Genomic DNA, 139,822 nt, shown 5'->3' on the forward strand with positions numbered 1-139,822 from the left:
AAAATCCCCAGAGAGAGCTAAAATGCGGAGTGGGTTAGAAATGTCATGCAAGCTCTAACTGCAAAGAGCCTGGTGTGTAAATATCATCTGGTAATCTCTTTCCTTGTGACTAACCTTGAAGACGTTTCCCACAGTAAAATCCCAGCAAAGTATAATTAAGCACACTGAAAGCATGGTAAAGCACAGGGAAGCATTGCAAACTTTGATTTATTAAATCTGTCACTAATAAGATATAAATCAAACATTTAAATAAAAGTCGTGTTTAACTATTATTCGTTTTTCAAGCGTTGCTTTAAGGGTTTCAAAGCACTGGCATTTAAACTACGCTCCTCCACAAGCCTCCCAGCCCCCGCCTGTCCCTTACCAGTTTGACCTGCTAAAAGCTGACAGCAGGAATGCTTCCATTGAAAACCAGCCCTGACATTATCTTTGACATTTGATCGGTTTCTTGTCTTTCATGTTTTATTGTTGTTACAGATAGCAAGCTGAAACCTGACTGCAGTAAATCTGGACTGTCTGGTACAACTGGGACTCTGCATTCCAACAGCACAGGTTGAAAGGATTAGCGCTGGCTCTTCGCTCTCTTTTCTTTGTCTGGTTTTAAAGGGTGCATTCTGTTTGTTCTGTGTGCCCGAGGGTGGTGGAGTGGATGCAATCCCTATTTACAGATGTCCTTTCTGTATTGTGGGCAGTGCAGAGCAGGTATCCGCTAGACAGGGTAGGTGCTATATAGTATTAGCACACAATGGTTAAACTTCCCTGAAAGACCTGTGCCTATTGCTGGGAACTATAGTTGCCTTTATAAACACAAAAGGCACAGCAAAGTGTGTTATACCATATACCGTGCATGGTAAAGCATAGGGAAGCATTGTAAAGCACAGAGAGGTCTGGTAAAGCATAGAGAAGCATTGTAAAGCACAGAGAGGTCTGGTAAAGCATAGAGAAGCATTGTAAAGCACAGAGAGGACTGGTAAAGCATAAAGAAGCATTGTAAAGCACAGAGAGGACTGGTAAAGCATATTAAAACATGGTAAACCATGGCAAGCAATGGTAAATGCACAGTATAACGCATAGGGGTAAAAATGCAAAATGATATGCCAATGTACCATGGCAAACATGTATAAGGTTGAGGAATCTTAAAGATACATTCGCAATGATTGCAAACCACTCACTCGGAATACCGCTTGGAAGCTTGCTGCGATTGGCTGCGGAATCTGAAATGTTGCCAGCTCCTCAACTCGAGCTTGTCAGCCTCTGACTGGTTAGAGTCCAGCCACACCCGACACTCCACAAACGAAATATTGTTGAAGGAACAATCACTGAACTTTGTATCGCAAATGAGCTGAATCAATCACTAGATTACTCACAAGCGACAGAAAGACCACACACACACACACACACACACACACACACACACACACACACACGCACACACACACACACACACACACACGCACACACGCACACACGCACACACACACGTTCATGCACAATTTTCAAAAAGTGCACTTTAATTAGCTGCTATCCCTTCAGAGACTGGGCAGGGATGGGTGCTGCACTGGGTTTAGTGTCTAGCCAGTGTATTTGTCTGTATTTAATAATGAAGGATTTCACTTGATATTTTCTTTTGTTTTGTCCAGTTGTTTATTATCTCTTATTTTATTACAAAGGATTGCTTTGTATTAAGTACAGTGTTTGATTATTATTTTGATGGCTGTTTTAGATCAGGGTGGGACATATACTGTGGTTAAAGCGAGAGCCTCATGGGATATAGTGACACCTAGTGACCCGAAATAAGCAGCGCAGCTTGCGCACGCTTTTAAGTACGTATTGAAAAGACAAACTGATTTCGTCACAAGCTTGTCTCTGTGGTGTTCTCTTGCTACCGCCTAGTGGTCATTCTGGGTATTGCACACAATATTCCTAGCAGTTCAACTGGATCAGGCGCTCTGATATTTACACCCGCATAGATATATTATATACGTGTGCGTGTGCGTGTGCGCATGTTTGAAATGAGCTTTAATTGCAATGTACACAAGTGAAAAAAAAAATAAACTTTTTTTTTTTTTTTTTTTTTTTAATGTACACAAAACAAAGTTCAACTGATTAAGAAATCGCTTATATCAGGACTTTTCGGACAGAAGTCCTTCAGCGGCAGTCGGTGGATATCTCGGCACCTCGTCGAGTATCGAGGGAAGTCCGCTCCGGTTTCTGACCTCAGCATTAAGAAACGACCCGTCGTCAGAGAGCCCTGTAAGGGCTGCGGGAATGTTTTTATCAGATTGAGTGAGAAAGTCTGGGTCCGTGTTCTTGCCAGTGTGTCACACACCCAGAGCCCGCACTCACCCACACCAACCCTCGTAAATCTATTTTTAAATATTTTATTTGCAGAACATTCTAGGGGGAGGGTGTGTGTGTGTGTGTGTTTGATTGAATGTCAGCCAAGGACACACGCCAGGTTAATACCGCTCTCTACTGGTCAACCGTGTGCATGACAACAACATTATATATGTATTCGTACGACCTTAACATGCAGCCTGCAGCATAGCTTTGCTTAAGCATTGCTTGGTAACTCGATTTGAAGAGCTTTTTGCCGTCAGAGACGTTGCCCAGGGGTCACCACAAGGAAGCAGCTCTTCTTGACCCCCACAACTACACTGGCTGTGCAGTACAGTTCAAATAATTCTTTTATCTGTGCCCCAGTAAATAACACGAAATAATTATATTTATTAATAGCCAGGACCGACTGTCACACACTGAGAAACAGGAGAGGGTCCTGGGGGTGTACGCCACAATATTTAGAGAGAAATAAAAATGAAATGTTCAGTTCCCCAGCCACCGTGTGCGTGTGCGTGTGCGTGTGCGTGTGTGTTTTTTTTTTTTTTTTGTTTTTTTTGCAGGGCTCACCCGTGTCACATGACAGGGGGTTCGGCGCGCAGCGTGGCTTCCCTCGCTTGGGCTCTCACGCTGGCGTCGACGCGGCGGCGTCTTTACGGCGGCGTGCGTGTCTCGTTTTCTACAGAGGAAGGCGCCGCTGCCGCGAGCGAGACGTTTTGTTTTTTTTTTTTGGAGAAAAAAAAAAGAAAGAAAAGATAATAACAGATCGATATATACTATTCAATCGATACCCGTATCGATTGGAAAGAGAAGGGGATCGCGAACAAGAGCTTTCCCTTCCCCCCCCCCCCAAAAAAAAAAAAAATTAATAAATCACTTGTGGAAAGTTTGTTATTGTCACGTGACCCGGGAGCTTAGCCTTTAAAGTTTTGTTTTGTTAGCTTTTTATTATTATTATTATTTTTTTTTTTTTTTTTTTTTTTTTTTCACTTTATTGTCATTTTTAATTAAACATGCCGCAGCCGAAGCACAGAAAGATCGCGGTTTTGGGTTATCGATCCGTAGGTAAGCGTGGCAACAGTTTTTATTTTATTTTTTATTATTATTATTATTATTATTTTTTATCTATTCGCGATCTCTTTTGAAAATGCGTTGGTGCTCTGGTGCAAGATAACCAAATCAAGCTCTCTGTTAGGTGCGTGTGTTCCGAGTGTTTGGAGCGGGTTTGTCCGGTGCCGAGGGAGGCGGAGCGCGGTTCGGTTTGGCTCGGAAATGTTCGGTATTATTATTCGCTTCGCTGCTCGTTCGCGTCGAGTTTGCGCTTCAGATAAGGAGAGCAGCGATTTTTACAATCTGCACATTGTGTCCTGAGCAGCGCACTGACCATGCAAGGCTGGAGCGTTTCTCTCTCGCCTCTGTGTCGGGAGGGAGCCCAGATCGCAATGAGAGCAGCAGTAGCACCTCAGATAGGTTCAGGATATTTTAGAAAGCTGTCTGCTTCAGTATCTATATGCAATTAGTAGTGATCGGCACGACTGCCATTATATTTGCACGCGTCCTTTCTTAGCGCAATATCTGCAAAGCTATGTTTCCATCAGTATATTAATGGTCATTAAATCAGTCGTTTCCTTAGCGTTGCTTTCAATATGTCATTGTTATAGTCTGTGTAATACCAGTGGGATTGTTATCGATACAGCTTCATGTTAGGATGATTTCGATCTTGCATTTTCAAATACTGTGCGTCCCCTTTTTTTCCTGTCAAAATTAAATACTCAGTAGAAATCGTAAGTGAATCTGGCACTGTTTTACCCAGTTCTTGGTCTTTTGTATTAAATAAGAAAGATATATTTTGTGATCGCAGGCGGGAAAGAGAATGAAAGGTTCTTTACCGGTGTGGTAAGTTAGTACTGTATGAATGTTGACAGGATGTCTTTTCTGATGGGATTTTGAATAATCTGTGTCTTCTCTCTCCACAGGAAAATCCTCTCTAACTATCCAGTTCGTGGAAGGACAGTTTGTAGATTCCTATGACCCCACCATTGAGAATAGTAAGTGCTCCTTGTCTACAAAAATATTACCATCAGTAAAACAACAACAAAAAAGCATTTGGTTTTATAACAACGTTTTATTTTTTTAATCATTAGATTTTTCTGTTATTTAAAATTGTCTAGACATTGTCAAATGTTTTATTTAATGAACCTGTTTTGTTTTATTGTGTTACAAGGTGATAAGGTACATCAAAGTGACACAACTGTGTTTAAAATAGGGAAGTAAAACTGTGGTCAACTTGTGTATTGGGTTGATAATTTTAACAAAATAATGATCATATTTCAATAAACCCCCAAGTAAGGGAGACTGCTGTGCTAACAAGGGACCAGCCTTGATTGGTTGAAAGGCCAGTTCTCCTTCTCAGACTTTTCCTATGTTCTAAATGAGGAGTAGATGACACCTTTGAAAGATCAGAGTGTTGTTGTAAAATATTGTAATCTAATACTGTTAAAAATAATTTGATGGTTTTAATAATCTTAGCTATCGGGTTGCTTGAGGGGAAATTCGTACAGAGTTGAAATTGAGATGAACAGCGACAGTGTAAAGATGTTTAGATCACTGTGATTCCAAGTAAAATAGTCGTTTATTTAAAAAAAAAAGAACTGCAAAGTTGCCTTTTTAGGAGCCAACATGTTCCAATAGTAGCTGCCCGATCTCCAGTAGCCGAGTCCCTGCTATTGCTAATGTGGCTTTCTCTACCCCCAGCCTTTAATAAAATGGTCTCGGTGAACGGACAGGATTTTAACCTGCAGTTAGTGGACACCGCGGGCCAGGCAAGTATGAATTAACGTGTTTGTCTTGCATGAGATTAAAGTGTTACAAACTAAAGCTAGTTTAAATAATAAATACATTTTAGTTAATGCATTTATTTTTTTAGTTGGCTGTTTTGCAGTGGTGTTTTTAGGTGCTGGTGTGAGTTAGCTCTCATTCTTTATGGAGTGCCTGCCTACCTTACAGGGGCTTTTACACTGTGGTGGGAAAGGGGAGAGATTGGGGTGGCGAGTGGGGCAACAGTGAAGTAATGAATTGGTGACTGTAATGTAATGTAATGGATCTTGAGTAAAACAGTACCTACTGGAATAAAACTAAACCCGAACATTTTAGTCTTGGTTTACCTAGAAACCTTGTAAAAGATTACCATATTATAAGCACACCAAAGTGGAACAGAGAACGGCGAAAGCCTGGAAAAGTGCAGGTAAGTGTATATATAGCCATGGGAAAAGAACAGACAAACTGAGAAATTGTCGTGCGTGTTTACTTTTATAAGTGAAGCAACAACTATTATAATGTAATAATGTGAATTGTAGGTAGCTAAGAATGAAAAGCTGAATAAAGAAACTCATCCCTGCTGAAATTCCTCTCTGTGTTTCCCTAAAGGACGAGTATTCGATCTTCCCTCAGTCCCACTCTATGGATCTTCACGGCTATGTGCTCGTATACTCTGTAACGTCAATGAAAAGGTATGTGCGAGTAAGCTGTCCTCGGATAGCCTTCGTTAGGCAAGGGGAGTTCAGCGCTTACAGTGAAGTCTGTGTTTGCTTATTGGACAATGTATTGAGTGGTATTTAGTCTGGCTGAATAAAACACAGTGGAACAGTTCAAAATGTATGAATTTATTGTATTGCTGTTACAATGAAACACTTAGTGCAGGTGTTTGTTGTGCTTGCATTTGTTGCTGGTAATCTAAAGTATGTGCGTTCCAATGTGACTTTGATGTAGTAATATTTAGTTGGAGTGCTTTGCACACATTGCGTTAAACTGAAAGAGAATAACGGGTCTGAATGAAAGGGGAGGGGTCTCGTTGAAAGAACTTCTTGTCTGGCTGTTCTGGGGTTTTAGTGCTGCATCTCCAAAACTGAAAACGCTACCAGGCTCAAGAAACACTGGCGTATATTCGAAGCAGCTTGAGTCTCTGTGGATTTGTTGCCCTGTATTTAAATCAGTAATTCTTAATATAATCTGTCTCGCTCTCCTCTCTAGTTTCGAGGTGATTCAGGTTCTCCATGATAAGCTGCTGGACATGGTTGGGAAAGTACAGTAAGTTTCATTGTCCCCAGTGGGCTTGGGGGGGGGGGGGGGGGGGGGGGGGGGGTTGATTAAAAGGGTGTTGTGGTGACAGGTGGGTGTAACAGTGTCTGTGCCTGTTATAAACACAACCACAGCAACCAAACGCATGAATTTATAACACAAGTCAGGGATGGCAATAAGACTCCCTTTGCATAGCGGTTTTACCCATTCCGGGTTTTACTGTGAGCTTGATTTAGCCACAGTGTGTATAGATAATAACAAGCTCAGGTGTCTTGCTAAACTCGTAGAAGAAGTAGGAAAGGATCAAACTGTTATGCAGTGGGAGTCTTCTTTCCGTTAAGTACTTCATAGATCTTGGATTGTCACAGTAAAATGTCTTTACATTTTCACTTCTATCCAAAGATGGTCTTGGAGCTAGCATGTGTACAGAATATCACAGTTCAGCCAATGAACAGGATTGATTTTTCAAATGTATTATTAGTGAAACGTACTTAACTCGGAATTCTCTTCAGAGTTGTATGACTGTGCTCTGTTGAAGTGCTAGTTACAGTGAAGGATGACATTTCAGTTTTAGAAAATAAAACATCCCTTCTAGTCTGATTGCTGCTGTTTGGAATTCAAACCTGCGGTGCGCAGGCACTTAGAACCAGTCTGTGTTTCCATTTTTAGATTAATAAACATTTGACACACCCTGAATCCATTGTTAAGATTATAGACACACCATGAATCTTTTGTAAAGACAATAGAAACAGGTTAGGAAGTACAGTTTTTTTTCTCCACGTTTACACAGTAAATATTTCTTTCCAGAGTGCCGACTGTTCTGGTTGGAAATAAAAAGGATCTTCATATGGAGAGGTAAGCTTTTTTTTTTTTTTTTTTTTTTTTTAAATGTAGGATTTCTGAGCGCTAACTGAGCCTATCAGAAATCATTGTTGGAGGAGGGGAGGTGGGAGAGGGAAGGAGAGGCTAAGACTACTTCAGCAGACTGAAAACTACTTCTGCTTTTTTTTTTTTTTTTGGTTTTGTTTTAAAATTGCACACCAATGCTTTTTATGTTAATGTAACTGTGTGACTGTGTCTCTTTCTGTCTTTCTCCAGGGTGATTAAACCAGAGGAAGGGAAGAAGCTGGCAGATTCCTGGGGAGCGGCCTTCATGGAATCATCGGCCAAAGAGAACCAGGTGGGGGGGGGTCGAGTACCCGCAACTGCGTGTTTCAAATAAAACCCATTTATTTATTTATTTTTCACATTCGTGTTTATTTTAAATGCATGCATTTTAGATTTTTCCATGCTGCGAGGTGCACCATGGAACTTTACGTTGTACTCTGTCATTAAATGTTGGGAGCCTCTTTTTCCATTGAACTACGCGAACATGTTGAGCACGTCACCTGACAACTCTACCTTCCAGATTTCAGTGTCTGTGAACCTTTACAAATGAGAGGAGGCTGCTTGTCCTGCTTCTAGCTCCTAGTTCCTGATGCGTGTAGTAGCTGCTTTGTGACCACCCTGTACTGTGATGTACAAACAGGCTTTTGTGATCAAACCCCTTTGTTTAGCTCGCCTCTGTTTGTGGCAGGGGTGTCACACTCAGCTCCTGGAGGGCCACAGTGTCTTGTGGCTTTCGTTCTACCCTGAGCTCTCAGTTACTTAATGGGTCTGATCAATTGATTAACTGGACAAATTTAACACTTCCCTTCAGGCCTCAACGTGTTTTACTGTAAAAGACCTTGAAAACATGAAATATGTCCAATTGAATACATAATCAGATCAGTGGAGTTTGAGCTTAAGTTAGAATGAAAACCAGAAGGACTGGAGTCTGCCCCCGCCCCCTCCCCAGTTTAAGGGCTCGCCCTGCCTCGCTCCGCTCACGGCTCCCGGCTTTGTGTTTCCCAGACGGCGGTCGAGGTGTTCAAGCGGATCGTCCTGGAGATGGAGAAGGCAGACGGGAATGCGCCGTCAGAGGAAAAGAAGTGCGCCGTGATGTAGCGACCCAGAGAGCCAGCCAGCCAATCCCGGCTCAGCCCAGACAATCCGGACTCATTTACCAGAAGAGACAGCCAATCCCGGCGCAGCCCACATCAAGAGCTAAACCAATCTCAACTCACACCAGATGACAAATGTTTGTATATAAACAGGTAGCCAAGCTGCAGCAGACTCCCATCGCACTTGGTCCAGCAGAAACAGCGGTCGTGTATTGATAGGGCCGTGGTGAGTGGCTTTGCCCCAGAGATACATAGAGGAGGTGGAGGGAAGCATTACTGTGGGTTGGGGATAGGGTGAGGGGAAGGAGTGGTGGTGTAATACTTAACCCTTTAAAGTACCAAATACATTTTTCAGAACACAAACTGCATTCACGTAATCTAGAAACATTTAGACTTTTGTGGTTGATCAAAATTAGAGTAAGTTATCATAGCAATATAGTTCGAGAGAAAATTAAAATGCTCCAAATAATTACGAAGTAGCGTGTCCTCAAAGAAGGGCACTTATCGTGTTCATGTAGGGTAGAGGGATAGGGTTCTGTAGGCAATCTGAGGGAGGGATACAGCCCTAGAGATAATACTATACAGGCTAGGTAGCCAAGGGGACAATAATTTACATTTTACCAAAGTTGAAATATTAATAATACCCTAAAAAAAAAAAACACCTTTTTTAAATTTGAATTTGTTGTAATAGTTTTTGCCGACTGTGAGAAACGTATTCATTGTGCCGAACTCTTTCCAAAATCTACATCAATCTACATTTACAGCAGCGCTTATAAGTTTAGGCCTCCCATTCCGATCATTCATTTAGCTTTGTGAATGCACTGTTACTAATACATTGCAGGCATTGTTGGCTTAGTTCTGTACCATTAGCATTGGTTTTAAACGTAGCATGCTGGTAAATGCTTTGTGAATATTCCCCTGAACTTTGAAATAACTTTTTGGATTTACCACAGCTCCTTTTTTAGATGACTTGTCACACCACGCACAAGATTTGTGCAGCAGTCTGGAGATATATTGTGCCTCTGTTCTTAACAGATTGGTTTCAGCTGATCAATACTGTTTTCTTTTCACCTGCAACCAGCAGAGCTTGATTAGATTCGGAACTGGTGATAGTCTGGGCTGAGGACCAAGAACCATGATGTTTCAAAATCAACTTTAATTACATGCCTGTCGGGGGGGGGGGGGGGGGGGGGGGGGGGGTGGGGGGGGGGGGGGGGGGGGGGGGGTAATATTGGAATGAATCGAGGGTGTCTGTATTTGTGTTTGTGAACACAGGATGGGGCTGTCTGGTTTTTGTGATCTCTTTCAGGATGAGAGTGGTCTGTCTGCTGTAGTACATGAAGGTGTTCGTAAACACATTGGCGGTATCTCAAGACCGAAAAACATTTTTGTGCTAACATAAGTAATTCATCCCTGACTTCAGAACCTTTTCTCTGCAGTTTTGTTGTGACTCCCCATTTTTTGATTGGTCTGTCTGGTCCCAGATCCCAGGATCCTTGGTTTCATAATGTAAATGTATCTGTTTTGGGCGCATATTAATTGCAACGAATTCAAAATCTCTCCTGAAATGAAAAAAACAGATCTAATAACAGCAATGCATTTACTCCTTGGTAATTTATAGTCTGACTTAGTTCGAAGTCTACTGTGGGTATAATTCACGAACGAGACGAGGCCACCCATCTGAACTGGTCTGGTTCCCAGTCTCTGATTGATCTCAGAACTTTGTGAAGTTGGATGTAGAATTGCTGCCCTCCTGCCCTGTACAGCCTGCCTCCCTGGCTCTGACGCCTGCTAGAACTTGCCACTGCCAGATTCCTTTTTTATTTGAGTCTCTGCTGTACAATCTGGCAGTCCTGCTTGGTTTTAGGGTGGGAAATGTGCCAATTCTGTATTTTATGAGTATTATTATTATTAAAATTTATATTTTATTTTGGAGACCGGTTTATTTAGAGCTTTCCTCTCCTGGACTGGCGTTCCTTTTCCCAGTTTGTATGTAGATAGCCATTTATAAGGATGTAATGTGTTTTTTGGGGTTTTGATTTTTTTTTTTTTTTTCTCTTTCAATACCTTTTAAGTTCAAAAAGTCGCCTGTACCCATCGTATGGTAGAAACTGCTTGATTTTTTTGTTTGTTTTGTTTTGGTTACTGCCCAGCTGAAGCGTCCAGGCAAGGAACCCAATATGTGCACAGTTATTACCAGGAGGTGTTACCTCATTTTAAACGTTCAAGGGCTTACAATAACCAGTTTCCAGGTTCTGTTCCTGTCAGTGGAAGAAGCAGGGGTGTGTTTTGCTTTTAAACGTGCTTCACGTGAAAACAATGCAAGCGCAGAGGCGGCTGCAATAGAAATAAAGGGTCTCTTAGCTGCCTGGGCCTGTTCTGAATGAGATGTAGATAGGAAGATAGCCGAAAAGGGGTTTTCTTTTTTTGTTTTTTACTCTGATTATACTGTTGACGTGCACATATGTGGTTCTTAAATGTAACGACTCAGTTATTGATTATTAATGATGATGATTATACAAATGACAGTGATCCTTATAAAGGCGTGTGGCTGTGTCTCATGCCTTGTCCACGCCCACCCCACAGCCCACCAAATACTTGAAGACTGAAGGCCACTCTGGGTTAACTCTGTCTGCTGACCAGCAGATCAATATGTGTGTTCTACTGGACCTACACACACACACACACACACACACACACACACACACACACACACACACTCTCACTGTAAACAGTTTTGTATATAAATAAATCCTTTTCTCCTTTAAGTGCTGTGCAAGTCTCCGTCTGTTTCTTCCGCTGTTCAGACACGTCTTGTGCTTGATAGGGGTTGTCGTGGATGATCAGCTTGAGGTCAGAACTGGTTTTTGAATATCTGTCTTATAAACGGGTGGTCTTACGCCACAGTGAATCATTTAGAAAATGTTTGACCCAAACACTGCGGGATAGGCCCGTCCAAATGACTTGCTTGCAAAAAAAATGTGTAAACGTTTTGTTCCCTAACCTCCCGCCCCACCATGTAGCAGCTTATTATTTTTCTGAATTGCTTTTAAATGTGCTCTGAACAGCTGTGATTGTGCTGGATCCCTCTCGTGTTACCTTTTCACACTGCTATGCTTTCTGTACTATAAATATAGTTTACACATATATTAGTGTGTGTGTAAGGTGGGGGCTTATAGGAGGGGTTGGAGTTGAGTTCCTGAAGTTTTTGCAGAATTTGGAAGGTAACCCTATCAAATTTAGGCTTTATGCTAAAACTGCAGTTACGACTGAAACTTAGGAATACCCACAGGGGACAAGTCTGCATTCCTATTTTCTCCCGTTAATGTAATACCTGGGACCCAGCTGATTATGTTTTTCATTGTCTACCCTTAGGCACACCTTTCTTATATCACAGCTGGGTTCCAGATAGAAAACACTAAACAACTAAGCACTGCCTGCTGCAATCCAGGGAAAAGTATGCGGTTTGTAGGGCAGGAGAGAAGCAATAACTGAACAAAATCTGAGCTCTGTTAACCGAAGTACATATTTGATCTGTTTTATCCTCATCAGAAGCATCCTCCTGGCCCAGAAAGCACACAGCTTGCATTAGCTTGTGATCACCCGCCAGTAAAACCCCAGTGTAGGTTTTCTTTTTACTACAAGCGAATGAGATGTCAATGGCATTCATCCCAAGGCTGTAACCAAATTAGACTGACCCACGTCAAATGAATGTAAAAATGTGACAGACCGACCAAATAGCTCCATGTGCCCCCAGGCTCGGATACTCCCAGTAACCTGAGCCAAAGAGTTCCCGGTGTTTCTTCAAGTGAACAAGCTCTTGTCTACGTTTAAGAGTAAGTGCAGTATACGGACTGACTTGGCAAGTCCAGATACCTCCAGAATCTCGCTGAGGAGCCTCGTTCAGTCAGCCCTATAGGTGTAGCAATTGTGCAACAACTTTCAAAAAACAAAAATGTGGACACAAGATAAGCATGATCATCTGATTAAATCACAATCAAGGTTAATATGTGTTATAATAATAATAATAATAATAATGATAATAATAATTTCAGCAGTGTAGTGTACCTGTTTTCATCTGTCAAGCGTTGGAGTTTATGCGATAGAGGCAGGTTTGGGTCTCAGTCCAGGTCAACTATCAGTCACCCAGGGGGGGTTGTGTATGGGGGGGGGGGAGCAACACACAAGCCACGTGGTGTAGCTGAATCCAGGCGGCAGGGAAGGGGTTACCCAGCGGAGGGATACGCACAGGGACACACAGCAGAGCGTGTTTGCTCAACATCTTGTTGGGTATCCTTCCTCGAGATCTCTAGAAACACGGCCTCTGGTTACCTGACGCAAATTCTCACGCAGTTGCTTGGTGCTTTCAATGTGTTTGTGTGCTGGGTGAGAAGCCAGTTAACATGACTTAAATCGGGACCGCACTGTTCTTGTGTTTAATTTTTAATTTTTTTTTTTTTTTTTTTTTTTTTTTTGAAGGGGATAAAGAGGCGCCTTGTGACTGTGTTTCTCTCTAGGTTAAAAATGGCTGCCCTAACCAACTCTTGGTAATTGCCGCTAGCCCCATAGCAAACAGGGACTGCAAGTAAAACATACATTATAAATACAAGGGAAGGAGGAAAACAAATATTATCGTTATTATTACATGAACGCAACGCCAAGCCCTTGACGGATGTGAACGGGAATAGATGTGTGTGCGAGAGGGGACACATTGTAGCGCTACAACGCAAAGTTAAAAGCAAACCGGACGGTGTGTGTTTTGTTTTTTGCTTTTTTTTTGTTGCTGCAAATTTAAATGAAACTAACAGGGATATCTTTCTCAAGAAGCGGATTGCAACTAAAGAAAAAAGCCTGGCCAGTTGCAACATTGTTATTTCTGTCGGGAGTTGAACACTGGGGGAGAGGAGGAGGAGGAGGAGGCGGGCGACAGAGGAGGATTGTATTTTTACCCTGCTAAGTTTTATTCGGATCTCTTGGTGTTTTTTTTTTTTTTTTTGTTCGTTTGTTTGTTTTTTAAAGGCATCTTTGTATCTGTAATTCGTATGTTCTCGATCGGGCGCTTCCCAGTTTTTGGTTTTATGATTCGAAGTGAGATTAGCCAGCGCTTCTTTCCAAATGGGAGTATTTTGACGTGCGAAGGTTGCAAGACTGCAGTGTAAAAGGTTAGTTTTTTTATTATTATTTTTAATTACGCCAACTTAATTTCCCTAACTAAAAAAAAAAAAAAAAAATGTGTTTTGCTTTCAAAGTATGTGTGCGCGTTTTGCACGTGTCGCTGTTTTACAATTCGGATGTTATTTTAATGTTTTTTAAATGGTTTTGAAAACTCTTGCTTTTTATATCGATAAATTAATCGATACAGTTGCTGACTGTCCTGGAGAGACGGCTGTTATTGGGGGGGGGGTTGATAAGTTGTAATATTTATTATTAATTTTAAAACGAGGGTTGTTTTCCATGGTAAACTCTTAGATTGTTGGCTAATTTCGGATGCCTTTTAAAATGTAAATACGTGGAGTTAAAATACAGTCATGTGCATAGTTCAATAAGCAAATCTGATTTTAAAATGGTAACAGTTTTTATTTTTAGTCCCGATTGTTTGATACTGAAGCATTGTGTTGTCTTTTAGATAGACAAGGCAGATTTGACAGATATATCTTCCTAATGGAAGGCCTCATTAGAATACATCTCCATTTTAATTAGCGACCAAATGTCTTTTGTTTAAACCCCCTCTCCCCCCCCCCCCAAATATCAAACCAAATTCAAATTAAACTGTTTTTAATGTCTGTAAAACGGTATTACTCTATAGATATCTCTATACGTGTATCTATTACAACGTTACCGAAAATCTACTTTAAAAAAAAATACTGTTCTAGAAAGATTCTCCATATGTAAAATAAAGAGCGAACTGGGGTTAAGCTGAAGATAATCGGCCAGTAACACACATTGGGAATTGGGATCTGCCCTCCAAGGAGTAACGGTATACACTTGCATGTGTAATTTCAATGGTCAGTGGTATTCGTTAGGCTGTCCTGTAATAAAATTGGGCAGGTTTAATGGAAGTAAACGCATTGTATGGCCGCTTTCTCCTGAAGAAATCCAGTAGTGCCACTAACAAAGTGACCCCGTCGTGGGGCAGCTTGGAGTGGAACAGTCTGGGACATTTAAATCTGCGGCGGTTCTGTAGAAAAGCGAACCATGTTCTCATACCCGGTCACAAACACGGAGTTTCGACCGGGAATTGGCAGTGCCTTGTTTAAGGCCATTTTTTTGTTTATTTGACTAAGAGAATTCCCTCCCAAAATACACCTGGCCAGGCTAGTTTTACACCCGCACACCTCTGCGCGGCCTAGCAGCGGGGCCCACTTTCCACATTAACACCGCATCACCCGATCTTTCCAGAGAGATTTCGTCGCGCTGCCTCGCATTTTCAGTTCAGCACTGTCGATTTAGTTCCCCAATTGTACTGAGCGACGGGGAAGATGCAGGACTTTACAATTGCTACATGACAAATTCCAATTCTGTCCACTAAAAACAGCTGTAAGTGTACAACAGGTATGGCAGTACCCTTGGTGTGCATCATGTTGCCAGGTCCTGATTCTTGGCTCCCATAATTAACACAGTCCAAAGCAAAGCTACAACCTGCCACACTGTGTGTCGTCTTTCAGTTAACTGAAGTGCAAGGAGTCTGTTACAATGATGAAGGAATTATCAGTCCTTGTTCTGTGGCTGTGCTCTGTACAGTGGTACCCGTGAGCCCTGGGCAATTAGAGTAGGGTTATGCAATGTATTGCCAAACTATTTCTTTGTCAACACAAACTCTCAGAACGTGACTCGCTGAGTAATATTAATAACACAATCTTGGTCTAGCCAGCCAGCAGCAGGGGTTTCACCTGAACGCATCTTTAGAAAAACAAAAGCTGTGCTTGCATGTGAGCCTCGCTCGCAGCCTGCACCGATTTTCATCGTTTCAAATGAACCTTTTTGCTTTTTTTAAAAAAAATTTTTTAACTACCTGTGCAACACACATTCATGCATCACCCTTCCGTTTCTAGAGAACCGCTTGTCAAAATGCCGACGAAACTTGGTAAGGACATTCTCGAAAGATGAACAGGTAATCTGTACTGATAGGAAACCCCAAAAAAGACTGCAGCCAGGAGATTTTCTATTGGTAGAAACCACTTTTAAGTTTAAGCACTTCAGAATGTATTTTCCCTTAATTTTGGGTGTTGACTTGAATGGGTTGAACTGCTTTCTGCAACACCCTTAAACTCAAAGAAAACTTAAGGTTGGGGGGGACGGACACTTTAAATTAAGGTGTTTTATGCAACTGGCTATTGGTCTGGATGTTAGTGTGATCAGATTTGAATTGGGGTGTGCTCTCTTGCTTGGCTAAAGGCTAGCCAATGTAGTGCTTGGACAAGGACTGCCATCTTCTTTTTTTTTTTTTTCTAACAAAAAAAAAAAACTGTGGCCAGTAACTCTGGTTCAGTTTCCTTTCTTTCTGAAGGCAGTTAGTCTTGATAGAGCGCTTCCTTGAATAAAGGGAGGGATAACGGGTGACTGTAAATCTCTTAATGCAGGTGGTACCCCTTGGTTCCTGTAAGTGTGTGTGGTTTACAAGAATAACTGAACTTGTGGTGTGCTTTGTTGCTGTTCTTCCTTGGACACAATGCTGAGCATTGTGTGTGTGGCAAGATCTGTAGCTTTTGGTACTGTACTGGAAACACGTGGCTCTAAACAACAATACAGATCTCTGGTGTCTTCATGAGGAAGGGGAAAAGACTATAATTAACAGTTTTAATACTACACCTGCACACACAGTTGGGATCAACATTGTAGAAGCGCTACGCTCCAGACCTTCTTGAGACAGGTTGTGACATCTCTATGTTTCTCTCCAAGTATCAGTGTTTCATTTTTGATACCTTGATTAAGACAATCAACAGATGCTATTTTGAATATTTTAACATCGCATATAAAATGTGAGAGGCAGACTTTGTGATAAGGGACTCGTTTTAAGTACTGTATTCATATTTGTACAGCACTTGGTTTTGGATATTGACATGTACTTTATACAGATGAAACTGTATTTGGCCCAGTGTTTTTAAACTAATTTTATAAAAAGGTATTTTGTTTGTAACGCAGTTGCCTGTTTCAATTAGTTTGTGGTTTACCTTTCTGTACTGGTCAATGAATCGGTTACATGTTGAAATCCATTTCAGAAGTTCATTTCTCAAATGTAATAAATATGAATGACTGTACCATGTCCTATCTGACTATGAAAGAACATTGAAGAAACAGGTGGAGGCTAGTAACGGCTGATTTGATCTCAGAACCTGGTCAAGTTGGATTTTAAAGGATCTAAGTGTTTCTGCCTCAACAGCACGACTAGGCAGCCCCTTCCATACCCTCACCACTCCCTGTGTGAAGAAGAGTCTCCTTCAACAACATGACTAGGCAGCCCCTTCCATACCCTCACCACTCCCTGTGTGAAGAAGAGTCTCCTTCAACAACACGACTAGGCAGCCCGTCCCATCCCCTCACCACTCCCTGTGTGAAGAAGAGTCTCCTTCAACAACACGACTAGGCAGCCCGTCCCATCCCCTCACCACTCCCTGTGTGAAGAAGAGTCTCCTTCAACAACATGACTAGGCAGCCCATTCCATCCCCTCACCACTCTCTGTGTGAAGAAGAGTCTCCTTCAACAACATGACTAGGCAGCCCATTCCATCCCCTCACCACTCCCTGTGTGAAGAAGAGTCTCCTTCAACAACATGACTAGGCAGCCCGTCCCATCCCCTCACCACTCCCTGTGTGAAGAAGAGTCTCCTTCAACAACACGACTAGGCAGCCCGTTCCATCCCCTCACCACTCCCTGTGTGAAGAAGAGTCTCCTTCAACAACACGACTAGGCAGCCCGTTCCATCCCCTCACCACTCCCTGTGTGAAGAAGAGTCTCCTTCAACAACACGACTAGGCAGCCCCTTCCATCCCCTCACCACTCCCTGTGTGAAGAAGAGTCTCCTTCAACAACACGACTAGGCAGCCCGTTCCATCCCCTCACCACTCCCTGTGTGAAGAAGAGTCTCCTTCAACAACACGACTAGGCAGCCCCTTCCATACCCTCACCACTCCCTGTGTGAAGTGTCTAAATAAATTCCCCCTGTCCTATATATGTCAACTTCATTTACAGCCGTGTGCTCTGGTCCTGATTTAGACGAAGTAAGGGGTTGCATCCTTTAACAAGGGACAAGACGAGGGTTTACGAAACCGTGCAGTTTATCCTAATCGCAATAATGACTCTTCCCATCGGTTTATGCCTTGTTTTTGTTTGGGTACTTGCCAGTTATATAATGTAAATGAGTTGTAGAGTTCATGTTGCCGATTTAATGTTGATTTTCGCTATCGGTTAAGCGGAAAGGTTATTTTTTATTTTTTTTATTTGCTTTGGTGTCGCATTCTTAAGAGGCGTGTTTTTATTTGATCTACAAATACAGTATAATAAGCATTTGGCGTTGTTTGTCGCGTACAGTGTTGGCTGACAGCTCGATTTTGTCGACCTCGGAACTTTTATTTTCTGTTGAAGGGTTCCCGTACAGGAAGTGTTGTAGGACCCGGAAGCTGTGTTTCCTTTGTGTCTCCAGCTCTAGGGTCGGAGTTTGGACACAGGGTTTCGTGTATTTATTTATTTATAGATTTTAATATATAAGCTATTTATTTCTAGTTGAAGCGCGTAATTGTTTTTTTTTTTTTTTTACAATGTGCTTCGGTTCTCTGAAGTCTGCCCGTTGTGAGATTGGCAATTCTCTTCGTGTCAGGGGATTTTAAATCTCTCTAATCCGCAGGTTTGAGTTGCATTTATACGTTTATATAGTCGCTCGTTGTTTTATTGGTCTGTATGTATATTTAATATATATATTGTGAGTGTTTTGTAAATATTCTGTTCTAGAACGGTTGGGCGCTTTTCGTTCTTAACTGAAGTGAGGCGTAAATAATAACCCAGTGCTACTCGACTGTTTAAAAACAAACAAACAAACAAACAAACAAACAAAGCAAAAAGCAGGGATCTGCAGACCTGAATCTGTGTGTGTGTTCCAGGTTAATGCAGTTTTACACTCGCTGTGAAAATTGTTTTTTGTTCCTGTAACTAAATTCTACGGTAGGCTGTCGGCATAATTTGATTTGAACGTTGCTGCTACTTATTATTATTATTATTTTGTACATTGAGCCACTTAACAATTAATTTCTTAATTAGAAAAACTGCTAATTGTGTATTTAAGACCACCTTGTATATGGATGTCCTTTTTTTGTTAATGAGAAAGAAGTAGTAGGTTTTGACTTTACAGGGTGTAATAGTGTTGGAGCAGGAACAGGTTGGTTCAAGTTTTAGACTATAGGTACTGGTGGGTGAATAATCTTTTAGCAAAGTGATCTGTCACAATTTGTTTGATCCGTTCCTGGTTTTATTACGAGCTTAACAGAACACACCTGAGGGTGTCACCTATATACACACTGTGGCTCATCAAGCTTGTAGTAAACGCTGGTCTGGCTGAAATTGCTATGCAGTAAGAGGCTTACTTCCATCCTTCTGTATTTTATTATATTTATTTTCAAAAGCAGGCTAGCCCTGAATTGAGGTTAGGTTTAGGTCAGGCGTGGTTTAAGACTTTAATCAGTGATGAGTTTAATTGATTTGTATTGCTGACGTGTTTTTTTTTTTTTCCTATGGTATTAAAACAATAAAGTCTCTTAGAGAGGAAATATCTTGATCTAATCCAAGTGTTAGCCTTTCATGAGAACAGATACACACAGAAAAAAAAAACACTTCTGTGCTTTTTATATAGAGACATGTGAGAGACGCAAATGCATGATGAGCAGGATGCCATAAAAATGTCAATGAGAAATGTATATATTGTGTGTCCAAAACTACTTTTTTTTTAAATGTTCAGCTATTTTCAATATTTCATCTGTGAAAGGGTTAAAGTCATTGAATTGGAAATGCAGACATGTATTAAAAAAAAAAAAAAAAAAAAAAAGTAAAATGTTTGGATATTATTAGTCAGCCAGGACCTGAGGTGTCTGATTAAAGTGAAGTAGGCTGTGAACCTGATGAACTGTCCCGTGTTTCAAACCATAGCCTTGTATTGAAACGTTGCGTTCGCTTAGTTTAGTGCCTGGCTGGAAGCTTTAGTGTTCTTCAATCTCTATTTTCAGCCCCATGTGCGTCATTTGTATTTTATCCCATCAGGAGAAGCAGGTAGCTGCAGTAGATGGTTACAGATTTTAAGAAGCTGTTTATAGCTCATGGCGCAAAACAAATGAACCCTATACTATTATATTTGATACCTCTGCGCCACCTTTTCATATACAGGGTGGTTACAGAGAGTACATTTGCAGTGTCAGCGCTCCATATCATTGATGCATTAAACTTACTTTCTAATCACCCTGTATATTATTTAAAAAACAAAATGTAAATCTAAAATTTGACCCAATTGCACGTAGTTTTGTACAGTTGCAAGGTCGCCCTGAAACGTGTTGATGTAGTCTTGTAAGCCAGCACAGGTGGGGTAAGGTTGTACAACAAAACATTCCCTTTTTTAACATTGAATTCCTGTTTAACATCAATAAATGGGAGGTACTCCTTTTTTTTTTTTAATTTTAAATAGTTACAAAGAATGGGGTGTATTCAGTGCTTATTGCGAGTCGGATTTAAAATAAGATTAATGCTTGGACCAATGATGAAAAACCTCCCTGCAGGACCAGCTGTGCTGCTTTGATTTGCAGTTGATCTGCTGAACTGACAGTGTATCTGCTTCCTCCTTTTTTTTGTAACTGTTGTGTAACTGCTTCTTGTTTTCAGGTCTCTCTGCCAGGGAGATCGGGTTCAGGGGAAGGAATGGATGAACAGAAATCGAACAGCGAGGAGAAGGACTCGGAAACTTCGGGTAACTACATTGCATTTGTTAACTGGGCTCTTCTATGTGGGTCAGTATTGCAAATAGCTAAATAGGTGGGTGTTTGGCAGCACTGGAGGCTGAATCTCCCTCGTTTCAGACCATGGATAGCACAAGCAGTGTCACTGGAGGACCTCCTAAATGTGCCAAAAGAGTTCCTGAAGCCTGCCCTGGCCTGGAGGGAGCACCATTTCTCTTAGGGGTGGGGGATCAGTCCAGCTTCCATGCCTCAAGCCTGCCCTGGACTGGAAGGATCCCCCCTCTCCCTGTACTTTGAGTGTCGAGTTAAGACTCCATTTACAATTAAGACCAGAGATGAGTTTTTGAACCTAGTGTTCCAGAGGTTGAAGCCTAGTGATTAATTTTATCTTGCCAACCCCCCCCCCCCCCCCCCCCCCAGCTGATGACAGCGCCCCCCCAGAGCAGGCTGCCCCTTGTGAGGGGGACCCAGAGCCACCAGCTGCCACCTCCAAGACTAAGGAACCCACATCGGATCCCCCAGACCAGCCCAGGTAACGCCACTCCTGCACTAGCTAAACAGCGGTTTCAGCAGCAAGCCCCTCAATGGATCCCTCAGTATGGTGAACTCTTTCAGGAATCGGAGCGTTCTCTAGGTGCTGTGGTGCTTGTTAGATAACTTGATTGATTCCACGTGTTCTCGCTTGCTTTCTGTGCTCTTTAAGCCTGATATCTGCTATTAGCTGCTGTGTTGCTGCTACTATATCATGTATTATGCTATAATCGTGTATTTTCCACTGTATTTAACCTTTGTGATGGTGCTCCACTCTGAAAGGCGCTATTTAAAATAAAGATTCATAACTGCCATTCATCTATCTTAATCACAGGCCTGGAGTATTTAAAGAGGGGAGCGATGGGCATGTGGGGGGGTAGTCTTATTTAGATAGAATTCAAGGCTACGAGTAAGGTGAGGAAGATGAGATCTAATCTCCTGCTTTTGATGAACTCTCTCTTAATATCGCTGTGATGTTTCGGCTCAGCAGGGAGAATCAGCGGTGTTGTGCTTTCTGTAACTGTGGCGGGAGGAGTTTACATGGGCAGAGAGAACTGCGCTGCTTTGAACCCTCGGATAACAGGCCAGCGCTGCCCCCTGAGAGTGACCAGGCTGCTGGACAGATCGGGGAGGAAGCGCGGGCACAAGGGCTCTCGGATGACCTGTCCAGCATTGGCTTTGCAGACGGCTTCTCGGCGTCTTTACTGTTTGACCGAACAGGTAACACTTCGTTTTAGAAGTGTTTTTTAGTACATCAGAATGTGCAAGATCTTCTGTGTAAATTTGTTTACACATCCATGGCCAAAACTGGAAACCATTATAGCAGTACAGTATTTCAGTTACATTTCGAAATGTCACATTTTTCAATTTGTTCATTTTTCAGTTTTTATATATATATATATATATATATATATATATATATATATATATATATATATATATATATATATATATATATATATATATAGTGTATGTAGTTTTTGTGTTTCAATACATTCAATAATTAATTAGTAAGTAGTGCATCAGTAAGTTCATTCAACTTTGAAGCGAAGTTAGTTCATTCTCTGGGTGATGCAAAACTCTTGGCCGCAGGTGTATGTGTGTGTATATGTATACGTGTGTGTGTGTGTCATATATGTAAAATATATAAGTAATATATGTTCAGATGTAAAATGCATATCTACTTCACACGTAAGAAATATAGAAATACTAACATGTTTCAATTCATTACTGAAGACACTGGTGATGGTACCTTTATGGAAGAATTGTAATCGTATCTCATCCTGTGTTAAATGTAACGTTGCCCTTCTGTGTGGTTCTACAGGTCGTTGCTGGGCTCATCACTGGTGCGCAGCCTGGTCAGCAGGAGTTCAGCAGGACAGTAGCCAAGGACTAGCTGGTGTGGACCGGGCAGTCGCCTCAGGGGTCAAGCAGGTCAGCCGGTCCTCCTCCAGCTTTCTCAATTGCCGTGTGCACAGGCTTCAAATAGGATCCGTTCACAGAGCTTTCATTTTATAAAGCAAAAAAAAAAAAAGTTTTAGCTGTTATATATATTAGTAGCCGTTTGCTCTTTTGAAATGGATCAGAGTACCAACATGGTTATGTTCAAGGGTAGAAAAATATTGTCCATGTGTAGCCTTGTGTGGGTGGGAGTTACAGCAGTGTATAAAGTGTTGTCTTTTATAATGGGTCTGTTGTATTTGACCAATCAATCTCTCTCTCTTGTTGCAGCGATGTGAATACTGTAAGAGGCTGGGTGCAACCATTCGGTGCCAGTCGGAAGCGTGTTCGCGGTTCTATCACTTCCCCTGCTCTGCGGCCAGTGGTTCATTCCAATCCATGAAGCATTTAGCCCTTCTTTGTCCAGAGCATGTGGATAAGGCAGTTGAAATAGGTACGGAAGGGAAGCCATGTTCTGAGCACGACAGTTTCTGAAACACCTTAGACAGTTTTCAGTGTGATGCAAAACAGACCTCAAATTAAGCAATTTTTGGGGGGGGCTTTTATGTGATTGAATGAATGCCGTTTTGCAACGTTTTATGCAACGCAAAGTCAAATCGGTTTGTTTTTTATTGCAGTGACAAGTTTACACAAGTTTCTCTTAAAGGAACCAAGCATCCAATGTTACAAAAGCAGCAAGTTAATATGATGCAACTCAGATTAATAGCTCCTAAAGTGGAAGACTGTCAAATCACAGATTTCATGCTCGCATTGAAATGTGCAGAATAAAAAAAAAAAAAAAATGTAACAGATTATGAAATGTGTTACTTTGTGCTGTGGCATGATCCTGGAGGGACTGCTGGAAGATGACCCCTTGGATTTTTTTTTGTAATTGGTTGAGCTGCCTGTGGAATAATCCAGCGACGCCGTCTCTCCCTGTCCTGTGTTTCCAGCGAAGGAAGAGGCTCGCTGCGCGGTGTGCGACTCCCCCGGGGAGCTCCTGGACCAGCTGTTCTGCACTGGCTGCGGGCTTCATTACCACGGGGCGTGCCTGGAAATCAGCGCCACGCCACTCAAGCGCTCGGGCTGGCAGTGCCCAGAGTGCAAAGTGTGCCAAACCTGCAGGTGAGCCTCGCAGCATTCGGCCGTCGTCCTATTATCCGTTTCATTTCTAGCGTGTGTTTGAACTAATGCCGTAGTTACTGGATCCTTGGCTGAGGCACTATCTGTGAACTATTGCACTGCTGTTATATCATTGTGGTTATAAATCGTTGTAATCCTAACTTCTTGCATTTCATATTGTACTTTAGTATAATTTTAACTTGCTTTAAACTGTATTTGTGTTGATCTAGCATTGTAGCCCTGTACTGTACTGTAAATCCTGCAAGTCACCAAATAAATAGTTAACAAAGTCTGTTTTGCACCACCAAACTACAGTCTTTTCCCCATCCCGTTTGCTCCTGAAATCCTAGTTAGTTTACCCTAGCGTAAGACAAACAATTTATTCTCCTTGATAGGAATATGTTGTCTGATTTTATTATTGGTTACACATTGCGTTATGCTACAATAATACAAGGCTGTAATTCTGTAGGCTTGGGATAAGGCAGCCCTGAAATCCATTACCTTGGATTCAACTACTTGGGTTTCTTTTTTTTTTGTACTTTCTAAGCTTGATTGTATTGGGCGTGTATTATTTTTTTTTTTTTAATGGCTGTAGCAATTTAATTTTATTTTTATAATCTTTTTATTTCAGTAGCACACCCCCCCAACACCAGGATTTACCTTGATGTCTGTGGTAAAGACAAAATGTAATTGGGTCATAGAGAGCCTCAGTCTGATGAGATGAGTGCCCGGCCGGTGCTTGATTCACTAACGCTGTGCACGTTGTCTCTGCTTCCAGGCAGCCTGGCGAGGACTCCATGATGCTGGTGTGCGATGCCTGTGATAAGGGCTACCACACCTTCTGTCTGCAGCCAGCCATGGAATCCCTCCCTACCGACACTTGGAAGTGCAAGGTGAGAGCCTGGATCTCTGACAGGCCCTCCTGTGGAGCTTGTGAAATGTTTCATATAGTTTTATCACAGTGGGCTCCTGGGATGGGAATAAGACTCCTGTTGCATAGCCGTTTCACCCATTCCAGGTTTTACTAAAAGCTTGATTAGCCGCAGTGTGCAGGTAACAAGATCAGGTCTTATTAAACCTGGGAATAGATCAAACTGCTATGCAGTGGGAGTCTTATTTCCATTTCTGGTGGGCGCTACTGGCAAGTGGTACTTCTATAAAGGTGGTTTAATACAGGTTTGACTGCAGAATTTGTGTGCAAGGTATTGTGCTTGTTCATTGAATGCCCAGTACCTAATATGACATTCAAACTTGTGGCTCAGGTATGCAGTGTATTGACCAGACGAGACCCTTTGTAGTGCACTATAACTTTTCTGTCTTTATTAAAAGCAACCTATAGGAACTCGATGCTTCTAATATGTTCCTCATTGTTAAGTAAAGTATCATTTAGGGCAATATCGTCCCATAATAGGAGAGATTTAAAGGAATATTGAAACAAGTCCGTTAAGCCAAACGTCAGCAAGCAGCAATGCCCTCGGCGCTATGTGTGTGTAAATCCTGCCCTTCCCTCTCCCTCTCTCCGGCTGCAGAACTGCCGCGTGTGCAGTGAGTGTGGTACCCGGGGCTCTGCATCGCACAGCTCGGCTCTCTGGTATGAGAACTACTCCGTGTGCGAGAGCTGCCACCAGCACCGCAGCGCTGTGTGCACCAGCTGCGGGAAACCAACCCCAACGGAGAGCCTTCTGTGCTGCCAGACGTGTCGAGGGTAAGCCAGCTCCGCCAGGCTGTTCTGTGCGTGAGAATCTGGGGATCCTCCGGGTTGGAAGTTGGCTCAGGCAGAAACATTTATATAGATCTTGCTTACTCTGTGAACGGGGCTTGTGTGTGTATCTTAAAAAAAGAAAATATTTTTTAATGCCAAAGAACTATCAATTTAGATGAGGAATGACCCATAAAACAGAGTTTGAGACATTAGACTGCTAATGCAAGAGCTAGGCTTCCTTAATGGAGCGTGTAGACACAAACTCACCTACAGTGACATTCCCAGATCGTAGGAGCCTTGTACTGCATTCTGTCATCCCCGTATTGACTTGAGGTCTTGATGTCTTTACAGGTGGGTGCACAGTGAATGTACAGGTCTCTCAGAAACCCCAGCTGGCAAGTACACCTGTGTCTTATGCAGGGGTTCTTCTCCAGCAGTGGCTGACAAGGCCAATGTCCAGGACACAGGCACACCAATGGAGCTGGGTAAGCAGGCCTAGGATGACAGCAGTAGGTTTTTAGATGTCATTGAATTGTTGCACATGTTAGATATATGGCTAGCTGATGCGAACAAGTAGTTCCCCCTTCTTCAGTGAAAGGGGTACCTGCAGAAATCCTAGAATAAAGCAGGAGGATTCTGTTCATATGCTAGGAGAAATCATAGGCTGGTTTGTTCCCCTTCTTGCACCTGAAATAAGGCAGGTAGATTTATTAGTGCCTTTACATATAGGAAAGAGATACAATGCTACTTTTGTCATTAAAATTATAGTAATGCAGTTGTGCCATCTTCAGCATTGAGGAGTCTGATATTCTACCTGTTTTCCTGCACCAATGTGGTAGTGAATTGCTGCCAGTGGGAGCCTAGATATATTTCTAAACAATTGTGGGTGGTGGGGTGTATGTTAATGTATGACGTGACTCAAACGTCTTGGATACCTGCCAACTTTATATAACACTATAAAAGCTTTTTGTGTAATGCATTTTTGAGATGGCGTTCCAGTTTGGGTGAAGTGTGAGTTAACTGGGATTCCGGTCTGCGCAGGGAAAGAGTCCGGCTCGGAGGACAGAGAGGTGAAGGAGAGGCTGCAACAGGGAACAGAAACGCTGGCAGCTCATCGGGAGCAGCCCTGCGTCTCTCCACACGCAGGTATGAGTGAAGCCGGCCCAGGCTTCCATGATTCGGCACTTGACGTTTTGCATACTTTTGATTTATAACAGGCCGAGCTCATTAGTTTAATCACTTCAGAATTAAGCAGCGCTGGTTCATCTAGTTAAAGCATTGCTTTTATGAGTCCTGTTTTTGTCCTGCATATACAAAATAGAGCTTTCTGGTAAAGGTTTGCTTTCTGCTGTAACCCTTCATCTTCCTTGCAGAGGCTGCAAGGAGCGGTGGGAGTGACATCCAGCCTGGGGATATCGACGTCGACAAAGAGCCTGAAACCCTGCCGTCCCAAGACTGCAAGACAGGGGGCGCCGGCGAGCACAAGGAGGAACAGTGTGCCCCTCTGGAACCTGAGGTTCCATCAGAGTCGGGGGAAACCAACTCCGGGCAGGACTCTGAAGACACAGACTCCAAGAGCCAGAGCGTTCCCCTGGCCTCTGGCGATCCCCCCTGTGATGGGGAGACCCAGGCTGCCTCTACCTCCCCACAAGGTAATCGGACTAAGAGCCCTTGCAAAGCTCCTTCAGAAGAAGTGGAGGAGGCAATGGAGGAGGGGGATCCCGAACCCTCTGAAACGCAGCACGCAGTCCCGGAAGGAGGGAGCAGCCCTTCCTCTCTGCAGCCTGGCGCTGGGGATTCCCTCCTGGACCCTCTGGAGGACTCTCCAGAGGAGGAGGAGGAGGGCTGCGAGAAAGCATCTCCCATGGAGGACTTGGCAGCAGAGAATAAGCTAAAGCAGGAGGAGCCCGACGGGGAGCAGGAGGCAGCGTCTCCCCCTGGCAGGAGGAGGAGCAGTGGCAGCCTGGTGATGAAGCCGGAGTACATGGACGAGATGTCCAACCTGAGCCACGAGGACGCTAGCAGCAGCGGCTTCCTGGAGTCCCCCGGAGAGCCCGACTCTTCCCACTCCCTCTCCATGGAACTTGGCCTGGTGTCGGCCAGCCGGGCGCGCTCCGACTCGCTGCTCACAGAGACGGACGACTCGCTGCCCTTCGACCCCGGCGCCATGAAGATGGACGGAGAGAAGGTCAAGAGGCGGAACTCCCCAGGTCGATCGCGGATCAAACAGGTAAACCCCCCCCATATCCTCCAGCACCACAAGTTTTGTTATCCCGTACACATTTGTAGAGAAATGCTTATCCAGCTGGGTCTACTTGGTTTGTAAATTCTTTAGGTCATAATGTTTGAATCTGGAGATCTAAGCAGGTGCTATTGGTCTGTCTTTATTTGTACATGCTTGCATTATTACTAGTTAGTAACTTTTTTTAACAAGGCAACATTGAAATCTAACGTTTCATTTATCGCAGTTTGTGTGTTTTTCAGATTGTGGGGATATATTCAATTTACAGCTGTGATGATGGTTTTGATTTTTTTTTTTTATGGACCTCACTGATATTTAACAATCGCCAGTAAAACTACGAGTCGGACTATATTGAACCTGGGAAAGGGCTGCAAAAATCTGGGATTTGAGAAGTGCGACTTGATTAGAGTTTCCCCGTCTCTCTTGCAGGGCCGCAGCAGCAGTTTCCCTGGTAAAAGGCGCCCTCGCGGTGGGGGAGGGGGGAGGGGCCGCGGCCGGTCCCGTCTCAAAGCCATGGCCTCCTGCATCGAGGCCTTCCTGGTAAGAAGTGTGCCACCGGAACTAGGACCGTTACATTTTTCACAAGTCCAACTGCTTGTCGCGCAGCATGTCGTAATGTAGAAGTATAACCTAATTGCCTTCCGTTCGCATGTTCTCGTGACTCATTGCCTCCCCCTTTCAGCTAACCCCGTCTTCAAATCAGTTTACAGAACGGCCAGTGACTGGAAATAGCTCCTTGGTCAAGCAGGTTTGAGGCGCGGGTCACATGTACCCTGCACAACGGATTCAAATGTCATTCTGCTGTCTCGCCCTAGTTGAAAAAAATAGAAAAATACGGCAGCCGTTTAATTGGTTCCTAAAGCTGAAGCAATTCACGGCGAAAAAATAAAACCAGAATCAAGCAACTTGAAGTTGAGCTGCATTTGCAGAACACCATTGATGCAACGTGGACTGGTGTTGGTTTCGCTGTCTGTTAAATTGGTGTTGTAAATGTTTTTTTTAAAAGCTCACTTTAAATATTGAAATAAGAAGTTAATTAACCTAATCGGGTACCTTCACTATGGGATCAGGTTTTGATCTCTGATCTGGATATCTCAAGTTTGCATGTCAGCCTGTGCCCGTGGTCGGGGAGTCTCATCTGTCCCTCGTCTTGTCCCCTCAGTGCATGGACGTGGAGGCCTCCCCCAGTAAGGAAGAGGACGATGAAGAGGATGATACGATGCAGAACACGGTCGTGCTGTTCTCCAACACAGATAAATTCGTTCTGTTGCAAGTACGCCACATTTCCAGTAACTCCTGAGGATCTACCATGTTCAATAGGAACCTTGCTCTGTCACTCCTTTTTCAACTGGTAGATGATTACGTGTGTTGCCGTTGAAGTATGTTTACAGCTGTACCAAAGTTTCTTTTTAAGCGCTATTGAATATCTTTTGAGCGTGTTGTGGCTGAAATATCAAACAGTAGTTTTGAAAATTGTTCATGCCAGACTTAATGGGTGTAATAGTGCTAGATGCATTTAGATGAAAGGTTAAGATCTTGGAATGTAAATCTTAGTCAAGTAGACCAATGTTTTTTTGGGTAGTGCCCCCATCAGTGTGGTAATACTCCTGTTATTTTTCTCTCCAGGACATGTGTGTGGTTTGTGGCAGTTTTGGCCGAGGCGTAGAGGGGCAGCTGCTGGCATGTGCCCAGTGCGCCCAGTGTTACCACCCCTACTGCGTCAACAGCAAGGTGAGAATAACTGGGAGATGCACCCAATAGGGGAACGGGAAGCAGAGTTCCATGTGGTCCAACTAGTGCATTCAGAATGAAACTACTTTAAAGGTCAATGCATCACATGATGTGAGGAGATGAGACTGGGCTGTCGTCCAGCAACGGAAAACAAAAACTCGTTTGACAGCTATGTGGGGAAATAATGAAGTCACAACAGGGTAGAATTCATAGTCACTCGATTGCAATCATCTATTAAATACGTAAAGCCAAGCTGTTTTGACAGGGTTTTTCATTGGTAAGGACGTTCCTATAACAGAGTATTCTAACTGATGGGCTTGTTTTTAAAATTGTTCCAAAGCTGACCCTTTTTCAACACAAGCCTCTAAACTAACCACCTCCTTCTAGAAGGGAAAAGCCATTGTGATTGTATGGTGCGCTAACCCCACCCCCCCACCCCTGCAGATTACCAAGATGATGCTGAGTAAAGGCTGGCGCTGTCTGGAGTGTATCGTTTGCGAGGTGTGTGGCAAGGCCTCAGACCCAGCACGCTTGCTGCTGTGTGACGACTGTGATGTCAGCTACCACACGTACTGCCTGGACCCCCCTCTGAACACCGTACCCAAGGGAGGCTGGAAATGCAAGTGGTGAGTCCTGCAGCATCCCATTCTCCACGGGCTCTGTTAAAGCAACTGCTTATCCCTGGCCAAGGGGTGTCCCTGCTGACCCAGCTGTTTCCTCTTTGAAGGGGCATCGCTGTCATTATTAACGGTGCTGCAGACCCTGTTTTTTTTTTTTTTTAAAACCAATAGTGGGTTACCCTGGGTAAGGAAGTTGGTGTTAATTGTGGTGTTTTGCTTGGTTCTGAATAACGAAGTAATCCAAGTGAGTTGAGTGTCACATTTGCATCTATGTGAATCTAGTTATCCTCAACAAAGGGTTTTATGATCCGAAAATTTCTTTAAAACGTGTGTTTTTTTTCCATTGGATAGCTGTTAATTATTATTTTGTAGTTCGAGATCAGTGCTAACCTGGATCATTGAAACAAGTCATTTGAGGTTCATTAAGGTTTTTTGTTTGTTAAAGCTTTGAATATCGGCGGCCCTGATTATTTCTCCCTGCTTTTGCCTCCACAGGTGTGTGTGCTGCATGCAGTGTGGAGCCACTTCCCCTGGTTTTCACTGCGAGTGGCAGAACAACTATACCCACTGTGCCCCCTGCGCCAGCCTGGTGGCCTGCCCAGTCTGTCGCGAGAACTTCATGGAGGAGGACCTGCTGCTGCAGTGTCAGCACTGCGACCGGTGAGACTCCTGCTTTTTTAGAAACGCAGCAAATGCAAACTGGTTTCTAAATGTGAACCTTTATATACCGATCACAGGGCTGGAAATAAGACTCCCATTGCATAGCAGTTTGCTCCGTTCCTGGTTTTCATTGTGAGACACACCTGAGCTTTTACCTATACAATCAAGCTCATAGTAAAACCTTGAACTGGTGAAGCTGCGACTCCAATAAGTGTCTTATTTCCATTCCTGTGATCTCCGTGAGAACTGCCTTTGAATTTTTACCACTTTTCCAAACTTTTACCATGGATTCCCGGTACAGAAAGCGATTGTGGGTGGCGCGGGAGTGTCCGAGTGCTGTGGCGCAGTCTCAATGGTGTGTCTGTGTGTGTGCTTGTCGGCAGGTGGATGCATGCAGTGTGCGAGACGCTCTTCACTGAGGATGAGGTGGAGCAGGCATCGGACGAGGGATTCATCTGCTCAGGCTGCTGCCCGTATGTGCCCAAGCCTGCTGGTGAGTGCCTCTCTTGTCGAGTTGTTCTGTTAACTGAAATACTGAAACTGGTGTGTTTCTTGCACTTCTGTAAAGATTGGGCATCTGTTTCTACTTGAAGGTCATTTGTATCACTGTATGAAGAGTAACTTTTTTTGTTTTGTTTCTTTCCTCCATTAGTAGTGGAAACGCCTGTCAGCACTCCTGTTAAAGTGAAGGAGCCAGGTATGTAACTGAGATGGGCTTCATTGAAAAAATAATTTCTGTGCAAACAAATTCATGAACACCCAACAGCTTATCTGTACCAAATGATGCTGTGCAGGTCAGCGCTGTGATGCTGTGCAGGTCAGCGCTGTGATGCTGTGCAGGTCAGCGCTGTGATGCTGTGCAGTTCAGCGCTGTGATGCTGTGTGTGGCTGTGCAGGTCAGCCCTGTGATGCTGTGGTGTGTGTCTCTGCAGAGCTTCAGTTCCACAGGCTGGAGGGGGTCTGGCTGACCGAGTCCGGGATGTCTCTGCTCCGCAGCATCTCCATCTCTCCTCTCCACAAGAGACGGCAGCGGCGCTCCCGATTGGGTACGCTGTGCGGGGAGGCGGGGACGGATGGGCTGGAGCTGAAGGAAGTAGATGGAGACGGTGACGAGGTCAAAGGTGAGCAGTGACTGGGAGGACTAGAAGTGTGACACTGCTGTTACCGAGGGACTACTTCACAAGAGCAGTACGTTCAGGTTCCCCAACCAGAATTCCTGTAATACAATGCAGATCACTGACTTACGGACTGAATTTAATAGCTGAGACTTTTACATTCAGTGTTTGGGGATGGATAAAGGATTTTTATTAACCCTAAACTGAAGACCTGCATCCTTAATAGGACAACCTTGACCATCCTGTGTTATTGATATAACTGACTGGGGTATTTAATGCGTGCTGTGGGATCTTATTTCTGGTTGTGTTATTAATAGTGCATAGAACAGGTATAAAGCGGGACTAGTATTTCAAAACCATATTCTGACCATTTGATGTGTCCATATAGCCCACATTTTTACATGCAATACTAGAATACTGTTGCTGGCTAGTTACGTAAATATAGGGATAGTTGCATAAATATATTTGCTTTTCAATTTTGGCTTTAAGTCCCGCTGCATTGTTGCTTTTGTTTGGAGTGTGTCCAGTGAAGTGACTCTGCTGCCTCCCTGTCTGTTCAGGAGGGGTAGAGCCCATGGACTGTGACACCAAAGTGGACATCCTGGGAAGCCCTGGCCGGGACGGGGGTCCCGAGAGAGACGCAGAGGGGGTTCCGGAGACGGAAGCGGGGAAGGCAGGAGCGGAGGAGACAGACGAAGGAAAGAAAAGGAAAAGAAAACCCTACAGACCAGGTACACGACGCAGAGACGTGCTGGGCTGCCTCTGGAATATTCTGCAGTGCTTTGTGTGTAGAGACGTGATTCAGTACAGGGTGAACGCAAGTGGCAAATCTGTATATCCCTTGAAGAGCCCTTGGGCACAATATCAGTGTGTTGCAAAATTAAACAGACATAGCAGAATTTGCTCAAATTGATAGCATGCTAATAAAAGGTGTGTTGCAGTATTTAAAGTGGACTGACTTTATATATTTTGTATCCCTTTTTAAAGAGCACAAAGTAATTTTACATATACCCTTAAAAAAAAAAAAATTTGTTTATTCCTGTTGCCCATTTTATTTCAACTAAAACAGTGTAGGATGTACGGCTATGGCCAGAACGTTTTGCATCACCTGGAATTTTAGGATTGAGACAAAAAAATAAGATTTATGTTCGTATATTTATCATATAATCAAAAACAACAAAATGGTATTGCAAGAGTCTACTGGAAGCCATGATAATAGTATAGTATTTCATGTTGGATTTCGAAATGTCACTTTTATTCGTTAAGTATATGGGAACTTCAAAGCAATATGTAATTCGTAACGTTATTTAGCAGGTCTCATTGGACTCGGAAGCTTAATTAATTAATTCTATAGGGTGATTCAAAACTTTTGGCCATAGCTGTAGACAGCGCTGGCTGGGTTGGTGTTGATTCTGTGGTTTTTGCACAGGGATCGGTGGGTTCATGGTTCGGCAGAGGAAGTCTCACACACGGGCGAAAAAGGGGCAGCTTCCCCAGCTACTGGCAGGAGAGGCAGGAACAGAGGGTCCCAGCACTGAGAGGAACCCAGAGGAAGGCAAGTATCACTACACTCGCTCCTCAGCAAAATTAGACATGGGCGCATAGATATATATATAGATAGACAGAGCGAGCGAGCACTCTCCATATATAATTTTTCTATACCTATCTATCTCTATCTATATTTGTCATAACCAGTATACAGGCTGAATAAAGACAATCGATGAAACATTTGTCGTCTTGGTTGTTTGTATTTTGTCAGACATTTATTGTTGATGAACAGCTGTATCTTGATAAAATATTAAAAACCTTGTTGCCCACATGCTGTTACCTCAGGCGCTCCCCCATGTACCCCAATCGATGGCCCGTCCGATCCCAAAGCAGCCGAGCCAGAAGGGGAGCAGGCAAAGAAACGGAGAGGCAGGAAGAAAAGCAAGCTGGAGGACATGTTTCCGGCTTATCTCCAGGTACCGGGAACTGAGCTGCACCTTTTAGGATTCCTGCTAGTGTAGGAAGGGCATGCAACGTGTTGTACTCAGTAGAAGTAACAAACATAGCCCCTCAATGCAATGGGAGTGTAGGTAGAAGACCGTGTTTTAAATAAGTGAAAGAAAACATTTACCTTAATCATTTAGACTGGATGAGCTGGTTTCTGCAGCCAGCATATGCAGTTCTGTTATGGTAGTATTTATTTATTTTTATTTCTGGGTGGAGAGTAATTTTTGTATTTTATCCCTGCCGTCCCGTGCAGGAGGCGTTCTTTGGGAAGACTCTGCTGGATATCAGTCGGAAGGCTGTGAAGGATGGGGGTGGAGCTCAGCGACTGGCACAGGGGCTGCACCGGCCTGCCCAGCCCGGCACCACCCTGCAGGCAGCCCCACAGGAGCCTGCAGCCTCCCTGACATCGCAGGAGCAAGGTGGGTCCCGTGCCCTGCTGATCCCCGACGGGGGAGATGGAGGAGGATAACATACCGTGTGTCCTGCTTGCGTTTCTACATGTGAAGCTATAGAATCTGATTAGTGGCTTAACCAGGTTTCACCACATTTTAATTTGCTTATCTCATGCAATTTGGGTGGCTGCTGTCCGGACAGATTTGTTGCAAGTAACTTGGTTGGACATGTAGTTGAATAAATCGCTGACACCCATATAGGAGGCTGTGTGCTCCAGCGTTTAAAGAAACGGGCTTGTAACCAGGAGAGCCCCGGTTCAAATCCCAGCTCAGCCACTGACGCATTGTGTGACCCTGAGCAAGTCGCTTAACCTTCTTATGCTCTGTCTTTCAGGTGAGACGTTGTTGTAAGTGACTCTGCAGCTGATGCATAGCTCACAGACCCTAGTGTTGTATTTTGTAAAGCACTTTGTATGGCTGCCCACTATAAAAGGTGCTATATAAAAATAAAGATTATTATTATAAATCACATTTCAGGCTGTGTTAACTGCTGAAACAAGTATTAGATTATTATTATTATGATTATTAATAATAATAATAATAGCGTTAAGCAATTTTCACTAGGTTTTTCAAATCGAAACCTATTTTGAAACTTAAGTTAGAGGAAGGTGTAGCATCCCTGCCCTACTTCTGCACTGTGACAGCCCCTAACTTCCCTGCTTGCTTGTTTTCAGCAGGGACTGCGAAGGACAGAGTTGCTGCAGACGGCACCCAGCTCAAAGAGGAGGGCAGTGGAACAGCAGATAACCAGGGAGGCGATGCCGGTGGGTGGCTTGCCTTCCCACTGCATTGAGGGAAACTACTGTGCTTTGGCAGCAGCGGTCATTAATGTACTTGCTGTGCACCCAGTACCGTGGTTCTCTCATGAGCTTTGTCTGGTTTTCTCGTGAACTTTGCCTTGTTGATTTGGGTAACTGCTGTTTTAAGTCTTGCTCTGTTCATAGCGGATTTAGCAGGAGCCTGATAACTTCAGTAACAAAGCTACATGCAAGGCACGTGGATTCGTCCAGCCTTAAGCAGTGCTGACTTGAATTCCGAACTCCAAAGCTAAGCGAGTGAGTGCTAGCGTTTTTGGTCAGCACTTGGCTGGGAAAGTGAATGTTGTAGCAGACAAAGTGGTGTCCTTGGCTGGGCCAGATGTACTCCAGTACCCCAGCATGGGCCCAGGAGACACTGTGCAGCTGTCCTTTTAACAGTAAAAAAAAGTCTTGAATAGTTTAGCCAGAACTATTTTGAGCAAGGGTGTTACCTTTAGTGTCCAGGACAAAATTTGAGCCAATCTATTGTGAAGTGCACTTTGTGGTTTGTATTAACCAGGTCCGCTTTTTAAACAAAATCTAGTGAACGGAATCGTACAGCATTTCTGCCCTAGTTATTTCTTTGTTCATTGGGGACTATTCTTAACTATTCTGGAATAATGATCCGCTGTTCTTCCAGACTTTGGGTTGCGTCCTAGGCGGTTTGTTCAATAGACTGTCTCTTGCTGTTCCTGTTTTAGGTGCGGCTGCTGTTTCTGGTACAGAGCCTCCTTCCTCTCCCAAGGATAAGGCCTCGACTCCAGCAGAGGGCACTCTGAGCTTGGGGACAGACAAGCCATCTTCAGATGGTAGGTTATGTTTATGCTGAATATTATAGGTGGGCGGGGTTTCTTTTCTATATGGAGTCGTTGAATAACTGGATTAAATGATGTTTTATTATGTATTAACACTAGCTTTCAAGACCTCAAAAGACCTCTATAAGATGCTAAAAAATGTTAATTGCATGTTGGATTAGATTTAATGAAGAATTCAATCCTGGATTAAGGCATCATAGTTTCTAATCCGCTAACTATATCCGATGTGTGTTTTCCAGCAAGCTAGTTGGATGGTTAATTCATTAGTTATAATTGTGTGGCCACTCACAAGGATGTACATACACAACGGTTACATTGCAGATCAAATTGCATACCTGGACCTTGTAAGAAAATCCTAGCTGCTGTTCTGTTCATCTGGTTAGAAGGTTATTCAATCACAGCTAAAGGCACATTGTCTTTGCAGTTTGAAAGACTAAGGTAAATGCGGTTTGAAGTATCAAATCTTCTGGTTGATTGTAGTATTATTGATGGTAGTGATCTGTCAGGTGTCTCACAGTTCAAACTCCCTTCTTACCTTCTCTATCTGCCCCTCAGGTTTGCCCTCGGGGGTAGAGAGCCAGGATTCCCAGCAGTTCTTCCGAAAGGTTCTGGGGATGAAGGATGGCGCCACGCTCACCGGAAACCTGCAGGCGACCATGCGTCCCATACTGGAGACCACTGGGAGCACGGGAGACCTGAGCAGACAGACACTGTCTCAGAGACCCTTCTTGCCAGGTAGAGAAGGCAGGGTGTAGAGCAGTGGCACTTCCAGTCCAGGACTTCCAACCACGTCTTTAAATATTGAACCGAGCGGCTCGGAGCCTCCTACCTGTCAGGTCTTTTTAATTGTTTAATTGAACTTGGGTGTTCAGTTAAGGGTGGTGTTTTTTGGATTCCCTAGAGAATCCGATGATCATAAGACTCCAGAGCTGTCTGCAAGGGCAGTATTCTCTGAACTGGAGAACCTGCTGGATTCTGTCCCCTGGCAGGAAGATTGGGTTAAAAGCTCTGTAACAGACGCTTGTGGGGTTAGCAGGTTTGCTCCCAGCCTCTGTCCTGTCACTTTATTGTGTGTGTTATTGAGTTACCTGGTTTGCTTGTTTGCAGTGGGCTCCTTGACTGGTACGCTCCCCTCTACCGGGATAATGGATCCATTCCCGGGGCTCTCGCAGTCCCCCTTTTTCGATAGCAGGTAAGATGGCTGTGGCAGTGTTGAATACATGGATTTGTAGATGCTGTTGTCAAGCTGAAGACTATAATGATCAGATTTCTGTGTACTGGGGGGGGGAATCAGTCCAATAAATAGTCTACTGTCTGTGTATAATTTTTTTCTTGGGGGGAGGAGGAGGAGGGGTTAAGTAAACACAGTTTGAAAAGGTGCTTAATTTTAACAAGGTTTCTGAAGAACTAAAGGCGACCAGCATTTTAAATTGCCTGTCTCTCTCTTCAGGGATCGGAGCGGCTTGTTCAGCCCAGACCAGGGGGACCCAGACAGCCCCTGGGCCACCCCCTCCACCCCAGCCACTCCCTCCACTCCCCCGACCCCCACAGAGCAGGACAGCGATGGGCTCTCCTATAACCAGCGCAGCCTGCAGCGCTGGGAGAAGGATGAGGAGCTGGGGGAGCTCTCCACCATCTCCCCTGTGCTGTACGCCAACATCAACTACACCAACCTCAGACAGGACTACCCAGGTCAGCCATCATGGGGGTCACGCAAGCATTGGACGGACGGACGGACGGGGGAACAAACCAGTGCTTTTTAATAGGCCTTGAATCTTGAAAGACATGCTCAGTGTCACCCACATTACCAAAATTATTTGTAGTGTGAATATAAATGTGTTTGATTTAGTTTAGAGCTTTGCTGGTTTAAATGACGTTACCTTTCCTGTACTTCTAGAGCTGTCTGCAGGTTTGACAGGAGTTATCTCCCTCTTTACAAAGGTTGACGTGTTTTTAAAAGATTCGAACCCATACCTGAGAAATGTACTCGCGACCATTTATTTTCTCATTGTTGACTCACGTTGGTGTTTCTTTTCAAAACAAGCCAGGTCCTAGAGACAGAGGAGAAGATTAATTTGTTCACTAGGTTTATTTCAAATGTATTTTATACAGGGCAGGTCTGTTGAGAGATCGCATCTTGTTCTTCATGCTTTTCTTGTAGGAGAGCAGTTTGTATGAACTGCAGTCGTGTTGTTGCTGCCCTAGATAATGTTGCGCTCATGACTGGTGTGATGAATGGTGTACTGTAAGCAGCGTACGGTTTGTCTTGCTGCTGTCGTGTTAGATGTAGGAATAACCCTGCCTGCTTTCATCCTCAGACTGGTCTAACCGATGCAAACAAATCATGAAAATGTGGAGAAAGGTTTCAGCAGCTGACAAAGTGCCCTATCTGGTAAGTGGGATTTTTTGCAATCTGTTGGGTGATCGTTGGAAATATGGAAACAATCCAGAGATGTGTTTTGTATTTATTTTGGTAACCTGTGTTCAAAATTTGACCTGGTGTGTAAATGGGAATGTTAATTAATGTTATGTAGAGAGATATGAATGAAAATCTTTAAACTTAAAAAAAGTGGAACTGACGTTTTTACTTTCTTGCAGCAAAAGGCCAAAGACAACAGAGCAACTCAGCGCATTAACAAGGCACAGAAGGTGTGTGCCCCTTAATCAACTGGCTTTTAGATTAGAAAAATAAATGTTAATGGTAGATATTTGTTGTACCACTGGCTGGTATTTTCTTCAAAGCATGCAGATAAAATCTAGAAAACCAGATATTTTAAACTCAAGTCTTGAAATATCATCTTGGCAATCGTGGATCTTAACTGCACAAGGATGTATATTTATTTAGCCTTAAACCCATGTCTTGTTTTTTGTCTCTGCAGCAAGCAGAGAGCCAAGTCACCCGGCCAATAAAGTCTGAATTCAAGCAGAAAGGGGAGAGGCCAGCCCTGCACCTGCACATCCCTCCCCCCTCCGGCACCACCTCCTCCCAGCCCAGCTCTACTGAGAGCCCTTTCCCTTACAGCCAGGACCCGAGCACTTCCTTCTTCCCCAGCACCGGGCCTCCCACCTCCGAGGGGATGGTCAGAACTCCTGGATCAGTGTCTGGGATGGAAGTGCAGGGCGATCCCTTTACAAAAATGCCACCTCAATCGCCCCATCATCATTACAGTAACCCCTCAACACCTTTCTCACAGTCTTCCAGCCCCATGCAAGCCTCTTCTGGCTTCCAGATGCCCCCAGGGATCCCCCAGGGTAGACCTCCTAGCTTGGGCACCATGGATCTGCAACCTGGTACTCCTGGTACCCCAAGGCGTCCTCAGCCAATGGCCAGTGATCCCTTCCTGAGACCCCAACAGCAGCAAGCTAGTGGTGGCCTCCAAGAGCCCTTGGCTCCTCCCGAAAGCCCAAGGCTGAGGCAGGGGCCTGCTGCAGGAGAATGCTTTTCAAAACCTGGGGAGTCCACCTTGCTTTCCCAACCCCCGACACACTTCGGGGACCTTTTCAGGGTCAGAATGGAGCAGAGGCAAGAATTTGGGATGACTTCCACCTCCCCTGCATCCACTCCTGGGCTGGGACCGAGGCAGGACTTCATGGGGCTCCCTTCCCCAGCACCTACTCCCTCCATGGGTCCCCGGATGGATTTTGGCGTCGGTTCGCCCGCCTCTGCTGCTGTATCTGGGTTCCCTGACGGCAGTGGGCACAGTGACGTCTTTAAAGCTCCCATGACTCCCCGAATGCACCAGGGAGAGCAGGTGAACCCTCTTCAGGGCTACTCCACCCCTCAGCACCCGGGAGCCTCCCCCCAGCATCACACAGATCAGTACAGGCAGTCCCCTTCCACCCCCTTCTCTGACCCTTACGCCCAGCCCCCACTCACTCCCCGGCCCCAGTCTGGGGACAGCTGCTCCCCTCTGCCCCAAAGATGCCCCCCTCCGGACACCTGCTCCAGGGTGCCAGCCAGCCCGCAATCTCAAGGTAGCTGCCAGTCGCCCCTGACCCCCGGGGCCCTGTCCAATGATGCCTACTCTTGCCAATCCCCATTGACTCCTCGCTTCCAGTCTCCGGACCCTTACTCGCGCCCGCCATCCCGTCCTCAATCTAGAGACCCTTTCGCCCCTCTGCACAAGCCTCCCCGGTCCACTGCAGGGGAGCCCGGTTACAGGACTTCTCCCCATGTCAGCCAGCCAGGCACCTCTATGGGAGACTCCCTTCCCAAGGGCCCTTCTGCCCAGCCGAGCTTTGCCAGGAGCCCCAGCGTGGGCCTGTTCCCGAGCCCCCAGCACCAGACTCGAGTGGTGCCAGCAAGCTACGCTGAAGCTGCAGTGCATTCCCCGTCGCACCAGCCTGGAGCACCCCAGCACGCTCCAGCCATGAACATGAACAGCTTCGCTCTGCGCTCCCCAGACCCCTCCTTCCAGCCACAGAGGGCATCTCTGGTTCGCATGCCAGAGAGGCGGGAGGAAGCACCCAGCCCCCAGGAGCTTCCTGACCTTCCATTGAGCCAGGACCCGTCACTCAGTGGCCTCAGCCAATTGGAGCTTGAGAAGCACAGACAGGTAAATCAGAACACTGAATATGCAGTCCGTTCAGTCTCTTAATCATTTAGTATATTTTAATAGTCTAATACTAAATGGGGATGTTTATTTAGAAATTACACAGTTTATAAATTCGAATGATCCTGTAGATTCGTGCTGCTCTGAATTTACCTCCATCGATGGTGTGAGCAATAGTTCAGTTAAGGTACGTGTTTGTAATCTCAGAAGCCCGATGCATGACCCTGCTGTTTTGTGTCGCGTGGTGTTTCCCTGCAGAGACAGAGACTGAGGGAGCTGTTGATCAGGCAGCAGATGCAGAGGAACTCGCTGCGTCAAGAGAAAGAGGCGGCGGCAGCAAACAGTGGCGCCAACACCTGGCCAGGGGAGACGGCAGGCTACCAGCAGGACAAATTGCAGCGGGCTCCACCGCCCTACCCTGCCGCGCAAGTGAGTATCGACATAGACAGCTCTGGGGTTACTGAGATATGCAGCAAATTGATGTCTTTTCTTCCCTACTCTGCCAGCAAGATGTTTTGTTTTTTTTTTCCAACCAGCTCCTTATTAGTTAATAGTTGCACTCTTCTGTGACTCGCCATAGAAAATCCAGAGAAATTGCAGTGTGTTTTTTTTTTTTTTCCTGTTCTAATTTGAAGTTCATGCTGATACCTGGAATGTGTTAGCCCTGTTCCACTTCATTTTTGCAATCAAAACCATTGAGTAATTCCACAGGAATTAACTGCCTGTGATCTAAAGGGGAGTCCAGCAGTCTCATCAATTACAGCAAGCGTACACAAAGTGTTCTCTCATAGTGATTTTGGATGGCCCCCAAGCACTTCTGTACTGTTTTAAATAAAAGGTGCACCAAACACTGGATGCTGGTAGGTTTTGAAGGAGCGTCTGCATTGTGCACAATGCTGTAGCATTACAACTGTGGCCAAAAGTTTTGCAACACCCTATAGAATTAATTAATTTTGCTCCATAAAGCGCTTTAATTGTCTGAATCCTAAAATTCTAGGTGGTGCAAAATGTTTGATCGTAGCTGTACAGTTATTACTTTTGTCTTTCTTTCTGTATTTGATCCAAGTAAACTTGACAATTTGATCAGTTTTAGAGAATTGGGAATGTGAGTAATGACGGAATCTTACTTCCCCCGACACCCCTTCTCTAGGAGAGAGCTGCTGTAGGAACAGGAAGTCCGGCCTCCCTGGATGATAAGATGATCCGGCTCCCACCTGCCGGAGCCCCAGCTGTCCTCGACCCCAGTGTGATCAGGTGAGATTGTCAATCCCTGGATTCGTTGCCGTCAATGTGGGGTTCTGTGATTGAACCCCAGAGAATAACCAAATTTCATCTGTCTGTTCCTACACCAACCAAAACCATCAATCTGCTGGCACCAAACACAGCAACACCACCACAGACCGGCTCTGTGCTCCTCCTTGCACCACACGCAGATATTTTGCCATCTGTTTGGCAGATTAATATTTTCTCATGCTGCAGTGAATGATTGCTAAAATTGTAACTGCCTGCTGCTGCTGCCTTTTGCATTAATGACTGAGTCTGTGTTTTTGTAATATTTAATCAGAAACAAAAATAAGGTTCTTTATTTATTAAATCCACTTGCCTAATGCCACATACATGCCCAGTATATAATACTCTGTCGTGGCCGAATGACTGCTGTAATGTCGTGCTGTCGAGATGGTATTGCGTTGAAAAAAGGAAAAGGGGAGGTCGGGATCTACAGAACTTTTTGCCTCCTAAAAAAAGAAATATAAAATGATTTACTTTTTTTTCGTTCATTAGGCAACCTGTGACCAGCAGCCCCCAGGGTTTTTACACCCGGGGTCCCTTCCCAGGGCAGTGGCAGGGCCAGCCAGGGGCCACGAGGCGCTTCCCACAGCCTTCCGGAATAGAGGGGGGTCCCAGACACCCCCTCAATATAGCGGTCAGCAACGTGCAAGGCCTTCCACCCAGACAGCTGGTACAGGCACAGACGGAGCCAATGCAAGCTCCCCACGCCCCCATGGTCCCTCAATTCATTGAGCTCAGGCACAATGCGCAGAGACATCCAGTGGGTGCCCAGTTTGTCCAGAGGACTCCCCAGCCGCGGACACGTCTCTTCCTGCCCAACCAGGAAGTGGGTGGCCCTTACACCCAGCCTCTCCCCCCTCCACAGGAGGGAGTCAGAGGGCCAGGAATGGGGGTCCAGCCAGTAACAGCAGGGGCACTGATGATGCCTCAGTCAAACACTGTGCCACCTTCTCCTCACCATCCACAATCTCCCACTACTGCCCCACAGCCACCTCACCCACCTGCCAGTATTCCCCAGCCAGTGGGACACCCTACCACCAGCCGGCCTTGTCTACTCCCCTGCCCGGACCCCGAGCTGGATGACGACTTCGGCTCCCACAAGGGCCTGGAGGAGGAGGAAGATGATGACCTGGCTAACCTGAGTCTGGACCCGGACAAGGCAGACGATGACCTGGGGAACCTGGACAGCCTGGAGACGGCGGACCCCCACCTGGACGACCTCCTGAAGTGCGATGAGTTCGACCTGCTGGCCTACACCGACCCCGAGCTGGATGTGGGTGACCGCAAGGACATCTTCACAGAGCAGCTGCGGCTCGTGGAAGCGGAGAGCGACGTCGGCTCGGACAGCAAGGGGGACCCCCAGAAATCGCAGGAAGGGGACTCCTCCCAGGGGCGTCGGAATCCACAAGCCCCCAGCGGGGCCTTGGCAGCCCCCGGCGCTACTGCTCCAACCCCTGCTGCTGCTGCTGCTGCTTTAGATCGGGGTCAAGAAGCACAGCCACCCCCTGCTCCAGAACTGGGCAATGTGGACCTGAAGAAACTGAAACAAGAGGATGACGGTTCCCAGACGTACACCTGCCAGTTCCAGCGAGAGCAGAAGACCGTTACAGAGCTGGGTCAGGTGAAGGACGAAGTGGGAGTGGCAGTGTCCATGTTGCTCCACCCCAAACAGGGGTCTTCGAATGGGCTTTTCCCGCAGGGTGGCGGTGCCCCCAGCTCCAGGACTGCATCTCTGAGTTCTGTGAGGATCGCTGGCCTGCCGTTCCCCATTAACAGCCCTTCTGACCCCCTTCCCTACGCTCCTCCCGCAGCCCCTGACCGGCCTGGCATGGCCAAATTCGACCTGGACGAGGATCCTCTGAGCCTCCCGGATGGGCAGCACTCTCCGGCCGTTGACCTGGACAAAGTGGAGAGCTCTCTGGAAGCCAGCGAGCTGCCCCTGCTGATACAGGACCTACTGGAGCACGAGAAGAAGGAGCTGCAGAAGCAGCAGCAGCAGCAGCAACATCAGTTGTCCTCCCTGCAGCAAGGAGTAAACTCGCACCTGCACCCTGTCCAGCAACAGCCTGTTCTTCTCCAGCAAGTGGGACCTCACCGAGCTCCCCCACCTCCTCACGCTCTCATGGGACAGCAGCAACAGTTCCCCCCAGGGATGGTTCCCAGGCCAGCTCAGCCACCCTCCTCTCACGTCATGTCCCCCCAACAACAGCAGAGGCTCTTGGGGCCAGCCATGCCCCAACACGTGGCCATGGCTCAGACGCAAGGCCTTATGGGCACGGGTCAGCCGCCCATTGGTGGACAGCCACAAGGGCACCACCTGGTCCCTAACCAGCACACCGTTCCAGGAACGCAGCAACAGATGGGGATCAACATGAAGCAGCAGCAGCAGCTGACCAACAGCTTCTTCCCTGATACAGGTAAGGGTCTGTTTGGCTGTGTTTAAGGACTGGGCTTGTATCTTGAGGGGATGGGGGGTGCGTTGTCTTTTTAGTCTATTCCAATTCATTCAAAGAAATTTAGTCTCAAATACCATTTCATTTTTTGTGATTTGTTCAGCGGCTTTCATTGGAGGCCAGTTTAAGTGACTATAATTGAAGTAATTTGTTGCCACTGTGAGAAGCTAATTTTAACAGAATACTGCGAATTGTGATCAGTGATGTGTTGGATTGATTTAAATGGGAGTGGGTGTAAATTCCTGGCTTCGTGAATGCAGGGATGTGCAAAGTTGTCCCTATTCAGCTCAGTGGTATAATTGAACAGATTTTTTAAAGGTCAGGTGGGGGAAGCGTATCTGTGCACAATGCTTTGGTGGACAGCGCATTCCTTTTTAAAACAATCAGTCCTGCCATTCTGAAAAGCAGCTCAGCCTTCATCGTGAAGGCTGCAAAAGAGTGATTTACTTGTGTTATGCATCGCCGCTGTCATGTCTGGAGAATGTGTGTGCTTCAAAACCAAACTATTTACAGGAACAACACAAATTGCTTCTGCAGATTTGGATAAGTTTGCCACAGAGGACATCTTGGACCCCATTGCCAAAGCGAAGATGGTGGCTCTAAAGGGAATCAAGCGAGTGATGGCACAGGGCACCATCGGGGTACCCCCAGGGATCAACAGGTATAGACTTACACCAGGTCACACACAGCCTTCAGCTAGTCCAGCAGTTAGACCTTCACTTAAAAGTCTTTACTGTGTTTCATGCACAAGACATTTAATACAGTGAAAACCTTTAATCACGCTTGTACTCTTTCATTGGGATCACACAAAGGGGTTGATTTCAGCGAAGCGAGGTGTCCTGTTATTTATTTGTATTGGGCATAGTAGAAAAGGGAATTTGTGGTTTACGTTAATGCAGTTTTTGATTCACCGCGTGTTTGCTTTGACAGGAAGTGAAGGCTCTAATGCTTGTCTTCCCGTTTTTCAGGCAGCAGGTGTCGCTGCTGGCACAGAGACTGGCTGGTACACCAGGGTCGAGCGAGGCACAGAACAGGCTGCTTCCAGGAACCGGGAAGGTAAGCACAGACGCCACCTCCACCTTTCTGGAGAGCCTGATAAAGCAAGAACAACTTGAGCTGACTCGTGCAATTGCTGAAATAAATTGTCTGCGTGTGTGTGGTGTGTTGTGTGTTTTTTTTTTTTTTTTTGTAATCCAAATTACTTTTTGTATACAAGATCCTGCAAAATGCTCTTGGAAAATAACTGGTACATGCCTTGAACAAATAGCCATTTCTGTGCTCTTTCTTTCCAAGGAGAGTGAGGGGAGTAGTGATCCCGCGCCGTCTCGACCGAACCCCCCCCAGTTTGCCCAGGGAAACATCAGTAAGTATTTATTTCTGGCCAGTTTTACTGGTGATGGCGTGAATTATTATTGATTTGGTACTCCCTTGAGTGTACAGGAAAGCAACTTTTACGAACAGTGATGAGGGGGAACTAAAGATTTTGCAACCATACAAACTGAAACACTAAGTTTATCTAGAGTAATAGTTAAAAATGACAATATTTTTGTGCGTGATTGAATGTTGTTTTCAAACCAGCACTCCAGAATGACAGTGTACAGAGGTTCACTATTCATATATTCTATTTATATTAGATTATATTGAGGGGGGGGGAGACTGCAAAGCAGTATTTAATTAAATATGTTAACATAGCATTATTCAGCTGGTTTCACTTTATGAAGGTGAATGAGTTAACTGTATAGGGCAAGTCTTTTGGCTGTAGCTCAGCAGCAGCCTCAGAGCTGCTCGCAGGCTGCTGACTGGCTGTTTGGTGCCTTGCAGACGATGCTGAGCTGCGGCAGTACGAGGAGTGGCTGCTCCACACACAGCAGCTCCTGCAGATGCAGCTCAAGTTCCTGGAGGAGCAGATCGGGGTGCACAGGAAGTCCCGCAAGGCGCTCTGTGCCAAGCAGCGCACGGCCAAGAAATCGGGGCGCGAGTTCCCCGAGGCAGACGCAGAGAAACTCAAACTGGTCACAGAGCAGCAGAGCAAAATCCAGAAGCAGCTGGACCAGGTATCTAACCCACCTGTAACGGACTGTACTTTGCAACAGTGAATTCAACAGTTGTAGTTTTGAAACATTTTAATACTTAAAAACACTTAAGATTTAAGTCAAGCTTCCTTGAACATCATTCTAGAAGAGTATTCTATTGTGTTTTTTAAAATGAAAGCAAAAAATGTGGCCCATTTTAAACGTGTATAGTGTTTTACAATACCACAAAAGGATACGATTTAAACGTTTAGCATAACTTGTACCAAATCGATGCTCCTCACATACCTAGAACCTTAACTCGCAAGTATGCGTCAGGATTCTCATTGTAAAGCTTTTTTAAATTATTATTTTCAAACAGTGTCAAAGAACTAGCAGGAAAGTTTGTCTCGACTGTGTGCCTGACTTCTTGTCATGCTGTTTTGTTTTCTCAGGTGCGGAAGCAACAGAAGGAGCACACCAACCTGATGGCAGAGTACCGAACCAAGCAGCAGCAGCACCAGCAGCAGCAGGGCTCGGCTCACCTGGCCTCCGGGACCTCGCAGATATCCAAACTGCCCGGGCAGCTGCTGCCGGGACCCCTAGGACCGCAGCCTGTGCACGGACCTCCTATCGGAGTGTCGGTGCCAGTCCAGCAGGGCCAACCCTTCCTGGGCTCGCCTCGGACCCCACACCCTGCGACCCTGGGTGCTGTCAGCTCAGCCCCTGGCCCTTCCGGAAACTATTTCACACAAGGAGGCCCGCTCCCAGGGAACGACAACAGGCTAGTACAGGACAGGCAGATGCAGCAGCACAGAATGCAGCTGTTGCAGAAAATGCAGCATCAAGGCATTATGGGCCAGCAGCAGCAGCAGCAGCAAGGCATTATGGGCCAGCAGCAGCAGCCGCAAGGCATTATGGGCCAGCAGCAGCAGCAGCAGCAAGGCATTATGGGCCAGCAGCAGCAGCAGCCGCAAGGCATTATGGGCCAGCAGCAGCAGCAGCCGCAAGGCATTATGGGCCAGCAGCAGCAGCAGCAGCAAGGCATTATGGGCCAGCAGCAGCAGCAGCCGCAAGGCATTATGGGCCAGCAGCAGCAGCAGCCGCAAGGCATTATGGGCCAGCAGCAGCAGCCGCAAGGCATTATGGGCCAGCAGCAGCAGCCGCAAGGCATTATGGGCCAGCAGCAGCAGCCGCAAGGCATTATGGGCCAGCAGCAGCAGCCGCAAGGTGGTGTTGGACAGCAAGGGCTCATGGGTAACCCGCTAATGGCTCAGCAGCCCCAGCAAGGTATGATGGGAAGCCAGCAAATGGTGCAGACCACACAAGGTGTTATGGGTAACCAGCAAGTCATCATGGGTGGCCAGCAAATCATACCGAACCAACAGCAGATGGTACAGAATCAGCCAAGCATGATGGGGAATCAGCAGTTGACCCAGGGGCCCCAGAGCCTCATGGGCGCCCCGCAACTGACGCAGCCAGGCATGATGGGGAATCGGCAGATGGTACCGAACCAGCAAGGCATGATGGGGAATCAGCAGCCAGCCATGGCCGGGACCATGTTGGCTCAGCGACCTCCAGGGATTCTAGATCAGCAGGCGTTGCAAGGCCCCGTGGGTGCTCAGCAGCTCCTGAGAGAGAAGCAGCAAGTCCTAGGAGCCCAGCTAACTGCCCAGCAGCAGAATGTCTTAGCCCAGCGCTTGATTCTGTCCCAGCAGCAGCAGGCTGCCAAGGGACTGGCTCAACTCCAGCAGCAAGGGTTCATAGGGCAGCCTGGTCAGCAAGAAGGTGGAGGACAGCTCCATCCAGCTCCTTCCCGACCAGGATCTACCGAGCAGGGCTTTCTGGCACCTTCTACTCCGGGAGGATCCCAGCAGCAAGAAGGGCAACAGCAGCAGGGAAACCTGGATGGGCTGCAGCAAGGAACGCCAGTACAGGGTCTTAACCAGGAGCAGAACTCTGGTCCCAAGGAGCAAGGGCTGCCGAGTCCCAGGCCACAGCAGGGCCCCCCGACCCCACGGTTACAACATCCTGGATCTGTGGGTGACCAACAGGGGGCAGCACTGCAGCAACAGCACAGCTTTATTGGGCAGCAGCAACAGCAGCACAGTTTCATGGGACAGCAACAGCCACAGCCAGGCATGAGTCCACAGGCACAGCAGGTGCAGCTAGCTCTGCAGAGGCAAAGCTCTCTGGTGGAGAAGCCAGGCAATGCGGGGCAGACCCAGGTAATTGTGAAGCAGGAGGTGCAGCAGCAGCAGACTTGCTACGTGGGCCAGCAGCAAGGAGTGATGGGGCAGAAACTGGGACAACCTCAAGGCATTTTAGGACAGCAAAATATGGTTGTGCAACAGCAAGCCATTGTGGGCCAGCAGCAAGGCATCATGGGTCAGCACCATCCAGGCCAGCTGCAGCAAAGCGTCATGGGTCAGAAGCAAGGCATGATGGGGCAGATGGCTGTTGGCCAGCAGATATTGCGGGGTCAGCAAGGAATGATGGGACAGCGGGCGCCTATGCCCATGGGCCAGATCCGAGCCCCCCCAAACATCCAGGGGCTGATTTCTCAGAACCCTCAGCTCCGTCACTTAACCCCCCAGCAGCAACAGCAGCTCCAGGCCATCCTGACACAGCGGCAGCTGCAGCAGGGGCAAATCCTGAGGCTTTCTGCGGGGCAACCAACCGTCAGCCAGGCCCAGCCTCTGGGGCAGAGGCTACAAGGAGTTGTAACGCAACAACAGCAAGGCATAATGGGACAGCAGTACCAGCAGCAAATGCAGCAAGGCGTGATGGGACAGCAGCAGCAGCAGCTAGCTATGGGACAGCAGCTTCAACAAGGCTCTATGGGACAGCAGCAACAACTCCAGCAAGGTGTGACGGGACAACAACACCATCAGCAACTCCAGCAAGGGATTATGGGGCAACAGCAACTGCTAAAGCAAGGGGTTCTAGGACAGGAGCAATGCCAGCAAGGTATGGCAGGTCAGCAACAAATCCAGCAAGGGATCATGGGACAACAGCAAGGTCTTATTGGACAACAGCCAATGCAGCAAGGCGTTCTGGGACAGCAGCTCCAGCAAGGGGCAATAGGTCAAAGGCCCCTACAGCAAGGCACGATCGGGCAGCAGGTTTGCACCACACCTCAGGGCCGAATGATCAGGGCGATGTCTCCCAGGCAGCAGCAGCCAGCACTCCAGGGCTCTCCCCAGGAGCAGGCAGCCCTCGCCCAGCAACAGAGGAACCTGATGGGGCGCCCCATGCCTCAGCAAACCAACGTAGGCTTGCGACCGGTGGTGCCAGTGCAGGGAGGCCAACAGCAAGTGCTGGGAAACCAGCCGCCCACTCCTGCCTCAACCCCTAGCCCTTTCCAGCCATTGACGCCAGTCAACCAGCAAGGAGTCTCTGGGTCACCATTACCAGGGTCTCCTTCTGGGACCCTTCCCATGCGGCCTGCCTCTGTGTCTTCAGAAACGGGCCCACCGCCTTCCAGTCAACAGGATGCTAATGCCACTCCAAGCCCTTACCAGACTTCTAACTCAGGGGCAACTCCCAATCGGGAACACAAGCTATCCCCTGTTGGAGAACCCCAGGAGAAGTGCAGCCCTGCGGGGCCTGCAAGGTCTACTGAAACAAAGGCCGCTCTGGGCTTGCCTGACAGGTCAACGTCGGCTGAACCCATGAGATCGGAGTCCCAGGAGAGAACCGCACCCCCAGAGGCTTCCCAGCCCGTTGAGCCCAAACCCAGCGGGGGGCAGGCCATGGAAGTGGAGAGTCAGCAGGGTCCCAGCTGTGTGGACAGTCTGTACAGAATGACCCTGCAGAATATCAAGCAGGAGCCCAAGGAGGAGAGGCAGTGCGCCGGGGGTGACGGGAGGACCAGCGCCATCAAGAGGGAAGCCAACGGGGAGCCAGTGGGGCTGAACTCGGGGAGCCCCGTCACCCCCGGCCCCCGTTCCGAGGCTGGCCAGCTGCTCCTGCAGAAGCTGCTGCGGGCAAAGAACCTGCAGCTGGCAGCACACCGGCCAGTGGACGGCATCCACAGCGAGATCAATGGGCACATCGACAGCAAGCTAGCACTGCTGGAGCAGAAACTGCAGGGGACCCCGCGCAACATGGAGGTGAGGCTGTCGCTGAATGCTAGGAATCCCTTATTGCAGTGACGTTTGTTTTGAGCTGTGTGTTTTTGTTTTTTCTATGCTTCAACTTTTACATCGCTGCTAGTTTGTACCGTGCGCTGTACACTTTGTGCCTTCTAGATTGTCTGTCTAGTTTTTTTGAGATGTGTTTTTTTTTTTTTTTAAATTAGCACATGCTAATTTCATGAAATGCAAACCAAAGATCTTCAGAAGAAAAATATTGCTAATAATACGAGGTATGGATAAAAAGAAAAAAGATTTTTATAACTTTTGGTTAGCGTTCCTTTTTTAAGCACGGATTTTATAAAAAGAAAACTACTTGTAATACAATATAAGGGGGGAGAAATGTATAAAGATGTCGTGTTTTTTAATAGGATCTTCAGGCTTTGAGTAAGAAAGCACCGGGAACAAAACCAAAACGGATGCCCAAGTCTGGAGAGAAGCTGGCCACCTCGAGGAAGAAGAGCAAGAAAGAGGAAGGAGGAAAGTCTGCAGAGGCGCTGATGAAGCAGCTCAAACAGGTGCGGGTTCTGGTGGAAAATTCAATTGCAACTTTAATCCCCCACCCCGCCCCCAAGCTTTGTTCAAGCACCACATTCTTTTGGTCTTTTGTCTTCTGCAGGCTCCACAGTAGCTCAGGGAAGCAAAATATTTTTTACTGTTGTGGTGTGCCATTTTGAGTTGGAATACCAGTCCAAAACAACACTAGAAACCTTTTGTTTTTTATTTTGTATATCTCTTTAAATCGCAGGATATTGTTCCGATTACTTATTGACATTAACGCAGTACTCATGGCTCTGTCTCAGCGCAGCCATGTGAAATGAAACTCTGTATGCCAAGTAACGGTTTCCTTTTACCAATCAGGAGCTCTCCCTTCTTCCACTCATGGAGCCTTCCATCACGGCAAACTTTGACCTCTTCGCCCCCTTTGGAAGCAGCCCCATCAACGGGAAAAACCAACTGAAGGGGGCGTTCGGTAACGCTGTGCTGGACAGCGTCCCAGACTACTACTCCCAGCTTCTCACCAAGGTAACGGATTACATCAAAATCCATTTTTATTTTTTAGTCCAAACTAAAGATGGTGACCTCATTGCTAATTTTGTTGTGTGTTTTTTTTTTTAAATATTTTTTTCTTCCCAGAACAACCTGAGTAACCCGCCCACGCCCCCCTCTTCTCTGCCCCCCACCCCCCCTCCCTCGGTGCAGCACAAGATGGTGAACGGGGTCACCGCGGTGGAGGACCTGCCTGAGGGGCTCAAGAACCCTGAAGCCCCCTCCGAGCCTGAAGAAACCAAAGGTACAAAAAAACAGAAATTGTAGATTTTGCCCCTGTACTGGAATCGCTGGTCTTTTTCAACTGTTTTTGTTTGATCTGCAGACTCCTCTGCTGAAGAAGTGAAGAGTGTGGACCTGTTAGCTGCTCTCCCAACCCCTCCCCACAACCAGAATGAAGACATAAGGCAAGAAAATATTTCTTTTTCTAGTGTTTGTGCTCCATTCAAGTAGCACCAGATCCTCTCCTTGTTCTAATGCAGGGAAGTGCTTCTGAGTCACTCTGGATGAGCGAGTGGCATGTGTTCACAGTGCAGGTGAATGGTGTTCATGAGGGGGTCTGATCTCTTCTCTTCTGCTCCTCCACCCCAGGATGGAGAGTGATGAGGACAGCGACGCCCCTGACAGCATCGTCCCAGCCTCCTCCCCAGAGAGCGTGCTGGGAGACGAGACCTCGCGCTTCCCCCTGCTCACCGACCTCAAAGAGGAGGATCTGGAGAGAGCTGTCTCTCCTGTCATCCCCATCATCCCACGGGCATGCATTCCTGGTAAGTGCATGCATTACTCTCTGCACCACACCAAAATTATATGAAAATGTGTTCCTCTTTTATTGACTGCATTTCATATTGAAAGAAATAGTCAGTGGGTTGTGGCCGGGCTCTTTTTTTTTTTTTAAATATAGGCAATATTTGTTTAGGATGTTCTCTCTGCAATGCCTGACTTGTATGGGATACCCCGTTTTACATAAACCATGCATTTCATTTGAATTAACATAGGGTTGTGACAGCTTTAACCAGCTCAGTGCTGTCCCATGTGTTTCTTTGTGGTTTAGCCAAACCTTTCCACTTAAACACTCAGGTATTTTGTAGTAATCCTTTTTCATTTTATGTGCATATAGATTCCTACACGTGTTATTATTTTGTGTGTTCCCAGTATTTCCCGAAAACAAACCCTTTGAAATGGTGAACTCCTCCTTTCCCGAACATGCTGGGAAGATGGCATCAGCGACGGGTCCCTGGGAGAAAGCAAAGGGAAGCGAGGTCTCTGTGACCTTCACACTGTCTGCCGCGGCTGCAAAGGTAGGACTTCTAGTATGGGACATTCTTTTTTGACCGTGTGCTGTTTTATTTGGACTAGACAGCAGTAGATGTGACTTTCTCTTTCTTTATTCCCCCACAGAACCTGAACACTGTGATGGTGGCGATGGCACAGCTCCTGCACATGCGCATCCCCAACTCCTATGAGGTGGCTTTTCCAGAGAGTCCCCTGCGTGGCGTCCCAGACCAGAGGAAGTCCCCCGCAGAGCTGCAGGCTCCAGGTATGAGGGACTGGTGCTAAAAAGCTCCTGAATAACCCGACTGCTGCTTTATCTGCTGTGAAGTGAGCAGACTGTTTTGTTATATGTGTTTATCATGTTTCATGTTGATCCTCCGTCCTACTGCTGCTTTATCTGCTGTGAAGTGAGCAGACTGTTTTGTTATATGTGTTTATCATGTTTCATGTTGATCCTCCGTCCTACTGAGACACCCAGTGTAGAGTTTTTGCACTGCCAATTTTTTTTTTAAATCAAATTCTAAGCACCACAGCAAACCTCAAGAATGCTGGCTGATCCAGCCGTCTTCAAGGCCCAGTGCATTTGCTATGACCCAACAAGATTGGGTCCTTGGCAAAAAATACCTGGTTTGGAAATGACCCAATCTTGAGTTCTTGATAAGTACTGGTTAGAGTTCAACAGTCACGTTTACCAGCTTTCCTCTCCTTTTTGAAGCCGTGCTGGCCGGGAAGCCAAAGGCAGCAGAAGGGGAGAGGACCCCCCAGGAGAAGAACGACTGGCTGAAGCAGTTTGATGTCTCGCTCCCTGGCTGTACCCTAAAGAAGCAGGTGGACATCCTGTCTCTCATTAAACAGGTCCGCACTCGCGTTCACACACACACATTCGCAAAGCATTTACCACCAGGCTATTTCAAATTGTATTTATTTTTTCTGAAAAAGGAAAAAGCGTTTTACAAATGCACAAAAAGCGCAGACATAGGTAATGTTTTGTTAATATGGCCCAGAGGGAGAGAAACTTCCATTGTAAACTGATCTTTCTATTCCCACTGTTGGAATTTGGTCAAATAATTCCATGATCCTTAATGCTAATAGGTGGTGTCTTAAACATGCACAAAAAAAATAGGTGAAATCAAATGCTTTCATCATTATTTAATCTATTTTTTTAATTGGGTAACCTGGTTTATTTTCCCTCTGTCTTCTCCTTGCTGTCTACTGCAGGAGTCCCCAGAGTTGGAGGAGAAGCCAGTACAGCACTGCTACGTCACCAATGTGTCCAACCTGGACGTGAGACACCTGCCAGTGATCCCAGTGGAGACCTCTCCACCCCAGTCCCCCCCTGCAGCCTCCTCCCCGTCCAGCCTAGCCGATCCCATCAAACTGGAGCCGGAGCCTGAGCCCATCCTGCCCCCTCCTCCGCCCCCTCCCATCCCAGAGCCCCCCAAAGCCAAGCAGCGCAGCCGGCCCCCCTCGGAGGACGAGGAGTGCAAGCCCAAGGTGAAGAAGTGGAGGGGCCTGCGCTGGAAACGGCTGCAGCTGCTGATCACCATCCGCAAGGCAGGCTCTCGCCGGGAGACGTGGCGCGAGATCGCGGAGCTCATCGAGAAGCTGCGGATCACCCTGCGGCCGGACACCCTGCCCAGGGACCTGCGCAAGTGCTGCTTCTGCCACGAGGAGGGCGATGGGGCCACTGACGGGCCGGCCCGGCTCCTCAACATTGACCTGGACCTCTGGGTGCACCTCAACTGCGCGCTGTGGTCCACGGAGGTGTACGAGACCCAAGGGGGCGCCCTGATCAACGTGGAGGTAGCCCTTCGCCGTGGCCTGAGGACCAAGTGCGCCTACTGCCAGAAAACTGGCGCCACCAACAGCTGCAATCGGCTGCGCTGCCCCAACGTCTACCACTTCGCCTGCGCCGTCCGCGCCCGCTGCATGTTCTTCAAGGACAAGACCATGCTGTGCACCCAGCACAAGCTCAAGGGCCCCAGCGAGGAGGAGCTGAGCTCGTTCGCGGTCTTCCGGCGCGTCTACATCGAGCGGGACGAGGTGAAGCAGATCGCCAGCATCCTGCAGCGCGGAGACCGCATCCACATGTTCCGCGTGGGCGGCCTGATCTTCCACGCCATTGGCCAGCTGCTGCCCTCCCAGATGGCCGTCTTCCACTCCTCCAACGCCATCTACCCCGTGGGTTACGAGGCCTCCCGCATCTACTGGAGCACCCGCTTCCCCAACCGCCGCTGCTGCTACCGCTGCCGCATCGGGGAGGCGGACGGCCGGCCGCTCTTCGAGGTGCGTGTCCTGGAGGAGGGGCACGAGGACATCATGCTCAAGGACACCTCGCCACAAGGTACGGCCCCTGACCCAGCACTTTTTTTTATTTTTTTTACAATCAAAAATTTTACGTCTACTGGAGCATTACCTAATGTGCGAACATTTTCACAAAATGTCTGTCCAGTGCTTATTTTAAATGCTAAATGCATTCTCTGAACTAAAGTAGCTGCAGGATTGAGGTTCTGACTATTAGGGGAGTGAGTTTTGCTGTATAGGCAGTACACAGTAAGTTTTAAATTTGGTACACTGAACCCTACCTGTAATGGAACTTTACTGAGAGAATCGTGGAACGGGTAATTCATACGGGTTAAGCAGTGAAGTGGATCACCGTCCTTACAAACCTTTTGTTAAGAGATCCTGTTACAGTTCTAATATTCCCTTTAGTTCACAGAGCTGTTTTTAAATGCATGGGACTGTTGGTATGAGTGGAGCTGATGCCCGACTCTCTGCCCTCTTTCCCCAGCGATCTGGAACCGTGTGGTGGAGCCGGTGGCGCGCATGCGGCGGGAGGCTGGCATGCTGAAGCTCTTTGCGGATCACGTGAAGGGGGAGGAGATGTACGGGCTGACTGTGCACGCTGTGCTGCGCATCGCCGAGTCGGTAAGGGACCGGGGTTGTGCGCGTCGCGTTACTGATGAATGCAGTGACTGCTCTTTGTTGTAATGCAGGTGCTTTACTGTATAGGAGTGCTGAGGTCTGAGGATGGTAACCTGTCACCTAGCTTCGTCCTCTGCATATTGATTTTGTATATAATAGTCGGTCATAATAAATGTGCTCCGTGCCAAGAGATTTTTACTTCTTATACTACAGTGTGATTTAAAACTGCTTAAGATTTGTTGAATCCTGATGCTTCCCCAAGTATTTGATTGAATCTACTGCTGGGTATTGCCCACACAATCATGCCTTTTTAACATTCTCTCGCTCCCTCCTCCTTCCCAGCTGCCCGGTGTGGAGAGCTGTCACAACTACATGTTCCGCTACGGCAGACACCCCCTGATGGAGCTGCCTCTTATGATCAACCCCACGGGCTGTGCCAGATCCGAGCCCAGGGTCCTGACGCACTACAAGAGGTGGGTGTGCTTTCGAAACCCCCAAGAACAGCGGCACCCCGAGTGTTGTCCCACCCACTCATTCTGCATAGCTAGCAAATGGATGTTTTGTTCATTTTAAGTCCTGGCGTGGCAACTGCAAAGATTAGTACAGCAACATGCGAGCCCAGTGTTCACGGGATGCAAAGTGATTTATTTATTAAGGAAGTCATGTGGGGTAAAATTAGCTCGGTCCCACGCAACACAAACTGGGAGGGGGTGTTTTTGTCACCATAGCAACCCAGTTTTAACAGATAACAGGCTTTTTTTGGCACAGCTGACTTTTTAAAATTGCATTTCCAAATATAAAAACAATTTTTCCTGCCTTTTTTTGGCTCCCAGACTTTTCTCTCTTTACCTCCTCTCCAGACCGCACACTCTCAACAGCACCAGCATGTCCAAAGCCTACCAGAGCACCTTCACCGGGGAGATCAACACGCCCTACAGCAAGCAGTTTGTGCACTCAAAGTCCTCACAGTACCGCCGCCTCAAGACGGAGTGGAAGAACAACGTGTACCTGGCCCGGTCTCGCATCCAGGGGCTGGGTCTGTACGCTGCCAAGGACCTGGAGAAGCACACCATGGTCATCGAGTACATCGGCACCATCATCCGGAACGAGGTGGCCAACCGGCGGGAGAAGGTCTACGAGGAGCAGGTGAGCAGCTTCGGGACTGCTGGCGGACGCTCCCCTCGGGATGCGTTGTGGAGTTAGATAAGCGTAGTCTCTTAGTGTTTCTGCACGACGCTCCTCAGATGCACGCGTAGTTGGGTCAGAGCGGCGTTTTTGTGCGTGAAGCTGTTTTTTCAGCACTGTCAAGTAAGTGAGGATGCCAGCAAGTGGTGTTGCACGCGTTCTTCCAGAGTTAAGCCCCCCCTGTAAGTTTTGGATGCTTTTGATCGCGGAATGCAGTTTGTAAACTTCATGCATCGGTTTTATTTTTTGCGTCTTGTGGTGCCATAGCTAGTTCATCCATATCTTTATATGTTCAGAAGATAAACTGCGCCACTGAAAATATTAGTCTTGATAAGACTTCATGATTTGTTAAAGGTTGTGGAAACAAATGATTAGTTAGTGTAGGATATTAACGTTTTCATCAATGTGTAACATCTGAGAATCCAGTGGTCTGTTCTCCTGTATTAACGCTTCCATCCTCTTTCAGAACCGAGGGATCTATATGTTCAGGATTAATAACGAGCATGTGATTGATGCAACTTTGACAGGCGGGCCAGCCCGGTAAGCTGCTACTAATTTGATAGATTGAATGGATGGATGGATGTCTCGCACACACATTGCCTATGAACAGGATAGGGTGGCAGTGATTGGCTGACTTCTCACTTGTGATTTCTTGCCCGTTTCCACAGGTACGTCAACCACTCCTGCGCTCCCAACTGTGTGGCGGAGGTTGTGACGTTCGACAAGGAGGATAAGATAATTATCATTTCCAGCCGCAGAATCCCCAAAGGAGAGGAGGTAAGACTGTACAGCTCGCCCAAGAGGGGGGAACGAGCCAGATCTCAGGGCAGTGAGCCATTTCACACTTGCCCTGCACTAAATATGCATGCTGTGCGTCATCAAACCCGAATCTGCACTGAACCCTGGAGCGAATCCCACTGCCGTGTTCTGCATCTGCCTCGATTCTCGTCGTTTTGATGTCATGCCTTTGTAGTCCTTGTGCTACTTGTGTAATGACCCAAGGATTATTACTGACCAGTTTGTCTCTTTCTTTCTGTGCTGCTTTCCAGCTCACCTACGATTATCAGTTTGACTTTGAAGACGATCAGCACAAGATCCCGTGCCACTGTGGAGCCTGGAACTGCAGAAAGTGGATGAACTGAAGAGCAGAAACTACACAAAAGCAGACAGAGAGAGAGGGAGAGAAAGGGCGGAGTCCGCTGGAGAATGGAATTTGCTGAAAGGAAAACCGAAACGGGACCTCCTGTTTTTTTTTTCTTTTTTCTGGAGTGCAAAGGATTACATTGGGCTCTTAAGTGAAGTAGACCTCCTCTTTTATTTTCTTTCAGTAATACTCCTGTCCCAAGGGCTGTGTATAGGATTTGGCCATTTTTTTAATCTATATATCAACAGTCCAAGAGCAAGGCAAATCTCAGAAAGGCACTTGGAGCTTTGTCGGATCTAAACAGTCAGTGCTGAATTGATTTCGGAAGCCTTTTGGAAGGATTCTTACCCTGTTGTGTACAGAGACACTTTGAACGCTAGCTCCGCTAGCCTGTAACACATTTTACTGAGGGGTTTTAAACAAGAAAACAAATAACTATTTTTTAATAAATAAATACATTCATTAATGAAAACATTAACTCGGTTTCTCAAACTGGTGTTTTGTCTGTCCTCGCTGAAGTGACTAAACCAGACTCGGCAGAGGGACGATCGTAATTTTTTTTTTTTTTTTAATTCGGCTAGACAATCCCGAAACTGAACGTGGCTCCAAATAATGTAAAGTACAGACTAGTAATAACGGTGAAAAGTATGGACTTGGTGGTGATCGTGTGTAGTAGCTGAACATGGGTGTCAATACCCAGCCTACCTCATACTGTGTGTTTTGGAATCTTGTAGCTTCACGTGACACCCGGAGGACGAACTTGGAAAATTTTGGGGGTGGGGGTGGGGGGGGGGGGGGGGGTTAAGGTTCGGAGAAAAATAAAAGCAGCTGGCTTTTTATTTCTTTGTTTGTTTTTTTTTCCACGTCACGCACAAACAGATGGACTGGATAGCTGTTCTCGTGAGGGGGAAGGCGGGAGCAGGTCGCTCCTCCATTGTGGCTCTCGCTGCGCTGCCCCATGCAGGTGGAGTTATACACAGCGTCTGCTCTCCCTCCCCTGTTTGTAAGTTTTAACTCTGAAGGGAAGGCCTTGCACTGACGGGCGACTCCCCTTGGCTCGCTTCCTGTTGTATATTTACTGTACTATACGTTTCTCCACCGACCTGAAGCTCTCCCACAAGAGGGAGTAGAGAGAGAGAGAGAGAGAGAGAGACCTGCTGATGGCATTTAGGCTTTTGGTGGTGAAAAGGGCATTTTATTTTTCTTAAATAATTTAAGATCAGGGGAGGAAGCCACGGCTACATTTGTTGCTGCCGAACCTGTTCAGTATAAAGTAGAAATGTAACAAAATGTAAGCTGCAAAGTGTACAGATTGTAAATAATCAGGGACAAACACTTGTTTTAGAGGCCCTTTTTAACCAATTTTAAAATAACAATATAATAAACCAACCACTGGATATCATTTTTATTAAGAAGGAAAATCTAGTAAACCTTGATAATTTGTATATGAACTGAGTTTTATTTTTTTTTTCATTTACTATTTGTTTTTTGCTAGAAGCTTGTAAAGGCTGCCTGTACATTTCTGCTGACAAATTAATATTCGCCAATGACGTGAGATTGAGACTAAGCTGGGAGGCGGTTTTATTTGATTTTATTTGTGGGGGAAAGGAGGGATTTGTGGAAAAGTCCCGACATTTTGTGTGTGTGTTTATTTAATATTTTTTTCTTTTAACACACCATAGTCTGATACCAGGAGACTGGCGATGGTGTCTTATGATACCAAAGTGTGTTGGCTTTTGCACATTGAGATTTATTTCACCATCTTCTATCCACCCCCCCCCCCCCCCCCCCCCCTTCACCCCAAAATAAAATGAAGACCCCATTGTTTGTCATTTTTAAATATATGTAACTTTATAATGAAATTGTCTGATCATCCCAAAAATCCATTTTTTTTTTTTTTTTTTTTTAAATATGCAGTAATTCATTTTAACCCTGAAAACATAAGCTGGTGACACAAGGTGAGCAATTGCCAGAAGTACTGTTTTTGATTCTGAACTGTTATGATTTAATAATTCCAACCAATCACGTGAATCCATTTGAATTTTTGGGATTAAAGACTGTTTTGTCGGCCGCTTGGCCTGTGTGATTGCGTTTTTAAATATCTATTTTTTAATCTAATTTAAACTCCTGCGTAAATTTTACTTTAAAAATTCATAATGCCAGGATTTTAAGCATTACACTATTTTGATTGAATTATAATAGTTTTAAATAAGCATGATTCATATATATATATATATATATATATATATATATATATATATATATATATATATATATATGTTGTGTCGATTCTGTATAGCAGGGTTACATTTAGGAGAGAGAGAGAGAGTGATGATTTTTATTGTACGTGGCATGTTTTGTATGGATATAATTTGAATTGTATATAATTTATGTTTGGCGACGCGAGAGGCTGTATACCTCTCTCCGCTTAGTTTCTTGTAAAGGAAAAATAAAATGCATTTTAAATATACCAGTGTCTCTTGCATATCTGTTTTAAATTGCGCCTCACCTTTGTACTACACTTGATCAAACCAGTTAAGATCTCTGGTGCCAGTACAGGGAAAATCTCGGCCCATCTTCCCTCATGCAGGACCAGCACGTTGATGTATCTCACTTTTTTTTCCCCCTGTATTAAAGACGCACACATTGTGGGAAAGTTGCATCAGGCAGTAAAATAACGAGGATTCAGTTTGACTACATGCTTCTCAAGTACGCCTATGAAATCCTGGGAATATTCAGGTGTGTCCCGTAAACAAGGGGTGGCCGATCGTGGTCCTGGAGGGACGCAGAGTCTGGTTTTCCTTCCATCCGAGTTCTCAATCACCTAATTGTTTTAATTAGGCAGCACTGACATGCTCCCTGGATCATTGCCGGTTGATGATCTAAAGAGACTCTGAAAACCTGCAGGATTGTGGCTCTCTGGGACCAGGATTGGGCAACCCTGCCTAAACCATCGCGGGCAATATTAGTTTCAAGTTACGTTGAATTTCAGAATCTCCTCTGCTATCTGCACCACACATCAAAATGATCTGAAGTCGTTCCTCTTTGCTTAACCCTTTTTAAGGTTGATAACTAGGAATTGAGCGCTAATTTCTTCCTAATTGAGCATTATCATCAATTCTGCCTATGGTGCATGATTTATGGGATGTCCTGCATATTGGGTAAGATGCTCAGGGGTTATGTTGGATATAACTCCTAGATATAACTTAAGGCTGTGTGGTCCAGTGGTTAAAGAAACAGGCTTGTAACCAGGAGATCCCCAGTTCAAATCCCAGCTCGGACACTGTGACCCTGAGAAAGTCATTGAACCTTCTTGTGCTCTGCCTTTCAGGTGATACGTTGTTGTAAGTGATTCTGTGGCTGATGCATAGTTCAGAGACCCTTGTATCATATGTTGTAAAGCACTTTGTAATGGTGGGTCACTAATATAATAATATTATAATATATTACTGTCAGCTCTCTCCAGTGACTTTAAAAATATTTTTGTAACATTTGTTGTCGTGCTATTTCTAGGATGTAATAATTCTCACGGAAGGTCTGGGGTGCAGGGTTAGATTTACACAGCCATGAATGTTAGTTATATATTTGAGCACACGTTTGTGTTGGGAGATTGCACGGACGTTGCTTAAAAATGTAATACAAATATTTCCAAAAAAAAAAAAAAAAAAAGCATGATACACTGAAAGCGGTTTAAATTATCAGGCCGTTTTGGTAAATCTTAATAATGTGCAATGAGTGACTATCATACTGCAGGCAAAGCTGTCCTTCTCGGGATAGTCGTGCAAACTGCAGGCTTGCTAAAATATAATCTGTTGAAATGACTCTCCAGCGCTTCTGATCCGGCTCAGCAGGGGGCGGTATTCTTGCCCGGCGAGCTCCGCTTTACGCAGGTTGCCGTCCTTTGATTTTACGCAGTGTCGGTGTCACTAGCGGAAGCGAATGGGAGGGGCAGAATTGCGAGATTAGTTTTTTTTTTTATTATTATTATTAATTTATCTATTTTAGAAGTAACAGCAATAGTTATTAGAAATATAAAACCAGGAATTGACGTTCGCTTGAAACCCGACGGGAGCAGGCAGACACGGATTTAGCGGGTGGGATGGAGCCGGTAAGCGCGGCGCAAGGTTTTGTTTTTATGCGCATTTCTGAGTTTTATGTGTTTTTTCTCCCCCCCCCTCAATAAATTAACTTTTCAGGTATCAAACACACACTAACAGCGAGCATTGGCGTGCCTCGGTTACAACGCCTTTGCACCGTTTATTTGTGTTAAATAATTACACTGTATAGTGTTTGGCGAGACCCCGGATATGCAGTTTTAAACTTGCATGTCCAGATTGATTAAATAGGCAGTTTCTGTCTTCATCAAGCACGGCGCTGGAGGGGTATCGCCCGTGTCCTCTCGACCGCAGGCAGGTACAGCCGGACCCCTTCGGTTCTTCTTGCTTCGGCTGGTTCTTCAGCTTTGCGTTTCATGATGTGTTATAATGTGTGCTGCAGCATTTGTTCTGTTGTGTTTCCTTTTGAACTGTTAAAAATGACTCTAATTTCATAACTATGTAGTGCCTGTTTTAATGTGTGTGTCATATGGAATTGAAACTGCAAAAAAGTGCAGGGTAACCGACTTACTTTATAATACTATCTGGGTGGAAACAAGACTCCTATTGCGTTGCAGATTCACCTATCCCATGTTTTACTATGGGCTTGATTATTCACAGTGTGTCCAGGTAACAAGCTCAGCTGATTAAACTCCTAGTAAAACCAGGAATGGATCAAACTGCTCTGCAGTGGGAGTCTTATTCCATCCCTGTAATAATATAATAGGCCCTGGTATTGATGTGACGCAGAAATATCTTTGACTCAGATGGATGTGGCTCATGAAGCCTTGACAGTAAAAACCTGGCATGGCTTAGCTGATGTGAACCAGGAACCTTGTTATCGCCGACACGAACGTCATTGTTGAAGTGAATTGTGTCTGTGCTGTGTCTGCACAGCTGCATGCTGTCTGCTCCGGCGCAGTGAAACCCCAGATTCGTTGTCATGTGCTGTCACTTGGCCGGGAGTAGCAGTAATCCTTGCCTGCTCTAGCGCTTGGCTGGTCACTTTCTGTGAAAACTACTCCTTTGGTTTCTGTGTCCGACAAACAGGCAGATGAGCTGCAAGCGTGACTAGAAGTATTGCAAGTACACATCTTAATCAATCAATCATTCAATCAATCAGTGTTTATTTTATATAGCGCCTTTCATAGTGGACCACCATCGCAAAGCGCTTTACAAGATGCACTAACAGCGAGACATTTGCATTACTGTACAACAGGAACAGACTAAATGAAAAAGAAGAAAGTAAAAGCACCAGGGTGACTTTCGACCAACTATTTTGCTCAACACTGAAAATAGCCCTGCAAGTACAAGACCTTGTGACCGCTGTAGCCGTGCTGTTTGAACTGTTTAATAGCTGGGGAGACCGGAAATAACAGCCCGTGCAGTCCTTTGTGTCAAGGTCAGCCATTTAAACAAGTGATGACACTTTTTCTAGTATCTAGTACAGGGCTTCTCAAACTCGCGGGTTTCCTTCCAACCCAGCTCTCAATTACTTAACTTTTTTGCTTAATTAGATATTTTACTTGTTTTCAGCTCTTAAACAGTTGCAGAGTTTAAGTTAGCTATAACATTTGATAAGTAGCTTGAACTCTGCAACTGTTTAAGAGCTGAAAACAAGTAAAAGGTCTAATTAAGCAAATTATCAGTTCAATTAAGGGTCTAGTTAAGTAATTGAGAGCTGGGTTGGAATGAAAACCAGCAGCCACAGGGGGTCCCCAGGACCGAGTTTGAGAAGCCCTGATCTAGAAGAAGGGGTGGTTTGCAGGCAAGATCAACTGATGGCTAAGTTTGAATTTGAGCAGTCCAGGAGAAAATTTCCTCTTTCTACACAAGAGGGCGCTAGGGCTCTGATGTCTTGACATAGTCAGCGATTGATTTTTCTTCTAGTGACATTAATTGTGACTATTGGATAACCCAGACCCTCCAATAGCAAATATATATATCAAAGGAGTATCAACAGCAGCATGTAACCACTGGTAATACAAAGCAAGCTTATTGACAACAACTACAGAAATGCAAGCCTGAAACACAGCCTCCCCAGCGTTAGGCATGTTGATGGTGTTGACCCGGCGTGGCTGTTTTGTGTTGCAGGTTGCAGGGCGCGGTTTCTAACAGTGCTGTGTTGCTTGTGTGCAGGTTGCTGCTGTCGTATTGGATTCTGAAGTGCAAGGAGAATCTCCTTCAGAAGGTAGGAGAGAGCTGAGCGGATCTGGGGAACGATTGTCTGTGTGCAGGAAATCTGGTTTATTATTTCCTTTTTAGCCAGAGGTGAGGGGTGCAGAGATGGCAGTAAGACTCCTGTTGAATAGCGGTTTCACCCATTCCAGGTTTTAATACAAGCTTGGTTTAACCACGGGGTCGTTCCATGACAGATCACCCTGACGTCTCTGATTTACACCAGACTTGGTTTTTAGGTTTGACTCGGGCAAACAAGCAGAGATTTACACTTTTAGACTGGTAAAAGGGCACAGCTTTTACTCACAAACAGATTGTGCCGCAGACTAGTGGGTGGCGTCATTTTATTGGAAACTGCACGACAATTAACCTTTTTTTGGTAATGTTGAGATTTTTATTTTTGGGGTTTCACCCCCCCAAGTTCAAAGGTTAAGGTGTAACTTCCTTTTTTTATTTTCTTTCAAATGTATTTACAGTAAAATGACGCCTCCCACAAGTCCGTAGCACAGTAGTAAAAAGTGAAAAGCCGAAATTTGAGCTTGTTTGCCTGAAACAACCCCAAGAATCAAATTTAGTGTGAATGGGAGATGGCAGGGTGTACCCTGCTGGGTGATTTGTCACGGAATGACAGCTAACAAGCTCGGGTGTGTCTTACTAAACTCCTAGTAAAACCCAGAATGGAGCAAACTGCTATGCAACGGATTTCTTATTGCTTTGTGGCCACCCCTGCTACAGCACAGCACAGCGCTGACTCGCGTGCTGAAGAGAGCCCTCCTGTTGGACTGTATGTTAACAAGCCCCTCTGCTCCCCTGCAGCTGCCGAATCGGATGGGGAGGTGTACACTCACTTCATGAAGTCGCACCGCTGCTACGACCTCGTCCCCACTAGCTCCAAGCTGGTTGTGTTTGATACCTCACTGCAGGTAAAGCAGCTGAGACTGGAGAGCGGGAAGGGCACCTCTTACTGTAGACTGCTCTAATGGCCTCCTTCTTAAATGCTCTTGTATTCTAATTGGTGTGTACTACAAAGTAAAAGATAGTTTAAACCATTTACAAATTTTAGACTTGTTTCTGGTTTGTTTAAACCCATACAGAAATCAGTTATAGTGTATGTACAGTAGTATCGTTCCAGTGTAAGGCTGTTTATTCAGTGAAGTCATGTATGCATAAACTGTGTTTGAAACATCTATATTAAAGCAGTTTGCAGATACGTTGGTTGTAGCAACGACCTGAAATCTCTCTCTCTCTCTCTGTGTCTAGGTGAAGAAGGCGTTTTTCGCTCTTGTCTCGAATGGCGTGAGGGCAGCCCCTCTGTGGGACAGCAAGAAGCAGTGCTTTGTAGGTAAGGAATCCGCTGCTATTCAGGAATTAAGGTGCTGTACCCAGTGTGGTGTTCAGAAAAGGCTTTTGCCCCAGGATATGAGCGGTGTTACTGAATATAGGACAAGAAGACCAGCAGTACACAGAATGAAAAAGGTAGCATGAACAGATTTTTAAAAAAGACATTCCTGTTATCAGCAAGCTGTTTAGTTCAGAATGGCCAGAAATCTTCAAGGAGGGAGGAAGCTTGTGTTCCTGCAGTTAAAACCACCACGGATCATGTAAACAAACTGGTCAGCCAACCATGTCTGAAGCATGTTTTAAAATGTAACTTGATGGCGGGATACCAAAGCTAAAGGAAATGCAGCTGGTTTTCAGCGTCTTTGTTAATTGACGTCAGCTGCAGTGCTGATGCAAGCCCCTTTGTGTTTCTTTCTGCAGGCATGTTAACTATTACAGACTTCATCAATATCCTTCATCGCTATTACAAGTCACCGCTGGTAAGGAGTTGCTTACCAGACACGTTTCACAGCTTTCTGTCAATTCTAGTCGAGCTAATATTTTACAATTCTCTCTCTGACTGTTTCTACACTTCTTTTTGTGAGATGTTGAATTGTTTTAGTTTTGCTCTTGTTATGTTTTTATGTTATTTAAAGAGTGAGTAGCGGGGTTCCGAAGAATCTGGCGTTCCACGTCCCCACGTGTCGCTGCAACTGTTTAAATAACGTGCCCTGTCGTTTTCTTTTCATTGTTAACATCCTGACCACTTTTCACACTTGCAACTTTAAAGTCTGTTTCAGTGCTCTTTTCAAAATGTCCGCTCTAGTGCCCTGGGGTTTGAGAGCTGTCCTCCAGTCTGAATAACTGCGTGAAGAGCGCTCCTTACTCTTTAAAGGCTAGAGTAAATGTTTTGAAAGCTGGGGTTCTGGTTTTGCACCTGTATTAGAGAATGGGGTTTCACGTTTGCTGTTCAGTTCTGTAGCTGACAGATGTTCAGTGCTGTGGGACATGTCCTGTGCTTTAACCCTTGTGCTGTTGTGTTTGTAGGTTCAGATCTATGAGCTGGAGGAACATAAAATTGAAACCTGGAGAGGTGAGTAGTGTCTGGTCCTTGGAGCATAATCCACAACAACTAACGCTCTGTCCTTCAAACCTAAAGGAGCAAATGCGCATAACGTAATTTGCTCCACACACACACACACACACACACACGTTGAAATCTTTGTTCTTCTTTCTTCTCAGAGTTGTATCTACAGGACTCTTTTAAACCACTAGTGAGCATCTCTCCCAATGCTAGGTAAGGGATATTTTGCAATATATATATATATATGTGTTTTTTTTTAATGGGAATACAGCTGTGTATACAGTATATACCTAACAAATTACTGTTGTAATTTACATGTGATTTGGTTTTGATGAAATGTTTTGTTCTGTTGTACCAAATGCGTATGTTTGGGTGGGGTGGATCTGCACCCCCAGTTTTTCTGTCAGCTCTGCCTTGTATAAGTTCATGCGTTGTGTGTAGGATAGCTCTTGTCATCTCATGTAGTTTTGCCAAAAAGACGGCAAAGCTGTGCAAAGTAATTTGTTATAAGAGTCAACCTACATGCAACATATTGACTTAAATCACCAAAAACGAGAGAAAAGATTACACTACTGATAAAAATAGTTTTTTTCAGAACTGTACTGTGTGTTCTGTGTACGGGATGACATCTGTAAACAGGATAAGATGTGCTAGAAGTTTGACACATCCTTAGCTGTGAGTCCTCATCAGTGATTTGTAGTTCATTTCCCCTCTTTCTCTCTCTCCCCGCCTCAGTCTGTACGATGCTGTCTCGTCGCTGATAAAGAATAAAATCCACCGCCTGCCTGTGATCGACCCCCTGACTGGCAACACGCTGTACATCCTCACACACAAGCGCATCCTCAAATTCCTCAAGCTCTTTGTGAGTGTGAAGACAGGGTGAAGGACTTGGAGGTGTTTCGTTCCCATGACAGTGCGGAGTGCATGCTGCAGCGTACTGCTATGGCCAATGAATTAACTCATTCTGCTTCATCAAGTTGAATGTGAAATAATTACAGAAAATGTGATTTATAGCAATTTCATGACCTAACTAAATTTGTCTGATTTTTAGCAAGGTCTTTATACCTAATGCAACTTCTACTAAACTATTAACCATTCATTTCCACAACTTTTAATTTGTTTTGTCTCGGATGAACTTGGCACGTCTGTCCCAGCGTGCCTGCGGGGCTCGCGTCTAAAGTTCAAGATGTTCTCTTCTCCTCACTTTATTTCTTTACCGCTGCAGATTTCTGAGATGCCAAGGCCGGAGTTCATGACGAAGACCCTGCAGGAGCTGAGTATCGGCACGTTTGATAAGATCGCGATGGTGCGCACCAGCACGCCCGTATACACAGCGCTAGGCATCTTTGTAGAGCAGCGTGTCTCTGCCCTGCCTGTGGTGGATGAGTCGGGTAAGGGGTTATCGCTGAGGCTGCCGCGTTTCAGCTATCGCTAAACATGTCTACACCAAATCCTGCTTTTCTTTAAACTTTAGAGATCTGTGGTACAATAGTCTAAGCCCTGTCATCTTGTGCAATAATAAATAGCAGTCAGGAATTCTAAGCATGCTGCTGAAACAGCGTTCCATATTTAGTTAATAGTGCCTAATAATGAGCTACAGTCAATTTTTTAAGCAGTACATAGAAAGCTAATATCAGAGTTCACCAAACTGAGCCTTTTGATTGTTTTGAGGGGCTTAATCTTCAATTATTTAAAGACGAACCTTTTTTTTTGTTTAATAAATGAAGATTTGTTTTCACTTTTAATGTCGATTGCAGGGCGAGTTGTGGACATTTACTCAAAGTTTGACGTTATTGTAAGTATACGTGCTTTATTTGAAGGGTAGTTACTGATTTCTGCTGCGCTTCATTAGTAAAAATATAAAACAAATTTATTGTTTTCCATGTACTTAACGAAAAACTGACAATTAGGAAAATGTGACATTTTAAAATCTAACGTGAAATACTGTACCTCCGTCATGGCTTCCGGTCGACCTTTTTCACAATCTAATGTTTTCGCTTACACGCCGTTGAATAAAAGATCTAAATTACGTTCATTCTCTCTTTTTTTTTATTATGTGTCAATCCTGAACTCCAGCTGTGTGTTACTGCGGGTTGCCTGGTGAATACTGTTTGTTTGTGGTTTTGGTGTAGAATCTGGCAGCTGAGAAGACGTACAATAACCTGGACATCACAGTGACCAAGGCCCTGCAGCACCGCTCGCAGTACTTTGAGGGCGTGCTCAAGTGCTACACGCACGAGACACTGGACACCATCATCAGCAGGCTGGTGGAGGCAGAGGTACACACCCCCCCCTCCTATATAGCAGCCCAGGCTGGTTTCACTTCAGAGACTCCCTTTACTTGCAGTTCTTGCCTCTGCTGGGCCATGCAAGTCCCTGCTAAGTAACTGCAGCTTCTTAGCAGTGTTATTCAGTTACAGGAACGAGGTAAAGCTGGCAGCCTCGTGACTCTCACTCGTTCCCTCTTGCTGTGTGCTGCAGGTGCACAGGCTGGTGGTGGTGGATGAGAATGAGGTGGTGAAGGGCATCATCTCCCTCTCTGACATTCTGCAGGCGCTCGTCCTCACTGGTGGAGGTAAGGAGCTCTTCCCCGTAGGGCTTTGCTCTCGACTCCTCTTCAGCTATAGTCCGCTTGCAGCCTGATCTACATCAGTAGCTCAGCAAGGTTGGATCTGTTCAGTACAATGGTGCATTGATGGCTCAGTAGGAGACCTGCTTTCTTCCCTCTGAAGTCAGCAGTGCTCCGGTTGGTACTGGAGACATGTTCAGCCAAGGTCCTGTCTACTAAAGATCCCATTGCAATGAATACATCCAGGTCAATAAAATCCCAGGCTAATGATTTCCATTACACGAGGGTAGGTGTTAAAACTTCATGCTCATATTGGACTCTCGCCAAGATAAGACATAGCTTCTTTTACTGCGTCTCTGGAGATGAGATGTTGCATCACATTGCATCTGTCCTTCTTCAATATCCCCCTCAGCCACTACATGCATAATTGTACCAATTTTTCTATCTACCGGTGTATCTTTGATCATGCTTACATGTTTCTTCAGAGCCTTGGCAGGGCAACCTCTTGTAGCATTCACATAAGCAAATTAAGAAATCTTAAGAAATCATTCTGATGGTCTCAGTGCTGCAGTGCCTGCACTTGGATTTCAGATGGACCGTTCAGGATCGTTGCTTTATGGAATTGTTGTAAGTGTTTTATAAAAACCCACGTTTGTTTTATTGGATGCTGTTAACGTCGCCTTTCTGCCTGGTTTGTATGCTCTGTTTAATAGTTTCCCCTCCCCTCTACTTTTTTTTTTTTAAGGAGTGAAGACTGCCTGAGAAGTGTCTGTCACAGAATGCTGGATTCAGTAACATCGCCCCCAGTGTGAGACCAAACCAAACCAGGCACATCCCACTCAGCATCTGGGAGAGTGGTGTCCAGAAATGAACAATCTGTATGCTGGCTCAAAGGGTCAGGGCGGGTTATAGGAGCTTACAGCACTGCAATATCCCGTGTATCATATCAATGCTGTTTTTATATTTAATTCAGTCCTTTATCATAGCAGTAGGCAATAGTGGAACACAGTTTTTGGAGGCAGAGGGAGTTGTGTTATTTTTTTAATGAGTTTTAGCTTGTCAAGGAAATTGCTTGACCAAAACTATACCTTTAATTTGTTATTATTATTATTATTATTATTATTATTATTATAAGCAGCATGCATTTGCCCATATCGGCACGCTAATTGTGCTCACGTTTTCATGCGCATCCTCATGACTGATTTTTTTCTGATTTGTGCCTGCTGAAGAAGAAAATGTATAGATCTGATATAAAATTGCTAAACAAATGAAAGAAACTCCTCAATAACCCTAAAACTACAGCGAAGCCTGAAAATGTGTCAGTGCACGCTGCTCCTAGCCGCTGCGTTTCTGATCTGGCCTTTTTAAAATCCGGTTTTACTTTCCTTTTAGTTTCCGTCGGTGTAAACTAAGAAAAACTCAAAGCAACTCAAATTCAATGACCTTTTTTTTTTTAATGTCCTCAAATAAAATCAAATCCAAGACCTTATGTGAAAGGCGTGCCGGTGAATTTGAGTTTCTTATTGTTTCTGGATGTTTAATAGTTCTGGATGAGACCTCTGCAACACAATGTGTTTTTTTTTTTAAGAAACTGTATCAGTGCATTACCTGGTACTGTATTCTCAGTTCCACAGAAGAAAGGGGGGCATTGGTTGATATATCATTTCTGCTTATTTTGCCAGGTGAATTCCTGATAGTCACTGTTTTTAAAAGTGATATTAAGAGGGTTGGACTGCTCACAGTGTTCTACATTTTTCTGTTACCAAAGAACCTTGACTCGTATTTCTCATTGGGCAGTGCTGTAGGTCTCGAACGATTTGCATCTGTGTGCTGGTTAAAGTTGCACGTTGAAGCGTTGCTGATAGCAGATGACCCTTCCCTTGGGTCATTATTATGAGGACCGTTGCAGTGCAGGCTCAGGGTCATGCTGGTTTGGTTTGTGTTCCTTTTTATAACAAGCCTTGCACCAGGTCTGTTTTCTCTGGCATCTCTTCGAGGGGGAAATAGAGTATATTATGTTTTGTTTATAATGACTTAAGGTTTCAGTTTGAATGAGATCTTGAGGCCGGTGAATTAGCGAATGGTTATTGCACAGTTAAGTACAATAGTTGAATAGTTCTGTAACCAAGGCTGTTAAGATTGCATAATACAGGCCCAGTCAACCACCAATGTGGTGAATTCTCACATTTGGAACTAGCAAGGGAGACCTGTACTCTATAGTAAATCATTTTAGCATCTTCTGAAAAACAAATCCTAGCATTGGGGAACACTGCGTAGAACAGAGTCACGTGGAAACTAATAGAAAATAATAATAATAATCATCATCGCAGTTTGCAACAGAGCTGTATTGTTTCGTAATCCTGTATTGTGCTAAAGTGTTGAATCCAGGTTCTTGAGAGGTTGGCTGGAGTTTGTCTTCCTGCTGTGGTCTGCCCTTGCTTCTAGTCGAGAGCGGGGTTGAGAAAGGGCTTGCTCGAACTGCAGGATCCAGACTCGGTCGCTGCCTAAAACACCAGCCCCACCCTGTGTGTGCAAACTGGGTGAAGCTGCAAACACTGAAACTCAGTTTCTCCCTGTCTGTTTGCTGGTTTGTGGATTTCAATACTGTCTGTTTCTCGTAGGCTCACTTGATGAATGAATCGGGGAATGCTGTATGCTGGCTGAGTAAACGCATGCACAATGAGACACTGTCTTCCCGGGGGGGGATAGAAACAGCATGCCATCATAAAAAATAAAAACAAACTTTATTCTGTCTCATCCTTATGAACAGAATCACACACACAGCTAGTGTAATGATACTCCCCTTCACTGTGTGGCAAGGTATCACGTCTAAAGCAATTCTTTGTATTCTCTATTTTGCATGGCATAAATAAGTATTAATTCATTGAAGTTCTATGGTATTAGGCAGTCAATAGATCTGCTTGCAGGCTGCTAGTGTGTATCCACTATTAGCCTGCCTTTGGAATTGTGTAAATGGGGGATGTTTATCAAGACCTGTATTGTTAGTTTCCTGCTCCAGCAAATATATATATATATATGTTTTTAAACCTTTTATAAAGTCGCCAGGATTGGATGAGTGAAACGGAAAGCTATTTCAAAATTGTAAAAAAATAAATAAAAATGCATTAGTTTCAAACCTGTAGCAACCTGTCCAGCCCCTGTTTCTCTGTTACAGGTCATGTGAACACCAAGGGTAATTGCCTATTCATTTAATACTTGATTATGCTATGCGGTGCACCAGACTGGCACCTCTTGTGTTGGAGAGGGGCGAGGGGAGAGAGGGAGCAAACAGTTCTCCTGCAGAGGGGCTGCAGGCTTGTTTTTACCCCCTGACCCTGGTAAGAAAGGCTGGAGTTTCAGGATCTGAAACGATCAACAGTCCTTGAATATCAGTAAACACCTTGTTTCTTTTAGTGCATCGCTGAATGACCAGTTATTTCATGCTAGTTTGTATGCTTATATCTGTAGTGTGGGTTCTTTTTTGGGGTTTGGAATGATTGACTATATAGTGTGGGTTCTTTTTTGGGGTTTGGAATGAACAATTTAGTGCGTGCAATGAATTGTATTTATTTGATTCTTTTTTGGGGCCGTGATATTTTGAAATGGTGCTTCGGATCACTTTAATTTGTAGTTTTTATTTGATTTATTATTTTTATTATTTTTATTGAATATCATTGCAGTGTGTATATATATATATATAAATTGCATCGATTGTATTTCAGGTCTATAATAAAGTGTAGTATAATTTCTTTGCTTCTCGTCTGGACTCTGTTTCGATACTCGGCACTTATTAGCAGTTAGATTTTTATTAACGTGACTCGCAGCACATCAGACTCACTTGAAATTAACCCTGAACTGATTTTGCTTTCAAATTGCAACAAACCGACCAAACGATTCGATTGAAACAAACTGAAGTGGAATTAAGGTTAGTTCACTCTAAAGACTCCGATGTGCTTTCTGGTCTGAGTCGAGGGTCTCCGATCCTGTGCGACAGGTCGCAATTACGTCACCCTGCGTCTTTATTGGAAAGTCGTACAGCCTTTTTCTCATGCGTCTGCCACCTGAAATCTCACAGGGTCGGATAAAGTTGAAAATATTCAGCATTTGCTGCCTCGAGTATCACATTCACCTGCGACAGTAGTAAGAACCAGCCGTTCGTTCAAACAAACTGCTCAGACTGCCTGCTGTGTGACAGCATCTGGTTAACTAGTTACAAAAGAACACATGAAACAAATAATTGTGTACATTGAGTTCCCCTGTCCGCTGGACTGTGCCCTTCAGTCCCTGCTTGTATAATTGTACCACGTTGTGTTTTCTGTCTATACATCTATTTTACAATGCATGCATGTGCAAGTTATGGCAGGGCAACTTCACAGATTCCACAGAGTCACACAAACTCTCCAAAAATTAAACTAAACAATCAAAATACATGATATGTTATTCCCCGGGAAGAATCTGCTCTTCCAGTGAAACCGAGGGCTGTAAAACGATTTTCAGGCTGCCTGCTTTCTTGCTACCTGTATCCCAGCAACAGAGACAAGGTGATACATCTGTGACAGAGTCGATACAATTAGAAGTTGGCAATATACAAGTTTCTGCAAATATTCTGTAGTAAAGATATGCCACTGTGTTTATGATTTACACCAAAAACAAGACAGGCGGCTGTCTCACACCCTGTGGCTCCAGCTATGCCCCCCCCCCCCCCCCCCCCTCGCACCCCCCACCCCCCAGCTCTCTGCTGTGCTGATGCAGAGTTCTGTGAACACAGATTAAATCCTGTTTGTTCCAGTGACAGGTTTTCCTGAAAGGATAGGACAGGCAGCATGGCAGGAGTGTCTGTCTGTCTGTCTGTCTGAGAGCCTCTGGCATTCGGCACACTGCAGAATCAACCTATATACTAGATGGGCTGACGTCATTTTATGCAGTAACATTTCTGATTATTTATTTTTCTTTCCTGTTCCTATATTTGAACCCAGAATACTTCCCTGGGCTGCACAGCTGGTGTTTGGACCCCACCATTAATTGGTTCTAGCGAATTTAAATAATTTATAACTTCACTGTTGTGCACTGTCACCATGTGTTTCCTTTGCATGAAATCTATGTGATACAGTCAAATTCGAACATCATTATGTTTTTGCCGCATGAAGCAGTGTTTGTTGGAATATTGTAATGTTTGTCCCAGCACTAGGTTTTAGTAATGCTTGCCCAGACCGTTATTCCTCAAAGCTCTCGTTGAGCAGCTTCTATTTAAAATGAGACACCGGTGTTTTTTGTTTTTTGTTTTTTGTTTTTTTTAAGTGTTGTCGGTATGGTGTGCAAGTCTAAACGAGTGAACGGAAACAATCACAGCAAAGTGCTTATTTCAGCTCAACAGGCTTTTGTTTAGTTTTTGCTCGTCCGAGCAGAGGTGAGGGGGCCGGGTGTTCTGGATCCCAGCTGTATTCAGTGGGAGAGACGGAGGAGAGCTGGGTGCCGTCAAATCAATTTCATTTAATTAAAGAATTCCGAACCGCTGCGATCTTAACCAGCTGGAGAATCGTGGAGGTGAAATTCCTAAAAAAAAAAAAAAAAAAAAAAAAAAAAACAACAAAAAAACTTAAAACCAGGGAAGGGAGTGTGACAAGACAGAACGTTATTTAAAGAGGACACCGAGGAGAGTTTGAGGGCTGAGCTGAACTACCAGGGATTGAAGACCAAGGAAGGAAAGGCAGGAAGGAAGAACCCAGTTTTATAGAGGTAAGTGTTTTTTTTTTTTTAATATTCTGTTGTGTTTGTTTTGCAATGTATTTTGGAGCAACAACAAAAAAGAACAGTGTTGTCTATTTATTAACAGAGAAGTTGCAATAGAAGAATGTCATGAATAAATAATGTCATTGCGACCTGTACCCACAGCCTTCAGCAGCTCAGCCAATCGGGCGTAGATACTTTGAACAAGAAGGGCACTGAGCTACAGTCACAGCACCTGCATTAAATCTGCAATCGCCGATATCAAGAATTATATCACCAGTACTGTAAAAAAAAAAAAAAAAAAAAAAAAAAACATTTCAGTATATTCACCGTCGATCTGATTTCATCTGACATTGTATAATTCAAACTAAGAAATGCATTAGCGCTATCTGTATTTCTGACCTATAAATATCCCTATTTAAATTTTTTTTTTTTTACCAACAGAAAATGTATTTTGCATATTGATAAAAAAAATATGTAATTCTTGTACCGTGCATACTAAATAGTTTGATTATTGTTTTGATATTTATTTTGTTTTCTGTTGACTTTTTTTACTAAATTGAATTGAGCAAACAGATCTGAACGCACTGCCATCAAAATCATAGCGAACGTATAGGAGGAAATCCTTTAAGAATGTTTATTCTTTTTGAAAGTATAGAGTGCTGTAGTAAATGGCATAATGCAGCATTTAAGTATTTCTCCATTCTACTTCATTATAAAGTTACTATGTACAAAATATTACATTGTACTGCAAGTGCATTTTATCAACACTGCATAAATGCTGCACTTTGACAACAGAAATGAATCGGAATGGTAGTGCTGTGCCTAATGTAGATAGATCATCCCTTTATTATTATCCGCCCCTCGCAAAGTGTTATAAAGCCCAGTGAAAGAATGGTATAGCATAGGCAAGCACTGTAAAGCCCAGAGAGGCAAACCATGGTAAATGCGTAGTACAAGCATGGGAAAATTGCAAAGTGAATGTGTGCATTTACAAAGGTAAACTTTTATAAGGACCCATCTATGAAAAATCTCTAGAAATATTGAATGTTTCTGTGCCATGATGAATTGGATCACAATAGATCACAAGTGTGTTTTTTCAAAATTTAAAGTATTTATTTTTTTATCCCCACTGAGTGGTGGGGGGTAGGGGTGGGGATATTAAAACAAACCTGAATTATTAAATCATTTCCCCACCCCACCCCCCCCGTATTCAGAGCCGGACCCCTGTGCGAGTTTGGGACCTCTCTGTGTCTGGGACCCCTCTGCTCCCTCTCTGATGGATGCCTGCACAGGGCTGGAGGGGCAGCGGCACTCCCAACTCCAGTATGGGACAGTCCCGGGGAGATACTAGTGAGTACAGAGTTTTCTATAAATCTATTCCATTGAGTCCAGTATGCTGTACTGGGGGGTTGCAGGAAGATATGTAATAATAATAATAATAAATAAATATATTATTATTATTATTTGGCAGACTAGGATGCAAAAGGTTATAACTATGATGACATATTAGCAGTGCATCAGCTGAGCACCCAGTAACATTGAGTTCAGGAGAGTCGATCAGGGGTAGATCAGGAGAGTCCAGTGCAGAGCAGGAGGGGTAGATCAGGAGAGTCCAGTGCAGAGCAGGAGGGGTAGATCAGGAGAGTCCAGTGCAGAGCAGGAGGGGTAGATCAGGAGAGTCCAGTGCAGCAGGAGGGGTAGATCAGGAGAGTCCAGTGCAGAGCGGGAGGGGTAGATCAGGAGAGTCCAGTGCAGAGCGGGAGGGGTAGATCAGGAGAGTCCAGTGCAGAGCGGGAGGGGTAGATCAGGAGAGTCCAGTGCAGAGCGGGAGGGGTAGATCAGGAGAGTCCAGTGCAGAGCGGGAGGGGTAGATCAGGAGAGTCCAGTGCAGAGCAGGAGGGGTAGATCAGGAGAGTCCAGTGCAGAGCAGGAGGGGTAGATCAGGAGAGTCCAGTGCAGAGCAGGAGGGGTAGATCAGGAGAGTCCAGTGCAGAGCAGGAGGGGTAGATCAGGAGAGTCCAGTGCAGAGCAGGAGGGGTAGATCAGGAGAGTCCAGTGCAGAGCAGGAGGGGTAGATCAGGAGAGTCCAGTGCAGAGCAGGAGGGGTAGATCAGGAGAGTCCAGTGCAGAGCAGGAGGGGTAGATCAGGAGAGTCCAGTGCAGAGCGGGAGGGGTAGATCAGGAGAGTCCAGTGCAGAGCGGGAGGGGTAGATCAGGAGAGTCCAGTGCAGAGCGGGAGGGGTAGATCAGGAGAGTCCAGTGCAGAGCGGGAGGGGTAGATCAGGAGAGTCCAGTGCAGAGCGGGAGGGGTAGATCAGGAGAGTCCAGTGCAGAGCAGGAGGGGTAGATCAGACATCTACAAGTGCATATCCAGTATTCTGGGATATATTAATTGAAGTGCAAGCACAATGGCATCAGAAATGATTCAGCCGATATCTTCTGCATATTATGTTAAGTTTAGTCGTTTAAACAGCTTGATTCATTTGTACTTTTGCACACTGCTGCAGTGTTTCTATCAGCTTTGAGGCATGCAGACGTCATTGGTGCATAGTGAGACAATTCGGACGACCAGACCCAACCTGTCAGTACATTTTAAACCCAGTTTCTTGCACCTCATTGCAAAAACAATGAGGTTTGCATCATTTTAGTTGTGGGACACATTTGGCTCTTGTACCTGAAAAGGATTAAAAGAAAACAAAATGTTCCAGTTACAAATGTACAGATAAATAACTTGGTTAAAACAGGAGCTCCAAAATTCACCTTAGCAGTTTCTTGCTGGTTTCCTAAAATGAACAGTTTCGATTCACGCAAAAAAAAGGTTGCAAACCTCTGTGCATTAAGTAACTGAGACACTCCTACAGCAGCAGCTCAGTGAAAAAAAGTCTGTTCCTTCTGAGCAGCTCAGAGCGCTACCAAGTGTGCTTACTGAGAGTTCTCAGCATTTAACACTCCCCTTTCCCCTCCTCTGTCCCCTCAGCTACCATGAGCCAAACTACGTGACCGACCTGTCTGACTGTCGACCTGAGAGAGACCCAGACAGAGCCCTTGGTTACTGGACCATCCCTGGTTCCAGAACCGGACGGGTTCTCCAGCATTACACCAACTGGAGGGCTGCCATGGCTCCCCCTGAGCCCTTCAATCTGGATCTGCAGCTGGGGGTGCACTGGGAATTGGAGAAGAGGGAGGGTAGGGAGCCGATGGCCCGTGAGGAGTGGGCAGGGAAGCAGAGGGGTAGGAAGGAGAGAGCGAGAAGGAGGGGAGAGATTGGGGCACCGAGAGTTGAATCACGCAGTCCATCCCGTTTGAGGAGAGGCCTGCCACCGTCCTGGGACCAGAACTTCAGTTATCAAGAGCCAAGGCACTGGCGGTACAGTCATACCCTACCCAGAAATAAGCCCCTGGATCCCCCTTCAGGAGCTCATCTGCAGGGGCAGCTGGAGAGGGAAGAACGGTGGCTCCATAACCATGCTTTGCAAGACCCTGGCCTTACCAGATCCAGAGACAGGAAGGAGTTGCTGGGAATGTTGAGAGAGGAGGAGGGTGGCACTGCTACCCAGCTTACTACCCGTTTTCCCGGGACACTCAGTTTTGAGAAGGCAAGGCGGCAGGAGAGCAAGGGGGAATTGAAAGAAAACCAACCAAAAAAGAGGATGTTTAGCCAACCCCCGACTTACGTGCCTCCCCCTCCCTATAGCTCCCCCCCCAGGACTGAGAGAGTCCCGAACCCCAGACCAGAGCTCTCCCAACTCGACATCAACACAGCAGCGGGCAGGAAATCTCCTGGGGAATGGAGAAAAGAGGGGAGAGAGAAAGGGATGGAGAAAAAGAAGAAAAGGCTGGATCCTGAGATCTGGCCTCAGACGCTTGGCTATGGGACATGGGGTGGCTCCACTGCACTCTCCAAGCAGATGCCCCGTTTAGGGAGAGAGGGCCCGATCGATCGTGAGCTGTCTGGAGCCCCACAGAAAAGATTTGAGGGAGGAGAGCTGACAACCATTCCGGATAGCAGGAGGAAGAAAAGCAGACCTGGGGAGACTGTCTTTTGTTTGGTTTCCCGGCCAGGGAGTGTAGCAGGAGGGCCAGACAAGCCCTTGGAGGTCATTCCCCTGCCCAAGAGCGTCACCAAGGCAGGACAAAACAGCACTGAAAGGGTTAGAGGGAGGCTGGCGAGCGAGGGTTGGGAGGAGAGCAGCAGGAACTACACAGGCAGGGAGAGTAGCTCTCACTTGCCCCACAAAGAGTCCCACTCCCAGACTGTCAACCAGGAGATCAGTGGCTATTTGAAGCCCCAGGCTGGACGGGACAGATCCCAGAGCGCTGAGAGGCATCGGTCCCACAGCCACTGGGAGGAAGGAGAGCAGGGAAGTCGTAGAGGGGCATCGCTACAAAGGGTTGCCAGGGAGCGGAGAGAAGGCTTTGTCAACTACCAGACTCTGCCCAGGGTACGGGGGCCAAGAGCCAAGGACCGGGCCAAAGGCAGGGGCAACACCAGTCAAAACAGGGAGGCTTTGGATGCCTTTGAAATCTCCAGCAAGACCTTAACCCTGAGTGGGCAGAGAGGTTTGTCAGGTTTTCCTCGCCAGAAGGAGATAAATCAACTTGGGAATCCCAAGATCGCGAAGCCAAAAGGAGGGGAGACTGGAAGCTGTGGCCCTATGGAAGATGCAGGGAAACTGAGGGAAGAGGGGGGAGAGGCTCAAAGGGACAGCAACAACAATGGGGTTTTGCTAATAGACGCTACCTGTGTTATTGTTAGAGCTGAGTTTATCTACCCACCAAAGAAAGAGCATGTGCAATACCTGTACCTGGCTAGCACAGATGATTCTGGACTACCAGATATGGACCAGATTCCTTCAAACAGTAGCCATGTCCTTAGCAAGGATAATGTAGAGACTGGACTGCAGAGGCTGGAGTCCTGGGAGAGCAAACAACAGATTACCGAGACCCTTTCTCCCTATGAGTGGCTGCTCCTCATCAGCAGACAGGGTCAACGCACCCCACCTGCTTCGGAAACTCTTTCTGGAGGCTTCGAAACTCAGGAAGCCCAAAACTTAGAAATGATGGATCAAGTGGCTATCCCATCCCCTGTACCCCAGATTCGTGCCAACGAAACCCTGGAGAAGAGAACCAGAAGGATTTTAGGGATCCTCCAAGAAAAAAGCAGATTGGAACTCGAGGGTGCCCTGTGCCGCTGGGAGGAGGAAGGAGAAATTTTGGGAAGGGTTACGGAATATGACAGACCGAGATCAGACAATGAAGAGCAAGAGGCCCAGGGACAGGAGGAGGTAGAGGTTTGGGAGAGGGATGGAAAGAGAGAAGCCTCTGGAGGTAGGGATGCTGGGGAGAGGAATAGGGAGGCTTCCCCTCTTGGATGCTGTGAATCTGAGGAGGATGAACAGGAAAGAGGAGGTGGAGAGACTGTCCTAGCTGCTACAGGGGACGTGGAGACAGAAGCAGCAAACCTGTTGGGGGAAGAGCCTGAGGTTCAACCTCACAGGGCAGAGGAAATCAGTGAATCCCTATATGGGGAGCCAGCTTTCCAGGAGTCTGAGAACTGGCGAGAGGGGCCAGGGAGTCCCAGGGGAACAGAGGAACAGACCGAGGGAGAGACCACTGACAAGCCCTCCAGTCCAGCAGAGACCCCCACGCCTGATGTGCTCCCCAAACTAGATGATGCACATTTTGAGGCAGAACCTGCGGAGTCATCCCTTGATGACACTGATGGCATCCAGTATACCCCCATAGAGGATAGCCCCCAACAGGAGACCACAGAAGGAGAAATTCCTTCTCCAGAGTATTGTCAGTATCCTCCTCCTCCTCCTCCTCTTCCCAAAGACTTTGCTTCAAATTCACGGACCCTTTGGGATGCGGTCAACCGAATCCGCAAACACACCGCCCCTGATTCTGAAAGCGAGGATGAGGAGGTGGTGGAGGTATGGGATAGGGATGGGGAGGCTGATATCTCAGTAGGGAGGGAAGCTGGGAAGAAGAATGGGGAGGTGGTCCATCTTGAGGGAAGGGAACCTGGGGAGGATGAATGGGGAAGACTAGAAGGTGGGGAAGAGGATGCATTCTCCTGCAGCAGCTCAGACAGCCACACCTCCTGGGATACAGTGATTACAGGAGGCCCTGTCGTGTCTGGAGAGGAGGAGCAGGGAGAGAGTGACGCTGGGAGTGATGTTGGGGAGCGGGGGCTGGGAGAGAGTAAGGGATTTGAGATTGATGGAGATGATGACAGCAGCACTGACACTGATGCTGAGCTAAGTCCCATTAAGGAGGGGATGGGTGGTTTGAGAATGATGGTAAGGAACTGGGATCCATTCAGTGGGGATGGGAAGCTGGGGCCCACTGAGGGGGTACACGGAGGGAGGCAGAGTTTTCGATGTGACACTGGGAGTGAATGGAAATTGGTCACTATTGAGGAGGAACAGGAAGGGGGTGAGAACCCTGAGGGGAGCAGAGAGGAGGAATGTGGGACACTCAGCCCTGCAGCAGACACAGAGAGTGTGCTACATCAGGGTGCTCAAGAGATAAAGGAACTAGACCACCTGCTGGACAGTAAAGGAGCTGCAGCCATGGCAGCTGACAGAGAGGCGGGGCAAGACTCTGATTGGGTTGCTAAAGAGGAAGAAGGGGAGGAGCAAGCTGAAAGAGGTGAGGCGGGACCAACAGAGGAACAGGAAGTGAACCCCTGTATCGAGGAAATCCTACGTGAGCTGAGAGAGACAGAGAGGGAGCTGTTCGGAACTTAATAATCAATTACCATGACAACCAAAGATGACCACATGGCGACAGTTTCCATGGTGCTGGTTACAACCGATTTAACAGACTTGGTTGTTTATTGCATACACTTTCCCCAGATGAATTTAATTGTGAAAACAGTCAAAAAAACGGCAGCAACTAACTATTGACCAGACCATATAAAAACAGGAGACTAAAGGGGAGAGTTTGGATTAGCAAAGGCTTAGATTGTGTTTACTGTTTAATTGCATTTATAATCTTCTCTAATCCCGACCTCCTTTGACTGAGAATAGCACTAATCTACACATTCCAAATCTGACAAAAATATCCCAAGCCAGCTGGCTACACTGTATAGATGAAACTTCTATTTTATGCAGTTTTTCATTTATTAACACAAGTTTTATATTTTACCAGTTGCTTTATTTTTGAAGTTTAAAGTTTAGTTTCGAATGGCTGCTAATCCGCTAACACTGTATTTATTTGAATATTAATAAAGCACACACACTTTCATTTTAAATCTGCCGGTTTGGTTTCTTGTGTTTTAATTTGCTATCCTCGGCTGCTCTCTCTGTAAAGTGACTTTATTTTGTATTTTAAAATAGTAAATACAGATGAATATTTTTTGCTACAGCATACACACACAGAGTGGAGAGAACATCATATCAAATCTGGACTAATTTTATTACATTTAGCAAATAAAACATTGTACGCTTTTTCAAAGATTTCCATTTAAGACACTTCTTTAAAAATAAAGAACCTGACATGTTTTATATTGAACTGTTATTGGTTTAATAAAGTAACCTTGAGTTATAATAAATATTTGTGAATGAAATCGGATTGAACCCAAATCAAATGTATATAAAACAGTTAGCACCCCTAAAAATTTGTCATAAAACCATATTCTATGTAACTAATATTTCTACATGTATAAATCTAAACCCACACCTTCAGTGATAATTATTACATAATAGGGATGGTAGGGTAACAAATGTTAAGTTTTTTTTAGTAATAATTAGACAGTAATATATATTTGATTTCCACATAGTGCGTGTTTCTGTAGTCACAAACACAATAGAATAAATTAGAAAATTGATCAAATTTATAAGAAACTTAAGTAGACAAATGTGTTGCCATTATGTGTATTTATTTACTAGTAAATCAGCTAAAAATATACCCCAGTTGCACATTGGTGGAACTCAAATGCAGTACAGAAAAGATTATTGACTTTTTGATAACAGAAAAACAATATTGCAAACTCTGGGATGAATCAGCTTTTTAACGTGCCTTTCGGTTCTGATTGAGCTGCAGGAACTCGCTGCACTGAATTCTCGCACGTAATGAAAACAAACCATTGCTCAACCAGTAATTGCAGTTTGTTCTGACGAGTCTTTATCAGGCACTGAGGGTGACCAGAGGTTGGTCAAAGTTCAACAGGTCTGAGCAGCTGTCTTTCTATAAGCTGTGTGCTGTAAACCTAGAAGCAGCAAAGCAAAGGTCCAGATAAACCTCCTGGAATTGCTTCCAGTAAATTCTACTGTTGAGGATTTTTTGCTTTTGTTTTGTTTTATTCTGGTCATGAAATGTGTGGTTTTTAATAGTTTTTGTTTTAGCTAAGATCAGCCAGTGTGCGTTTGTAGACGTTAACGTGTACTGAGCGTCAAGTTGTTGCATTGCTGGAACTGCACTAGTTGTGCACTAGATGGCGCTGGTTCTTAATTCTATAAAGACACTTTCTCCTGTAATAACCAACTAGAACTGTGGACCAGTTGCTGCACCTGGGTCGAAAAATATAAAAAAAATTAAAGTTAAAAATCATTATTTGAGAAATTGCAATGGTAACCACTCATAAGCATTGTAAGTCAAGTACAGTCTGCCCAGTTATACTTCTCAGTAGCCTCTCATGTATTAGACTCCCCAAGGCTCTTTGTGTTCCTCACAGGGACAGTATTGGACTGTGTTTCTATAATGAAACTGTAGGGCTGTTAAGTGAATGACACAGGGCTACATCTATACCGGACGTCCTGTAAGACACAGCCTCGATTACTTTGCTGTCTTGTGAAGTTGGGCAGTCACGACACTTTGGCAGTCTCCACCACACGTTCAATTTGAAATCGTTCCTCTCTGCTCAGTCATTTTAACCGATACCGACAGCCTATATGATGCCTGGTTTATGCCCCACCCTGTATTATCAACACCAACGGGGATGCTCTGTCCACAGTCTGCATTGGGGGGACTCTAATACAGCCAGAGAGAGAGGTACAGGGGCACAAAGATAAGGGCTGCCGTTGAACTGCAACTGAAGCTAATCAAGTGAAAGGGTTTTTCAATGCAGCGATTGCACTGTCTGTGTTTATCTGAGCCCTATCTACAGTCAGTTCAAGAAGTTTAGACTGGAGCTTTCAGTGCATAATCAGCAGATCAGCGATATGTGAAGCAGAAAGCTACTGGGGTTAGTATTGTCCGTTGTAACTACAGCTGGGGTCGTTTCTATTGTTCACATGGTATTAGAGAGATAAAGACATGCATCAATACAACGGGGCGTGCAAGCTCTTTAATTAAGAGTGACTTTTGACCGGTCGGCGTTTTACAATTTCGAGTTCAAGAATGCTCAAGGAAAGGCGGGTAGCTCTCTTTTACTCACTTTTGAAAGTTATTTAAATATTTAAACCCACGCTAAAATACCATCATGGAGGGCAAAACAAACGCGGCTCTTTCTGACAACCTGAATAAAGAGACCATAGAAATGACCGGGTCTGCGTCGCCGGGAATATTCACCTTTTCCCAGACAGGTAAGTTCAGTGGTGCGTTACCTTGACAGGCCATCGAGCCGGGGCGGGGGGGTCTGTAAACTAATACCGCATGCCAGCAAGAGCCGCTTTTGTTTTTGTCTCATGGTCAGCACAGCATATCTGTGAAATGCCATCTAAATTAAGCTCTAAAACCTACCCAGGGATTGTATATACTGTACCTGGCTGCTGGGTAAATTAATATTTAGTTCCAATTCCAAAAACTTGGCTAGTTTTTTTTTTTTTTTTTCTAATAGGGGTAGCAGGGTAAATGATTTGCATTTAATTTGTAAGTAGGTGCATTTTTAACCAACCTGTCCGGTTTGCAGTGCAACACGTAGCGTGTAATTCCACTCCTAACCTCTAGACGGCGGTATTTTTAGAGAGCCGCTACTACGTCGGTAGCAAATTCAAGGTGTCTTTCGACGTGGATGTCGGGCGTGAGGGAAACCTTTCTAAGCCAATGAAAACAAGTCTTTCCTGCCGGTCGGAGCCAATGAGGAGCGGCTGTGGGCGTGCTCTCTGTGCAAACATGCCTGTGTGCGTTTCGCAGTGTCCCGGTCTGTCAGACCTGGGCGATGTTTAATTTAATGTGATTATTATTATTATTTCTTTTCGCGAGTTTGTTTGTCTGTGAAACGGCCAGCTTAGGTGAGTAACGCTTGGGGTTTTTAAAACGCGTGTCCTTTGTGGTTAGAGGGAATATCTGAAAGTAAAGCTAAGGTGAGAGAGGCTGAGAGGTGAAGTTTAAGAACTTGTGACCTGAATATGTTGCACACCGCCCTGTCTGTGATCACAAACATTTACAAACGAGACAGCTTTTTTTTGTAAGCAGCTTGGGATAAGAGTGGCCATTTATCAGCTTTTTCATGTTGGAGAGAGGGAAACTAAGAAGAATATAGTATAACCTTTTTTAAAGGTCTAGGTGTTCCAGGACAGAGATCCGGACCCAAAGCTGGTTCTGGGGCCTGTTTCTTTAGGTACTGTATGTGGGTACCTTAGACCCCAGTCAGTTTTAAGGCATGTTTTAATTCTCGAGTTTCGAAACGCTTTATCTTGGGGGAACGTTTTGTAAATACTGATTTAAAAAAAAAAACATTCAATGAAACAGGTCTCACTCCGCAATATAGAAAGGGTGCTCCCTCCAGTCCAGGGCAGGCTTGAGGCATGGAGAATGAACTGCTCCCTCACCCCCTAAGAGAAAGGGTGCTCCCTCCAGTCCAGGGCAGGCTTGAGGCATGGAGACTGAACTGCTCCCTCACCCCCTAAGAGAAAGGGTGCTCCCTCCAGTCCAGGGCAGGCTTGAGGCATGGAGAATGAACTGCTCCCTCACCCCCTAAGAGAAAGAAGACAATGGTTCTATTGGTTTTGTAAATGTATTTAGTTGAGAGAGTTTCAGTAAAACAGGAGTGTCTGCTTCACAAAGGTTAAGTAATGCACTTTGGAGTGAAAATGTTTAGTGCTTTGTTAATTTGCCAGAGCAACAGTGGGACCGGAGAAACTTTATTAGCTTGCAGGAACAAAGCAGGTTTAGGAGCGGCTCTGTGTTTGTCAGGTTTGCTGGGAAAGTTGAGATGCGATTTATTATTAGATGCATTTCACACCTACAAAAACAGCCAAGTTTGGAGAAGAAAAGGACCAAGATACAAAAAAACACACCTGGCTTTATAAAGATATGAGAGAATGAATAGGCAAGACACCCTTTGGGCACTATGAAGTGCTCATAATCAAGTTCTGAAAAGCCCGTCAGTCTTTTGCCAGTAACAGTGTGAATCGTTTTGGGTACTACGTCACTTGCCCGTTCCTCTCATTCCTCTTTTAAAATGCTGTTTGGGGATGTTGTCTGGGTTTGTTCAGAAACCGATGCACACTGTTATGCCATTGATTAAGAATCCCTGTGGTGGTACCCTAGATCTGCAATTTGGACCTGTACAGGGACGGGAATAAGACTCCCATTGCATAGCAGTTTGAACCTGCCCTGGTTTTGCTGTGACTTTAAGACAAGCCTGAACTTGTTCCAATACACAGGCGCTAATTGAGCTCTTAGTAAAACCTGGAATGGGTAAAACTGCTCTGCAGTAGGAGTCTTCTTTCTAACTCTGATCCTATATAGTTTGCTTTTCCAGTCATTTTGCTGCTTTGCATTCATTTGCACTTCTAGAGCTGGCACAGAGCCAAAGACAGGGTTGCTGCGAGGCCTTCACTGTACAATACAGATCTCAGGACCGAGGCACACTCTTGTTTTGTTTTGCCAGGCTGGTCTGGGATGTTTAACCTTGTGTCTTTGGCAGAGCCTGTGAGAAGAACAAACAAAACACAATGTACTGTTACATATGATTACAAGTACTTTATTGACTAGTTGTCTGTGCCCAAAACAGGAAATGTTGTCATTGGCACGGTTGATCTGCAGGTTTTATCTTGATTTTTTTCAAATTCCCCATTTTGGTTTAAAATAAATAAAAATTGAACAAGGATTTTATTGCGATACTGTATCATATAAACCCATATGAGAGAGAAGAAAAAATGACTCGATCTCAGCACAAAGCACAACACAATAAAAACATGTGCGATTCAAACTCAGTACTACTACAGTATTTCATATTGTTTTTCAAAAGCGATGTGTAATTCAATATGTTAATATAACACTATTCGGCAGGTTTCATTCGACCTTTATGAAGCAAAATTAGTTACAATGGCGCAAAACCTTTGGCCATAAGCTAGAACGAACCTGTTGTGAGTGGCATTGTCCTGTCGTGAAGGATCAAGCTTGTTTCACCCTGTCACCTGTCAGTTGGTTTCATGGACTCTGAATGGCTGTAAACTTGCACTGCCTCGATGGGAATAGTAAACGGACGCTGAAGTTCTGCAGTCATTGAACACGATTGTGGGGTCATTCATTCACGATGCCTGACCATGCCTCACTTTGATTGCTATAAACTCTGCCCTTAAGCTCTGTGTGCAGATAGACTTTCATACTCCGACATTGTGAAGTTGCTTGGACTATTTCCTGTTTTTAAAAGGGTGATAATTGGTGGTGATTATTCTCTGTTGTGTAGGAATTTATTTGTGTGTCTCCACCTGATCTCTGTGAGTGTGTGTGCGCATGTGCGTGTCTCCGCCTGGGGTGTGTGTGTGTGCGTGTCTCCACCTGATCTGTGTGTGTGCGTTTCTCCACCTATTCTCTGTGTGTGTGTGTCCTGCTTGGCTTTCAGTCTTGTTCACTATAAAAATAGAGTTCATGTTCTAGCTGTTAATGCAGAAGCAGGGAGAGAGCCAGACCCTGTTGTTGTAAACGGTTGCCAAATTTATTTGCAAAGATTATTTTAACTGGTGCATCACAGCCGACGATAACTTTGCAATCGTTCGGGAACTTCTTTTATTTCTTAAAGATTTTGAAAGCGATGGATGTATTTATAAAACATCGGCTATTTCACAATTTGTGAACATTTTTCCAATTTAATCATCTTGCCGTGGTCCGTGATGTGTGTCTTCTGTTGGAGAGAAGCAACATAGAATAGTAGTCCTGTGGGGTAACTTGCATCCGTTACAATTACCAATTCAATTAGGGACGTTTTAAAGGTATACCAGCATTGTGATTTAAATTGGACACCACTGTACTCAAACACAGGAATAGTACATTAGTACCAGTCAATGCAGAGTGATCTTCTTGTATATTTAGTTTATATATATAAATTACTATTTTAAACATTTTATGAAAGTTGTTTAGGGCTTCTGAGTGGCGCATCCAGTAAAGGCGCTCCGTGTGAAGTGTAGGATGCTCTCTATAGCCTGGAGGTCGCCGGTTTGAGTCCAGGCTATTCCCCTATTCTAGGGGGAAGGTTTAAAGAAAATAATTGGGCTTTCCAAATTGGGGAGAGAAAAAAAAAAAAGTGATTTATTCCAGCCTAGAATAGCAGTGGAATACTAGCTAATCCAGGGAAAACACCTTCTTCTAAACTCCTGCCTCGCTCTGCTTTAGCTTGGCTCAGGAATGCGCTTCACATTTGTTATGTCTGTGTGGGCAGATCACAGTTTGTTGTGGGCGGCTCAAAGCTGGATTTAAACTTTGCAATAGTGAACTGTATCGTGTTGCTCTTGCTGTGTGGAAAGGTGACACTGGCAGTGGGTGGTTTCCTCAATTTTTTTTAGAACATTCATCTGCAGTCTGACTGTCTGTCTTTTAATCTGCTAGGATCGTTTCTCGTTTAAAATGAAGCTTCCATTCTGGGGCTTTGCTTGAAGAGACATGTTGGGCTCGAGCTTGGGTGGGCAGGAGGACTAACAGTGCAGTTTAGTAAAATGAACAGCTCGGAAGGGGGCTTCCAGTGTTGTCTGATGCTGACGTTAGAAATGTTCCTGTCGGCTCCCAGAAAACTACAGTTGGATGAAAATCTCCAGGTCTGGACCAGATCCTTCAGCACACACCGCGTGCCTCTATTGTGCAACCCTGAAGGACTCAATGTAAAATTTGGACTTGTGGTTGATTTTATGCATGGGTGTATTGAATAGGATTCTGAGAGAGAATCCTTCTTCTGCTGAAAACAACAGCGCCACTGTTGGTTTAGTAGGACTGTGTGAAATTCTAGACATTTCTCAGATCCACTGCTGCAGACAGTAATGCCTCCCGCTGTACTGTCTTGAGTATCTGTGAGGTGCGTATTGCCAGTGATGCAGGTATAGTGCAGTACAGTACAGAGAGAGTTTCAGAATCCAGGGATCCAGTTCTGTAAGACCACCCCTCTCTGCTGTGTCCAGAACTGTAAAACACACTATTTATTTGTCAGTGCTGTGTGCCACACTTCAGGAATGGAAATAAGACTCCCATTTGGCTTAGCGGTTTGATCCATTCCTGGTTTTACTACGATTTTAATAAGACGCACCTGAGCTTGTTACCTGGACACACTGGGGGCTAATCAAGCTGGTTGTAAATCCTGGAATGGGTAAGAATGCTATGCAGCAGGATTCTTCTCTCCATCCCTGCACTTGTACATAATGTGGCTCTGGGTCAGGGTGGTCTTTGCATGCTGGGCATTTTGCACTTGGCACATTGACTCTTGGTATGGGCACTGGAAAAGTTAACTGACTCCCTCCACCCCATTCCCGTGGGTGTAGCACTCTGAGATAGACTTCACTGCTGGCGTGAAAGGAGAGATAGGACACAGTGAGGCTGATTGGGGTGGTGGAGATAATAGATGGGAGAGGAAACCGCCCATCTCGCTCTCTCTCTCACACACAATCTGTCTTGCACAGTCTTGTGACGCTGCCCAGAATACACTGCCATGTGCCTCTGCTAACCCTTTGCTGGACTGGCTCTTTGGTTGTCTCCTCTTCCTTGAAGGCGTTGTTGCACAGTGTACAAGTACAGCAGCTGCTGTATCAGCGGGGTGAACCCACCGGGCCGCGGCGCACCAAGCAGCATTCTGTACTGAACGCAAAAACACACAATGTGTCCTGTTTGCATTTAGAAGCGCTGTAGCAACTGGAGTTTGCACGAGTCGGGCACACTTTTAAATAAAGCTGTTGGTTTCCCTGAGTTTCAGATTTTTGAAAGATAAGAAGGCAGCAGATTGTAATGGGCTACTTTTTGAAGGTAGACTTTCCTGTATTGAAACTGTATGTGTTGCATAAGAAAAAAAGAAGTAATAAACGTAGGTAGGAGTTGAATTAATGGGTATTCCCTGAATGGAAATAAGACTCCCGTTGCATAGCAGTTGGATCCATTCCTGGTTTTACTAGGAGTTTAATAAGGCACACCTGAGCTTGTTTCCTATAAACTGTGGCTGATCAAGCTTGTACTAAAACCTAGATTAGGTAAAACTTCTATGCAGTAGGAGTCTTATTTTGTGAACCTGTCTGTCGGTGTGTACCAACGTAAGTCTCGTTCACTCTAAAAATAGAGTTCATGTTGTTAATGCGGAAGCAGGGAGAGAGCCAGACCCTGTTGTTGTAAACGGTTGCCAAATTTATTTGCAAAGATTATTTTAACTGGTGCATCACAGCCGACGATAACTTTGCAATCGTTTGGGAACTTCTTTTATTTCTTAAAGATTTTGAAAGCGATGGATGTATTTATAAAACATCGGCTATTTCACAATTTGTGAACTTTTTTCCAATGTAATCATCTTGCCGTGGTCCGTGATGTGTGTCTTCTGTTGGAGAGAAGCAACATAGAATAGTAGTCCTGTGGGGTAACTTGCATCCGTTACAATTACCAATTCAATTAGGGACGTTTTAAAGGTATACCAGCATTGTGATTTAAATTGGACACCACTGTACTCAAACACAGGAATAGTACATTTGAAATACCAGTCAATGCAGAGTGATCTTCTTAGTTTGTATTTATATATATATATATATATATATATATATGACTCTCTTACGGTGAATGTAACGCGGGGATGGTTGCAGATGGCTCTGAATTTCCTTGTATTGTTATAGTGGGGGAGGAATGTTACTTGTTGTTTTTGCTAATGATTGCTATCTCTACAGATACATTGCAGTGATTATTCAGATGTGTCGATTAATTGCAGGTTCATTTTAAGACCATGGCATTAGCCTGAGAAGACACCCCCCTGCCCCCCAAGCTGCTCCAGCGTACTTTTTATGCACACTGTTTTCAAACTTTTCAGCCACATAAACGTGACCAGAGAGGCTTTATGTAGCGTGTGACCATTAAAAAAAGAAAAAAGTGCTTATTTTACCAAATTGTCAGCTAAAATTTCTGTTTGGTAAAGGGCGAAAAAGCAGATGTGATTCCCTGCAGCTATTCCTCAAGTCTCTGTGTTGCTTACTCGGCACCCCCCCCCCTCCCTGTTCAAACTGCTAAGTCATGCCTCCTCCCCTGAGCTCTGGTGCTCTTTGTAACAGTACTGGCCCTGCCGATGTCACTGTGGTTTGGCTCTGTTTCCAGGTCTCTTCAGTTTCCCAGAACACATTGAGATACTCCCCAGAGGCACAATGCACCCAGACCAGGAACCGCAGCTCCTGGACGAAGGTATGTGTAGCGTGTGGGTGTGTTTGATTAACAGGAAGGATTGGGACGGTGACCTCTTTTATAAAGCCCATCCTTGCAACACCTTCTGTCTCAAGTTGTCTTGCAAGTGAATGGCTTTAAGGGGGATGCTAACCGATATCTTAATCAATTTTCTTATTCTTGATTGGTTCTCGCAACTTTGTTCTGAGACAAAATATTTAGAATTTATAAACGATAACGATCTCGATTCATAAACCACGAGATGAGCTGCACCCATTCTACTGTACAGCATAGTGTGACCCTTTGTTCTTTTAATAGGTCATTTGATCCCAGGAGATTTTGGTCAGAATTATCAGTCTAGCTCATTCAAAATGAAAGAATTCCCAGGTATCCACAAAACCAGGAATGGATCAAACTACTGTGCAAGCGGGAGTCTTATTTCCATCCCTGAAACGCAAGATCTTGATTTCTCGGGGACTTTTAAATTTCAGGACAGCGATCTTCAGGTCTGCTACTATTTTAGACCGTCAGTAATTTCTACCCGTTTGAATGCAGAATCGCTGGCCAAGCCGTTTTTATCCCCCCCTCCCCTCAAAGTCCGTCAGTGTCCTTAGTGACTGAAACTGTCTTCCAGGAGATCTGTTATACCTTCTAGAATCCATGCCATGTGTACCAGTTGCAAATTTTGTAACATGAAGCCTGTTTGTACAAAAGCTCCAATCTCAGAATTTTGGTCCAACCCCTGCACGATATCTGTGTGTGTGCAACAGAGCAGGCTGGCGAATCATCAACACCATGCTTCTTCCTCGTGTCAAACGGAGCGAGTTAGTAATGCCCTGTCACTGTTTCAAAGTGTTGAAATAGGAAGCTGTGATGATGAAATAGGGTTAGATATTAGGAGATGGGATGACGAGCGAGTCTGTAACCGGGTGCTTGTGGCGGCTGGAGAAGTTCAGATCTTCTTTATGCAGGCTTCTACTGCACTACTGAACAGCGATCAGCAATGTCAGAGAGCACTAAGCTGAGTAAGTAAACCAAGCAAGCATGCTGCCGTTAACAAGCTAGCAGTCCAGTTTTTAAAAGCAGATGTTAGCATCTGCAGAGCAGTCAGCTGCTGCCGGTATCGTTTTGGAATCAAGATTCAAATCGTGCTTCTTTCATGGTTTGATCCAGGATTAGGAGTGTCCTCCTGGTTCTGTTTTGTGATGGTTTCCACTGCTGACTGACTGTCTAAACGTATGCCTGTGTCCATAAAAATTCAATGTTTTATTATATTAAATGGAAAAGATTTTTCAGCACAGCCTAAATTGTGTTGTGTAGTGTGTTTCAGTACAAAAGGTTTTTTATTCTGTTTCTGCAGAAAACCGTTCTATGGAGAATGGGGAAATCCAGATTGTACAGACACAGTACAGCTCAATCTCTCCGCTGGACTCCCCCGAAACTGCAGATGAGCCGTTCTCAACCTACTTTGAAGAGAAGGTTCCCATTCCACAAGATACCAAGGCAAGTGTAATCCGGGGGGGGGGGATATTTTTGTTTATATCGGTTGTTGGCATATTGAATTTATTGATGTGGCTGTTTCATTACTGCGTGTGTAAATGTGCTGTACTAAGAGTGAAGGTTACATTGTTCTCCAGTGCATCCTCTTCAAAAAACACCACAGCAGTGGAAGTGAAAAGAACCCAAAGTTAATATTAGTCGACGCTCAGAGTGAAAGTCAAGTAAAGACATCTCGAGGGCCGACGTCTTCAAGGGCGTTATTTGAAATCGCAGCCACAGCATGCAAGTCAGCATGTCGGAGCCTTATGACCATGCATGGGTTAATGAAGTTAAGAAGCCAGCCGATGTTCTCACGTGACGTGCTTTTAGATTAAAGGGAACCCAGCTAATGAAATAACTCCACGTCGTGCACTTTCATTCCCTGTGTAGATCAAAGTTGCCTTTCCTTTTTAACCCTTTCACTCCTGGATTACTTTTGTCGAGCTGAAGAATAAACATCGTTTTATTGAGTTGTACATGAGAACAGGACAGCATTTATTTATTTGCGTGGATTTCTGCATTGCCTGGGTGTCCCGTGAGGTTCCAGCGTGGTTTCCGATGGCATGCATTAACATAACGGCGCTAAGAGAAGGCGGGACCTTGAGATCCCACCAGCACTGAAAGGGTTAAGAACCGATCTCTGGTTTGGAAAAGCTGGAGGTTTGCGTTGCCTTGTCGTTTACCGTTTACAGTCTTTATCAGCGTCTGAAAAGCAGTTCTTCAGATGCATTGATTGTTATTGTAATCCTTTCCTTCTCCTAGCCTGGGTTCAGCTTTCGCAAGCTATGGGCGTTCACCGGACCTGGGTTTCTTATGAGCATCGCTTACCTGGACCCAGGAAACATCGAGTCTGACCTGCAGTCCGGAGCCAAGGCCGGCTTCAAGGTATTGGATTGAGTCGGGCAACCCTGCAGCTCACTTATAACCCTGACACACCTGGAAGACTTGGGTAGTTCTCCCCCCAAATGGGGCTGAAGACATGCATAACAGGGGGTGGAAATAAGAGTCCTGTTGATCCATTCCTGGAGTTTAATAACACTTACCTGAGCTTGTTACCTGCACACTGTGGCTAATTGAGCTTGTAGTAAAACCTGGAATGGATGAATTTGGATCTTATTTCCATCCCTGCACTGAGAATGACGTTGTGCATGTAGGTTATGCTAATCTTCTTTGTTGTGGTATGTGTAAAACTGACACGCCTTGATATATAATGTAATTGTGTTTTTTTTTTTCTTAAGCTTCTCTGGGTCCTGATGTCTGCCACGATCCTCGGTCTGCTGCTGCAAAGGCTGGCAGCGCGCTTGGGGGTGGTGACTGGGATGCACCTTGCAGAAGTGTGCCATCGCCAGTATCCCGCAGTAAGTGCTCGGCGTCATAAGTTTGTCGGCTTCTATTTTCATCGCTGGACAATCAGCCCTGTTCAGCAGGGCACACACAGTTGGTTCACGGTTTTTTACTCTGACACCGAAGGGTTGGGGATGTGCGTGCCTCGCCTGTGAGACACTCTCGTTTCCTTTTCTCCCCAGGTGCCTCGTATTGTCCTGTGGCTGATGGTAGAGCTGGCTATCATTGGGTCAGACATGCAGGAGGTCATCGGCTGTGCCATCGCCTTCAACCTGCTCTCCGCTGGAAGGTAAGGGGGGGTGGGGTGGGCAGCAGTCAGTACCCCACTGATAGACTCTCTCTCTCTTTCTCTCTCTGGGCTCGTCCGCACTGTAGCCAGCTTCAACAGTGTTTGCAGAGGGTGGATGGCAAAATATCCAGTGGCAAGGTCTTTCCATTTTAGCACGTGCCTAGAGAACCACTTTTGTGATGAAACTTTGGAAGGACGTTCTTTGGCAAAAGTTAGCGTGGGAATCAGACTCTTGGGTATGTTCTCGGCTATTATACTGATGGCTCTTGTGTTTTATCCATAGCTGTGGCAGGGCATACTCTGCACTAACGGGACCACGGGGTTGGTTTGATCAAACAGTACCTGCTTGGATAAGCAGTTAATTCAGGGGAAGTCCCAGAATAAACCCAGTATAGCTGTTTGATACAGTTCAGTGATTCCTTTGGGTTTTATTTGAAATGCTAAAGTCCTGGTGGATGGGGGGTGGTATACTGTAGATTAATCAAATCGATGTTAGTGACCAACAAGGGATTTGATCCCATGTCTCCTTGCAGGATTCCTCTGTGGGGCGGAGTTCTCATCACCATCGTCGACACCTTTGTGTTCCTCTTCCTTGATAAATATGGCAAGTCCTGGGTCCACAGTCTGCACCGTGCTTTGTGTGTATAGGTAGCACTGTTTTATGTAGGTGCTGGGTGTCAAATGAGGTAGTCTGAATGTTTCTCTTGTGTAAGTTATGCAGTTTATTTTATGCATCAGTACAAAATATTATATTATATAATATATTATATATATTATTTTATTTTCATTCCAGTTTTGTCTACAGTGTAGGTCACCAGTAAGTTATTCAGCTTCACGTGCCCAGTCAACGCCGGAAGGGTGCGTTGTCTATTGAGTGTAACTGTGAATGCTTTCCCTCAGGTTTGAGGAAACTGGAAGCCTTCTTTGGGTTCCTGATCACGATCATGGCCATCACATTCGGATACGAGGTGAGCGCAGAGAGTGATCTTCGATTAACGTTACCCTGTAATTAAGAGAGTGATCTTCAGTTAACATTACTGTATAATTAAAACAGCTCTAGCACCACCCAGGGGTCGTTTTATACCGCCTCTGATAAACACCAGCGCTGATCCCTCAGGGACCTCTGCCCGCTGCGGTGTTATTGCATTCATTGATGTGACAGCCTAGGCACACCTTGTGTTATTGGACATTAAGAGCCCTGGTTTATACCAACCGTGTATAACTTCCTCTAATTCCAGATGACCAGGAGCACATGCTTTTAAACCAAAAAAAACAAACAACATAGATTCATTTCTAGTGATAATTCTTAAACTCCTTTTCTGTAGACGATCTGCACCACACATCGAAAGCAGCAGTTTGATCCATTGCTGGTTTTACTAGGAGTTAAAGCAGAAACACCCAAGCTTGTTACCTGTACGCTGTGCCTAATCAGGCTCATTTAAAAACCTGGAATGGAGGAAACGGCTATGCGATAGGAGTCTTTCCATCCCTTCATCTAAATTGATTCCTCTTAGACATTTCACACGTGAAACGGAGAGACCACCGCTGTAGAGTTAACAGGCTGTATCTAGATGAGTGAAGTGGCCCCTGTCCCCTGACAGTACGTGACGGTGAAGCCGGACCAGGGGGAGCTGTTGAAGGGCATGTTCTTCCCGTACTGCCAGGGCTGCGGGACCCCGCAGTTGGAGCAGGCTGTCGGTATCGTGGGCGCAGTCATCATGCCACACAACATCTACCTGCACTCCGCTCTGGTCAAGGTAAGGGCAAGCTCTTGTGCTGGCTCCGGTTTCTCTATACGGGCGCGACCCCTACACAGAGCGCTTTACTCCAAGTCCAATTCTCTTTTCTTTATTTTTTAAACATAATTGCTGTGCTAAGGTTAATAAAACAATTGAGTTTACCTACAAGCCCCGTTTTTTTTTTTTTTTTTTTTAATTATTTGATAAAGTTTTTTCTGGTTTGGTAAGTCGATCGGGTTCACCTTTCTGGAAAAGTTACCTCAAATTCTTTCAGCCCCCTTCTGTTGTTTCTCACGCGGGTTGGATTAAAAAAATAATATAATTTAGGAAGGGCAGCTGTAACCCTGCCATTGGGATATAGGAGGGGCAGCCTGGTCTGCACTGCTTTGGAGCCTGCAGAGTGTTGAAATTGTTCTGCAGGGTTACAGCTAACAGATTTCTTCAAAGAGTTATTGGAACTGGAATTAGAACGCTGCTTCGGAAACATATGAATGTGTTCTCTTGACTGAAATGAAAACTGACGGGAAGATGCAGCTTTGATGTACTGCAGGTTACATATTGTTTTTACACAGGAGGGAATCTGCCACAGATCTCTTATTTTTGTTCAGCCCCAGCAAATGATCGGGGTAGAAATGTCGAGTAAAATTTCTATTGTGGTTTCTTCAAGTCTTTTGTGTTTTTAATCCTGAGGCGCATGTCATTTATTTGCGTGTTTTTTCCCCAGTCGAGGCAGATCGATCGCTCCAATAAGAGCGAGGTCAAAGAAGCCAACAAGTACTACTTCATCGAGTCGTGCGTGGCGCTCTTCGTCTCCTTCCTCATCAACGTCTTCGTCGTGGCTGTCTTCGCTGAAGCGTTCTACGGGAGGACCAACGAGGAAGTGGTAAGTCCGCCCTGCGTTCCAGTCGCTTCACAGCAGCAGCATGGCTCTTTGAATTTGACTTTCAAAAGACAGGTCAACGCCCAGGTCATTTTGGAAGCAACAACTGAGGCACGGAGACTGAAGTGCTCCCTCCCTCTCCCCCCCCACCAAGAGAAAGGCGCTCCCGTCAGACCAGACCATGCAGGCATGGGGGCTGAACTTCTTTATTGTCTTCTGATTTCAGCATGACGTCTGCACCAACAGCAGCAGCCCATATTCCAACCTCTTCCCTCTCAACAACCAAACACTGGAGGTGGACATCTACAAAGGGGTAGGTCTTCGCGCAAATCTATACTGAACAAAACCAAAAGTAGGATAACAAGGGGCTGTTAACTTGCTTGTGATTGTAATAATCTTTGTTTCTTGACCAGGGCGTGGTGCTGGGCTGTTTCTTTGGTCCAGCAGCCCTCTATATCTGGGCAGTGGGCATCCTGGCAGCTGGGCAGAGCTCCACCATGACCGGTACCTACTCTGGACAGTTCGTCATGGAGGTGCGATGCCTTTTAACCCGTTTTAGACTGCGACAGCTGTCCGTGTTCGTCGATGCAGATCTAGCTTTTTTTTTTTTTTTTTCTGCGCAGGGCTTCCTGAACCTCAAGTGGTCTCGCTTCGCCCGGGTCTTCCTCACTCGCTCCATCGCGATCATCCCCACGCTGCTGGTTGCCGTGTTTCAGGACGTGCAGACCCTGACCGGCATGAACGACTTCCTCAACGTGCTGCAGAGCATGCAGGTGAGACACGGGCTGGGAGATCTAGAGACGGGCTCGGGAACGAGTCGCCGCTTCCTCCACTCCATACACTGTGCTCTGGGTTCAGAGTGTTTAAAGTTAAAGCACCTATCTTGGAAAGAGCAATTAAAGAAACGATTGCCTGAAATCCATTCTGCCCTTCATGCAATGTATTCCTCCAGCTTTAAAGTACAATTGTCATCTATTCAGTGACTAAAAGAAGATGCATGTAGTGTACTTAATGCCTGGTGGAGTCCGTTTTCAGATATGATCTCCTTTTGGATTAATCACGAATTCTTCTAGATCACTGGAACTGGACATCGGGGCTATAGACCAAGAATCCTGTTGATGTTTCTTAGTTTGTAAACATGAATTAATTGTAAAACATGAGTTAACACTGGAATTAATAGAGGGTGTTGCCACTGTATACTGTGATGGTAATTTCATTTAGAAGAGATGGAGGATTTTGAACATGTGCTCCTGGGAAGTGATCAATTTTAATTGTATTTGTTTGTTTTTTTTGCAGCTCCCCTTTGCCCTGATCCCAATCCTCACCTTCACCAGTCTCAACTCGATCATGAGCGACTTCGCCAACGGGCTGTAAGTGTGAAACAGTCCTATTTTTAGTGCTACAGTCAAACCTGCTTTTTGTATGATTGCCAGGTTTTTTTTAATTGCTCTACGTATATAACAGATTCTCCACTTTGCTTTAGGCGCTTAACTTTTAAAAGTTTACATGTGCATTGGAGCTGCCAGGAAAAAGCAGCCGCGAGTGTTGTCGTGTTCGGGGAGCCCAGGCTTGACCGGGTGGCTTGTCTCGTGTGTCTCCCTGCAGGCTGTGGAAGATCGGTGGTGGGGTAGTGATCCTGGTGGTGTGCTGCATCAACATGTATTTCGTGGTGGTGTATGTGACGAGTCTGGGGAGCTTGGTTCTCTATGTGATGGCGGCACTCCTGTCCGTAGTCTACCTCTGCTTCGTGGGGTATCTGGTGAGTCACCCATAACTTAAAAACACTCAATCAGAATTCTGTAAGTAAAAATATAAAACTAAAGTTTAATTTTTGGTGCTGTGTAGTTAGCTAAGAATAATCTCTTAACCAACTAAGAGTCCATTGTGGTCTGCAGACCTGTAGTGTGTTTTTATCTATCTGTTCTTTTATTTGCTTCAGTAGTCATCACACTGCCCCCTTTGTCCCTGCAGGCGTGGCAATGTCTGATTGCCCTGGGAGTCTCGTGTCTGGATATCGGAAGCAGGGTAAGGAACAGTCCGGTGGTCTTAATTGAGGAACCCTCCGAGTCTGACAGTTAAACAGAGCCGAGAACAAACAAGCAAGCAGAGGCGGGTCTGTCTGTCTGTCTGTCTGTGCATGTGCAGCTTTAACTGGGTCCACACAGCAAAGCTTGCATGCATGTGTTTCAGGGGTACTGTTAATCACACAAAGTGACCTTCCAAAAAACTTCAGACACACGTGTTTAAGAGAAAAAAATAAGACATGTTAGGTGCAAGTCCCTTTTCTAGTATTGTTCATTTTCTACCTTCTGTCCTGGGTTCTGTATTTAAATGTGGATTCACAATAGATTGGCGATTGATGCCCTGTGTTTTGCAAATACCTCAGTTTATGCTGTTTTTTAATGCAATGCAGCTGGTTTAATTAAAACATCATCTTGCTATATAGGGTGGCATACCTTTCCTGCTCTGAAATGATCTCCACTGTGTTACAATTCACCCTTCGGTGGTTTGGCTGTGCAATTTCTGCTTCAGAGCTAAAAGTACTGCCGTACTTGGACGAGCCCTTGGATAGCATGGTAACACTGTACAAAAAACTAAACTGGAAACCTATAACGGGTTTTCAAATCTTCTGAGCCAAAATCCTAACACCAGTATTTCAACACCAGCAGAGCAATGTATTCATCACTGTTATTCAGTTATTGAAAATCTGTAGCAATGTGAGTGATGTGAAAGGCCAGTTTCTTTGTTGCAGTGTACTATCTGTACCCCTCAGACTGCAGGGACAACAAAAGAAACGTGCTGTCAATTATTTAAGGTGGTATTGATAGGTTACGGTTCCTTGCTGTGTGGTAATCATAAGCATGAAGCAGAAGTTGTGCCCAAATAAGGGAGCTGTCCTCCAATACCGCCTTAAAACACCTTTTTTGTTAATTCTGATTCTTGGCATTACCTCAATGTATGTAATCTGGCTGTGTTTATTAATGTGTTTTTGTCATGTAAATGTTCATCAGTGTTGATTGTTCATGCGTGTTGTGTGTTTTATATCTCAAGCACACTCGTTAAAAACATTTTTTTTAAAAGCAATACAGTAAAACAGTTAATGCTGCTGGTGATGCATGCCCCAGTGGATTGGGGGATATATAATGCAGGGGTGGAAAGAAGACTCCTGTTGCAGAGTAGTTTAACTCATTCCAGGTTTTACTACGAGCTTGATTAGCCACAGTGTACAGGCAACAAGCTTATGTGTGTCATTTATTAAACTCCTTGTAAAACCAGGAATGGATCAAACCGCTATGCAGTGGGAGTCTTATTCCCGTTCCCTGCATGTATCTAGAGAATTGTTTTGCACAATTCCCTGGTTTTTAGTTGTTTTTGAATAAAACTGCGTTTGGTGGATATTTTATAAGCTACTCTTGAGACCCACACTAGCCCTGCTGCACCCAGTGCTAGGTCTCAGGACTCCCCGTATTTAAATATGCTTGTGAAATGAGCAGGTACCAGGTGTTTGAACTGTCAGGCCCCAGGTAAACCTGCTCTGAAATGATGTGCACGATTGTGTCTGCAGGAGGGACCGTTTATGTAAACGATGCACTTTAGTTCCAGTAGATGTGAAGCTCGGGACTGGGTGGGGATCAAGTGAGAATTGCATGCCATGTGTTTGGTAGTTTCTTAGCGGTATACATGTAGAATAGTGAATATTCACAGAACAGAATATTAGCAGGAAAGTATCTTTCTACCTGATTCTCTCAATCTGCAGCACAGTGATAAAACAGCCGGGCACAAAAAGGCAGTTGTATAAGTTTTAATGTAGGTGGAAACACTGCACACTACGCTGCAGGCACAGTCTGTCTGCTACACATAGATGTGAAACTAGTTCTCCACACCTCCTAATTTTATTCAAGTACCTCTTTTTAGAATAAATAACCCAGTTTGGTTGTTTCTCCTGCATGCAGATGTACTCAGTGTGCAATGCGATGAATCTTTGTCAGTCTTGTGATATTAAATTGCGTTCTTGTTGGATCTTAAATATTAAGTTGCACGGTTTAGGATTTTCTTTTAATTTATTTTTAATTTTTTTGCAGGAACATAAACTAAAGACCTAAAGTTTTCTTGTGGTCAGTGCATAATATAATGTGTTGGCTTGCAGTGCAGTCAGCGGTACCTGTAGTGTGCAGTATTGGAGCGTGCGTTATTGTATCGAGAGAAGGACTAGTCCCTTTTTACAATGTCGGGAGCAGTAGACAGTATTATACCTCATTTCAGCTTGGGCAATATTTAGCATTGTCAGAAATCGGTACTCTGTTAGCTCCTTGTCAAAGTTGATAATTAGCGGCTGCTGCTTGAGTAAGTGATCAATTATTTTAAATCAATACAAAATACATTTGAAGTAGCTTTGATTACATTTGCTGTTGGGGGTGAGTAGGTAGCTAATAGGTGCAAGTAGAATAAAAACCCTGTAATTTGGGGTTTAGGCAATCTGCAATACAAAGCAAGGAATTTATTCCAAGAAGCACTGCTTGTTTTGGAAGAACATTTTAATACAAAAACACTTTGTTTTGAGAGAAGTCATGGATTGTTTAGTGGTAGATTGTGTGTGCTTTTGTATAATAAGATAAAAAATAACTGCATACAAAAAACGAAATCAACTCTTAAATTGATTTAAAAATATGCATTGTTAGAGAAACAAAATTATAAGAATTGATTTACGCTGCTTTTAAAAATGGTCTTTTGCTGAGGGGGTGGAGAATGTACATAAATGTTATGGACAAATTAAAAAAAAAAACAAAGTGGTGTGTGTCTTATTTCCTTTTTCCTTAATTTAAAAAAAGATTCTGGCGCTGTAACTTGGAGTGCAGCGGTGGGTTCTGTAGAAATCGTGACTCTGCTGAAGGCACAGCTGTGTGTGCAGTCCAGCTGCAAATCATTTCTCTGGCATTCTCTTCTGAGGGGAAAAAGCACTGGTTCACAATTCAAGCAGCACTGTATCACCAATCTCAGACCAGCTACTAATCTGTATACTCCATGTTCAGTTTATATATAAAGCATGCAAACTCCGTATCTCCTAATAAGAGGAGCAGCATCCAGTATGCCCTGGTTAAACAGCAGACACACAAACTCATTCAGAGAGTAGGGCTTTTTACATTTTTTTTTTTATATAACATTATATTTTAGCAGCCACTTTGTATACCTGTGCTTTTGTATTACTGCAACCTTCAGAATGCACAAAAAACACAAAGGCAGTAGCAGTGGTGGCATCCTTCCGAAGCCCCGAGAGAAATGGGTTGTCTGCCTGCCTGCTCTTCATTCTTGTGACTGGGTCACAATGTAAGGAAGGTACTGGGCTGAATCGTCCAGGCTGACGCTGTGCTTGAAGTTTCGAGTTGCGGCCAATCAAGTGGCCTTAACTGATTCTGTTTCTATCTTTTTTTTTCTTGCAAGCTTACCCTCCAAGTTTTAGAGGAAACAAATAGAGTAAGTGGGTTCTGTACACATTTGTTTTCAAAAATACTTCAACCGAATTGCATCAAAAATTCGGTTCTGTCGGTATCTCTGTGAATGAAAACGGTATCATTTTAACCTGGAAGTAGTTATTGTCCGAATGAGTTACTTCTGCGCTGCTCAGCCCGTTTCTGTTTTCTGTGCCGTCATACTTCCAACGTGGCAAGATCAAGATTTTTTTGGTTTTTACCAAGCTTTGGAAATTATTCAATGGTTACTCCAGCACTATCTAAAAACAGATCCGCACAAAGCTTTCTCACTGTAAATTAACGCAGGTCTCCCCACACCCCATAGGTTTCCAAACGAACCAATTTCTGTTTATTTGGAAACAAGAATTTGGTTTTCTGTTGACGTCAGACTTCGTTGTTACAGAAGCAGTTTTTGCTTGTTCTGCTGTTTCTTAAACTCAGGTTTACTGCCGTCAGTTTGAAATAAGCTGTGAGCGTGCCCTCTGGTAAACTTTACTGTTTGGGGCATCTCTTTTGACTTGCAGAAGGGGGTGGCTGAGCTGTTGCTCTGTGTTGTGGTAAGTTAGATGGGTTTGATGGTTCAAAATAATCCTCGGGGGGGGGCAAGGGTTCTGTTTTCAAATCCATCCGGTCCACTGCCGCCTTCCACAAACATATACACACAATGGAAATAAAATATTTAAAGCACCGGCCATAACACTGTCAATAGGGTGTAGAGCAGCCAGGACGCCACCGATTCAGATCGAGGTGTTTCAGTTGTTCAGGAAGGTCTGTGAGAGCCAAGCCTCTTTGTTTCAGTAAAGTTGCAACAGGACAAAGCAGCTTTTCTATTGTACAGAATGGATCGGTCCTCTGGCACCCTATTCTGAGTGTGTGCTGTTGTGCCAGCCGGTTCTGCTGTTTTGACTCCTGTGTGCACACATGTTTACTCTACAATGATTTTGAGCGATGGATTTCAAACCAGACTCCCGGACCCCTGCTAGACACCATTGTGATTTATTGCTGAACTGTTTCAAGTGACAGTGAGCTCCACTCTTCTGAATGGAGAACGCATGCCGGCTGAGCTGAAAGGAAATGATGTGCATGTTTTACAAATGGATACAAAGCGTCCTCGTGGTGTGTTTTAGCAGGACTGTGATTGTCTTTACCGGGGTCATTGCAGCTTCAGTGCGGTCCATTGGGGTTACTGATACTTACAGTAGATGTGCTGGAAAGGGGTTCCAGGGTACCCTGCATGCAAAATAAATCCTGTGCAACTCAAAGTGAGAAAGTGGGGCTCCTGAGTGGCACATCCTGTAAGGACACTCGGTGGAGATCGCTGGTTCAAATGCCACTACCAACCGTGGACAGGTTCCCAGACGACGGCGCACAATTGGCCAAGCGCCGCCCGGGCGGGATAGGGGTTCGGTCGGCTGGGGAGTCCTTGGCTCGTCGCACACCAAATTAATTTAAAAAAAAGTTAAAAGTGATTTGCAAAAGCAAACCCCTCCCCTTGGTCTGCTTGATCTGGAATGACCCATTACTGTGAAAAATAAAAATCAATGCCACATTGTTTAATCCTCTGGCCATATCAGTGATAAGGAACTCGGACACAGTGGACTATTTAAAGCTGATCTAAACCAGGGCTTCTCAAACTCGGTCCTGGGGACCCCCTGTGGCTGCTGGTTTTCATTCCAACCGAGCTCTCAATTACTGAACTAGACCCTTCATTGAACTGATAATTTGCATAATTAGACCTTTTGATTTGTTTTCAGCTCTTAAACAGTTGCAGTTCAAGTTACTTATCAAATGTTTAGCTAACTTGAAATATGCAACTGATCAAGAGCTAATTTATAATTTTTAATTCGGTTATGTGAACGAATACGAACGCCACCGAATTGCAAGCAGCGTCGAATATTCAAACGTTTGTCCCAGCACCTATTCAAACAGCGGCGATTATAAAAACCCTTTGTGTGTGTGTGTTTTTTCTAATTGGGTTTTCTTTTCTCTTTCAGTATCGTCTGGGACTAACGGCGCACTCTGACATCTACCTGCTGAACGATATGGACAGCAACATGTGTGTGGAACGATAGCAGGGTTGGAGGGACGGTTCTGGGTGAGATGGAGCCCCCCCTCCCCTCAGGAAAATTAAATAACGCTTCTGTTTCTCTTATAGAGATGCACTACTTCATAACGCCTAAAATTACTGGGACGCTCAGTCAGTTGAGAACTGTTTTTTTATTATAATATTTTTTAAATATCAGAATTGTCTTGTCCTTCACCAAAAGTCCTTTCTCAACCTGCTCCTCCTCCTCCTCCTTCTTCTTCTTCTTCCTCCTCCAGTCTTGATAGACATCATAGCCGTACTCCTTTGTGTACATAAATGTACGTCCATTTACATTGTGAGGAAAACTTGGTCAGCCCATTCTGTAAAGACTTGAAACATAAGAGATCGTAATGTAGTCGTCGTCTTCGGATTCACTTTGTGTAATTGTTTGGTTTTCGCCTTCACATCCTGGAGACTTTATAAATTGCTTAAACCATCGCTGTGGCCTCAGCAGAGCTTCACCAGTCTCCATGTCCAGCCTCTGAGTACACCTGGAACACCAGTGTGCGACCACTAACCTGTCCCCCCCTGCAACACTCTGCCCCAAGTTAGTGGAAGAAACACCACATTTGTTCTATTTGTAACATGTGCTCGAGGGAGAGCGTTGCAGGGGGACAGGTTAACGGTTGCGCCCATGTGTTTGGGGTTTACACTGGAGAGCTGTTTTGAGGCCACAGCGGTGCTTTGAACTTGAAGATTGAAACAGAAAGTGATACAAAGTGAACCTGAGCTGGAAGAGGAGGAGCACGTGAGTTCACAGATCTCTCTCGAGTTGTCTAGGGATGTAAGCCTGTCTGTCTGTCTGTCTCTGCTTACGCACGGCATGTGCGTCTTGCATTGATGCACATTCCTGAAACATTTCTCAGTTGTTTTTTTGTTTTTTTAAACCAGAGGGTCTCTTGTTTTTTAAAAAACATTTTAACTTTCAGACAAATATTGAATCGATCTCGATTTAATTCAATTATCCAAACCTGGAGTGTCCAGCAATCCCATTTGATTCTTACACGGGGTGAATGCTGGCCACATTCTCCAGTAGTTTATCCTACTGTGTGCTCTGCTTCTGTATTGCCAGCTTACTAGTTAGGGTTAAGGTCAGAGAGAGCCAAACAGTATACACTAAACCAGTGGTTCCCAACCCTGGTCCCGGGGACCCGCTGTGGCTGCTGGTTTTCATTCCAACTGAGCCCTCAATTACTGAACCAGACCCTTCATTGAATTGATGAATTAGACCTTTTAAATTGTTTTCAGCTCTTAAACAGTTGCATCTTTCTATCAGTAACTCGAACTCTGCAACTGTTTAAGAGCTGAAAACAATTAGAGGTATAATTAAGCTAATGATCAGTCCAATTAAGGGTCTAGTTAAGTAATTGAGCGTTGGAATGAAAACCAGCAGACCCAGGGGCTCCCCAGGAGCAGGGTTGGGGAGCTGCTGCACTAAACGATAAGCTGACCAAACGGTTTCTTGGTCAAACTTTTGTATAGTTCTACCCAATGGGTAGTGTTATAAACAAGGATAACCCACATTCACCCGTCTCTAACCATACAGCACTGTACATTAACCCCCACCCCCCCTTCCTGTTAACCTTGTGGTTCCCAAGCGCTGATAAATCTCACATAGAATTCCCTGCCGCTGGTCTGTATGCAGTTTTGCACTTACTAAACAAAACAAGCGTTGGTTTATTTCAAATAATGTGCTGCTGTTCAGGGCCAGATCAAAAGAGTTAACGGTGATCTGCAAGGAAGGGGATGAACCGAACGTGCTGTTTATCTTTTACATAGATATGCAACGTATAAGGCTGGCCATGCTATAAATTATAGGCAGGGTTGAGGTCAATTCCTGTTATTTTTCAATTACTTTTGAAAATCAATGGCCATGCCCTTTTTAATCAATTCCCGGCACACCACTAATCAAAAATGCAATTAGCAACATTCTGTTCAAAACGAGCTTCTCACAGCGACAACAAATTACTAAAATTGAAGTCGCTGCTGGTTTTTTTTTTTAAACTGGCTTTGAGTGAAAGCAGTTAAACAATTACAACCATTATGAGGTCTCTGGAAAATAAATTTCAATTCCTTTGAGCTGGAAATGCAGTTGAAACACAGGAGTTGACCCCAGCCCTGACAATAGGTACTCCTGAACGGGACTGGACTGGAATTGGGTTTTTAGATCAGTAGGTTTATTGACTCCAGGTCACAGTGGCTGAAAACAGTCCAGGTTATTTATTTCTTTCTTTTTTCCAATGTTTTTTTTTCTAGTATTGTGACTCTCATGATCTTTATATCTAGTGATATAAAAATGATTCTGCTTGGACCAGATTAAAAGTCAGATTATTTAAACTCTTAAACTAGCAAAATATACATGCCTCAAAATTAGCATAATTACTCAATTCAGTTTATAGACCATATATGCATAGTTTACATGCACAGGTATGTGTTGCTGTAGAGATGTCCACAGTGAGACAACCACAAAATGAATTTGCTGCAGATATTTCCTGTTTTCCTCTAGTAACCTGAGCTGATAACATGCGTGCATCCATTTATTTGAAATGGGGTGACATTATTATAATAGAGGGCTGAGGCCGCGCTTGTTTTTAGTAGATGGTGGCGCTCCCCACCACAAGGTGGAGCTGTATTTCCACCCTTTGCATCCTCGCGTTTTGTCTTCAGTGTGATTTGGCCCCGCAATTACAGAGTGTGCTGAATCGTTCATTGCTGTAATGGGTTGCAATTTGAGTCCATTTTAATGCAAAGGGTTGAAATGCCTGATAGCATACAGTATATAAATTAATTTATATATTATTTACTAAGGTTTTATTGTTATAAAAACAACCAGAAACAGGTCAAATATAAACAGTGAAGGCTGCGATACTGATTAAACGGGAGACGCTGTTGTGTTTCAGTGCAGATGTCTCTTGTAATGTACAGGTCTGTTTTCGATTGTATGTGAATGAATAAAAGCCAGTCAAATGTTCGTGTTATATTGTGTGAGAGGCAGAGACCTCTGCTGTTACCGGGAATTACAATAAACTGGGCAAGATTTTACTTCAAAACATCACCTTAGTGTAATCTCAACACAGAGTAATAACACACCCATTAAAGGGACCAAGCAAGTCATGCTGGGAGCTTGTGAGAAGCCTGGAGTTATTTATTTTTTTTTAATTCCTTTCAGACAAAAATAATGCTAAAGACAATTTGGAGTAAATAGCTTTAAGAATTCAGCCTGCTGGATCCCGACACAGACCAGCACTGATGCAGGGATGGGAGTAAAACTCCCATTGCATAGCAGTTGGATCCATTCCTGGTTTTACTATGAGTTTAGCAAGACACGCCTGTGCCTGTTACCTGTACACCGTGGGTAATCAAGCTCATAGTAAAACCTGGAATGAGTGAAGGTGCTATGCAATAGGAGTCTTATTTCCACCCCTGCAGTGGCTGTACAGCATTTAGCTCGGTTGACTGAGCGGAACCAGAACGAGGGGTTAAAATATGGGGAAACAAAAGGTTGTGTACAATTTCTGGTGTATTACATATTTCAACGTCAGTGTGACATTGTGAAAAGAAAGTAAATCTGGACTTAAAAAGAAAAACACTTTGCCAAGCCTTAACACAAATAAAATAATTTTATTTACAAAACTTTGTGTTTTTTTTTTTTTTTGCTAACATGTTTTTTATGTTGTTGTTTTTCTTTCAGTTAAATATCCAGTATATTTATAAAATGTTAAATTAAACAGTAAGGCCACAGAACAGACAGCATCCCTCAAAGTGAGTTTATATGATATACACATTTATTAGTGAATAGATATCTTTAAAAATAAATTAAAAATACAACACGGGATTTGCTCTAGGGTGATCGAGTCCTTTATCTCTCTGAAGGAGCTCTCCGGGTCATTTACTCGTCTTGGTGGGATCCTTAGGTGCCAGGTAGTCCTTATACATGGAATAAAGAACTCCTGAATGGAGATAGAAAGACCCACATATCATTATCATAATCTAGTTTCTGCTGTCTAGCAGTGAGCTAATAGTTCAGAGTTTAAACATCAGCCAAGTGTTGAACGTTTAGAACACAATTATGCAGCCCTACCACAGATGTTAGCCTGTGTGTTTGTAACAATACATAGATCCATTCATATTCAGTATTTTCGATATATAGTAAAATGCTCTGCACATTCAGCCTTGCACACAAATACACGTTGCTGTCGTTTTCTTCTGATGGGTAAGTGGATTAGAGTAGGGAAGAATGATCTTAAACTGGTGTGGAAAAACGGGTGAAGCCGATTTCAAAACCAGATAAGCAGGCTTCCCCAGAAATTAAAGTGACTTGTGAGAGAGTTAATCTGATAAGATGAGGTGGTGGTGTGTGTGTTTTTTTTGTTTTTTGTTTTTTTTTTAAAGCACCAGTTATCACGCTATGAAGCGGAGATCGCTGGGTTTGAAGCAAGCTGGCTTACCCAGAGTCACAGCCCCCACCACAAAGCCCTGTGCTGCCACTCGCATGTGGATGAAATGGACGGACATCTTGGTGCTGCCTCGGTGCTTCAGCCTGTACAGCCCGTAGGCCACCACCGCGGCAAAGCCACTCATTCCTGCAGACAGGGGCATCAACACCAAACGTGACCATGGCTCATCTCCACTAACCCCCTTTACCACTGCATGAGGTACATTAACTTTCAATACATGACCAGGAAAAGTACCAGCACACGAGCCTTTTCACCTGGACTGATATCCTTGAGCCTCCTAATTTAAACCACAAACTCTTTCTTTTTCCTAACAGTTGCCTATTTTCTAAGCGCAGGAAGACCATCGAGGGCCCGCGCAATACGCCCTTGGTGCGGTCCGGCACTGCCCAGTACCACCCACCCTATCGGGTCTTATGCTTACCGAATACATGCTGCCCCATCTCATTTCAGCCTTGCCTTTTAAACAGCCCTGTCCCGGCTCACAGCCTGCGACTCACCTATAGGTACAAAGGGAGAATCCTTGCACTTCTGGAGCAGTTTAGAGGCCTGGCTGTTATCCTCTGACGCAGACCAGTTGTTCGGGGAAGACATGGTTCCTAACCGGAAAGGTAAAACAAACCATGAATCGTGAGGAATTTGAGCCATGCAAACTTAAAAATATAACGGATTAAATACAGGTTTGTGAAATACAAGTCTCACGCAAATGACAACTCGGTGCATGTAACATTTCAACACAAACTGTGCGGCTAGGCCACAACAAAACATTCTGGTGAGCTGTAACCCCTAACTGGACCTAAAGGTCATTTTCACGGTGCCCCACATTTCTCACTAGCGTCAATATTAATCTGTTGTCGAATATATGCTAGCATCGTGTGTGTACAGTTAGTGTACATTATGAGTGGCGAATGTGTTTCAAATTCGGATGGGTAATACCAAAGCACTTTCTTGTTGCATGCATTAGGATTCCTCACAGTGGAAAATCTAAAGTTTCACAGATAAACGCAAATCTAGTGCAACAGATTTTTAAACACGTTTTAAATTGTTTGAGAGGAAGCTTTAGGCGCACACACAAAATAGTAGCATGTCTCGGTAAACACTAACACGCGTTCAAGAATTAAATGTCACGTCTCGGATTTTAAACACTATTTCATATGCCCTCTTTTCAATATACAATAACACGGGGTGCACCCTTCTGATGGCGAGAGGCGAGATTCAAACTGGGTTGGAAATAAAGGGGTGAAGCGGATTTCAAAATGAAGTTCTACGAAGGATAAATTGGCATCGCCAGAAACTAAAGATCTTTGAGGGTGTGCTGAGAAGAATGAGGTCACCTGCATAATCTATTCGCTGTATGAGATGCACGTTTCACTGAGACATACGACGCAGGGATCTCGTTAGCAAGGAGTCGGAGTGTTGCAGTAAATCGGACGACGAACTGCGATTCCATCTTCTACATTTATTTATGTTGTTAATCGAGTGTAAAACCACTTCTTGGAAAATGAAAGCTCAGTAAAAATGTATTTATGTAGTATATTTGTTTACAAAGCCTATATATATATATATATATATATATATATATATATATATATATATATATATATATATATATATATATATATACATACATACATACATATCTATCTATCTATCTATCTATATATATATATATATATATATATCTATATATATATATATATATATATATATATATATATATATATATATATATATATATACACACACACACATACATACACATATCTATATATATAGAGAGAGAGAGAAACACACACAGAGAGTAAACAGGGCTGCTCACATAACCTTAACATACAGTGCTTGAAAAACAAACCAAACGGCGACAAGCTTAATCTATTCAATCAACGCCGGACAATACTTTCTGAAACGGGTTATCGTCATCATGCATTTACCTTGTGTTTTGTCCCGACAGCATTTAGACCCCGCTCCTCGACACTTCCACAGAACTGAACAGGTTTCAATACTGTAATCTAGCAACACCCGGCTTGCAGCGGTCCTGTCACACCACGGGGGACGGGTCTGCCTGGGTGACGCCACAATCAAATGATCAATAGATCGCTATCGGTCAATATCCAAAGCAAAATGGAATCAGCTATGGCAGAGTTACAGCAGCCTCCTGTGCTCTGTGTTCATTAACCCGGCTGAAACCCAACATCAAAACGCAAGCGGCTTTCCTTTAGATATCCAGCACTTACCTCGTCACTTCCAATAAACTCGAGTGGGGCTCGTCCTGCACATGCTGTTCTCTGGCGATCTTATATGGGATAATTCAGTATTCTCTGCAAATGTGCGTTGTGTACAGCCATTATATTAAAAAAACAAACCAAAAAAAAAAAAAAAAAAAAAAAACAGATTGCAGTAAAATAAAAGCCTTAAATGTTACAGGCACAGTGCCTTCGGATCATAAGAAAGAACGCGTGTAACTGCAGGGTGCAATTTTAATTTCAATTTCAATGGAAAAAAAAAAAAAAAAAAAAAAAAAAACACATAATGCTCTTTGCAGTGTATCTACATTTTTCCAAATTTTTGATTAGGAATTTTCCCTTCGCAAATAAAGAAAGGTGTGTTTTAAGCATTTTCACAGCGTACAGCATATTGTAGTGTTTAAAGGGCTGTTTTGCATTTGTTTTGAAGTGACTGGTGCTTCTGTTTAAAACTTCCAGTTAAATACTGCTGCTCCCCAAACGTTGTTTTTGGTTATATTGAAAGCAACGCAGCGAATTTCCACTAGGCGGTGTCGAAAGCTACATTTTAATTTACTGACTTGTTTACAACAAGCAAGATAGCTTGACTGACGTCAAGACAAGCCTTTATTATTATTATTATTATAAATAAAATAAAAAATACGATGTGTATTTAAGAAGAAATTCGTCAAATGGTGTAGTCTGAAAACGGGAATAAGAAATGGACGATCTTAACAGTAGCTTTTATCTTAGAAAGACAGCTTAAAGCCCCCCCCTTTTATAAATAACATTGCAGTTGCTTCCCGCCTTTCTGTCTCCGCACTGAACTTCCTTTTTTTTTTTTTTTTGAATGAAAAAACACACAAAACTCTTCCCCCGCTACAGGCCCCAAGCCTGCCTAGATAGGCCCCTTTCCTAGAACAACGCGGCTGGCCAAGTTGAGGCCACTCCGGGGGTGAGGCGAGGAGAGCGCTTCCTGCAAATCATGTGATTCCAGCTTACATAAGTCACAGCTGCGGGCAAAATCTCTCTGTTTTTTTTTTTTTTTTTTTTTATTATAGTGTAGGTTAGTATTCTAGGGTTGGGCACAGAAATGTAAACAGCGATGTTGCTCACACTTTCCAAACTTCCTCAAAGCAATTAGAGGCTGACAGTAGTTGAGGAATGCTCCCCTATCCACCAGAGCAATAGAAACATCTTTCACATTTGAGAGTATTATAGCAGGTGTTCCTTGTTCAGTTTAGTCCAGCGCCTCACCTCTGTAGCTATTGTGTAAAATGGTGTAAATTACACCTATGTAAAACTCCCTCAAGAAAATCCTGTGGCTTTTCCCAGCATGCTAGGATCGAATCAATCTCTAAATGCATTTGTATTGGATGACAAGCCCAGTATTTTGATCTTGCCAGTAGTTGCCCTGCTTTTTTTTTTTTACCATTAAGCTGTGTGAGAGTGGCTGGCTGTTAGCGCTTCTGTTCTGTGCCTTTATGAGGCTCAGTCTAAGCTTCCTGTGAAACTTGAAAGCCATTTGAAAACAGCGTAGAGAGAGTTATAAAAAAAAAGAAGGAAAAAAAAAAACTGGAAAAGCCAGTCCGGTCACATCACGCTGCACCTCAAAATGTGATTGCTTCTTTGTAACCATGGTGAGCATGAAGCACATTACAATGCTCAGTGCTCTGCATCTACTGTGCAGTTTTTAAACCATATTTCAACACACTCTGTGTTGCACTGCTGACCTGTGCTTCACCTTGCACGCCTCACTTTTGACCGAAGAGTCTGGATTCAGACTCTTGTGAAAGGCTGGTGCTGCCATTAACACACTGCGTCTTCTAACCCTATTATTTATGAGGCACAGCCACTGTTGCATTGCTACACTGGAATTAACTGAGTAGCATGTCCTGTGCTGCTATAGCCATAGTGAAAACATATATATTTTAGCATAACTCTATCTGCTTACACCAGGGTATGGCTTTACTGTGTGTGCATATCTGTGTGTGTGCTTGTGTTTGTTTTTCCACGCTAATAGAGAATACAGGCGGTGCTGTATAGGTTTGTTAATTATTCACTTTTATTGTGATTGAAAATTTGTGTTGAAAAATAGGATAATAGCTTGAGGTTCCCACGTTGATAGGAATAACTGAAATGTGGGATTCCATTCTAATCCTACGGCACTAATAAGCAGACCACAGAATTCCCAACAATGTCAACACCATGGATTTACAATTGCAGCCTCGTCCAATTGTAGCTCCCCCCTTTCTACTCCCATTGCCCCTGATAAAGTACATCGCCTTTCCAATGTAGAGTAACGACTGCATAGTCAATGAAGACAGCGCGTTGGTTAATAACATTAGAACATGTCTCTTTGCATGTCTCTTTACTGTGACTCTGCGTTATCATCGCAGATCAGGTGGTAAGGATGAGTATGAGTCATCAGGTTTGCATGCAGGTGGGTACAGGTGTATGTGTTTCTCATGCGTGTCGACTTTTAGGCTTGGCTGTGTAATAGCGACTGTATCAGACGAGCACAATTAATGAAACGGGCTTCGTACCAGGCAGGGGAAGAGAAGGGCACAACAGCAATTACCTAATGAGACTCCAGCAATGTGTACCAACACTGCTGAACATCGAGCCACCTCAGGGAATAACTCTGCCAGCTCTCTTTAGATCGGAGGTGTTTCTAAAAGCAGCTTCTTTGTTTTAGTTGGCAGTCATTCGGAGCGGTTCCTCTTGCAAGTCCTGGAATCTGTTTCGTATTTGATTATTTTCAATGGTTGTGTCATTGATTAGCGAGGTCAGGTGTTAATATATGTAATGGTGTGGGCTGTGCCAATTCAATACAGGCTGTCTGGCTGTCCCAGTGTTATTACCCTGCAGAATCATCAGCGATGACATCACAATGGATTTGGAACAAACCTTGCATAAAGTGGATCTCTGCCTGTCTGGCTCTGATATGATAGTGCAATGGGTCACCTCTCCCAAAGTAAAGGCAGTGTAGTAAAGCGTGGCAAACCATGGTAAACGCATAGTATACCACGGGGAAACTGCGACAATACTGTGCAAAGACACTGTGGTGTGTTCCTACTTTGGATATATAATTGGTAAAGGGTATTGGTGGTGCTCTTTCTGTAATCCTGTTCTGCTTTTGCCGAACGCATTTTATATTCATTCGGTTTGCCACTGCCCTCATATCCTAGTCTCTTTCTAATCTTATCACACAGCGAGTTTTGCTTTCTTTCCTGTGATGCCAGGTTGATTTCTTTGCCAGGAAGCCCGCTGAAAGCGTCTTAAGAACCACCCTGTATAAATATGCCTGATTTTTGGGAAAGTCCCTGAACGCTAAGACAAACACAGCTTCACGTCTGCTTCCTCTCGCTAACGAGCAGTGTAGGTTTGATTGCAGGGGAGGTGGGGTTGCTGTTTGAATACATTAGCCTCTGGGATAAAGCTTGGCTTTCTCCCTCCGTGGAACTAACTCTAGTGCGATCAGTTCAGCTCTACCAGGAGCCTGATCATTTAAAAAAACATACTGAGCTAAACAGCCGCCAGTTTGAATACCTTCGATCCTTACATCAATATAAACCCCTCTTTAATTTGCATTATTGATGACCTTTTACTGCAGGCACTTAGTTTTGAGGTCCTGTCTGTTTCTGATCAAACAATAGGGGAAGCTGAAGGGGGGCAAGCAAGGGGGAATAGTTTTATTTTGTTGTTTAGACATGGAACATATTTTAATGTATTCATCCCAGTTGGGATTGCTTGTGTTCTCTCGTCCTATTCTGTGTTTTAGAAACACACAATTATAAATAGACGCTACTATCCAGATTTCTAATCACAAGAGAACCATTTTAATCATGTTGAATGTAAAAATAGCGTATGAAACGGATACTGACGCTTTCTGAACTTATAAACAAACAAAACTTTTTTCAGATTTTCTTTTTTTTGTTACTAAATGCAATACAGCCCCTTTGTTCACAATGTTTTTTTTTTAATTTGTTTATTTTAGAAATGTTTAGAAGTGTTTATTTGAACTCTAATGGGTACAAGAACTTGCCCTGCCCAGAAATATGTCTGCATTATGAAACGGATGCATGGTACAGCTTATACACAGATACTGTCAGACTATCGATTCCTGCATTTAATGCATTTACTGTCGTTTTCCATTTTTGAACAATATGACTTTACCGTGCCTATCTGGGCATCACACGCCTTCCCTATGCTTTTCCAATGCTTAATGACACTTTGCCATGTTTTTAAACTGTGTCTCCCAGTCAGCCTGCTGTGGCTCTCTTCACTCCTGCTCCCTCCTTGCTCCTTGTGCTGCAGTGCCGAGCCTCTGTGGTGGAGCTCCATACCATCTGCCTTTGAAAGCGTTGCTCAACGCTGTGGAATGCAAAGCCAACGTGACCGCCAGGCTGGAGAGCCCTGCAGATTACCGAGGGGCCTGGGATAGGGGCAGAGCTGATCGGAGTGTGCGAGGGACAGCTTTCAGGACACAACCAGTGGGTAAAGCTGAATGGGGGGGGGGGGGTCCCCCCAAAAAGTGTGTAAAACAACGTGCATAATTAATGCACAGACCAACCTTCCTTCACTGCCGTGGTGAGACGTAGCCCTTGTGATTCTTACAGTTAAACATTTCTTTTCATTGCAGTTTCTCTTGATTTGCTTTCACCTCAGTTTTCAGTTGGGTTGGGGTTGTTGCTCAAATTGCTTCCAGAATTTTCTTCCAAGACTTTATAGCCTGGCCTTTGCAACTGTTTGCGCCACTGTATTGTAATGGAACAGTGCTGTTTTCTAACAGCAGTTTAATGTGGAGTATGTACGAGTCTTGCCCCAGTATTCAGAGAAGTCTGTGGAATGGAGACGGTAAGTTAGTGCAGGGCTGTAGGGTGCAGGGAAGGGAGCCAGGCTGCTGAAGACACCACTATGCCGTGCCTCCAATCCTTACGAACCCTTCACCCCAGTGAGACCACACTGTTCAGATAGCATTACACAGGAAACACTGACGCCACTGAAACCCATGTTAGACAAAAACCAGAAGTGCTTGCACTATGTGTAAAGGATTTGTTTGGAATACGAATGGCATTTGCTAGGTCAGGCGATATTCACCGGTCAAGTTCCGTCACACTGGGACAGAAAATTGGACTGCCAGAGGCCTGATCAATAGTAGGCGCTCGGTAACCCCAGGTGTAGGTTATCAAAATTCCAGCGGAGCTCGGCCAATGGGAGGCCTGGAATCCGATATGACGGCTTTCCTTCTCCCTCTCCAGACCCCCTTTCCTGTGACCTTTCCCTGTTTATTTGTGTGTGGCCTTATCGGTCTTTGCAGCCTTTGCTTTCCTTTTTAAATTGTGTGTGTGTTCTTGTGCTGTATGTTTTGCTGGGTTAGGGGTGTTTGTGTGTGACTGGGAAGCAGCACATGCCTTAGATTGTAGTTTCCGTAGGAATGAGTGGGCTGGAGCATGGTAAAGATTTATATAACGTTCTTATTGTATTTGAATATTTTGACACAGAGCCCCAGTCTGCACCAGACTTGACTTGCAGGCTCTGTTACAGGCAGGTTCATAAGTGTATATATGTCTGTTATTTTAAACTGCTTATACATATTTTTTTCTAGTACAAAAACACTGTCCTTTGACAAAAGCGTTTTTTCTTTTCAATTGTAAACTTAAATATAACCCCGTGGTGTTGCTACATTGCTGCACGGCTCAAGCCTTCCGTGTGGGCGATCTACTGTCAAAGCAACCCTTGTTCGCTGTCCTGCTTGTTTACATTCCCCAGAACCCGTTTTAGCAGAAGGGACTCAAACCCAGAGCCAGTTTCACAAAGCAAAGCGCTGTTTTCACACAGACAGCACGCTGTAGTTACGCAGCAACGAGTTAAACTTCGTGTTCCGTTCCCTTCGTTTATTTTCTATACAATTGAACTAGATAGAAGTCTCCTAATTTAAAAAAAAAAAATGTTACACTCGGTAATGTCGCGATATATTTTTGTATTAATTATTTATTTATTTATTTTAAGAACAAGCCCAGCAGTCGAAAGTAAACAGAACAAATTATTCAGTCGAAACTATCATAAATCTTATATATATATATATATATATATGTGTGTGTGTGTGTGTGTGTGTGTGTATATATATATATATATATATATATATATATATATATATATATATATATATATATATATATATATATATTATTTGTTTTCAAAGTGTTGACTGTTGCGCACAACCGTCTTATTTGCACGGCAGTTACCATACCAGAAAGAAACATCCTCAAATATGCGATTGAGTTAGAGGTTTGTTTATTAATAATACCTATATACTTGTAATACTTGGACGGGACGGGACTGGGGAGGCAGGGGTGGGTCCTTTATAAAAGCAATAACGTTTTGGAGTACAAATTCAAGGTGCAGTTTTATTGTGATGTCAATGTATTTAAAGCTAACACACGCAGGCACTGGGATCGATTGAATGGAGTGTACGCTAATGTGAGTGTGTTTGGGGCGGCTTCCTTTCACGGGGTGGAGTGGGGGGTGGATAGTGAAGATTTGGGACAAAAGGTTGTGAAAGGTCAAGTGAAGTCCTCACCGGGTCACACACAGTGGCGCGCTATGATTGTTAGCAAACGCGTTTCCACACGCGTAATAATAATTAATAATAATAATAATAATAATAATAATAATAATAATAATAATAATAATAACGCGCAGGCACGTGTATGGTCGAAGTGTTTTATTTCTGTAATGTCTTTAATAAATGCGCTGGTATATTGTTTATTGACGAATGTCGTGTTGTCCGAAGTCTCTCGCTTGAGCCACAGCTCTGATCTCGCAGCAAAGGGCGATGGAGAATAAAATACAATAACACTAATAGGAAAGCTTATAGTTAATCTCCATTACGATACGCGCTGCTCTTCGTTAGTAATGTAAGCACGAGTGTCGTCGTTTAATTTATTTATTTTTTACCAGGAAAACATGTTTGCCAGTTTTCATTTGCATGGGCGTGGTAGCTTTTGTAAAACGACAGAATCGGTAATGTATATTGCAGTATATATCATTTTTTTCTCCCCTCAATTCACGCCCCTCCTTCTCCTCCCTCCTTCCCTCATAACGGAAGGTTTTCCAGCGGGACCATAAACGTGTCGCTATGTATTCTCACAGATTGAAAGAGATGCTGTGCCCACGATTTCAAACCCTGCACTTTACATACATACATACATACATCGCGCAGGGCTTTGCATGCACAGAATACACTGTTTGCATGTCGGCTACTCCCCTGACGCTTTCTGTAAGACATGACACTGTAAACAAGACAGCTTCTTCCCAAAGAAGCCCGCTAAAGATGAAAACATTATTATTAAAACCATTATTAATAATATAGGAGGGTGACCAATGTGTTAAGAATTGTGATAATGCCTTTTTTATATTTTTTTCCATATTACCTTTCAAACACAAACAAGCATCGCACTAATGTGATATTATTATTTTTATTATTATTATTATTATTATTATTATTATTATTATTAATGTAATATTTTTTAAATGTATCTCATGCTACGTGATCTTTTCTTTATGTTAAACAGTGACACGTATTTAAACTTGACAGTACACCGAATTTGAATTGAATTCGGTGGAATTTGAAAAAAAAAAACAAAAAAACAAAAAAAACACATTGTCACCGCCAGTAGACGAAGTATCTTTCACTGTGATTATTATTAATTGCTTCTGACTGTTTGGCAATGGAATATTACTATTGATTGACATGTTGGTGTTGGTAACATCAATCAATTCATTTTTTAAACAGAAATGGATGCTGGTAATGTTGGAAGGCTATGGGAATGCATTTATACACACTGTAGGAAATTACAGCTAGCATCTTTCCTCGCCGGGTTCAGCTGTGTAGTGCGTATAGACACATGAAGTACGGGTGTATTTTGCTAAGATCGCCGACCTACCAACCGCGTTAACATTTCAATATATTGGACAGATGCGTGTGTTTTGTTGAAGCGGTCTGCTCGGTGTGTGCACAGTGCCGTGTCTGGCGTGTAACGTTTGTTCCCTGCTTTTGTGCTTGTTTCAGTGTGCCTGCATTGCTCACTGTGGCTGCCTGCCTCCTTGACGTTTGGAATTAAAGGAATAAAAAGCTTAACACGATGCATGCATGTTTGTTTGTTTGTTTGTTTGTTTGTTTGTTTATTTATTTATTTCGGGGTGGGTCCTGTCGCTGATTGTCAATAACACAACCCCCCCACCCCCCGGTAAGGTCTCCGGGAATTTTTGCAGGAATGCTTTTCTCCAGACCCAGCATAGTAAAGGCAAAGAGACACCCCCTCTATATACTCCCCCTTCCCGGCGGACCAATCACAGCGGCCGGGCAGTTTCAAGGCACCCGCAGTGTGTCCGAAACGAGAAAAACAAAGCACCGGGGTTTTGAAGAAACCTTGCGTTTTATTCCAATTATACACCTCAGACTTCCGTGCCGTGTTGTGGGGGTGGGGGGGAAAGAAAAAAAACAAAACAACAACCACCCCGTTGCCCGTCGAGTTTCTTTATTTCAAATTGGCGTCCGGGAAGCAGCGGGTCGGGAGAGTTGTTTATCTGTAGTAAGGGGAGTTTGAAACCGCACCCCGTGCCCCATTTCCTTAGCTGTGTGTGTTTTCGGTTCTTTAGTGGATTCTCCATGTTGTTGCAATAGCGAGGTCTCTGCAAAGACCCGGGACTGGTCGGGTGTGGGGGTGTGTGTGGGTGGGTGTGTGTGTGTGTGTGTTTTTTTTTAAATATATATATATATAATAAATACCAAAAAAAAAAAGAGAGATAAAAAAAAAAAAAAACGAACTTGGAAAAAAAATAATAAAAGGAATTAAAAAAAAAACTGGAGTCGAATAATAAGGATACAACACGGTTACCTGTGAAAAGGAAGACGAAGAAGGAGAGGAGGGGAAATCGTGTTGCATTTGCAGTGCGTTAGTTAGATGGAAAGTTCTCTCATCACTCAAGTGCAGAAGGGAGACGCGGTTCCACCAGCTAAACAAGGTAGGGGGGCTGCTCCTCAAAACTTTACAAGTTTGGAACTTGGTGGATATGGCAGGACTCTTCCTCTCCCACCTCCCTGTCGTTTTGTTTTCCTCTGTGCGTGTTTTTATTTGTTTGTTTGTTAAACAAAGTGGTCTGCCCTTTACCGTCACGTGTTTTGCAGTCCTGCTGTTTAAAAAAACAATTTCGATTTGTTTTCATCCATCCTGAGAGTTTTATACCCGTATTATAAATGTGTTTATTTCTAAAGGCTAACATCTCATGCAAACGGATACATTTCAGACTCTTTTGTAAGGTGTGTTTAGTTTTGTTGTTTCTGTTTTCAGTTTAAAAAAAAAACAAAACAAACCGAATCAAGGTTCATTAAGGGAGTATACTGTGTGCAGAGTTTATCAAGCGGGGGTATTTAAATTGTATGTACCTCGGCACGTCTAATTTATTTAAATCCAATGTGTATTTGACTGGCTATGCGGATTTTGTTTACCTGTGTTGTTGTCTTTGGTACACAAACGGGTGACCACTTATTTTCTGCTGGTTGTCGTTTACAGTAAACACGCAATGCTGAAATCGGTTTTGGCAACAGCGTCTCGACTTCCAGCCTGTATTTTTAAATGTTTAAACGGTCACCTAATTGTTTGTTTGAAGCGGTTATGTGTGTGATTCTGTTTTTAATATGCCTGCCCTGTCTCTCTCGCGTTGTTGCTCGGGTTAGGATTAGCTGAAGCGTACTGGTTATCCGCTTGGATTAAATCGTTCTCCTTTTTAAAATATATCTGAAATGAATATTGCATTGTGTAACGTGTGTTAGCATTTAACACACTGGAAGGCAACTACAACGTATGCAAATATTACAGGTTTATCGAAGAAAATATTTGCGTTTTACAAAAAAAAAAAAAAATGACTTCTAGTACAGATGCGCTTAATTTACAGGCTGTGGCGTTGAACAGATGTGCTTTGTAAATACATTAGCCCCCCCCCAGTTGACATGTTATATAAGGTAAACAAATAAAACTGTCTAGTTCTATTTCTAAATTGCATTGCATTTTTTATTTTTCTCAGAAGAGCAAGACAGCATATAAAAGACAGGACTGTGTCGCTACACTGTCGCCTCAGTGACTGGACACAGTGTCAGGAAGAGCGGTGTAACCGCCATCAGGCCGCCTTCAATCCATTAGACTGTGTTGCACATTACCTGCGGTTTGCTGGCGTCCTGTAATTGTTACAAACAGCAGCGACACAGTGATGTAAAATTGACCCAGGCGGTCTTTGCTACAAGAAACACCGTGTTTAGATTTCTGTCTGGAAACATTGGGGATAGTTTGTTTTGCACACACACACACACACACACACACACACACACACACACCAGCGCAGTGTACAAAATGTATTCTGCGTGGAGTCTGTGGACAGTTACACGCTTATTCCACGTCAAATTAATTTTTTATCAGTACACATAACTATATTCCCGCCCCCTCTCCAAAACCTATTTATGTACATGACACAACATGGCATAACGACCTGTATGACTCCGGATCTTTTTCGTTTTTTAAAAATAGACGTGAGTCGTATATATTTCATTTAAGTTTGCAGTGTAAACAAACCTGCCTAATTCTGTGATTGGAGAGAACTGCGTTAGGAGGGGGGGTCAGACTTTCGGTTTGTTTTTATTCAGAGTAGTTTACACCCTCCAAAAACGAATGCCTTTTAAATATTATTCGTGTGTGTAATTTATCCAGCAAATATATTGCTTGTATTCCTTGACATAGGTGACGGGGCTTCTACGTCATTCCTTATTATTTTAGTTTAATATTATTCCTTGTTTTGTTGTTGTCGATATTCTGCACGAGGGAATGTGTAATATTTGTTTTCAGTATGAAACCAAGGGATCCGAAACACGATTCTTAATTTTTAAAAAAAAAATTGTGTCCCGTTGTGCAACTATTTGTTTATTTTGTAAACAAACAGGTTTTAATACATAAATAACTAACAAAAAAAAAAAAAAACATATTAGACGTGATTATTAATTATTATTGTACATTAGAATTTAGTTTTTATAGTGTTTCTATCAGCAAAATAACCATATTTATGTTATTATGATGATTATTATTACTAACAATAATAATAATAATAATAATAATAATGAATTAATAATAATAATAATAATAATAATAATAATAATAATAATAATAATAATAATAATAATAATAATAATAATAATAATAATAATAATAATAATAATAATAATAATAATAATAATAATAATAATAATAATAATAGTAAGGGAGGCGACAGCGACAGCAGTGTACTCCAATGCCCGTGACTTGGACTCCACACTCCGAGGGAAAGCTTGTAGCAGTAGGGCGTGTCTGCACTGCTCCAGAGCGGACATGAACTTCACTGTGATCGCTTTTTTCTTTCCCGCACAGCTAATCTTTTATATACAAGTGGGGGTGAATACACATACGCCTTTCTTTAGAATAAACAAATGAATAAATACCTTTCTTTAAAAAAAAAAAAAAAGACTTGAATGTGCAAAACGCGGGGGGCTGCGACAGGGACAGTGTTACAGTGTCAGCCTGTGTGTGTTTAACGAGGCGTCGGGTCGACCACACCAGTGCGACAAAGCCAATCCGAAAATATTCCTGTAGTGATCGTGCGACAAACGTGTAGATCCTTTTTAATGTGGTAACTAGCAATTGCTGTTCATTGTGCTGTGGTTTGCGTGACACCTCCTTCAAAGATTATTATTTATTATTATTATTATTTATTTTGCTGCTCAAAGGATTAGGCGATTACAACAGGGTTCCTAAATTATCACATTTCTCTGTCATTATCTGCAAAACTGTAAGGTAGCATATTTCTTGTTTAAGAATCTGTAAAATCAGGGCAGCGGTACCAGATAGCATCCGGGTAACGAGAGCAGCCAGCATAGAGGCAGACAGCAAGTGTGCTGAGATGCATGAACCCAGAGCAGCGATTTGATTCGGATCGGTGAATAAAACCTACAGCAGACAGAGTCAAAATGAAGGTGTAATAAATGACAAATAAATAAAATGGCCTCACCCCTCCATAAATACCGTGTTGTTTTATAAACCTCAGGTTTTATTATAGTGTGTTTTTTTGATGATCATGTATCCTGTTGTTTATTATTTAGTAATTTAGCAGAGGCTAAGGGGGTGGAACTGTGCATCACATCTGCTGCCAGTGGCACTGGAACGATTTTTAAAGTGGGGGTGCTGAAAGCCATTCAACAGAACTGTAACCCCTGTATGTGATGGAAGCCATGCAAAGCAAGGGGGTGCTGCAGCACCCCTAGTTCCAGCGCCCTTGTCTGCTACTGCAGAGACACTTAAAATAGGACCTCGATTTTTACATCATTTTGTTTTCTCTTAAGTGAAGTAGTTTTAATTATAGTGCAGTGTGTGGTTGGCTTGACTAGATCTGTTGCTGCGTGGGTCTGTGCTACCTTCCTGGGTGAGCCTCTGTATTTACTGTGCGAGGAAGCCTGTTCTCTGAAGCCTGCTTTCCAGGGGTGGCTGCCCTGAGTGACCCCCTGAGCGTGCACAGGACTTCACACTCTGCTTCACACTAACGCAGCACCAAACACGTTGAGCCAGACCCACAAAGAGAAAACACAGCAATCCAGGGACCAGCCCGTGCAAGGACAAATTCAAACCAAAACACCGCTGACCCTCGGAGAATGTACTGAAATGAACAGGAACGGCGTAGAGGACGCAGGGAAGGAAAGAAGAGTCCTGCTGCCTTGCAGTACCCCCCCCCCCCATTCCAGGTTTTAAAGTGAGCCTGATTAGCCCCGGTGTTTCTAAACTCATTGTAAAACCAGGGAAGGATTAAAGTGCTATGCAGTGGGAGTCATATGTTAAATCCTGTAATGAATTGGAATGGATTCAGTCACACACAGATATATATTTTTTATTAAAATGTGGTATTTACAAAAATGTGTTTTGTGTTGAGTGAAATAAAAGTATGTTTTGCTGGGCAGTGTTTGCATGCCATTCCAAGGGTCTGATGTCAAAAGGTTTTGGTGACGGGTTCCTGTGTAATCAAATCCTGCTGGTTTTTTAATAAAATTTTACAGAAGTAGGGAATCTCCCTGGACTGTATCAAGCAGGGTGATTCCCCAGGGCTGTGAAACGCTCTGAAATCCAGCTGCAGGGCGTAGCAGAGTCAAATCAACTGCAGCAGTTTCTTCTCGTTTGTGATCGTCCAAATACACAAACATCGGAAAGTCTTGGGCTCTCCAGCAGCTTGGTATTGAGGACTCCTCCAATGTCACATACTGTACACTGACCTTTTTTAATCAAAGGTCTTGCATTACATCACATTACTCTTTGGAAGACTGACAAGAGTCTCAAATATCAGTGTGCAATATCTCTATCAGGGATGAGAACAAGGCTCATGTTGCATTGCAGTTTCACCTGTTCCAGGTTTTACTATGAGCTTGATTAGCCCCAGTGTAACAAGCGCATGTGTCTTTATTAAGCTCCTAGTAGAACCAGGAGTGGATCACACTGCTATGCAATGGGGCTCTTATTGCCAAACCTGTATATTGTTAAACATAGAGACTTGCAGCAACTCTGCTTTTGTTAATGCGAACCCCAGTAATACAACAGATCAGCCAACACAATTATCAGCATTGTTTTCAAATAAATGGTAGAATTGTTAAATAGCACGCTAGTTTACTATCGTCCCAGCTCAGACATCGTAACCTATCCGAGATTAAAATAATGAAATGTCTGTGGTCCTTGCGTTGTTGGTTTCGATGCTGTGTTGAGTATTTCTCAGCAGGTTTGTTTCTTGATAAGGGACAATGTTTAATCCACAGTGATACTGCCTTACCCCCACCAGGAGCCCTATTTGATCTGGATAAGTGATCTGGATTTCGTAATCGTGAATAATCTGTAATCTGGATAAATGTAATCCAGCGGTGAGATAATCCTGAAAAATCTGATCAAAACCATCCAGATGAAAGTAATCTCGATGACAAAATCCGGATCGCTGTTATCCAGATTAAAAGTCTTTCATGTATAAATCACAATTCCAAAACTCTAGAAATGTGTGGTACGATGACACAGAATGTTCTAACCTGTGCAAGCAGTTTTTCAATAGAATCGATGCAGCTTGTTTCCTGTAATTTTATTTATTTATTGTACTGCTTATTTATGACCATGAAACTGTTACACAGAATATGGCAGATCTCTTTTGCTTTGCAGAATGCAATTGCCGTTCCTCTCTGTCCCAGCGTGGGAGTTTCAGAGCGACTGGCCCTCTTTCTTATTGCTGGGTGTACAGTGTGATCGCAGGTGGGTCTTATGTGTTTAAAGCAGCACTTTCCAGTAATTCTCACTGCTTTATTTGTGCAGCGCTGGCCCCAGATATTGCATCACCTTTATGGTCCGCATGCAGGAGAGAGGTCATAATTTTCATGTAGAATCGTCCATCTGTTGTGCAGTTACAACTCCTGAGTTCTTACCATTGAAACCCAGACTTCAGAATATACTGGACTCTTGCTAATCCCGACCATTTGAAATCCTACCCTGGTCAGATTAACTCTTGAAGTGCCGTTGTTCTCATTTGAGGACAGGCTGTTTTGTAATTTTTGTAACTTTTTTTTTTTTAAACTGGCATCAGCTTGTTTAAATTTTCTGTTGTCATAATTTTGTTAACCACAGAAATTAAGCCTAAATTTATCTTATGAAATTACATAAATACAGCTTGTGTTCGGATTTTTTTCAAAGAATTTTATTTGGCACTAAATGGGTTTAATGATTTGAGGACTGGTCATAATTTCTACCATACTGAAAAAATACCTCCCATTTGTTTATTTAAAAAAAAAAAAACAAAAAAAAAACAAAGTCTCTTGCTTGTATTTCATCATCAAAAATAAGCAATAGCCATTTGAATTGACAGCATGCTTTACGGTAGAATTATGGACTGGGTACGGCTCCTGTCGGCTTGCATTTCATTGTGATAATATGGCTGGGATTATAGGTCAATCCAGATTAGAGAGAGTCCGTTATCTTTTGATGTTGGAGTTTGAGATAAGAGTCAGCTAGGAAACTGTGGTTTTTGGGTATTATTGTGTCTCATTCTGTGACCCTGAAGAGAGAATTGCAGGGAATCGCTCTATAACGATCATTAACTGTGTTGTAATGAGTCAGTTCTGAACCCTTTTTTAGGGCCCATCTTCATATTTACAACGTACAAAGTTTTCAGTGTTAGTCGTCATTTTATTACCGGCGAGGGAAGCATACAAAGGTGTAGCCAGATGAAAATTCTACAAGATACAACTTGTATTGAGCTGTGGGAGGACTTCCCTTTTAGAATTGAAACCAATTGGTTTAGAAGTTTGTCAGTCAGCTGTAATTGTAATAGCTGCTTCTTCTAACTAGGTTCCTTGTGTTTTATACCTTCACTTGCGTTCTTGGAGCTAGACCTGGACAAAGGCAAGGGGGGAACAAGCAAACTACGTGATCTGACCCTCGTAGATTACTTTATTTTCAGCTTGGGTGCGACCCATTCGCACGGGCTGCGTGCTGCCTCCATTCAGCGTTCGGGTCATTGTGCCAGTTCATTTACGGCATTCCATGCCTCCGCAGCCATCGTCTGCCCCTGTCACGAGCACGCAGAAGTGTTTTGAGAGATGCATGGTGGTGCCTTGCTCTGTGTTACTGATGCACCTGTCTGCAGAGAGACACCCCAGCAGTTGAACTGTCTTGATCACTGACGGAGCTGATCTTTAGACCTGGTGCCCACTGGCTCCTTCTTTTTTTTTAATAAAGAAAGTAAAGAATTGATGTGTTCCGGGCTTGTGTGCATTGTTTATTGAGGCAGGGCGAACTGACCTCAGCAAGACTGATTCCAGAGACAGACAAGCCCTTTATGGTTTCAGAACAAGTTGCTCGTAGAGCTTGAAGGAGATGAATAAATCCAGACAGACTTTGGGTGGGGCGTTCAGACTTTGAGCTGTTTTTTCAGCAGCGGCTGCCAACAGCAGAGCAACATTCAGCGTGGTCATTTGGGATGGCTGCTATTGTAGCAAAACATTAGTTGAGGGAAAAATGCACTTCCACACGTGAGATGGATCGATATAAAAAAAACTCACTTTCCAGTTGATGTCCAATGTCTTCGAATATTCGTTCAAAGTTTGAATATTTCGTTTTATAATGCATGTATGAAATCTGCTGCAAATGTGTATTGCAGCTTATAACACTAAAGAAATCTCTGGTGTGGAAAAATAAACATTTTGTTACACACGTCGGTTTAATCGAAGTAAAGGAACCCAGCGTTCGAATGTGTGTTGGTTTGTTTTGAATGCTTTTTCGTTGCGCAGTGTCTTGCTTGGTTCTCTTGCATGTTAGGCTTTTCATTCTCCCAGAATCCAGCTGTGGATGATCTGGGTATAGCTGTGGATGATCTGGGTATAGCTGTGGATGATCTGGGTATAGCTGTGGTTTATCTGGGTATAGTGTAGAGCTGTGGATGATCTGGTTATAGCGTAGAGCTGTGGCCAAAAGTTTTGCATCGCCTATTTTAGATGTTTTATTTAACATGTAATAAAAAAGAAAAAAACTACAAATTTATATCACAAGTGTCTACTGGAAGCCAGTGGTACAGTCTTCTGTACACCTCGCGTGTGGGTCGAGTTGTGTCTCCCAGCCTCCAGTGATGGCACAGGACTTGCCTGGGGATCGTGTAAAGCAGCAGCTGCAGCATCCACTCGTAAACAGCCGTTCAGAGCGATGCTCTTATATCCTTGAAAACTGAGGGGGAGTGCTGATAACCAAGCAGCTGCTTGGATAAGAGTCAGGGATTAAACTCTAAGCCTGTGTGTGTTTGTACAGTGAGCGAATGTGATTTCACCGGAAGGAACAAAACAAAACAAAAAAAAAGCTGTCTTTCATGTGACAGGGATTCAGCAAAGGGGCCTCTTGCAGCGGAGAGCGGATGGGGCCTCTTTGCTGCAGCTGGAACATTCAATTGGGAAACGCTTGGTAAGGTCACTCCTTCGCGCATGCTCTTTAAAGGCAGTGGCCCAAATTTTGAGTTGCATTTGTTTTTGCAACAAGCGACTTTCCTTCCTGCCTCTTATGCCCTGTCTGTGTAACTTTGTAAAGCCGAGATGTCCTGTTCAGTTTTCCAGCAGGGTGATGAAAGCTCCCTCTCTCGCTCTGTGGCTCTCGCTCACACCTTGTGCACAAGAATGCAGCTCCGAAATCGAATTCAAAGCATTCCAGGTTGTAGAGATGCAGCAATTATTCATCGGCCTGCTTTTTCATTTTGCGAAACCCTTCGCTTGATTTACAGCCTCATGCCTCCCTTTTTATATATTACATTTCTAGCACAGGCATGTTTTCAGTTGCGTTAGAAGTCATTAAGTCTACATTTTGTGCTTTTTAAATAGTACATTTTTCTCGGTGCATGCGTTAGATTACAACGTATAATTATATGCACGTGGATGTTTTCAGCTTTGTGATTTATTATTTTCTTTGCTTCTTGCTTTTCAATGATAGTGTTCTCAATACTTAGTACTGTAGGTATTCCAAGAATGAACAGAGTATGTCTATTTTTTAATATAACAAGTTCAACACATGGTGAAGAAAGTCTGATTAAGCAGATGAATCTGGAGAATTCCTTTCCTTCGATCAAGCTCTGCATCTGCTTTAACAGTATGGCCAATTATTCTGTCGCTGGATTTATAGAACGGTAGATTACCTGTCTGTTAGGGAATTCGTTGCTCTATCCAGGTGCATACGTTAACAGCATCAGTGATGTGCACCCACTTCCAGCCAGTCGTGCTGGTGCTTTGTCACTGCACACATGTGTAGAGACAATAGCACTGGCTGCTGTCAGACTCCCTGCTGGCAGGAAGGGAGGCAGGCAGGCAGGCACCATGCAACTTCCCCTTTCCAAGTCTAGAGTGAAAAACAGACCAAAGCACAGCCTGGAGCCAGGACACTTCAGATAGACCAGCGTTCTCAGTAGCCCTGCTTGACCTCTATTTCTTGTTCGTTAGTCTTGATCGTCCTTGTCTGTTTTGCAGACCTGCAGTAGGGAGACTGTGTGTCTTCCAGGCAAGCTCACCTCTGGAATCTTGCACATTTTGTCTCTGAGTGCGTAGTGTGCCTGTGAGGGCAGCTGCTGTAATAGAATCTGTTGCCGGGGGAGCTTTTACAATCTGCCGTTCTGTGCACTGCTTTTGTGTTGTTTGACGGAGCTGTGTTTTTAATTACATTTAATATTTTAATACTTTTAACGATCCTGCCCCTCGTGAGGTAGTACAGAAACGTGTGAACAGATATCTTTGAGATGCACAGTTTCGGACGGCTGTGCTTCCACAGTGGCCCTTGATTAGCTTGTCCCAGTAAGATGGGGCTGAGCGGTTCCCTCCCGCTCGCTCCGAGCGTGTGGAGTGTAAACAGCCCAGCACTGGAATGTTGTTCTGACTGAGGGCTGGGGCCCTGGCAGGGGTGTGCTGGAGGGAAGCCAGCTCAGGGCTTTTTCAACAAGTCCGCGATTATTTAGGTTCAAAATTCAGAAAGAAATTGCCGTTTGTGGTGGTCCAGTGGTTAAAGAAAGGGGCTTTGTTACCAGGAGGTTCCAGGTTCAATCCCAGCCACAGACTCACTGTGTGACCCTGAGCAAGTCACTGAACCTTCTTGTGCTCCATCCTTCGGATGAGACAAACGGGTCCTATTGGAAGTGACTCTGCAGCAGCAGGTGTGATGCACAGCTCACCCGCTATATATCTTCTTATTTGAAGGAAGTTAAGGATAGTAGTTTTTCTTTCTGTGATTTTTTTTACCTTGCTAATTTAATATTATTACCCTTACTAATATTGCATGCTTCTTAATCAAAGGTTAAATGGAGACCGACTGCCTGAACGATTCTCTCAGCCTCTTCAGTCACTGTGTGCACAATTGTCCCATGTTAATCTGTGTGCGTTTTTATAACGTGGTTGTTTTTTGTCAGAGTTGTGGCAGGGTCTTCTCGGACTCCATAGAGTTCACACAAACTGTTTCTAAAAATGAAATAAACGAGTGGCCGACGCGTACTCTAGATTCGTTCTGAAAATCAGAAATCTGGTGCCGCTGGGGAGTGTATACTGTATGCCTGTGCTTACACATGTACAGTATAAAAGAAATGGCAGAGATTACTTCTAATGTGTGTTTTTTTACACTCAGAAGGGTGCTGCTTCCTGTTCTAGTTTTTTTTTTTTTTTTAAGTAGATCACTTGGAAATAACCCTTAGATTTGCTGCAGTTGTCCAGTGGATCTCTGGGTTAAAACTTCCATTCAACCTGGTGGCAACAACATCTCTCTTCACTTCCCAAAGAGATTAATGAGGGCAGCTTCACTCCGACCGTGCAGCAAATGTTGACATTTTTTCATCCACCCCCGACGGTCGCGGACACGCGAGAAAAGGCTGCGCGACTGAGAAGCAGGATGATGTCACTCCGACCGGGTCGCACAGGGTCGCAGACCCTCGCCTCCGACCGCAAGTCAGGTCGGTCTGAAGTGTGAAGCAACCTTTTAACGAGCCCAGTGCTACTGAAAAAAAAAAAAAAAAAAAAAAAAAAAAAAACGCTTTCCTTGTAAAGGTTCTTCCTGTGAAATGAAGTTATGGCTCTGGGCATCTCATCAAGTGCTTCAGTTAAATCTGTGAGGTGTTTTTTTTTTTTTTCTTCTTTCCGCTGTGTCCTTAGCAGAGTTCAGTGGAAGACAATCTAAACAGCTTGTGCAATGGTGGCTGAATGGATGTTTCCCATTTCCTGCCCCTCGCCTCTCAGTTAGCTGCAGTGGAACGCCAGCCGCACAGGAGCGCTGTTATATAAAAGGGTTCTAGCTAATAAGTTAACTGTAGTTGTAGTTCCGAGATGGAAATAAGACTCCCATTGCATAGCAGTTTGATCCATTCCTGGTTTTACTGTGAGTTTTTAATCGGACACACCTGAGCTTGTTACCTGTACACTGAGGATAATCAAGCTGGCAGTAAAACCTGGAATGGCTGAAGCTGCTATGCAAAAGGAGTCTGTTTCCATCCCTGCAGTTTTTATTCAAAATACATTCAGGGTGATGATTCACCAGCACAGTGTTCTGCATACATTTAATAAAAAAAATTCAAATATAAATGGGTTCTCCCTAGTCTTTGAGACACACATCCCAAAAAGGTGGCTGATAGCCATAAAATTGCCTTAATTGTGTGGGTTGGGACCTCAACTAAGATCCAGCCTGACTGCCTTGTGTTTTTTTATCAAGAACTTTATCACCTTAAATTAAGTTGTACTTAGAAGATGAAACTTTTAGACAATGTTTTGAATGTAACTAGGGCTTGAATGTAACTTCGGTGCCCCCAAAATTACTGTAGTAAATCGCCCAGACCTTTCGGAGAATCTGCTTTCAACCTCTTTTACTGAAATAATTCGCATAAAGTTTCAGAGGCTCCTTACTGGAGAATTGTGGTGCTTGACACCCACCTCGCCTCTCTTGTTAAGCCTCACTCACTCAGTCCGACGCACTGTTTCTGATATGAAACGAAGGCTGCATTGAAAGACTAGCACTGCGAGCGAGGCAAAAACAGAAAGTGACCATGTGGGTTTCTCTTTCAGAATGTTAGAAAGGAATGTTTCGAACCGTGCAAACCAGAGCAAGAAAATAAATAACACGCATCCAGTCTACTTGCTGTACTGCTGGGACACTCATTCAAATATTCATTTTAAAAAAAACAAAAAACCCCACATCATTACAGATTGTTATTCCCTGTTGATTAAAGATGAAAGAATATTCGTTTGAATTTTGGAAGCTGTTGTATTAAGTTGTGTCTTCCTCTGACAGGGCTGGGTTGGTTGTGACTGCAGGTCCTGTAGATGTTCTTTCATCTTGTGTGTTGCGCTGCTGTGGCAAAGTTTGACTTGCAGCCCCCTCTTGTGGCCCAGCACAGACACGGCATCTCGTTCGATGTTATGTAATGTCGATTTCTTTAAAGGGAGAGGATTCATGTTATATAAGTAAAACGCACGTTGCATAACATGTTCTAGTGAATACGCTCAGTTATAATAGAAGAAGGGCGATTGCCAGTGTAAGGATAACCCTGCAGTACTGTGATGGTTTGGGCACTTTCTATTTCACTGTAACAAAAACATTGGCTTCTGTAAACCAGTTTTCCCTTTCTGATATAGGATGCTTTTAGGAAATTTTAGATTGTGTGCCTGTGCAATATGGTCTATACGGCTATATCTAGAGAAGCTGTGATTTGCAATGAAACTTGGTAAGGACATTCTTCAGCACAGGCTATGGAGAGTATCTGTGTGTGTGTGTGTGTGTGTGTGTGTGTGTGTGTGTGTGTGTGTGTGTGCGCGTGTGTGCGTGTGTGTGTATAGACAGTATTACTGATTATCAGGAGTGAGGTGCCCTTATGGCTCATCTGTGTGCAGAACTTCATCCCTGATCTTTCCAGGTGCATCGCAGTGTATCAGTTTTAAAAACATCAGCTTTTTTCATTGGCGATCACTAGTTTTTGTTCACGAAATACGATTGCTAGGTGTGTAAGCGTACTGTGTTAAGTTTCCTTTCAATGCTGTACTACAAAAGGCATTTAGCCTGAGTCTTGGAAAAGAAAGGTCTTTTCTCGGACCCCATAGAATTGACATGAACAGCTTCTCATTCAAACAAAATGTGATTGATCGGGAATAGCCCTGCCTTGCTTGTTCCTGCATCAAAGAAGCCTTTACTTTGACGTGAATGAAGCCTTTCTTTCTCTCCCCCCGCAGGCCTGGTTAAGAAATCCTCCCCCACGAAGCCTCGAAGCCGCAGTATCTTCAAAGCTCTGTTCTGTTGCCTCCGAGCACAGAATGCGCCGCAGCCTCCCCCGTGCCAGGACCACTTGCTGCAGACCGAGGAGAACGGCTTGGTTGCCAAGGTAACAGCAGCTCCGGTCGCCGTGACTACAGTTGTTCACACTGGGGCTGGTGGCAGGGTGGCGCGCGTCAGATGTGACGGGAGACCAAATTCTTCCAGTTGTTTGTTTGGTGTCTACTGGTCAGAAAAGAGTTTAAGAGATTAAGAACCAGCGAACCAGACTCTCTCCCGCGCCAGTTCGTTTAGCAGGGATTGAGAGTAAGACTCCTGTTCCATAGCAGTTTTCCCCCATTCTGGTTTTTAGTACACGCTGCTTGGTTAAGCATAGGGTATAGGACACAAACTCAGGTGTGTATTATAGTAAAACCAGGAAGGGATCAAACTGCTATGCAGCAGGAATCCCCGATCTGTAAATCCTCCTTCACTGTCTGCAATAGTTCGGTGACCAAACCCGGTCTGGAAGCAGGTGATGGGTAATCTTCACAGAGTCGCTGGGTGAAATTGAAACGATGTTAACTGTTGTTTGTGTCTTTGTTTAGTCTGATCTGCTTCAAACACTACACTACAAGTATTATCAAGTACGTAACGGACGATGTTGTATCACTAAACCCAGTTCAGCGTGTCAGAGTGGGCAACCTCCATGAAACAAACATGCAAAGAGTTTCAGGGTTCATTTTCCCTGCATTTGCAAGCGACTTCTAAACAGACAGCCAGCATGGGATATGCTTCGGGAAGCTGCTTTAAACCAATCGGATGCTGCTGATTTCCATTTGACTGGGATGGTTCAAATTGCTAGGCGTGTGACATTCTGACACTCTGAGCGATTGACTGTACTGACCGTAATCCCCTCCCTGTTACTAACACTCCTGTGATGCAAGCCAGTCGCTAGGCTTTTCACAGAGAGACCGGCATGATTTTAAAATGTTTGATAGCAAGGGTTTGAAAGTGACAGTTCTTGTCAGGGCCTGCAGTGAACTGCTTCGAGCAAACGAATAACCTTTAGTGTTAGCAACGAGGGGGTACTTGAACTGTAGTAGAACCTGGGGCACAAACGATCTGTCAGATAAACCGAGCCGCTGGTCTGTTGTGTGACACGGTGTTATACCAGCAGAAATGCCCCCTCCATCCAGTTTCTCATCTGCATTCTGCATCGTAACATTATTTAACTGCAACGAAAATGCTTTTGTAGCAAGTGTGCATGACTTCCAAAAAAAAAGCCACCGACTTCTTCATCAGAGATGTAGTGCCCGGCTGGAAAGCGCTATTCCCGGCACATCTCTATTGAAGTCCATCTCACCTGGAAGCGTTATTCCGAGTATTGCCTGGAGCCTCTGGGATAGCATAGCGGGAATTCCTCAAGCGTGTTCCGAATGCAGGAGGAAAACTATTCCAAATTCTATATGCAGGTTTCTGCATGCAGCCCTAACTGCGGGCTGTTAAAGTTTGATGAGAATACAAAAAACAACCGCTTGTCTAAAATGCAGCAAAACTAACGTGTGCAGCAAAAAGTAATACCCCCAAAAGAGGTTTATTTGATCAGCTTGTACCCTGCTAAGCCACAGCTGGATCGATGCTGCGCTTGTTCACTGTCTCTCTCTCTCGCTCTCTGTCAGATCCCAGGTACATGCCTACTGCCCGAGGTGACCCCGCAGGACCAGGGCAAGGTGTGCGTGGTGATAGACCTGGACGAGACACTGGTGCACAGCTCCTTCAAGGTACTGACATCTCTGCTGTCTGCTGCTGCCCATTCACGACACGCCACTCCAGAACCACAGCCAGGACCTGCACTTGTTATTTACATCAGCGTATTATTTTTATTTAACAAGGAAAGAGGTTAAAATATTTAAATGGAGACCCGCTAAAGATGGCAGCATGGAACACAGTAAAACCCCACACAAATTCACGTAGCTCCTCAGGGTCCCAGGACAAGGGGGGCAATCGGAAAGCAGTTGATCAATAAGAGTTACAGCACGCAGTCCTCGGATTTTTCTAATTTGAACGTGCGCGTCTCTCTTTTTCTGATCCAGTGCCTCTTTTCTTTCAGCCAATCAGCAACGCGGACTTCATAGTGCCTGTGGAGATCGAGGGCACGACGCATCAGGTAGGGGAAGCCTGGCCGAGTCCCAGGAAGATGACAGGAACACGCCGTTTTCATCCCCCTGTAGAATTAACAAATGCTGCTTTGTAAAGTCGAATGAAACCTGCTCAATGATGTTTCGTTAACGTATCGAATTGCACAGCGCTTTGTAGTTTTCCATATACTTAACAGAAAACTGACAATTTTAAAACGTGACATTTCTAACCCTATTACGGGTTCTGGTAGATATTTTGCAGTTTCTTTGATTACATGATGTAAATGCAAGATCTGAGTTCTGTTCATATATCTTTTTTTCTACCATTGTCTCAATCCTAAAATTGCAGGGGATGCAAAACATTTGATCAGCGCTGTAGACTCAAGAACAGGGACAGACTCAAATTGAAATAGTCTTTTAGCAGCTCAGTGGAAGGTTTATCGCTCGGAAATATCTTGACAATTTATAGGCTGTTTTGTAAATTGTATATGATTTAGCGATAGAGTCAACACTGATGATATCTAGAGTTGGCTGCAGCTGAAGGAGCTTGGTTAAGGTTACTGATCTGCTGTTGCGAGTGGCGATATCTTTTCTAGCTCAGTATCACATTATTCTTTATGCTTCTCTGTTGCTGTTTCAGTTAAGATAATTTGCCGTGTTTACTAACCAGTCCAGCGCTTCTGAAAAGACTCCTCTTGGCTGATTTGTCGGGGGGAATGAGGCCTCCCCCGCAGGATTCTCCTGGAGCTAGGAGTTGGATGCAGCTTGGTTCAAGTAATCCAGGATAGGCTGTATCCTGGCCACGCGGCTTATTCTTGATTACTTGTTTCAGGACGTGTCCGGTGACACCAGAGACTGAAGAAATCACGGAATCACAAGCAGATATGCAGACAACTGCCCCAAGTTTGAAACACGCATAGTCTTGCACGGTTCATGTAATTCAGTAATTCTGTAATAAGGTTCAGGTTTGCCTACACTGCCTGATCAGTAGTTTAGTTACGATGTTCTGTACCGACAGTGTATAGTAACAGTGTTCATATGTGAGTGTGTGTGTGATTTATTGTTTTTTGGTTCCAGTGCAGGGGTTTCTCAAAGCAATGGGGATCAGGGAGGTTAAGCTAATGTTTTAATCTCTGTGCCTGCTTGATTGCTCTGTCTTCAGGTGTACGTGTTGAAGAGACCTCATGTGGACGAGTTTCTAAGGAGAATGGGAGAGTTGTTCGAATGTGTTTTATTCACTGCCAGTTTAGCAAAGGTAACGCTCCCACCACGACTTCCCGTTTCAGGTGCGCGTGCAGTAGCTGCAGGCAAAGAAAAATGATGTTTTGAAGGTGACGGAACGTGTTTGTTGTTTTTAATACTGTGGAAATAAGGATAACAGTTACTTACCAGCTACCTGCTAAACCCCAGAATAGTTTGCTTGAGTGGGGTTCAGATCATTTGAATACGCAGCTGTCTGTTTTCCAGAGCTGCAAGTGTCCCGCTGTTTCCCCCCTGTTGTTGTGTTAAAGCCTGCCCTCTTCTGGTTGTACCTGTAACTCGCGCCCCTCGTTTCCCCTTTCTGTTAAAGCATGCTGCCACAATCTATCACTCTCCCCCCGTTGTAATGTTGAAGCCTGCCCCCTGCTGGCCCTATCTGTAACTCATCACTCTCCCCCTGGTTTTGTGTAGAAGCCCGCCCCCTGCTGGCCTAGCTGTAACGGGCTCCCCCTCCCTCTCCCCCTGGTTTAGTGTAGAAGCCCGCCCCCTGCTGGCCCTAGCTGTAATGTGCTCCCCTCCCTCTCCCCCCTCAGTACGCAGACCCGGTGACCGATCTCCTGGATAAGCACGGCGTGTTCCAGGTCCGGCTCTTCAGGGAGTCCTGCGTCTTCCACCAGGGTTGCTACGTGAAGGACCTGAGCAGGCTGGGCCGGGACCTGGGCAGGACTCTCATCCTGGACAACTCGCCCGCCTCCTACATCTTCCACCCGGAGAACGCCGTGAGTGCAGCCAGGGGGCGCTGTGCACTGTGGGGTGCACTGAAGCTGAGGAGCAGATTATAGGCTGGGTCTAAATGATATAGAAGGATGGGGGCTGCTATGTGTAATCCCTGTGTGCTATGGGAAATCTAAATCTGAGTAGCATATTTCTGGGGAGACTAGCTGGCTGCTAATTCTTTGGACACTAACTTACTGTCACCTTAGTGCCCATTATAGATGGTGATCGCCTCTTCACAGAAATGCAGAGGATTTCAATGAGCTAGTCTGCTGTGGGGGAAAGGAATTGCACATTTAGGTAATTAGGTACTCCTGTGGGGAAGAATCTGTCTCACTAGTCTTTCTCTCTCCTGTCACACTTTCTCTCTTGCTCGCTCACTCTTTCTCTCTCCTCTCGCTCACCCACACTCATCTGTCTCCCCACTCACACTCGTCTCTTGCTCGCTTGCTTATTCACATACTCTTCACTCTCCTCTCGCTGTCTTCCCTCTCACTCTTCTCTCGCTGTCTTCTCTCTTCTCTGTCTCATCTCAGGTCCCGGTGGTCTCCTGGTTTGATGACCTGGATGATACTGAGCTGCTGAACTTGATCCCCGTCTTCGAGGAGCTGAGCCAGGCAGAGAACGTTTACACTGGGCTGGCCCACCTTCGGACTCCATGACATTAAACAATAAACAAAAAAAAATACCACCTTAAAAAATACATCAACAGCCAAGCACCCCCCCCACTGTGCCTTTTAATATTTCCAAAAGAGAGGGCGCTCCGAGGGAGCCCTCCTGGTGAAACCTCTTTCTCTACTGCTTAGTATTTCTTTAAAAAAAAAATTATTCTTCTTTCATTATTTTGTATTGTTCTTGTGGATGTTGTGTATTGACTGGGATTTTGTGTGGAAAGTTTAAGAGCAATATGAGGAAACACAGCCATATTAAAAAAAAAATGTTTAGAACTGTCAGCTAAACATGAACCTCTTCCGAGTGATCTAGAAGGATTGCCATTGAAAAGCTATTTCTGACGCCCTCTCTCTTGACATGTTGTTTAAGCGGATGCATTTGGGGTTGCAGGCTCACTGGCAGAAATAGATCAGTTAGAAGAAATGATCTAAAAAGCGTTTCATGCCAGATGCTGGAGACAGCTGAGAGTTTAACCTTTCGAGCTGTGAGACCATTAACTCTGCTATCAGGAAAACATTGGCACTTTGATGCATAGAGCAGACCCTCTGTGTAACGGTTGTAGATTGGATCACTAGACCGCAGGGAGGGAGTCAGATTGATCCGGTTTGATACTGGAAGGAGATTTGCAAATCGTGGCTCACAGTGCCGATGGAAATGTGCTGTTGGTTTCCTATTGGAAACAATATCTAGGCTGCTATAATTAGGAGTGGGTGGATAATGTGGGAGCAGTGTTACATTGTTAGTAAGGGAGCAGATTACTCTCCATGCCTCAAGCCTGCCCTGGACTGGAGGGAGCACCCTTTCTCTTAGGGGGTGAGGGAGCAGTTCAGTCTCCATGCCTCAAGCCTGCCCTGGACTGGAGGGAGCACCCTTTCTCTTAGGGGGTGAGGGAGGGAGCAGTTAGTCTCTGAAAACAGGATATTTATAAAATAATATATTTTTTTTTCTGACTTCATTATTGGATTGTTCCTTTCTGGATAAAGTTCTAGATTTGTACTGGGACCAAAACTGTAGTTGGGGAAAATGAGCAGAGGTCCAAAGAGATTAACAGTCTCAGACCGGTCGCTGGATGTTAGTGACTGAGTGCTTTACAGTAGTTAAGAAGTGAAAACTGTAGGTAGTTAGATCTGGACAGCTGGAGAGCCGAAAGGTCCTCACATGACAAGCCAACTGGCCCAGTGATACGAGTTGAGACTGTGTTTTCTGAAGCTGTCCTTGCGTGATGAATTTTTTTTTTGCCTTAAGTGTTGAGTGCCACTGAAGTTTACCAGTGGGGTACGCACAGAGCAGAATCGCTTCTTAAAGGAAGTGCAAGTCTTCAAACTTGACGGCAGTGGTGGGGTGCATGGAACTGTGTATTTGTGAACATGATCAACAAAACCAGGCATCCGATTGGTCGCCACAAATCTTCACAAACCTTTGATTGGCTGAAAGGACTATTGAAATCCGGAATGCAGAGTAGAGGTTAATATAATACCTGCTGTAGTGTGGCACCGTTATTTCTGATGCAAACAGTATAAAAACACAAACACTACACATTATATATATTATTATTATTATTATTATTATTATTTAGCCATTACTTTGGGCACCTGAAACAGCTTCCTTAGAAATCCTGAAACGCTTTCCTTTTTTTTTTTTTCTTATTAGTTTTGTATCGTTTTTAAAATTGAATTTGTTTATTTTACTTGTGTGGCATTTTAAGCCAAAATATCAAATGCTGCACAATGATCTCTCTCTGCTTGAGAGAAGCCCAGGGCTGAAAGGCAGGCGGGAGGTCTTTCAAATCAGTTTTGAAATTCTCTCTGATCATCACTAATGCCATTTTCTGTCACCTTTTTTATGACCTTAAAATGTACCAAATTTAAAAAATTAAAGTCTTAAAGTGATGTTATGGGGAGCGATACCACCTTATTTTGTGTGTGCATATATATATATAATTTTGTTTGTTTGCGTTCAGAAAGCTGTCAGCTCTCTCTGAATATGGTGCCTTCACAGAATGAGTTGGTGTTGGCTTGCAGAGGTTGTGAAACTGTCGCCATTGTGGCTCTAACATGGAGTCAACACTGTGTTCTAAAACCATAGAGTCTCTTTGATCCACAGAGTCAGACACCGGGATGCGGTTGATATT

The 139,822-nt window shown here is 44.3% G+C and overlaps 7 protein-coding genes across 17 annotated transcripts; 6 read left to right on the plus strand and 1 right to left on the minus strand.

The window, feature by feature from the left end:
• The first annotated feature begins 2,980 nt into the window (after positions 1 to 2,980).
• On the plus strand, positions 2,981 to 9,579 carry rhebl1 (Ras homolog, mTORC1 binding like 1). Of its 2 annotated transcripts, none has more exons than XM_041241737.1 (8): positions 2,981 to 3,402; positions 4,314 to 4,385; positions 5,092 to 5,159; positions 5,764 to 5,846; positions 6,367 to 6,423; positions 7,222 to 7,269; positions 7,513 to 7,594; positions 8,308 to 9,579. In XM_041241737.1, exons 1-8 carry the CDS (start codon positions 3,351 to 3,353, stop codon positions 8,398 to 8,400), a joined length of 555 nt encoding a protein of 184 aa, XP_041097671.1. In that variant the 5' UTR covers positions 2,981 to 3,350; the 3' UTR covers positions 8,401 to 9,579. The 2 variants fall into 2 exon arrangements, with proteins under 2 accessions (XP_041097671.1, XP_041097670.1); XM_041241736.1 differs by lacking the exon at positions 2,981 to 3,402 and adding an exon at positions 3,719 to 3,807.
• A 3,083-nt stretch (positions 9,580 to 12,662) lies between these two features.
• On the plus strand, positions 12,663 to 57,574 carry kmt2d (lysine (K)-specific methyltransferase 2D). Its single transcript, XM_041241724.1, has 55 exons — positions 12,663 to 13,558; positions 20,254 to 20,338; positions 20,748 to 20,859; positions 21,346 to 21,578; positions 22,183 to 22,292; positions 22,590 to 22,752; positions 23,252 to 23,423; positions 24,199 to 24,313; positions 24,950 to 25,125; positions 25,474 to 25,607; positions 26,164 to 26,268; positions 26,496 to 27,352; positions 27,794 to 27,904; positions 28,527 to 28,637; positions 28,991 to 29,095; positions 29,540 to 29,721; positions 30,211 to 30,375; positions 30,759 to 30,868; positions 31,028 to 31,072; positions 31,308 to 31,496; positions 32,051 to 32,221; positions 32,920 to 33,045; positions 33,324 to 33,454; positions 33,739 to 33,904; positions 34,612 to 34,701; positions 35,436 to 35,543; positions 36,105 to 36,284; positions 36,657 to 36,741; positions 37,000 to 37,241; positions 37,868 to 37,941; positions 38,148 to 38,198; positions 38,429 to 40,105; positions 40,361 to 40,531; positions 41,253 to 41,356; positions 41,885 to 43,809; positions 44,383 to 44,506; positions 44,814 to 44,901; positions 45,139 to 45,208; positions 45,667 to 45,899; positions 46,310 to 49,969; positions 50,362 to 50,508; positions 50,852 to 51,016; positions 51,128 to 51,284; positions 51,366 to 51,447; positions 51,632 to 51,807; positions 52,193 to 52,338; positions 52,439 to 52,577; positions 53,028 to 53,167; positions 53,531 to 54,656; positions 55,104 to 55,240; positions 55,580 to 55,710; positions 56,098 to 56,383; positions 56,889 to 56,962; positions 57,091 to 57,199; positions 57,472 to 57,574. The coding sequence occupies exons 2-55, from the start codon at positions 20,290 to 20,292 to the stop codon at positions 57,562 to 57,564; spliced, it is 15,828 nt and encodes a 5,275-aa protein (XP_041097658.1). The 5' UTR covers positions 12,663 to 13,558; positions 20,254 to 20,289; the 3' UTR covers positions 57,565 to 57,574.
• A 3,909-nt stretch (positions 57,575 to 61,483) lies between these two features.
• LOC121308970 (5'-AMP-activated protein kinase subunit gamma-1) lies at positions 61,484 to 70,396 on the plus strand. 2 transcript variants are annotated; one of them, XM_041241731.1, is made up of 14 exons: positions 61,484 to 61,674; positions 62,880 to 63,062; positions 63,800 to 63,851; positions 64,655 to 64,761; positions 65,099 to 65,180; positions 65,600 to 65,658; positions 66,206 to 66,251; positions 66,401 to 66,455; positions 66,978 to 67,104; positions 67,468 to 67,633; positions 68,000 to 68,037; positions 68,375 to 68,521; positions 68,724 to 68,817; positions 69,557 to 70,396. In XM_041241731.1, exons 4-14 carry the CDS (start codon positions 64,690 to 64,692, stop codon positions 69,571 to 69,573), a joined length of 903 nt encoding a protein of 300 aa, XP_041097665.1. In that variant the 5' UTR covers positions 61,484 to 61,674; positions 62,880 to 63,062; positions 63,800 to 63,851; positions 64,655 to 64,689; the 3' UTR covers positions 69,574 to 70,396. The 2 variants fall into 2 exon arrangements, with proteins under 2 accessions (XP_041097665.1, XP_041097664.1); XM_041241730.1 differs by lacking the exon at positions 62,880 to 63,062.
• A 3,148-nt stretch (positions 70,397 to 73,544) lies between these two features.
• On the plus strand, positions 73,545 to 81,879 carry LOC121308971. Of its 2 annotated transcripts, XM_041241733.1 has the most exons (3): positions 73,545 to 74,547; positions 75,756 to 75,891; positions 77,519 to 81,879. In XM_041241733.1, exons 2-3 carry the CDS (start codon positions 75,818 to 75,820, stop codon positions 81,291 to 81,293), a joined length of 3,849 nt encoding a protein of 1,282 aa, XP_041097667.1. In that variant the 5' UTR covers positions 73,545 to 74,547; positions 75,756 to 75,817; the 3' UTR covers positions 81,294 to 81,879. The 2 variants fall into 2 exon arrangements, with proteins under 2 accessions (XP_041097667.1, XP_041097666.1); XM_041241732.1 differs by having other exon boundaries at positions 73,545 to 75,891.
• A 1,670-nt stretch (positions 81,880 to 83,549) lies between these two features.
• Positions 83,550 to 104,531, plus strand: slc11a2 (solute carrier family 11 member 2). 4 transcript variants are annotated; one of them, XM_041241716.1, is made up of 17 exons: positions 83,550 to 83,731; positions 90,979 to 91,062; positions 92,402 to 92,544; positions 93,343 to 93,465; positions 93,819 to 93,938; positions 94,107 to 94,213; positions 94,747 to 94,817; positions 95,114 to 95,181; positions 95,815 to 95,970; positions 96,677 to 96,835; positions 97,059 to 97,145; positions 97,246 to 97,365; positions 97,456 to 97,605; positions 98,129 to 98,202; positions 98,438 to 98,591; positions 98,804 to 98,857; positions 104,295 to 104,531. In XM_041241716.1, the coding sequence occupies exons 2-17, from the start codon at positions 91,026 to 91,028 to the stop codon at positions 104,370 to 104,372; spliced, it is 1,701 nt and encodes a 566-aa protein (XP_041097650.1). In that variant the 5' UTR covers positions 83,550 to 83,731; positions 90,979 to 91,025; the 3' UTR covers positions 104,373 to 104,531. The 4 variants fall into 4 exon arrangements, with proteins under 4 accessions (XP_041097650.1, XP_041097648.1, XP_041097649.1 ...); XM_041241714.1 differs by lacking the exon at positions 83,550 to 83,731 and adding an exon at positions 83,739 to 84,071; XM_041241715.1 differs by lacking the exon at positions 83,550 to 83,731 and adding an exon at positions 84,577 to 84,719.
• Positions 104,532 to 108,149: 3,618 nt separating this feature from the next.
• On the minus strand, positions 108,150 to 111,194 carry LOC121308972 (HIG1 domain family member 1C-like). The gene is made up of 4 exons (XM_041241735.1): positions 110,772 to 111,194; positions 109,341 to 109,439; positions 108,835 to 108,969; positions 108,150 to 108,336 (listed from the first exon to the last, which is right to left on the minus strand). Exons 2-4 carry the CDS (start codon positions 109,432 to 109,434, stop codon positions 108,272 to 108,274), a joined length of 294 nt encoding a protein of 97 aa, XP_041097669.1. The 5' UTR covers positions 109,435 to 109,439; positions 110,772 to 111,194; the 3' UTR covers positions 108,150 to 108,271.
• An 8,676-nt stretch (positions 111,195 to 119,870) lies between these two features.
• On the plus strand, positions 119,871 to 137,858 carry ctdsp2 (CTD (carboxy-terminal domain, RNA polymerase II, polypeptide A) small phosphatase 2). 5 transcript variants are annotated; one of them, XM_041241725.1, is made up of 9 exons: positions 119,871 to 120,095; positions 125,330 to 125,419; positions 132,886 to 133,034; positions 133,513 to 133,551; positions 134,587 to 134,688; positions 135,018 to 135,074; positions 136,208 to 136,300; positions 136,839 to 137,024; positions 137,556 to 137,858. In XM_041241725.1, the coding sequence occupies exons 1-9, from the start codon at positions 120,035 to 120,037 to the stop codon at positions 137,679 to 137,681; spliced, it is 903 nt and encodes a 300-aa protein (XP_041097659.1). In that variant the 5' UTR covers positions 119,871 to 120,034; the 3' UTR covers positions 137,682 to 137,858. The 5 variants fall into 5 exon arrangements, with proteins under 5 accessions (XP_041097659.1, XP_041097663.1, XP_041097661.1 ...); XM_041241729.1 differs by lacking the exon at positions 136,208 to 136,300; XM_041241727.1 differs by lacking the exon at positions 133,513 to 133,551.
• The last annotated feature ends 1,964 nt before the right edge of the window (positions 137,859 to 139,822 follow it).

The sequence above is a fragment of the Polyodon spathula genome, unplaced genomic scaffold (assembly GCF_017654505.1).
Source record: "Polyodon spathula isolate WHYD16114869_AA unplaced genomic scaffold, ASM1765450v1 scaffolds_811, whole genome shotgun sequence".
Lineage (NCBI taxonomy): Eukaryota > Metazoa > Chordata > Actinopteri > Acipenseriformes > Polyodontidae > Polyodon > Polyodon spathula.

Coding starts and splice junctions, on each gene's coding strand:
- rhebl1 (XM_041241736.1), top strand. CDS start 3,723: ATGCAAGGCTGGAGCGTTTCTCTCTCGCCTCTGTGTCGGGAGGGAGCC. Junction 3,808..4,313: donor AGCAGTAGCACCTCAGATAG/GTTCAGGATATT, acceptor CTCTCTCCACAG/GAAAATCCTCTCTAACTATC. Junction 7,595..8,307: donor CATCGGCCAAAGAGAACCAG/GTGGGGGGGGGT, acceptor TGTGTTTCCCAG/ACGGCGGTCGAGGTGTTCAA.
- kmt2d (XM_041241724.1), top strand. CDS start 20,290: ATGGATGAACAGAAATCGAACAGCGAGGAGAAGGACTCGGAAACTTCG. Junction 25,608..26,163: donor AGGCACACCAATGGAGCTGG/GTAAGCAGGCCT, acceptor CGGTCTGCGCAG/GGAAAGAGTCCGGCTCGGAG. Junction 52,339..52,438: donor TGTCTGCCGCGGCTGCAAAG/GTAGGACTTCTA, acceptor ATTCCCCCACAG/AACCTGAACACTGTGATGGT.
- LOC121308970 (XM_041241730.1), top strand. Junction 64,762..65,098: donor TGTTTGATACCTCACTGCAG/GTAAAGCAGCTG, acceptor CTCTGTGTCTAG/GTGAAGAAGGCGTTTTTCGC. Junction 68,522..68,723: donor GCAGGCTGGTGGAGGCAGAG/GTACACACCCCC, acceptor TGTGTGCTGCAG/GTGCACAGGCTGGTGGTGGT.
- LOC121308971 (XM_041241732.1), top strand. CDS start 75,818: ATGGATGCCTGCACAGGGCTGGAGGGGCAGCGGCACTCCCAACTCCAG. Junction 75,892..77,518: donor ACAGTCCCGGGGAGATACTA/GTGAGTACAGAG, acceptor CTGTCCCCTCAG/CTACCATGAGCCAAACTACG.
- slc11a2 (XM_041241714.1), top strand. CDS start 83,969: ATGGAGGGCAAAACAAACGCGGCTCTTTCTGACAACCTGAATAAAGAG. Junction 96,836..97,058: donor GGAGGACCAACGAGGAAGTG/GTAAGTCCGCCC, acceptor TTCTGATTTCAG/CATGACGTCTGCACCAACAG. Junction 97,606..98,128: donor ACGTGCTGCAGAGCATGCAG/GTGAGACACGGG, acceptor TTTTTTTTGCAG/CTCCCCTTTGCCCTGATCCC.
- LOC121308972 (XM_041241735.1), bottom strand. CDS start 109,434: ATGTCTTCCCCGAACAACTGGTCTGCGTCAGAGGATAACAGCCAGGCC. Junction 108,970..109,340: donor TTCTCCCTTTGTACCTATAG/GTGAGTCGCAGG, acceptor CCCTGTCTGCAG/GAATGAGTGGCTTTGCCGCG. Junction 108,337..108,834: donor GGTGGGGGCTGTGACTCTGG/GTAAGCCAGCTT, acceptor ATCTCCATTCAG/GAGTTCTTTATTCCATGTAT.
- ctdsp2 (XM_041241725.1), top strand. CDS start 120,035: ATGGAAAGTTCTCTCATCACTCAAGTGCAGAAGGGAGACGCGGTTCCA. Junction 133,552..134,586: donor TACACTACAAGTATTATCAA/GTACGTAACGGA, acceptor GCTCTCTGTCAG/ATCCCAGGTACATGCCTACT. Junction 134,689..135,017: donor TGGTGCACAGCTCCTTCAAG/GTACTGACATCT, acceptor CTTTTCTTTCAG/CCAATCAGCAACGCGGACTT.